The 117,934-nt window shown below is 43.4% G+C and overlaps 1 protein-coding gene across 9 annotated transcripts; it reads right to left on the bottom strand.

Annotated features, from left to right (window-relative positions):
• Nucleotides 1–24,836: 24,836 nt before the first annotated feature.
• Nucleotides 24,837–116,711, bottom strand: HEXA (hexosaminidase subunit alpha). Of its 9 annotated transcripts, XM_080669843.1 has the most exons (15): nt 116,295–116,711; nt 96,310–96,402; nt 95,355–95,420; nt 93,544–93,590; nt 92,918–93,028; nt 91,896–91,997; nt 91,278–91,410; nt 90,694–90,752; nt 90,265–90,404; nt 89,214–89,300; nt 88,890–88,962; nt 87,980–88,163; nt 87,716–87,806; nt 86,985–87,089; nt 85,114–85,358 (listed from the first exon to the last, which is right to left on the bottom strand). In XM_080669843.1, exons 1-15 carry the CDS (start codon nt 116,545–116,547, stop codon nt 85,295–85,297), a joined length of 1,608 nt encoding a protein of 535 aa, XP_080525969.1. In that variant the 5' UTR covers nt 116,548–116,711; the 3' UTR covers nt 85,114–85,294. The 9 variants fall into 9 exon arrangements, with proteins under 9 accessions (XP_080525972.1, XP_080525975.1, XP_080525969.1 ...); XM_080669847.1 differs by lacking the exon at nt 86,985–87,089; XM_080669844.1 differs by lacking the exon at nt 90,694–90,752 and having other exon boundaries at nt 90,265–90,445.
• Between the last annotated feature and the right edge of the window lie 1,223 nt (nt 116,712–117,934).

Raw genomic sequence — 117,934 nt, 5'->3', positions numbered from 1 at the left:
CTGGACTCTGGTCGGGGGCGTGCAGGAGGCAACCAATTGATACTTCTCTCTCACCCCTCCCACTCTCTCTCTAAAAAAAAAAAAAAATCAATGGAAAAATATCCTCGGGGTGAGGATTAAAAAAAAAAAAAGTACACCAAGATGTTTCTCTCTGACCTCTCTCTCTCTCTCTTAAATCAATAAACATATCCTCAGGTGAGGATTTTAAAAGTTGTAAATCAAGTTAAAATGTTTGTCTCCCATTTTTACAAATACTCATTCATAATAAAAATGAAAAAAATATATAAAGCTGTTTTTTTATATGAAAAAGTTGGCAAAATATTCGAGCTGATGGAATATTATTATTATTGCTCGTGTCTGAGTATTCTCTTGATGGGCCAGTGATGTTTGGACAGAGAAGTAATACGATATACAATTTATACATTATATACATTTATTTTAGAAAATGTTTTCATGCCTTTTTTTTTCAAGTAAAATTTCTAACCTGTGTCCACTGATTATTTTAAGAAACTTCTCAAGAGCAGCAGTAGAATTGGAATCAACAAAATATTATCACAACAAAATTCAAACTCAGAAATAAATTGTGATTTCAAAAATATATTTTTAGTGATTTCAGAAAGGAAGGGATAGGGAGAGAGAGATGAAAACATCAATGATGAATAAGAATCATTATCAGCGCCACACACCCCACACTGGGGATCAAACCTGCAACCTGGATATGTGCCCTGACCAGGAATCAACCATGACCTACTGGTTCATAGGTCAATGCTCAACCACTAACGCACACCCACTGGGCTAAATTGTGATTTTAAAAAAGTTATTTTAAACTTTTAATAAAAGTTCTTATTTAACTTTCATTGAGTTCATCATGTTTTGAAATTTCCTTTGACCTACAGATTATTTATAAATGTATTTGTAGTTTTCAAACATTTAGAGATTTTCCTGTTATCTTTCTGTTACTGATTTCCAGTTTGAGTCCATTATGGTCAGAGAACATACTCTGTATGATTTCAATTATTTTAAGTTTGTTGAGGTTTTATGACCTTCAGAATATGATCTATCTTGTTAATGTTTTGTTGTTACTTAAAAAGAATGTATATTCTATTGTTGAGAGGAGTGTTCTTACCAGTAAATGCTAATTAGATCTGTTGGTTGATGGTGTTGTTGAGGTTTATATTCTTGCTGACTTTATGTTTAGTTGTTTTGTCAACTGTTGAGGGAGGGATTTTGAAGTCTATAATTGTGAATTTATCTATTTCTCTTTTCAGTTATATTATTTTTTGCTTTATATATTTTTCAACTGTTGGTTAGTGCATACACATTTAGGATTGCTATGTCTTCTTTTATCATCTGTAATAATAAAAGCATTATATGCTAATTAGACTGGACAGCCGAACAACCTTCCGGACATAATTCCGGATGTCCTTCCGGATGAAGCTGCCCCAGTGGGGCCTGAGGCAGAGGCAGTTAGGGGCGATCAGGCAAGCAGGCAGAGGAGTTAGGAGCAATCAGGCAGGCAAGCAGAGTGGTTAGGGGTAATCAGACAGGCAGGCAGAGTGGCTAGGGGTGATCAGGCAGGCAGGCAGGTGAGTGATTAGGAGCCAGCAGTCCCAGATTGCAAGAGGGAACCCAAATTGTGAGAGGGTGCAGGCCAGGCTGAGGTACCCGCCCCCAGTGCATGAATTTCGTGCACTGGGCCTCTAGTTATACTATATCACTCTGAATTTGTGATCAATTTCTTGTTCTGAGATCTATTTTATCTAATAGCCAGTTCTGACTTCTTTTGGTTAATGTTTGCATAGTATACTTTTTCCATCCTTTTACTTCCAACCTACCTATACTGTTATATTTGAAATGCGTTTCTTTTTTTAAAAAATCTTCATTGTTCAGATTATTACAGATGTTCCTCTTTTTTCCCCGGATAGCTCCCCTCCAATGAGTTCCCACCCCACTCCAGGCCTTCCCCTTCCCCAACTGACCTCGTCCATAGGTGTAAGCTCTTTGTCCAATCTCTTGTCGCACCCCACAACCCCTTGCCCCTTAGAATTGTCAGTCTGCTCCCTTTCCATGCCCCTGATTCTATTACATTCACCAGTCTGTTCTGTTCATCAGCTGTTTTTTTTTAAAAAATATATTTTATTGATTTTTTACATAAAGGAAGGGAGAGGGATAGAGAGTTAGAAACATCGATGAGAGAGAAACATCGATCAGCTGCCTCCTCCTGGGATGTGCCTGCAACCAAAGTACATGCCCTTAACTGGAATGAAACCTGGGACTCTTCAGTCCGCAGGCCAACACTCTATTCACCAGTTAGGGCGTCATCAGGTTTTTTATTCATTTGATTTTTAGGTTCACTTGTTGCTAGATATGTATTTGTTGTCATTTTGTTGTGCATAATTTTTTACTTTACCTTTTTGTTCTTCTTTTTTTAAATAAATCTTTATTGTTCAGATTATTACAATTGTTCCTCTTCCCCCCCCATAGCTCCCCTCTGCCCAGTTCCCACCCCACCCTCTGACCTTACCCCCCCTCACTGTCCTCATCCATAGGTGTACAATTTTTGTCCAGTCTCTTCCCGCACCCCTCCACACCCCATCACCCCGAGAATTGTCAGTCCACTCCCTTTCTATGCCCCTGATTCTATTATATTCATCAGTTTATTCTGTTCATCAGATTCTTTTATTCACTTGATTCTTAGATTCACTTGTTGATAGATATGTATTTGTTGTTCATAATTTTTATCTTTACTTTTTTCTTCTTCCTCTTCTTTAAGAATACCTTTCAGCATTTCGTATAATACTGGTTTGGTGGTGATGAACTCCTTTAGCTTTTTCTTATCTGTGAAGCTCTTTATCTGCCCTTCAATTCTGAATGATAGCTTTGCTAGGTAATCTTAGTTGTAGGTTCTTGCTATTCATCACATTGAAAATTTCTTGCCACTCCCGTCTGGCCTGCATAGTTTCTGTTGAGAAATCAGCTGACAGTCATATGGGTGCTCCCTTGTAGGTAATTAACTGTTTTTCTCTTGCTGCTTTTAATATTCTCTCTTTGTCTTTTGCTCTTGGCATTTTAATTATGATGTGTCTTGGTGTGGTCCTCTTTGGATTCCTTTTGTTTGGGGTTCTGTACGCTTCCTGGACTTGTAAGTCTATTTCTTTCACCAGGTGGGGGAAGTTTTCTGTCATTATTTCTTCCAATAGGTTTTCAGTATCTTGCTCTCTCTCTTCTTCTGGCACCCCCATAATTCTGATGTTGGTACGCTTGAAGTTGTCCCAGAGTCTTCTTGCACTATCTTCAACTTTTTGGATTTTTTTTTCTTTTTGCTTTTTCGGTTGAGTGTTTTTTGCTTCTTTGTATTTCAATTCTTTGACCTGATTTTTGTGTTCCTCTAGTCTTTTGTTGGGTCTCTGTATAATATTTTTTATTTCAGTCAGTGTATGTTTAATTTCTAGTTGGTCCTTTTTCATATCTTCGAGTGTCTCATTATATTTATCGGCCTTTTCTAGGATATTCTTAAAAAGCCTTATAACCGTGGTTTTGAATTCTATATCCAGTCGTTTGTTTTCCTCCATTTCTTTTGTTTGTGATCTGTTTCTTTGACGCCGCATTTTCACTGATTCCCTGAGTTGGTAGGGTAGATTTGTGTGCTAGGTTTCCAATATGGCCCAGTGGGTCGGCCTCCCCAGTTAACCTGAGGTGGACACTCTTGGTGCACCCCTTTGTGGACTGTGTGTACAGCCTTGTTGTAATTAAGTCTTGATTGTTGTTGGTATCACTGGGAGGAATTGACCTCCAGGCCAGTTGGCTGTAAGGATCAGCTTTGTCTACGCTGGGAGAAGTTCGGTGCTGGAGACAGCCTTATAGGATTAGACTTGCCAAATTGCAATAGCCTCTGTGCTCAGCTTGGATGGGGTGGAGTCTCAGGGCGGAGCAGACAGTCTTGGCTTCCAGTCAGCCTTGCCCTTGGGCGCACGCGCGCGCCTTCAGACCTCTGCCTTCCCCGGCTCCCGAGTCTCCGCCTGAGAGTCCAGATTCCCCCCACAAGAGCGTGGGTTCCCAGGGGCTCGCCTGGAACTGGGATTCAGTGCAGTCAGAACTGGGGCTCAGTGCAGTAAGGAGCTTCTGACTCCCTTCCGCTAGGGAAAGCCTGTGGCAACCTCCGCAGCCTTTGTGCACACTGGCACGCGCGCGCCTTCAGACCTCTGCCTCCCTAGGCTCCTGAGTCTCCGCCCGAGAGTCCAGATTCCTCCCATAAGAGCGTGGGTCCCCAGGGCTCGCCTGGAACTGGGGTTCAGTGCAGTCAGAACTGGGGTTCAGTGTGGTCGGGGGCTTCCTTCCCCCTTCCGCCAGAGAAAGTCAGCCAGGCTCTCAGACGCCCTTCCTCTCTGTGCGCACAGAGACCCTTTGTGGTACCTCCAATTCTCTGTGAGCTTTTCTCTTTCCTTCTAGTTGTAGAATTTTCACTCAGCCAGCTTTCCTGTGGTTCTGGATGGTGTCCGTTCTGTCTTTTAGTTGTAGTTTTGAAATTGTTGTGCGAGGCAGCAGTTTAGGTGCTTACCTATGCCGCCATCTTGGTTTCTCTAACTGTTTTTCTCTTGCTGCTTTTAATATTCTCTGTTTGTCTTTTGCTCTTGGCATTTTAATTATAATGTGTCTTGGCGTGGTCCTCTTTGGATTCCTCTTGTTTGGGGTTCTCTGTGCTTCCTGGACGTGTAAGTCTATTTCTTTCACCAGGTGGGGGAAGTTTTCTGGCATTATCTCTTCAAATAGGTTTTCAGTATCTTGCTCTCTCTCTTCTTCTGGCACCCTCATAATTCGGATGTTGGTATGCTTGAGGTTGTCCCAGAGGCTCCTTACACTATCTTCAAGTTTTTGGATTCTTTTTTCATTTCTGGTTGGGTGTTTTTTGCTTCCTTGTATTTCAAATCTTTGACTTGATTCTTATGATCTCTAGTCTGCTGTTGGATCTCTGTATATTATTTTTTATTTCAGTCAGTGTATGCTTAATTTCTAGTTGGTCCTTTTTCATATCCTAGAGGGAGTCACTAAATTTATCAGCGGTTTCAAAAAATTCTTTTTTTTTTTTAATAAATCTTTATTCAGATTATTACAATTATTTCTCCTTTTTCCCCCAATAGCTCCCCTCCACCCATTTCCCACCCCACCTTCTGACCTTACCTCCCTCCCACTGTCCTCATCCATAGGTGTATGATTTTTGTCCAGTCTCTTCATGAACCCCCCCCCCCATACCCCTTTCCCCCTGAGAATTATCAGTCCACTCCCTTTCTATGCCCCTGATTCTATTATATTCACCAGATTATTCTGTCCCTCAGGTTTTTAATTCACTTGATTTTTAGGTTTACTTGTTGATAGATATGTATTTGTTGTTCATAATTTTTATCTTTACTTTTTTCTTCTTCCTCTTCTTTAAGAATACCTTTCAGCATTTCATATAATACTGGTTTGGTGGTGATGAACTCCTTTAGCTTTTTCTTGTCTGTGAAACTCTTTATCTGCCCTTCAATTCTGAATGATAGCTTTGCTGGGTAGAGTAATCTTGGTTGTAGGTTCTTGCTATTCATCACATTGAAAATTTCTTGCCACTCCCGTCTGGCCTGCATAGTTTCTGTTGAGAAGTCAGCTGACAGTCATATGGGTGCTCCCTTGTAGGTAATTAACTGTTTTTCTCTTGCTGCTTTTAATATTCTCTCTTTGTCTTTTGCTCTTGGCATTTTAATTATGATGTGTCTTGGTGTGATCCTCTTTGGATTCCTTTTGTTTGGGGTTCTGTGGGCTTCCTGGACTTGTAAGTCTATTTCTTTCACCAGGTGTGGGAAGTTTTCGTTCATTATTTCTTCCAATAGGTTTTCAGTATCTTGCTCTCTCTCTTCTTCTGGAACCCCCATAATTCTGATGTTGGTACGCTTGAAGTTGTCCCAGAATCTTCTTACATTATCTTCAACTTTTTGGATTTTTTTTTTTTTGCTTTTTGCTTTTTCGGTTGAGTGTTTTTTGCTTCTTTGTAATTCAATTCTTTGACTTGATTTTTGTGTTCCTCTTGTCTGTTTTTGGGTCTCTGTATAATATTTTGTATTTCAGTCAGTGTATGTTTAATTTCTAGTTGGTCCTTTTTCATATCTTCGAGTGTCTCATTATATTTATCGGCCTTTTCTAGGATATTCTTAAAAAGCCTTATAACCGTGGTTTTGAATTCTATATCCAGTCGTTTGTTTTCCTCCATTTCTTTCGTTTGTGATCTGATTCTTTGACACCGCATTTTCACTGCTTCCCTGAGTTGGTAAGGTAGATTTGTGTGCTAGGTTTCCAATATGGCCCAGTGGGTTGGCCTCCCCAGTTAACCTGAGGTGGACACTCTTGGTGCACCCCTTTGTGGACTGTGTGTACAGCCTTGTTGTAATTAAGTCTTGATTGTTGTTGGCATCACTGGGAAGAAGTGACCTCCAGGCCAGTTGGCTGTAAGGATCAGCTGTGTCTACGCTGGGAGAAGTTCGGTGCTGGAGACAGCCTTATAGGATTAGACTTGCCAAATTGCAATAGCCTCTGTGCTCAGCTTGGATGGGGTGGAGCCTCAGTCTTGGCTTCCCGTCAGCCTTGCCCTTGCGCGCACGTGCGTGCCTTCAGACCTCTGCCTTCCCAGCTCCCGAGTCTCTGCCCGAGAATCCAGACTCCCTCCACAAGAGTGTGGGTCCCAGGGGCTTGCCTGGAACTGAGGTTCACTGCAGTCAGAACTGGGGCTCAGTGCATTCAGGAGCCTCTGACTCCCTTCCACTAGGGAAAGCCTGTGGCAACCTCCGCAGCCTTTGTGCGCACTGGCGCGCGCACACTTTCAGTCTTCCACCTTCCCCGGCTCCCAGTCTCCGCCCGAGAGTCCAGACTCCCCCCACAAGAGCGTGGGTCCCCAGGGGCTCGCCCGGAACTGGGGTTCACTGCATTCAGGACTGGGGCTCAGTGCATTCAAAAGTCTCTGACTCCCTTCCACTAGGGAAAGCCTGTGGCAACCTCCGCAGCCTTTGTGCGCACTGGTACGCGTGCACTTTTAGTCCTCCATCTTCCCCGGCTCCCGAGTCTCCGCCCGAGAGTCCAGACTCCCCCTGTAAGAGAGTGGGTCCCCAGGGGCTCGCCTGGAACTGGGGTTCAGTGCAGTCAGAACTGGGGTTCAGTGCGTTCGGGGGCTTCCTTCCCCCTTCCGCCAGAGAAAGTCAGCCAGGCTCTCAGCCGCCCTTCCTCTCTGCGCACACAAAGACCCTTTGCCGTACCTCCAACTCTCTGTGAGCTTTTCTCTTTCCTTCTAGTTGTAGAATTTTCACTCAGCCAGCTTTCCTGTGGTTCTGGATGGTGTCCGTTCTGTCTTTTAGTTGTAGTTTTGAAATTGTTGTGCCAGGCAGCAATTTCGGTGTTTACCTATGCTGCCATCTTCTCAAAAAATTCTTGAAAAACCTTACAAATGTGGTTCTGAACTCTATATCCCATTGTTTGCTTTCCTCCATTTCTTTCATTTTTGACCTGTTTCTTTGTCTCTGCATTTTGGCTGCGGCCCTGAAGCAGTTACCTGAAAGAGAAGTTGGGGTGTGTGCTAGGTGTCCTATCGGGCCCAGTGGCTCAACCTTCCCAGTTACCTGAGGTGGACACACTTGGTACACCCCTTTGTGGGCTGTGTGCACAGTCTTGTTGCAGTTAAGCCTTGATTGTTGTTGGTATCACTGGGAGGAACTGACCTCAGGCCAATTGGCTGTGAAGATCAGCTGAAGATGGGAGAACTTCTGTGCTGGAGACACCCTTATGAGGCAAGACTTGCTTCAGTGGGGCTTTGGTGCTCACTGAGTCTGCCCCCTGAGTGTGTCCCTTATGGATCTGAGGAGTTGTAATCTGGATGGTCCCACTCTGACCCCTGGGTACACTGGTTCTTGGATCTCCAATGAGGTGCTAATTTAGCCTCTGCCTGATGCCAGCCAGCAGGAGCTATGGAGAGATCTGCAGATTCCTCTTCTTTGTTTGGGTTTTGGAGGTACCCAGATGAGGCCCAGCTGTGAAGCAATGCAAGCTGCTGCGGGACCTTGGGCCTTCTTTTGGATGTTCTGGGTCTCACTGACTTAGCTGCAGTTTATTAGGTAGTTTAGAATTCAAAGGACTAGGCCATTCGTATGCAAAAGCCTCTGTGCTCAGCTTGGATGGGGCGGAGTCTCAGGGTGGAGCAAACTGCAATGGTTTCATGGGGCGGGATCTCAGGGAGGAGCAAACAGCAATGGCTTCCCGTCAACCCTGCCCTAAGAAGCCCCTGGGTCTCAGTGCCCCGTGGTAATCACTGCAAGCACCTCAGAGAGAAAGCCACCCTCGAGTTTCGCCCACTGCCAGGCAGTCCAGTTTTTCCCCGTATGAGTCTGGGTCCCCAGAGTCTTGCCTGGAACTGGAGTTCAGAGCAGTCAGGAGCTTTTGTCTCCCTCCCGATTGAGAAAGCCAGCCACGTTCTCAGTTGCCAGCCCTCTCCACATGTGTGCCTCCGTACCTCTGTCTTCTGCAGTTCCTATAAGTCTCAGTGTGCTTTTCTCTTCCCTTCTAGTTGTAGAATTTCCACTCAGCCAGCCTTCCTGTGGTTCTGGATGATGTCCGTTTTGTCTTTTAGTTGTAGTTTTGAAATTGTTGTGCGAGGCAGCAGTTTAGGTGTTTACTTATGCTGCCATCTTGGTTTCTCCACCTTTTTCTTCTTCCTCTTCTTAGAGAATACCCTTCAGCATTTCATATAATACTGGTTTGGTGGTGATGAACTCTTTTAGCCTTTTCTTCTCTGTGAAGCTCTTTATTTGACCTTCAATTCTAAATGATAGCTTTGCTGGGTAAAGTAATCTTGGTTGTAGGTTCTTGCTATTCATCACTTTGTATATTTCTTGCCACTCCCTTCTGGCCTGCATAGTTTCTGTTGCAAAATCAGCTGACAGTTGTATGGGTACTTCCTTGTGGTAATTAACTGTTTTTCTCTTGCTGCTTTTAATATTCTCTCTTTGTCTTTTGCCCTTGGCATTTTAATTATGATGTGTCTTGGTGTGGTCCTCTTTGGATTCCTTTTGTTAGGGGTTCTGTGCGCTTCCTGGACTTGTAAGTCTATTTCTTTCACCAGGTAGGGGAAGTTTTCTGGCATTATTTTTCAAATAGGTTTTCTCTCTTCTTCTTCTGGTACCCCCAAAATTCAGATGTTGGTGCGCTTGAAGTTGTCCTAGAGACTCCTTACACTATCTTCATATTTTTGGATTCTTTTTCTTTTCCGGTTGGGTGTTTTTTGCTTCTTTGTATTTCAAATCTTTGACTTGTTTCTTGGGATCCTCTAGTCTGCTGTTGGATCTCTGTATATTATTCTTTATTTCAGTCAGTGTATGCTTAATTACTGATTGGTCCTTTTTCATATCCTTGAGGGTCTCACTAAATTTTTCGAGGTTTCTAGAAGATTCTTGAGTAATCTTACTACCGTGGTTTTGAACTCTATATCCAGTATTTTCCTTTCATCTATTTCTTTTATTTGTGACTTGTTTCTTTGTCTCTGCATTTTGGCAGCTTCCCTGTATTTGTTTCTATGTACTGGGTAGCTGCTAAGTCTCCTTGAGTTGATAGAGTGGCCTTGTGTGGTAGGTGTCCTATAGGGCCTAGTGCAGCCATGGGCAAACTACGGCCCGTGGGCCGGATCCGGCCCGTTTGGCTGTTCTATCCGGCCCGCGGAGCCGAAAGAGCAGAGGGTTCTCTTGCTCTCCCCTCTGCTCCTTCACCAGCAGCTGTGTTAACATGGCAATGTCGGAAACACGGCCGCAGCTCCTTCTTCTGAGTGGGCGGATTTATATCCGCCCATTCAGTAGAAGGAACAACCTCTCAATCTTCCAGAGGCTCCTCGTAATGCCCGCAGAGGCGTCCCCCGACATCACCCTGGGAATGCGTAGACACGTTATCGTCGTGATGTAGGGAGACACGCCCCTGGAGAGCACAGTATCAGAGCATTAGCTAAAAAGGAGACCAACAACACTGTTCCCACTGAAATTGATGTTTTAAAGACCAAAAACCTTTCAACCCAGTCTACATTGCCATCTACATCTACGTCCCGGGCATAATTTGGACGTTGCACTAAAGAAAATGTTTAATTTACTGTTTACACATTTTGTTCTTTTCTATTTGTTTTAGTTTTAAATTATTTTATTATATTTAATTTTAATTTGAAAGGCTTTTGTACCTTTCCTTTGTTAGGCAATTTTATTTTGCCTTTGCCATCTTCAATATAAGGTATGTTATTGTGCTATGATTCCTCCATTTTTTGAAGTTTCAAATTATAATAATTAGTGTTTACATTCTTCTTCTTAAAATGTTTGAAATGAATAAAACTATTGAAATAAATAAAAAAAAAGACCGTACCCTTTTATGTAATGATGTTTACTTTGAATTTATATTAGTTCACACAAACACTCCATCCATGCTTTTGTTCCGGCCCTCAGGTCCAGTTTAAGAACCCATTGTGGCCCTCGAGTCAAAAAGTTTGCCCACCCCTGGCCTAGTGGCTCAGCCTCCCCAATCACCTGAGGTGGACGCTCTTGATGCACCCCCTTGTGGGCTGTTTGCACAGTCTTGTTGTAGCTAAGCCTTGATTGCTGTTGGTATCACTGGGAGGAATTGACCTCCAGGCCAATTGGCTGTGATGACCATCTGTGTCTACACTGGAAGATCTGTTGCACAGGAGACATCTTTATGGGACAGAACGTGCTTCAGTGGGGCTTTGTTGTTCACTGAGTCTGCCCCTTGAGTGTGTCTCTTATGAATGTGAAGAGTTGTAATCTGGTATGGTCTCACTCTGACCCCTGGGTACACTGGCTCTTGGATCTCCAAGGAGGTGCAAAGTCAGCCACTGTCTTGGGCTGCCCAGCAGGAGCTAGAGACATCTACAGATTCCTCCTTTTTGTATGGGGTTTGGAAGTGCCCAGATGAGGCCCAGCTTTGAGGCAAGGCAGGTTGCTGCTGCCGGGCTTTGGGCCTTCTTTTGGAGGCTCTGGGGCTCTCTGACCCAGCTGCAGTTTGACAGGTTTTAGGTGGAGAAAGGACAGGCCATTCATATGCAAAAGCTGCTGTGCACAGCTTGGGTGGGATTGTAAATTGGGTGGAGGGGGGTCTCAGGGAATCTCCAGGGTGGAGCAAACAGCAATAGCTGCCAGTCAGCCCTGCACCAGGGAGGTCCCTGGGTCTCCGTGTCCTGAGCCCCTGTGCAGGAACAATGATCGCTGCAAGCACCTCTGAGAGAAAGCCGCCCTCATGTTCCTGTCCTGATGCCAGACAGTCCAGTTTCTCCCCGTATGTGTCTGGGTCCCCCAGAGTCTTGCCCAGCACTGGAGTTCAGAGCAAGCAGGAGCTTGCATCTCCCTCCTGATTAAAAGAGCGGCACATCCAGGTGCCAGCACTTTCTGTGCCTCCACACCTCTTACCAGTCTCACTGCACTTTCTTCACCTCTCTAGTGTGGAACTTCCACTCAGCCAGCTTTCCCGTGGTTCTGGGTGGTAGTTGTTCTGCCTTTTAGTTGTAATTTTGATGTGGTTGTGAGAGGCAGCAAGTATAGGTGTTTACCTATGTCACCATCTTCGAATAATTGAAATGAGTTTATTGTAGACAGTATATAATGGGTCATTTTTAAAATATGTTTTTATTGATTTTTAGAGAGTGAGGGAGGGACAGAGAGAGGCAGAAACACTGATGAGAGAGAAACATCATTGATCAGCTACTTCCTAAATGCCTCCTACTGGGGACTGAGACTGCGACCCAGGCATGTTCCCAGAAAGGAAATCAAACCAGTGACCTATTGGTTCATGGGTCAATGCTCAACCACTGAGCAACAATGGCTGGGTGATGGGTCATTAAAAAAAATCAGGGCACCAATTTTTGCCTTTTAATTATTGTATTTAGGCCATTTACATTTAATATAATTATCCACATGTTAGGGCTTAAATCTGACACTTTTTGTTTTCTTTTTCTTCCCTCTATTCATTTTTCTGTTTTATTTTTTTCTGCCTTCCTATGGGTTACTTGTTTCTTATAATCCTACTAGAGGCCCAGTGCATGAAATTTGTGCACGGGGGTGGGTGGGTGGTGGTGTCCCTCAACCTGGCCTACGCCCTTTCGCAATCCAGGACCCCTTGGGTAGGGTTCCTAGGCCTGGCTGGTGATCAGGGCCTATTGGGGCTTTCCTTCCCCTGGCTTCCTGCAGCTGGCCCTGCCGCTGCCACAGCTTGCCATCTGTGCAGTGCAGCCCCCTGACCCCCTGCCACCGGTCGCCTCCCTCTGCAGGCCTGACAGGTATAGGGTGCGATCGCTTGGCTGGACTGGGCCTCCCTCCGTGGGGCAATCGATTCCAGGACCCCCAGATCGATTGCCTCGCAGAGGGAGGCCCCACCCACCTGCTGCAGCACTGCCAGCTGGGTGGCCTGGACCTCCCTCTTTGGGGTGATAGATCGCAGAGACCCCCCATCTATCACCTCACATAGGTGGTGATTGTGGGACGAAGGCAAGGCCCCCTGACAAATTGCATCGCACCCACCTTGGCTGGCCTGGCTCTCAGTTGTTCTGCTGTTTGGTCGATTTGCATAGTATGCTTTGATTACTATAGATATAATAAAAGGCTGATATGAAAATTGTCCCTATGGGCAGGAGTTTGACTGACCAGGAGGAGTGGAAGTGCTGCTGGACCTGATGGGCCACGACGAGAGTGGGACTGCAATGAGATGGTGGAGCAGGTAAGCGGGCAGCACCAAGCCAAGGCGGGTGTAAAGGGAGGCCCCGGCCAGTAGCTGGCAGCCGCTAGGGACCCTACCCATGCACGAATTTTGTGCACTGAGGCTCTAGTAGGTACATAAAACATACATATCTTATCATAGTCTACTGGTGTTGATATTTTACCAGTTGAAGTAAAGTGTATAAAAGTTACCTAGCTTTGAAAAAAAAGATGGCGACCAGCAAGAAGGTAGGGAGGGAGAGTGTGTGAGAGAGAGAGGGAGCGATAGAAGAGTGTGTGGACATGTGTGGGTGTGTGTGTGAGTGAAATAGAGACAGTTAGATCCTGCAGGTCTTCCAAGGGGCTGCCAATCCAGGCAGTCTTAGACGGCAAAACCCTGCTGCCACCGCAAACACTCCAGGGAGGACACCAGCGGCACAGAGACCATGCCATCTTGAAGAACAAAACTGCTTGAGACTAAGGTCCTAGCCTTGCCACCACCCAGTCTGGTCTCGGAAGCAAACTGGGACCCTAAGCCACTCTGGTAGAAGACCTGCAACCACAGCTGCAGACCCAGGGACACCAGGACTCCAGGCAACCTGGCCGCAGATTTCTGTGAGTCACAAAGCCATTCCCCCTCCCTGCTGCCTCCGCGGCAGCAGCATAGGAACTACCAGACCCCGGCTGCACAATAAGGCTTTCTGCACACACACAGCAGCGGCAGCTGTACCTGACTTTGAGCCTTGGTGTTGGACACAGGAAGTTTGTTTCCCATGACCAGTCTCCATGCCCAGGCAGGGAGACTGTGCTGAATTTGAGCCTATGTGTGCATCCTTGGGGAGATTGTTTTCTGAGACCAGATCTTGTGCCCACACAGGGCAGGGAGACAGAGCTGAATTTGAGCCTGGATGTGCGAACTAGGGGAATTTGTTTCCCACAACTACGCTCCATGCCCAGGCAGGGAGGCTGTGTTGAATTTGAGCATAGGTGTGTGACCTTGGGGAGATTGTTATCTGCAACCTGATAATGCGCCCATGCAGGGAGACAGCAATGAATTTGAGCCTGGGGGTGCAAAACCAGGGAGTTTGTTTCCCACGATCAGACCCTGCACCGTAGCAGAGAGGCTGCACTGAATTTGAACCTGGATGTGTGAAATCGGGGAGTTTGTTTCCCTCGCCCTGGATCCGCGCCCAGGCAAGCTGAGCACAGAGGCTTTTGTAATTTTGCAAGTCTGGTCCTATATGGCTGTCTCCAGCACAGAAGGTCTCCCGGCATAGACACAGCTGATCCTCACAGCCAATTGGCCTGGAGGTCAAATCCTCCCAGTGATACCAAAAACAATCAAGACTTAACTACAACAAGGCTGTGCACACAGTCCACAAAGGGGTGCACCAAGAGTGTCCACCTCAGGTAACAGGGGAGGTTGAGCAACTGGGCCCTATAGGACACCTAGCACACAAAGCTACCCTACCAACTTAGGGAAGCAGCGAAAATGCAGAGACAAAGAAACAGATCATAAACGAAAGAAATGGAGGAAAGCAAACAACTGGATATAGAGTTCAAAACCACGGTTATAAGGTTTTTCAAGAATTTCCTAGAAAAGGCCGATAAATTTAGCGAGACAATTGAAGATATGAAAAAGGGCCAACTAGAAATTAAACATACACTGACTGAAATACAAAATATTATACAGAGACCTAACAGCAGACTAGAGGACCGCAAGAATCAAGTCAAAGATATGAAGTACAAAGAAGCAAAAAACACCCAACCGGAAAAGCAAAAAGCAAAAAGAATCTAAAAATTTGAAGATAGTCTAAGGAGCCTCTGGGACAACTTCAAGCACACCAACATCAGAATTATGGGGGTGCCAGAAGAAGAGAGAGAGCAAGATACTGAAAACCTATTGGAAGAAATAATGACAGAAAACTTCCCACACCTGGTGAACAAAATATACTTACAAGTCCAAGAAGTGCAGAGAACCCCAAACAAAAGGAATCCAAAGAGGACCACACCAAGACACATCATAATTAAAATGCCAAGAGCAAAAGACAGAGAGAGAATATTAAAAGCAGCAAGAGAAAAACAGTTAATTACCTACAAGGAAGCACCCATATGATTGTCAGCTGATTTCTCAACAGAAACTATGCAGGCCAGATGGGAATGGCAAGAAATATTCAAAGTGATGAATAGTAAGAACCTACAACCAAGAATAATCTACCAGCAAAGCTATCATTCAGAATTGAAGATCGAATAAAGAGCTTCACAGATAAGAAAAAGCTAAAGGAGTTCATCACCATCAAACCAGTATTATATGAAATGCTGAAAGATATTCTTTAAGAATAGGAAGAAGAAGAAAAAGGTAAAGATAAAAATTATGAACAACAAATACATATCTATTAACAAGTGAATCTAAAAATCAAGTGAATAAAAAAATCTGATGAACAGAATAAATTGGTGAATATAATAGAATCAGGGGCATAGAAAGGGAGTGGACTGACAATTCTCAGGGGGAAAGGGGTATGGGGGGTGCGGGAAGAGACTGGACAAAAATCGTACACCTATGGATAAGGACAGTGGCGGAGAGGTAAGGGCAGAGGGTGGAGTGGGAACCGGGTGGAGGGGAGCTAAGGGGGAAAAAAAGAGGAACAATTGTAATAATCTGAACAATAAAGATTTATTAAATTAAAAAATAGAACACAGGCTCAAAAAATAAAAATGGCTACTAACAAGTTCCTTTCAATAATAACTTTAAATGTAAATGAACTAAATGCTCCAATCTAAAGACATCAAGTGGGAAGGAGAAAAATGGCGGCAGAATAGACGGACGTGTCCTGAGCCTTGTCCCGGAGCAGATAGAGGGAGCAGCTGAAACGAGTGGAATCCAGCCTGAATTGGCGAAGGAGGCGCAGCTGGTGAGACAGTTTGCAGCGGGGAAGGGCAGAGATCCCCCCGATAAAGCAAAACAACCATGAAAAACACACATGGTGTCTAAATAAGACAAAGGAAAATCGTTTGGGCAAAAATAAAAAGGATCCCAAATCAATTATATAGAAAAGATTCCTTTATTAACTTTTGGTCGAGAATATGTTTGTATATTTTCAGAAAACAACTCCAAGACCATGTGGATTCCTGCAACAGAGAGGAATTGACAGGTTTGCTCCAACCAGGAAGACAAGAGGAGAAACAGTCCAGAGATGGGAGACGCTGACGACGCCTTGCCACGCTAGCAGTCAGAAGCTGTGCGATGCAGCAGGTTGCCTAGGACCAAACCAGAGAGGTCGGACCTGCATTGCCACCATGTGCCCACCATCCAGATATCATTGCTGACATGTACACATAAGGAACTGTTTGACATTGAAACGGGGACTCAGAACTGTTGGACATTGAAATTAGGACTCAAACATTTTTTGTAATTATATGTTTATTCCTAGTCTGCAGAGGCAAGATTCTTTAAAGGAAAGAAAAGGGGAAAAAATAGATACAGAAGCAAAGAAGCATTGAACAGACTGTCGGGCTACAGCGGGAAGGCAGAGGAGGTTTTTTTGGGGGGGGCTGTAAGAGATCAACTGAAGGACTTGTGCGCATGCATATAAGCATAACCAATGGATAAAAGACACTGGGGGGGCGCAGGTAAAGGCATGTACTGGGGGGAAGGGGAGGCTGGGGGGAGGTCAATGGGAAAAAAAATGAGACATATGTACTACTATTTGTAATACTTCAAACAATTAAAAAAAATTTAAAAGAAAAAAAATAAAGACATCAAGTGGCTGAATGGATAAAAAAACATGACCCATATATATGCTGTCTACAAGAGACCCACCTCAGAACAAGGGACTCATACAGACTGAAAGTGAAGGGATGGAAAAGTATCTTTCAGGCAAATGGAAATGAAAAAAAAGGTGGGGTAGCAATACTTATATCTGACAAAATAGACCTCAAAGTGAAGGCCATAAAAAGAGATAAGGAAGGGCACTTCATAATACTAAAGGGATCAATACAACAAGAGGATATAACCCTGGTAAACATATATGCACCCAATGCAGGAGCACCGAAATACATAAGAAAACTCCTGGAAGATATCAAGGGAGAGATCGACAAAAATACAATCATAGTAGGGAACTTTAATACACCACTGATATCACTTGATAAATCCTCTAGACAAAAAAATCAGCAAAGAAACAGCAATCCTAAATGACTCACTAGATCAGATGGACTTAATTGACATCTTCAGAACATTTCACCTGAAAGCTGTGGAATATACATTTTTCTCAAGTGCACAATGGACATTTTCAAAAATAGATGACATATTGGGTCACAAGCAAAGTCTCCCCAAATTCAAGAAGATTGAATTTATACCAAGCATCTTCTCAGACCATAATGGCATAATATTAGAAATAAACTACAATAAAAACAATCCAAAACACTCAAACACTTGGAAGCTGAATAGCATGCTATTAAACAGTGATTGGGTTACAAAGGTATCAAAGAAGAAATTAAAAACATCCTGGAAACTAATGACAATAAAAACACAACAATCCAAAACCTATGGGACACAATGAAAGCAGTCCTGAGAGGGAAGTTTATAGCTCTCCAGGCCTACCTCAAAAAACAAGAAAAAAATGGTAGTAAATCATCTAACTCTACAACTCAAAGAATTAGAAAGAGAGCAACAAGAAAAGCCCAGAGTGAGCAGAAGGAAGGAGATAATAAAGATTAGAGCAGAAATAAATGACAGAGGAAAAATAAAAACAATAAAAAGGATCAATGAAACCAAGAGCTGTTTCTTTGAAAGGATAAACACGATTGATGAACCTCGAGCCAGGCTAACCAAGAAGCAAGAGAGAGGACCCAAATAAACAAAATCAGAAATGAGAGAGGTGAAATAACAACAGACCCCACAGAAATACAAAGGATTGTTAAAAAATACTATGAACAACTCTATTCCAACAAACTGGACAACCTGAAGGAAATGAACATATTCCTAGAAAAATAAAAACTTCCAAAACTCAATCAGGAAGAATCAAAACATCTCAATAGGACAATAACTATGTAAGAAATTGAAGCAGTCATCAAAAAGCTTCCAGCTAACAAAGCCCAGGGCCATACGGCTTCACAGGAGAGTTATACCAAACATTCAAGGAAGAACTAAAACCTATCCTCCTCAGACTATTCCAAAAAATTCAAGAGGAAGGAACACTTCCAAGCTCATTCTATGAAGCCAGCATTACCCTAATACTAAAACCAGATAAAGACAACACAATGAAAGAGAATTACAGGCCAATATCCCTCATGAACATGGATGCCAAAATCAACAAAATTCTAGCAAATCGGATCCAGCAGTACATCAGAAAGATGATACACCATGACCAAGCAGGATTTATAGCAGGGATGCAAGTATGGTACAATATCTGCAAATCAATAAATGTGATACATCACATAAACAAATTGAAGGTGAAAATCACATAGTCATATCAATTGACACAGAAAAAGCATTTGACAAAATCCAACACCCTTTCTTGATAAAAACTCTCAGTAAGGTGGGAGTAGAAGGATCATACCTCAACATCATAAAAGCCATATATGAAAAACCCACAGCCAACATCATACTCAATGGGCAAAAACTAAAACCATTTCCCCTGAGAACAAGAACAAGACAGGAAGCCCACTCTCACCACTCCTGTTCAACATAGTACTGGAAGTACTATCCATTGCTATCAGACAAGAAAAGGAATAAAAGGCATCCAAATTGGAAAAGAAGAAGTAAAGCTGTCTTTATTCGCAGATGACATGATACTGTACATAGAAAACCTTAAAGACTCCATAAAAAATTATTAGACTTAATAAATGAATCCAGCAAGGTAGCAGGATACAAAATTAACGCCAAGAAATCTATGGCATTTCTATACACCAATAGTGAACTTACAGAAAGAGGGATTAAAAAAGCAATCCCATATACCATTGCACCAAAAAAATTAGTATACCTAGGAATAAACGTAACTAAGGAGGTAAAAGACCTATATTCAGAAAACTACAAGACACTGAAAAAAGAGATAGAGGAAGACATAAACAGATGGAAGAACATACCGTGTTCATGGATTGGTAGAATCAACATCATCAAAATGTCCATACTACTCAAAGCAATCTATTGATTCAATGCACTCCCCATTAAAATACCAATGGCATATTTCACAGACCTACAAAGAACTCTCCAAAAATTCATCTGGAATAAAAAAAAGACCCCAAATAGGTGCAGCAATCCTGAGAAAGAAGAACAAAGTAGGTGGTATCTCAATACCAGATATCAAGCTGTATTACAAAGCCACTGTTCTCAAAACAGCCTGGTACTGGCACAAGAACCGACATATAGATCAATGGAATAGAATAGAGAACCCAGAAATCGACCCAAACCACTATGCCCAACTAATATTAGACAAAGGAGGCATGAACATACAATGGAGTCAAGACAGTCTTTTCAATAAATGGTGTTGGGAAAATTGGAAAGTTACATGCAAAAAAATGAAACTAGATCACCAACCTACACCATACACAAAAATAAACTCAAAATGGATAAAGGACTTAAGCATAAGACGGGAAACCATAAAAATACTAGAGGAATCCACAGGGAGCAAAATGTCAGACATGCTCAAGCAATTTCTTCACTGATAGTGCTCCTAGGGCAATGGAAACTGAAGAGAAAATAAAAAAAAATGGGACTGCATCAAAATAAAAAGCTTTTCACAGCAAAAGAAACCATCCACAAAGCAACAAGAAATACCACTGCATGGGAGACCATATTTGCCAATGTTATCCCCGATAAGGGTTTAATCTTCAACATTTACAGGGAACTCATACAACTTAACAAAAGGAAGATAAACACTCCAATCAAAAAATGGGCAACTGCCCCGGCCCGCGGGGCAGCAACGAGGGCACGCAGGAACCACCTAAGAGAATGAAACAAACAAGGAACGCAAAGAACGGAGGCAAGACAAGGTTCCTGATCAAGCCTCGTTTTTTTATTCGAGTGTTGCGGTATATAAGCACTCAAGAGGGGAGGGGTAGGATAAGGAGTTTCCATGGGATGATTGGTTGGGGACTGGGTATCTGTCCTAGCTGATTGGTTATTCTGATGTGGGGGGTTCTTCTGGCCCTTGGGCGCGGGCTTTCTTTGTCCTTGCTCTTTGTCCTTGCTCAATCAGGAAGTAGGGCTGACCAGGAAGTAAGACCAAATTCTTCTTTTATGGCTCTGGGCATCTCCTCCCTTTCTGTTTTTAAGCGGGAGTGGGCTTTAACCGAGCGAGGGAGTAGTGACCCGGCTCCTCCCGTGGGTTTCCCAAGCCCACAGGTAACGACTGTCTCCTCTTGTCTTCATGGCTGAATTATTTCCTGCTAATTCCTCTCTGTTGCAGGAATCCACATGGTCCTGGAGGTTTTTTTTTCTGAAAATATACAAACATATTCTCGACCAAAAGTTAATAAAGGTGTCTTTTCTATAAATTTGACTTGGGATCCTTTTTATTTTTGTCCAACTAATTTTCCTTTGGCTTATTTTGACACCATGTGTGTTTTTCATGGGTGTCTTGCTGTTAGCATAACAAATGAAAATTAATTTTCAAAGTAAAAATTTTTCTAGATGTAATTTACTTACAAGGTATTTTTCCTTACATAATATTACTCCACTATCCCCCCTTTTTTTGATTTAATTATTAGGAGGCTTTTGGAAAATATATAATGCAGCCTTGATAACTTTAAATTTTAATTTTTTGCACAAAAATATGACTGCTTTAGGTTCATTGCATGTTAAGCAATTTTACCATGAAATGAACTACAAATAGAAATTTTGGTTAATACTTTAGGAACAGCCTTTTGTACAATTAGATTTTCTTGAATATTCCCTTATTTCATTTAGCCAATTTAAATTAATCTGAAAACTGGACCATTTTACTGTCAAATTTAATACTTTAACAACAATTTTAGTTAATGGAAAGGATTATATGCATCCTTGAGAAAGCCCTGAGCACTCCTGGATTTAGGCTAGATTTAGGTATAGGGCAGCTGCCATCAACCACTTCTCTGTTGCCTGGGTCTCCGTCTTAACTGGGCCAAGTCTCTTGTTTGTAACTGGGTCTCAGTCTTAGCTGGGCCAAATCTGTTTGTTGCCTGGGTCCCAATCTGAGCTGGGCATGGGAAGCACGAAGCAGCCATGGGGCAGGAGACCTCCCTCAGAAGGGGCGAGTGTTCAAGCCCCTGTAATGTTGGGGGGGTGAGGATCTGTGCCACACCTCTGTTGACCCCCAAGTTCTCTCCTGATGGCCCCCTGCGACTGTGCCTGTCTTAGGTTGCCCCTCCCTTGAGGAGTCTTACCCGTCATTGACTAACCAGCCATCCTCCGGGGCCAAGCAGGGTGATGTGAGGTTCAGTACTGTCTCCTTGGTAGCCTATGCCCCTATGGCCTCCATGCCCAGCACCTGCCTTGGGATCCTCTTGCCTACTGGCGGGGCCCTGGCATAGATCACATATCTTGGGGAACCCAGGTTTTTTCTCCAGGGAAGGCCCAGCTCACGCCATTGTGCGAGAGACAGATCTATGGTACCATCCAACATGAGGTTTCAACCTCAGAATGAACTGAAAACTCAAGCAACAGCTGTGGGCAATTGAATTGTGAGAAGAGGGTTCCTTTTGACAAAAAGGGCCAATATAGAATGCTCAAGTACCTTCCCAAGGGGCCTTTCACACAGTGGAAGGGATTAAATCCTTTTATGTCCTTTTTATATTACTGCCAATCATTCAAAGAATTAGTTTGTAAGTTTGTTTGGAACAATTGTACAACATGCTGTTATAAAGCATCGAAAATTATAATGACATTGTAGAATAATATCATGTAAGGATATTCTTTGCTTTAAGCCATGACAATTCAATTTCAAACTGGCTGTCAATTTCTTTTTGTATAGACAAGGTCTAGTTACATTTCTGCACCTCTCAAATTTCTCCTTTTTTATTAAGCTGGAATTTTATTTATTCCAAAGGAAAGGGTTGGCCTCTACGGCTTCCAAGATGGCGGCACCCGAGGGAGCAGCAAGACATGTGGCCATCATGGTGGCTGTCTCCTTTAAAAGACAGTCAAATTTATATTGCAGACAAACAAAAATCTCACTAGCTGTTTCTGGTCTTTATTAGAATTGTTTATAAAAATATTGGCTTTTCATTTAGCTGAAAACCTTGATTATAATTTAAAAAGCTAATATATTTAAGTAATAAAAGTAGGTATCTTCATTTAGAAAGCAAAGCAAATTTAGTAAATGTTTTTGTCTGATTCACAAGCAGCAAATGTTGCCCCGCCTCTTAGCTTAATTAAGAATGCAGGCAGCTATGGGCTTTTTTTCATTTTAAATTCTGCTGTTGGATTATAAGAAATATTTAGTTACTTCATTTCACCCTTCTTAGAGGACAAAACCTTCATAACATTTAAAATAAATTTATTAATTTTTATTTGATAAGGCTTTCCATGCAATTTCAAGTATATTAGATCTGTTAAATTTAAAAAGATTTCCTTTAAGAAGAGAATAAATTTCTTGTATTACTCCGGGCCCTTGGAACTTTCCAAGAATCATCTCTGTTAAAGCCTTGAAATTTTAACATGGAAAAAAAACCCATCAAATATATATATATCCATATATGATTTAAAGATTATAATACTTTTTATAATTATCTTAAGATATCAATTAGATTTTAAACTAGTTTTTGCATAGAAAAATTTGAATTAATCCTCTTTTTTAATTAGACCAATAATAAGCAACTTATTTTGAATTGCTATTAGAGAAAACACAACATTTTATTTTCTCAAAAATAAGTTCTTATACTTTAGACATTTAATTACCACAACTATATAATTTCTCCCAATTTAATTTGCACTTTGAACTTTTAAAGCTGGCAAGTCAAATATATTTAGCATTTCCTAGATTAATAACACTTTACATTTTTAAGAAAAATACAAGACATAATCAATTAATAGATTCAGTTCTGTCCTCTAGGTTTTTTATGAGGCAAATTTAAACTTTACTTTTTATTTGCCAGTAGCTCTGTAAAACCCGGTTTGGTTTATTCTAATGTAAATTACCACATTTTTCAAAGATGGTTCCTGGCAGGAAACTAGATTACCTGTCTTCTAGGGGAAGGGCGTCTACCCCTTCCTCCATTAACAAAGGGCGTAGCCAGTTACCTGGGCTACTTAGCTCTTTATAATTAATACATTATTTATCTATATTTCAACAATTTCTTTGAGATTCTAGAGTCAATTATAATTATTTTCAAGCATTCACTTTGGATAAATTCTATAACAGAGACAAATTTATTTATGTTCTCGTAGGCCTTAAAAGTTAACTTTTTTAACAAGGTTCATTAGCATTGTATTTTAGCCGATAGGGCCTGGGGCGGGGCTTTAGTTTTAGTTTTTCGTCTGTTGGGGGGTGATTTTGTTGAGGGAGGAGTATTCTGTTGGGTAGGACTTAGGGTGGAAAGCTCAGCCTCGAGGGCTTGAATTTCTTTAATAAGTTGGACATGCTCTCGTTTCTGCTGTAAAATTTCCTTTAAAGAAGAAACTTCTCGAGCAAGGGTTATTTTAGCTTGTCTGATTGGGTCAGATGGACGGGAGTTAAAATCTGGAAGAGGAGAAGGATGAACTAGGGAATTGGGATTATAGGGTGGGGGTCTATGAAGCGCCGGGGCAGTTAGGCGCCAAGGGTCATCATGATAGCGAGCCGCCTCCTCATCTAAGGTTTCTTGTTCTTCGAGGGTTAGGTGATCTGAATGATCTCTTTTAAAGGTAAGCGAGGGTAGATATTGGGGATTTTTTCTTGTGGCTTTTCTGGTTCTTTTTTAATATTTAAAGGTTTTTGGGCTTTAGGGGTCTCTGGGGGTTCTCCTGGGAGATCTATAACTACTGAAGGGCATGTTGAGGGGGGACGGGAGTTTTCCTTAAGAATCTCCTCTCCTGTTTTGATGACCTCTTTAACATCAGGGTCTTGAGAATGGATTTTTAGAATGTTATGAATTAAGTTCCAATAAGAAAAGGCAGTAACGGGAATCTTCTCAGGGCCAAAGGCCCGATAAAAATCCTGTAGGGCATCTCCTACCCGTTCCCAGCGTTTTTGATTAATAGTTCCTTCTAGGGGGAACCAAGGGCAGGTATCATGAACAAACTCAAAGAACTGCCTAAGGTCTTTTCTTTTAACCCTTATTCCTCGCACTCTGAGGGATATCTTGACACCGTCAAGGAACATTTCATGGGCACTCAAACAATTCCCCATTATTGGTCGACTGGATGGCTCTCCGAGTGACTCCTTCCCCCACGTAAGCCTCTGGGACGTATAATCCCCGTTCCAGGTCAGCCTGAATTTTCCCATCAACCCAGGGATTCAGGCGGAATTATTCTCTTTTCGACTCTACCCTTTACTCCCTTGCTTGCGTGAAACAGTCGGTAGGTATAATCCGCCTACACGGATCCACACAGACGGGAAGACCCCTTTTGCCCTTTTCAGGGAGTAGGAATTCCCTTTGTTGAGTCTGTGAGGTGAACGACCTTTTGTTCAAAGTAAGCTCAAGGTTTTAAGAGTAGATCTAATTGGAGAGAATTCGCGACAAGAAAGCCGGGCGACGATACTAATTCAAGTGAATCAGAGTTCTCACAGCCAGAGATGGGTACCTTTCATTCTTCCCCAAATCGGCAAGTGAGTGCTTATTAGTGGGCAGGAAAGAATTGACCAAGAGAGCCAATAATAGCAGTCGAGCAAAAAGGGGTGAAATGTTCTGAAATCTTGTTTGAAAAATCGTCTACCTACCTTCCTCCGATCTGTCTCACGGCGGGTGGGACCGTGGCGATCTAATGCTGAGTCTTCACTCGCGGGTCCTCGCGGCGACTCTGGGGGGTGCTGGCCAGGGCTTCTCCGGTAGATGTTCTCGTCGGGGGTCCCCAGGGTGCCCCACGTTGGGCGCCAGATGCCCCGGCCCGCGGGGCAGCAACGAGGGCACGCAGGAACCACCTAAGAGAATGAAACAAACAAGGAACGCGAAGAACGAAGGCAAGACAAGGTTCCTGATCAAGCCTCGTTTTTTTATTCGAGTGTTGCGGTATATAAGCACTCAAGAGGGGAGGAGTAGGATAAGGAGTTGCCATGGGATGATTGGTTGGGGACTGGGTATCTGTCCTAGCTGATCGGTTATTCTGATGTGGGGGGTTCTTCTGGCCCTTGGGCGTGCGGGCTTTCTTTGTCCTTGCTCTTTGTCCTTGCTCAATCAGGAAGTAGGGCTGACCAGGAAGTAAGACCAAATTCTTCTTTTATGGCTCCCGGCAGGCAACGGACCTAAATAGAAACTTTTCGAAAGAAGAGAGAAGGAAGGACAAGAGACATATGAAAACATGCTCAAAGTCACTAATTATCTGAGAGATGCAAATTAAAACGACAATGAGGTACCATCTCACACCTGTCAGAATGGCAATCATCAACAAATCAATAAATGGACAAGTGTTGCTGAGGATGCGGAAAAAAAGGAACCCCCGTGCACTGCTGGTGGGAATGCAGACTGGTGCAGCCACTGTGGAGAACAGTATGGAGTTTCCTCAAAAAAACTAAAAATGGAACTCCCATTTGACCCAGTAATCCCACTTCTAGGACTATATCCCAGGAAACTAGAAACATCAATTAGAAAGGATATATGCACCCCTATGTTCATAGCAGCACAATTTATCATAGCTATGATTTGGAAACAGCCTAAGTGCCCATCAGCTGATTAGTGGATTAAAAACAGTGGTACATCTACACAATGGCATACTATGTTGCGCTAAAAAAGAAGGAATTCCTAACATTTGCAACCACATGGATGGAACTGGAGAGCATTATGCTAAGTGAAATAAGTCAGTCAGAGGAAGATAAATATCACATGATCTCACTCATCTATGGGAAATAATGAACAAACTAAACAGATGATAAGACTGTTAAATGTCAAAGGGAAGGTAAGGGAGGGTGGGGGTAAGGGGCAGAGATCAACCAAAGGACCTGTATGCATGCATATAAGCCTAACCTGTGGACACAGACAACAGGGGGGTGAGGGCATGAGTGGGGGGCATTGGGAAGGTAATGGGAGGATGAGGACAAATATGTAATACTTTGATCAATAAAGAAATTAAAATGCAATAAGTAAATAAATAAATAAATAAATAAATAAATAAATAAATAAATAAAATTTAAAAAGAAGTAACCATCCCCAACATTTAGCTCAATAGCTGGTGGTACACAGGTTTCTCAAGTGCTGGGCAACAATTATATGAATGTTGATGCAAGCAAATATTAAGAACGCATACTGGAGAGGGAAAAAAATGACAGCGGTATAGACAGACGTGTTCCGAGCCTTGTCCCGGAGCAGAAAGAAAGAACAGCTGAGGGTGGATCCAAGCTGGAGGCATAGGTAAACACCTAAACTGCTACCTTGCACAACAATTTCAAAACTACAACTAAAAGACAAAATGTCTATCACCCAGAACCACGGGAAAGCTGGCTGAGTGGAAATTCTACAACTAGAAGGAAAGAGAAAAGAGCATTGAGATGTGCACAAGCGCTGAAAAGCTGAGGTACGGAGGCGCACATATTGGGCTGGCGGCGGGCGACTGGGAGCACTGCTTTTTTCAACCCAAAGGGAGATAAGCTCCCCATCACTCCAAACTCCAGTTTCTGGGGAGACGCGGGGGACCCAAATTCCTATGGGGAGAAGCTGTACTGTCTGCCATCGGGTCGGAAAGTGAGGGTGGCTTGCTTGCAGGGCTGCGCGCAGGAATAATTGTTTACTGCGCTGGGGTGCGGGGACGCGGTGAGAGACACAGAGCCGGCTTACTGGCAGCCATTGCTGTTTGCCACACCCTAGCCTAGTGACGCCATGAGAACCCGCCCTGCACAACCTACAAACCCACCCAAGCTCCAAGCAGCGGCTTTAGCATATGAACGGCCTGCCCTATTATAGCTTAACATAGCAAACTTGCAGCCCGGGTCAGACAGCTCCAAAACCTCCAAACACCAAGCAAAGAAGAGAAAAACTGTAGTTCTCGCTGTAGCGCCTGCTGGGTGGCCTCAGACAGTAGCTGACCTGCACCCCATTGGAGATCCAGAAGCCAGTGTACCTAGTGGGCAGTGTGAGACACCACATTTCAACTCCTCACATCCATAAGTGACACATTCAAGAGGCAGCCTCAGTGAGCACCAAAGCCCCACTGAAACAAGTCCTGCACCATAAGCGTGTCTCCAGCGTAGCAGTTCTTCCATTATAGACACAGTGGGTCCTCACAGCCAATTGGCCTGAAGGTCAATTCCTCCCAGTGTACCAACAGCAATCAAGGATTAACTACACCAACACTTTGCACTCATCCCACAAAGGGGTGTACCAAGAGTGTCCACCTCAGGTGATCAGGGTGGCTGAGCTACTGGCCCCTATAGGTCACCTACCACACAAAGCCACTCCATCAACACAGGGAAGCAGCAAAATGTGGAGACAAAGAAACATGTCACGAATGAAAGAAATGGAGGAAAGCAAACTACTGGACGACATAGAGTTCAGAACCACATTTATAAGGTTACTCAAGAATCTTCTAAAAACTGCCGAGAAACTTGATGAGACCTCCGAGGAGCTTAGTGAGACCTTCAAGGACCTTAATGAGAATGCCAAAAAAATGGAAAAGGACCAGTCAGAAATTAAGCATACACTGTCTGAAATATAGAATATAGAGAAACTCAACTGTAGATCAAAGGACCCCAATAATCAAACCAAAGATCTGAAATATGAGGAAACAAAAAACACCCAACCAGAAAAACAAAAAGAAAAAATAATCCACAAATATGAAGATAATGTAAGGAGCCTCTGGGACAACTTTAAGCCTATCAACATCCGAATATTTTGGGTGCCAGAAGAAGAGAGAGAGCAAAATATTGAAAATCTATTAGAAGAAATAATGACAGAAAACTTTCCCTACCTGTTGAAAGAAATAGACTTACAAGTCCAGGAAGCGCACAGAACCCCATACAAGAGGAATCCAAAGAGGACCACAACAAGACACATCATAATTAAAATGCCAAGGGCAAAAGACAAAGAGAGAATCTTGAAAGCAGCAAGAGAAAAAACGGTTACTTACCCACAAGGGTGTACCCATACAACTGTCAGCTGATTTCTCAACAGAAACTATGCAGGCCAGAAGGGAGTGGCAAGAAATATTCAAAGTGATGAACAGCAAGAACCTACAACCAAGATTACTCTACCCAGCAAAGCTATCATTCAGAGTTGAAGGTCAGATAAAGAGCTTCATAGACAAGAAAAAGCTAAAGAGTTCATCACCACCAAACCAGGATTACATGAAATGCTGAAGGGTATTCTTTAAGAAGAGGAAGAAGAAAGAGGTAAAGATAAAAATTATGAACAACAAAATGACATCAAATACATATCTACCAGCAAGTGAATCTAAAAATCAAGTGAATAAAAAATCTGATGAACAGAAAGGACTGGTGAATATAATAGAATCAGGGACATAGAAAGCGAGTGGACTGACAATTCTCAGGGGGAAGGGGGGTGTGAGGGGTGTGGGAAGAGATTGGACAAAAATCTTACACCTATGGATGAAGACAGTGGCGGGTGGTAAGGGCATGGGGTGGGGTGGGGTGGAGAATCAGGTGGAGGGGAGCTATGGGGGGGGGGAAAAGAGGAACACCTGTAATAATCTGAACGATAAAGATTTATTAGAAAAATAAAATAAAATAAAATAAAACATACTACAATGAAAAGAAAGTGTAACAGAAAAACACTGGGCCATTCCTAAAAATAAATAAATAAATAAATGAATAAATAAATAAATAAGTAAAAAAAAAAAAAGAACAGCTGAGGGTCGCATGAGGAGTGTTTGTTCACAAGTTAAGGGACAGCTAAACTCCAGGAGAAGGTGGGGGACTGCTAGATGGGGTTCCCCTGACCAGGCAGCCCCCACTGTGGCTGGGTCCCCTCCCAGAGCTACGGGCTCGGACGTGGAGACAGCGCCATCTTGAAAGGGAAAGTGGAGCTTATCAGAAGCCTGAAAATCCACAACTGCGGCACCCACCTAACAGCTGCGAGCTCCAGTACACCGGTCCCCAATTGGCACAAACATGCGGATTCAGAGGAGCTCTACACTCCACCACGGAAAGGTCAGATTTCGCTTGGGATAAGGTGAGGTCTCTGGTCCCGGTGGGAGAGAGGAACGCATGTTTTGCGGGAGCCAGAGGACCAGGGAAGTCTGTGCCTAGAAAAATCCGTGGCTGTTGGGGATGGCGTGATCCCTGAATGTGGAAAGGGGTCCTCAGAGCTGCTAACAGAAGGGATATCTAAAAAGCTACCCATTTTGATCTGACATGCAGGGACAGTCTAAGAATTTCAAAGGTGTGACGGCTGCTTAGACTTGTGTGCAGACCCATTGTTCGCACACTTGGGCTTTTTCCTCTTCAAATCCTTGCTTCTGATTACTAAGCCCAATACATAGGATCACCCAGTTGGGGACACCCTGGGAAATTGCAGGGGAAAGTTGTTTTTCTGGAACCTGGGGATCGGAGCAGGAAGTGACCATTGGAGAGACAGCTCTGAGGCAGCCCACTTCCACAAACCGGTATTGAGTGCCACAGGAAAAGAAGGATGTAAATACAGGCTAGAGAGGCCTAAGAGATCCGGAAGTCAATCCAGAAACACTGCCATCCAGGGGCTGAATCACAAATTGACTCTTGTGTAATCAAAAATAAAGGAATATGAGAAATTAAGACACACTGCCTGCTTAAAAATCAGGACTGGCTTACAACACTGAGGAGCAGTGGAACGCAGGGAACTACCTTACTATCCAGACTGAGAAACAGGCGTGCCAAACAGAACAATAGAGGAAGTGAATGACCTTCACTACGGCACATTTTATTTTTTATTTTTATTTTTTATTTTAATTTTTTGCATCTTTTACTCAAGAAACTAATTTTTTTTCTTTTTTCCTCACTTGATTTTACCTTTCTAATTATTACATTTTTATTTTCAATCAGTATCATTACTACTACTATTTTACCTTTTTTTAAAAATATATTTTATTGATTTTTTACAGAGAGGAAGGGAGAGGGATAGAGAGTTAGAAACATCGATGAGACAGAAACATCGATCAGCTGCCTCCTGCACACCTCCTACTGGGGATGTGCCCGCAACCAAGGTACATGCCCTTGACCAGAATCGAACCTGGGACCTTTCAGTCCACAGGCCGACGCTCTATCCACTGAGCCAAACTGGTTAGGGCTTACCCCCCTTTTTTTTAAAGTATCATTTTATTTTATCTTTATTTTACTTTGGGATTAGTGTTCTACATTCTAGTTTCATCTTTCCTTTAGCATCGTTTTACTCTATCTCAACTCTACCTTTATGCCATCACTCTCTTCCTAATCTTTCCCCTTTTGGTGTCCTGTTTATCTTACCCCTTTCCTGCATTAGATTTTTCCTATTCTTTCTGTTTACCCCCTGATAAAATTTCACCCTACTTATATATCTAATCTACAATACCCTGCTCCAAGTCCATACGCACCTCTCTCTTCGCTGTCTTAACTATCAAAAAAATTGTCTTTCTCTCTGTCCTTTTGTTGTTGTTTGCTTAAATGTTGATTATATTGATTTTTATGCTTTTTTGAGAGATAGTTTTGCTTATTCTTTTATTTGTTTGTTTTTTGTTAGCTTTGTTTTTGTTTTTTGCTTCTGTTTTGCCTTGCCTCGTTTGATATTAGTTGGTGTTGTAGTTTGTATTAATGCCCAGGAACTTGTTGCTGGCATTTGCTGGGATTAGTGGTTGTTCTATTGGAGTTTTCTCCCAATATATATAGTTTGTTCCCATTTCTCTCTTAGTCTCTTTCTTGTCTCTCTTACTTTTTTTTTCCTTTTTGCAATTTAATTTTGACACTCCTTTTTTTTTCATTTCTTTCTTTCTTTTTCCTCTTCTTTTTTCTCTCCTATCCCCTAATTTGCCTTTCTCTGGTGGTCACCCTTATTTGGGGTTATTAATATCATGAATACATTTCTGTTCAGTGCCTTGTGTGTTGTACCTGGTTGTGTTGTATTTTGTGCCTTTAAATCAACACAGGAGAGAGAGAACTACATAACCAGACATCCGGAGAAGAGAGACCACGGGGAGACAAAGAAACAGCCCTCATATGAAAGAAAAGCAGGCGTCACCAGAAAAGGAAGTAAACAAAATGGAGGCAAGCAACCTTCCAGAGAAAGAATTCAGAGAAATGGTCATAAGGTGCCTGAAAAGAATGGAAGGCAAATTCGACAATATGAGTAAGAACCAAGAGGAAATGAAGAAGAACGAAGAAGAAATGAAAAATGACATCGCTGCTATAAAGAACTCAATAGAAAGCATCAAGAGTAGACTAGAAGAAGCAGAGGACTGCATCAGTGAGCTAGAAGACAAGATAAGAAAAAATACCCAAGTAGAGCAGCTTCTAGAAAAAAAAATTAAAAAGCAGGAGGAGAGCCTAAGGGAACTTTGGAACAACACAAAACAAAACAACATCTGCATAATAGGGGTTCCAGAAGGAAAGGAAACTGAGCAAGGAATAGAAAACCTCCTTGAAGAAATAATGACAGAAAACTTCCCTGATATAGGGAAGAAAAAACCCACACAAAACCAAGAAGCTCACAGAGTCCCAAGCAAAATGAACCCCAAAAGACCGACGTCAAGGCACATTATAATTAAATTGGCAAACACCAATGACAAAATAAGAATCTTAAAAGTGGCAAGAGAGAGAAAGAAAGTTACATACAAAGGAACTCCCATCAGACTAGCAACAGATTTCTCAACAGAAACTCATCAGGGAGAAACCAAGATGGCGGCATAGGTAAGCACCTAAACTGCTGCCTCACACAACAATTTCAAAACTACAACTAAAAGACAGAACGGACATCATCCAGAACCACAGGAAGGCTGGCTGAGTGGAAATTCTACAACTAGAAGGAAAGAGGAAAGCTCACGGAGAATCAGAGGAGCGGCAAAGGAGGGCTGAGGTACAGAGAGGCACGCAGAGAGGAAGGGTGGCTGAGTGCCTGGCTGACTTTCCCTGGCGGGAGTGGGAAGGAAGCCCCCGAACGCACTGAACCCCAGTTCTGACTGCACTGAACCCCAGTTCCAGGCGAGCCCCTGGGGACCCACGCTTTTGTGGGGGGAACCTGGACTCTTGGGCGGAGACTGGGGAGCCAGGGAAGGCAGAGGTCTGAAGGCGCGCGCGTGCCAGTGCGCACAAAGGCTGCGGAGGTTGCCACAGGCTTTCCCTAGTGGAAGGGAGTCAGAAGCTCCTGACTGCACTGAACCCCAGTTCCAGGCTAGCCCCTGGGGACTCACGCTCTTGTGGGGGGAATCTGGACTCTCGGGCGGAGACTCGGGAGCCGGGGAAGGCAGAGGTCTGAAGGCGTGCGCGTGCGCCCAAGGGCAAGGCTGACTGGAAGCCAAGACTGTCTGCTCCACCCTGAGACTCCACCCCATCCAAGCTGAGCACAGAGGCTATTGCAATTTGGCAAGTCTAATCCTATAAGGCTGTCTCCAGCACCGAACTTCTCCCAGCATAGACACAGCTGATCCTTACAGCCAACTGACCTGGAGGTCAATTCCTCCCAGTGATACCAACAACAATCAAGACTTAATTACAACAAGGCTGTACACACAGTCCACAAAGGGGTGCGCCAAGAGTGTCCACCTCAGGTTAACTGGGGAGGCCGACTCACTGGGCCATATAGGAAACCTAGCACACAAATCTACCCTACCAACTCAGGGAAGCAGTGAAAACGCGGCGTCTCTCACAAACGAAAGAAATGGAGGAAAACAAATGACTGAATATAGAATTCAAAACCACGGTTATAAGGCTTTTCAAGAATATCTTAGAAAAGGCCGATAAATATAATGAGACCCTCGAAGATATGAAAAAGGACCAACTAGAAATTAAACATACACTGACTGAAATAAAAAATATTATACAGAGACCCAAAAACAGACTAGAGGAACACAAGAATCAAGTCAAAGAATTGAAATACAAAGAAGCAAAACACACTCAACCGAAAAAGCAAAAAGCAAAAAAAAATCCAAAAAGTTGAAGATAGTGTAAGAAGACTCTGGGACAACTTCAAGGGTACCAACATCAGAATTATGGGGGTGACAGAAGAAGAGAGAGAGCAAGATACTGAAAACCTATTTGAAAAAATAATAACCAAAAACTTCCTCCACCTGGTGAAAGAAATAGACTTACAAGTCCAGGAAGCACACAGAACCCCCCCAAAAAAAGAACCCAAAGAGGACCACACCAAGACACATCATAACTAAAATGCCAAGAGCAAAAGACAAAGAGAGAATATTAAAAGCAGCAAGAGAAAAACAGTTAATTACCTACAAGGGAGCACCCATACGACTGTCAGCTGATTTCTCAACAGAAACTATGCAGGCCAGACGGGAGTGGCAAGAAATGTTCAATGTGATGAATAGCAAGAACTTACAACTAAGATTACCTAGCAAAGCTATCATTCAGAATTGAAGGGCAGATAAAGAGCTTCACAGATAAGAAAAAGCTAAAGGAGTTCATCACCACCAAACCAGTATTATACGAAATGCTGAAAGGTATTCTTAAAGAAGAGGAAGAAGAAAAAAGTAAAGATAAAAATTATGAACAACAAATACATATCTGTCAACAAGTGAACCTAAAAATCAAGTGAATTAAAAACCTGAGGAACCGAATAATCTGGTGAATATAATAGAATCAGGGGCATAGAAAGGGAGTGGACTGATAATTCTCAGGGGGAAAGGAGTATGGGGGGGTTTCAGGAAGTGACTGGACAAAAATCATACACCTATGGATGAGGACAGTGGTGGGGAGGTAAGGGCAGAAGGTGAGGTGGGAACTGGGTGGAGGGGAGCTATGGGGGGAAAAAGGAGAAATAATTGTAATAATCTGAATAAAGATTTATTAAAAAAATAAAAAAATAAAAAATACTACGAACAATGCTTTTCCAATAAACTGGACAACCTGGAGGAAATGGACATATTTCTAGAAAAATATAACCTTCCAAAACTCAATCAGGAAGAATCTAAACAGCTCAATATGCCAGTAACTATGGAAGAAATTGAAGCAGTCATCAAAAAGCTTCCTGCAAACTAAAACCTGGGGCCAGATGGCTTCACAGAAGAGTTTTACCAAACATTCAAGGAAGAACTAAAACCTATCCTCCTCAGACTATTCCAAAAAATTCAAGAGGAAGCAACACTTCCAAGCTCATTCTATGAAGCCAGCATCACCCTAATACCAAAACAAGATTAAGACAACACAATGAAAGACAATTACAGGCCAATATCCCTCATGAACTTAGATGCCAACATCCTCAACAAAATTCTAGCAAATCGGATCCAGCAGTACATCAGAAAGATCAACACCATGACTAAGTAGGATTTATCCCAGGAATGCAAGCATGGCACAATATCCACAAATCAATTAACGTGATACATCACATAAACAAACTGAGAGATAAAAATCACATAGTCATATCAATTGATGCAGAAAAATCATTTGACAAAATCCAACACCCTTTCTTGATAAAAACTCTCAACAAGGTGGGAATAGAAGGATCATACCTCAACATAATAAAAGCTATATATGATAAACCCACAGCCAAAATCATACTCAATGGGCAAAAACTAACACCATTTCCCCTAAGTACAGGAACAAGACAGGGATGCCCACTCTCACCACTCCTGTTCGACATAGTACTGGAAGTATTAGCCATTGCAATTAGACAAGAAGAAGAAATAAAAGGCATCCAAATTGGAAAAGAAGTAAAGCTATCCTTATTTGCAGATGACATGATATTGTACATAAAAAACCCGAAAGACTCCATAAAAAAACAGACTTAATAAATGAATTCGGCCATGTAGCAGGATACAAAATTAACACCAAGAAATCTATGGCATTTCTATACACCAATAGTGAACTTACAGAAAGAGAGACTAAAAAAGCAATCCCATTTACCATCGCACCAAAAAATTTAAGATACTTAGGAATAAACCTAACCAAGGAGGTAAAAGACCTATACGCGGAAAACTATAGGACACTGCAAGAAGAGATAGAGGAAGACGTAAACAGATGGAAGAACATACCATGTTCATGGATTGGGAGGATCAACATCATTAAAATGTCCGTACTACCCAAAGCAATCTATAGATTCAATGCACTCCCTATCAAAATACCAATAGCATATTTCGCAGAACTAGAAAGAACTCTCCAAAAATTCATCTGGAATGAAAAAAGACCCCGAATAGCCACAGCAATCCTGAGAAAGAATAATAAAGTAGGAGGTATCTCAATACCAGATTTCAAGCTGTATTACAAAGCCACTGTTCTCAAATCTGCCTGGTACTGGCATAAGAAAAGACATATAGACCAATGGAATAGAATAGAGAATCCAAATATCGACCCAAACCACTATGCACAATTAATATTTGACAAAGGAGGCATGAACATACAATGGAATCAAGACAGTCTCTTCAATAAATGGTGTTGGGAAAATTGGACAGATAAATGCAAAAAAATGAAACTAGATCACCAACTTACACCATACACAAAAAGAAACTCAAAATGGATCAAGGACTAAACACAAGACGGGAACCCATAAAAATACTAGAGGAATCCACAGGCAGCAAAATCTCAGACATATGCCAAAAGAACTTCTTCACTGACACTGCCCCTAGGGCAATGGAAGCCAAAGAGAAAATAAACAAATGGGACTACATCAAAATAAAAAGCTTTTGCACAGCAACAGAAACCATCAACAAAACAACAAGAAACATCACTGTATGGGAGAACATATTTCCAAATGTTATCACTGATAAAGGTTTAATCTCCAACATCTACAGGCAGCTTATACAACTTAATAAAAGGAAGATAAATGATCCAATAAAAAAATGGGCAACGGATCTAAATAGAATCTTTTCGAAAGAAGACAGAAGGAAGGCAAGAGACACATGAAAACATGCTCAAAGTCACTAATTATCTGAGAGATGCAAATCAAAACGACAATGAGATACCATCTCACACCTGTCAGAATGGCTATCATCAACAAATCAAGAAACGATAAGTGTTGGCGAGGATGCGGAGAAAAAGGAACCCTCGTGCACTGCTGGTGGGAATGCAGACTGGTGCAGCCACTGTGTAGAACAGTATGGAGTTTCCTCAAAAAACTGAAAATGGAACTCCCATTTGACCCAGTAATTTCACTCCTAGGAATATATCCTAAGAAACTAGAAACACCATTCAGAAAGGATATATGCACCCCTATGTTCATAGCAGCACAATTTACAATAGCTAAGATTTGGAAACAGCCTAGGTGCCCGTCAGCAGATGACTGGATCAGAAAACTATGGTACATCTACACAATGGAATACTATGCTGCCATAAAAAGAAGGAATTCTTACCATTTGTAGCAACCTGGATGGAATTGGAGAACATTATGCTAAGTCAAAAAACCAGTGAATGAAAGAAAAATACCACATGATCTCACTCATTTGGGGATAATAAAAAACATTATAAACTGATGAACAAATAGATACAGAGGCAGTAAAGCATCGAACAGACTGTCAAATTACAGCAGGAAGGTTAGGGAGAGGTGGGGAAATAAGAGATCAACCGAAGGACTTATATGCATGCATATAAGAATAACCAACGGATGCAAAACATTGGGGGGTGGTGGTGAGGGCATGTATGGGAGTTGGGTGGGGGGGCAATGGTAAGATATGTACATATATAATACCTTAATAAGAATTTTAAAAAAAGAAAAAAAAAGAAGGCATACTGACAGTGCACCTTTTAAAATTTATCCTTAAAGAATTGACAATAGTGGAGAACAATATGGAGTTTCCTCAAAAAAACTAAAAATGGAACTCCCATTTGACCCAGTGATCCCACTTCTAGGAATGTATTCCAAGAAACTAGAAACACCAATTAGAAAGAATATATGCACCCCTATGTTCATAGCAGCACAATTTACAATAGCTAATATTTGGAAACAGCCTAAGTGCCCATCAGCTGATGAGTGGATTAAAAAACCGTGGTACATCTACACAATGGAATACTACGCTGCAGTAAAAAAAGAAGTTCTTGTCATTCGCAACAATATGGATGTAGATGGAGCGCATTATGCTAAGCGAAATAAGCCAGTCAGAGAAAGATGAATATCACATGATCTCACTCATTTACGGAATACTAGAGGCCCGGTGCATGACATTTGTGCATGGGGAAGGGGGGTTTCCCTCAGCCCAGCCTGCACCCTCTCCAATCTGGGACCCCTCAAGGGATGTCCGACTAAATGGGCAGTTGGTCATCCGTCTCATAATCCAGAACTGCTGGCTCCCAACTGCTCGCCTGCCTGCCTTCCTGATTGCCCCTAACCACTTCTACCTGCCAGCCTGATCACCCCCTAACCACTCCCCTGCCAGCCTGATTGATGCCTAACTGCTCCCCTGCCAGCCTATTTTCCCCTAACTGCCCTCCCTTGCAGGCCTGGTCACCCCTAACTGCCCTCCCCTGCAGGCCTGGTCCCCCCCAACTGCTCTCCCCTGCAGGCCTGGGTCCCCCCAACTGCCCTCCCCTGCAGGCCTGGTCCCCCCCAACTGCTCTCCCCTGCAGGCCTGGGTCCCTCCCAACTGCCTTTCCCTGCAGGCCTGATCACCCCCAACTTCCTTTCTCTGCCAGCTTGGTCACCCCTAACTGCCCTCCCCTGCAGGCCTGATTGCCCACAACTGCCCTCCCTTGCAGGCCTGGTCCCTCCCAACTGCCCTCCCTTGCTGGCCGTCTTGTGGTGGCCATCTTGTGTCCACATGGGGGTAGGATCTTTGACCACATGGGGACAGCCATCTGGCGTGTTGGAGTGATGGTCAATCTGCATATTACTCTTTTATTAGATAGGATAGAGGCCTGGTGCACGGGTGGGGCCAGCTGGTTTGCCCTGAAGGGTGTCCCGGATTAGGGTGGGGGTTCCCTTGGGGTGTGTGGCGGCCTGGGCGAGGGGCCTGTGGTGGTTTGAAGGCCGGCCACACCCCCTGGGGACCCAAGTGGAGGCCCTGGTATCTGGGGTTTATTTATCTTCTACAATTGAAACTTTGTAGCCGGGAGCAGAGCCAAGCCTTCTGCTTGCTCCATGGCGGCAGCCATTTTTTTTGGGATTTATGTATCTTTTATAATTGAAACTTTGTAGCCTTAAGTGGAGGCCTGGGCCAGCCAGGGTGTGCAGAAAGCTTGGCTTCCTCCATCGCTGCGGGCAACCCTAGCCTCCTGCTCTTTCCAGCTCCATGGCTGCCGCCATTTCTGTTTGGTTTTATGTATCTTCTATCATTGAAACTTTGTAGCCTTGAGTGGAAGCCGAGACCGGCAAGGGTAGGCAGAAAGCTTGGCTTCCTCCATCGCTGGGGAAACCCAAGCCTCCCTCCTGCTCTTTGTGGCCATAGCCATCTTGGTTGGGTTTATTTGCATATTCGCTCCTGATTGGCTGGTGGGCGTGGCTGGTGGGCGTGGCTGGTGGTGTAGCAGAGTGATGGTTAATTTGCATATTACTCTTTTATTATATAGGATAAAGAACAACATAAACTGATGAACAAAAACAGATCCAGAGACAGAGAAGCATCAATCAGACTGTCAAACCTCAGAGGGAAGGTAGGAGAGGTGGGGGTAAGGGGGAGAGATCAATCAAAGGACTTGTACGCATGCATATAAGCCTAACCAAGGAACACAGACAACAGGGGGAGTGAGGGAATGAGTGGGGGGTAGAGGGGCTATGGGGGATAAGGACACATATGTAATACCTTAATCAATAAAGAAAAAAGTATTTTTTAAAAAAGTTACCTAGCTTTAATTCCCTTAATCATTCCTCATCTATACTAATAAAAGGTTAATATGCTAATTCCGTCGTCGGCAAACTGTGGCTCGCGAGCCACATGCGGCTCTTTGGCCCCTTGAGTGTGGCTCTTCCACAAAATACCACGGCCTGAGTGAGTCTATTTTGAAGAAGTGGCATTAGAAGAAGTTTAAGTTTAAAAAATTTGGCTCTCAAAAGAAATTTCAATCGTTGTACTGTTGATATTTGGCTCTGTTGACTAATGAGTTTGCCAACCACTGTGCTAATTAGACCGGGAGACCTTCTGGGAGACCTTCTGGACATCCTTCCGGATAAAGCCATGGTGGCAGGGCTGAGGCAGAGGCAGTTACAGGCAATCAGTCCAGAAGGGGAGGGCCGTTGGGGTGATCAGGCTGGTGGGGGGTGGCAGTTGGGGGCGAGTAGGCTGGTGGGGGGGTGGCAGTTGGGGGCGAGTAGGCTGGCGGGAGGGGGCCAGTTGGGGGCGAGCAGGCTGGTGGGTGGGGGGCAGTTGGGACAAGCAGGCCGGCCGGGGGGGGGGGGGCAGTTGGGTGCGAGAAGGCCAGCCAGCACAGTGGTTAGGGGCGATCAGGCCGGCAGGCAGGTGAGCGGTTTGGAGCCTGTGTTCCCAGATTTCGAGTCGGACATCCCCCAAGGGGTCCCACATTGGAGAGGGTGCAGGCCGAGCTGAGGGAAACCCTCACTGGTGCACGAATTTTGTGCACTGGGCCACTAGTTTATAACATAATTGTCTTAAACATGTCTTCTACATACTTTGAGAACCAATTCAGACAATGTTATTCAAAAACAATTTGAAAAATTCAGAGGAGCAGTAAGCCTACAACATTTACCCATATTTTTCTTTTTTACATTGTTCTTTCCTCCTTCCAGATAGTCCAAGATTCCTTATTTGTCATTTCCTTTATATTTTAAAAAATTCCTCAGCCATTCTTTTAAGGTAGTTCTGCTGGTGACAAATTCTCTGTTTTTCTTCACCTGAAAATATCAATTTCCCCATCATTCCTGAAGGATATTTCTGCTGGATATAGCATTCTGGTCTGAAAGTTCTTTTATTTGAGCATTTAAAAAATGTTGTGCCACTTCTTCATGGCCTCCATAGTTTCTGATAAGGAATCTGTTGTCATTCTTATCATTTCCCCCTTATAGGCAAGGTGTTATTTCTTTCTTGCTGCTCTCATAATTCTATCTTTGTCTTTAGTTTTCAGAAGTTTGACTATGATGTTTCTTGATATGGATTTCTTTGGCTTTATCCTGTTTGCTTGGCTTCGTTAATTTGCAGATTTATGTCTTTTGCTAAATTTAGATAATTTTTAGCCATTTCTTCTTCAAATATTTTTCAGCCCCTTTCCTTCCCCCGTCCCCCAGGACTATGATGACAGGAGTGTTAGATCTTTTGTTATAATCCTACTAGAGGCCTAGTGCAGTGGTCGGCAAACCACTCGTGAGCCACATGCGGCTCTTTGGCCCCTTGAGTGTGGCTCTTCCACAAAATACCACAGCCTGGGCGAGTCTATTTTGAAGAAGTGTTGTTAGAAGAAGTTTAAGTTTAAAAAATTTGGCTCTCAAAAGAAATTTCAATCATACTGTTGATATTTGGCTCTGTTGACTAATGAGTTTTCCGACCACTGACCTAGTGCATGAATTCGTGCATGGGTGGGGTCCAGTCAGCCCGGCCCCAATTGGCTGATCAGGGCTGGGCCTGTTGGGAGGAGGAGACTGTGAGAGGTTGGCCAGCTGGGGAGAGGGGCCATGGGGGATTAGCCAGCAGGCCCCACCCCCAATTAGGGTGGGGGGCCAATTGGGGGCAGGGCCGGCTGTGGGGAGGAGCTGTGGGCAGTGGGCCATCTGGCCCCACCCCCAATTGGTGTGGGGGGGCGCCGATCAGGGGCAGAGCTGTCTGGGGGGAGGGGCCATGGGCTGATTGGGGTGGTGGGGGCTAATGGGGGTGGGGACAGCCATGGAAAAGGGCTGTGGGTGGTGGGCCAGCTGGCCACACACCCAAATGGGGTGGGAGGGCTGGTTGGGGGCCAGCGGCCTGGGGGAGGGGCCATGGATGGTTTGCCAGCTGGCCCTGTCCCTGATAGGGGTGGGGGGGCCAATCTGGGATGGGGCCAGGTGGGGGAAGGGCTTGCAGGAGGTTTGCTGGCCAGCCCGCCCCCTATTAGGGTGGGGGGCAATCAGGGCCAGGGCCAGGCAGGGGGACGGGCTGGGAGCTGATCGGCATGGGGCCAGCCAGGGGGAAGGGCCGTGGGGGGGTTGGATGGCTGCCTTGCCCTCGATTAGGGGTGAGGCCAGCTGGGGGAAGGGGCCATGGGAGGTTGGCTGGCTGGCCCCACCCCCTGATCAGCTGGTTCGCTGGCCGCAGTGGGGGTCATAGCAACTGGTTGTTCTGGTTGTTGTTTTTTTTAAAATAAATCTTAATTGTTCAGATTATTACAGGTGTTCCTCTCTTTTTTCCCCCATAGCTCCCCTCCACCTGATTCCCCACCCCACCCCATGCCCTTACACCCCACCACTGTTTTCATCCATAGGTGTAAGATTTTTATCCAATCTCTTCCCGCACCCCTCACACCCCCTCCCCCCTAACAATTGTCAGTCCACTCCCTTTCTATGTCCCTGATTCTATTATATTCATCAGCCCATTCTGTTCATCAGATTTTTTATTCACTTGAATTTTAGATTCACTTGTTGGTAGGTATGTATTTGTTGTCATTTTGTTGTTCATAATTTTTATCTTTACCTTTTTCTTCTTCTTCCTCTTCTTAAAGAATACCCTTCAGCATTTTATATAATCCTGGTTTGGTGTTGATGAACTCCTTTAGCTTTTTCTTGTCTGTGAAGCTCTTTATTTGACCTTCAATTCTGAATTTGCTGGGTAGAGTAATCTTGGTTGTAGGTTCTTGCTGTTCATCACTTTGAATATTCCTTGCCACTCCCTTCTGGCCTGCATAGTTTCTGTTGAGAAATCAGCTGACAGTCATATGGGTACTCCTTTGTAGGTAACTAACTGTTTTTCTCTTGCTGCTTTCAAGATTCTCTCTTTGTCTTTTGCCCATGGCATTTTAATTATGATGTGTCTTGTGGTCCTCTTTGGATTCCTTTTGTTTGGGGTTCTGTGCGCTTCCTGGATTTGTAAGTATATTTCTTTCACCAGGTAGGGAAAGTTTTCTGTCATTATTTCTTCTAATAGATTTTCAATATTTTGCTCTCTCTCTTCTTCTGGCACCCTAATAATTTGGATGTTGGTACGCTTAAAGCTGTCCCAGAGGCTCCTTACACTATCTTCATATTTTTTGATTCTTTTTTCTTTTTCTGGTTGGGTGTTTTTTGTTTCCTCATATTTCAGATCTTTGGTTTGATTCTTGGGGTCCTTTGATCTGCAGTTGAATTTCTGTATATTCTTTATTTCAGACAGTGTATGCTTAATTTCTGACTGGTCCTTTTCCATTTTTTTGGCATTCTCATCAAGGTCCTTGAAGGTCTCACTAAGCTCCTCGGAGGTCTCATCAAGTTTCTCAGTGGATTTCAGAAGATTCTTGAGTAACCTTATAAATGTGGTTCTGAACTCTATGTCGTCCAGTAGTTTGCTTTCCTCCATTTCTTTCATTTGTGACATGTTTCTTTGTCTCCGCATTTTGCTGCTTCCCTGTGATGATGGAGTAGTTTTCTGTAGTAGGTGACCAGTGGTTCAGCCTACCACCTGAGGTGGACACTCTTGGTGCACCCCTTTGTGGGCTGAGTGCAAAGTCTTGGTGTTAATAAGCCTTGATTGCTGTTGGTACACTGGGAGGAATTGACCTCCAGGCCAATTGGCTGTGAGGACCCGCTGTGTCTATAATGGAAGAACTGCTGTGCTGGAGACACGCTTATGGGGCAGGACTTGCTTCATTGAGGCTTTGGTGCTCACTGAGTCTGCCTCTTGAATGTGTTGCTTATGGATGTGAGGAGTTGAAATCTGGTGTCATCTCACACTGACCACTAGATACACTAGCTTCTGGATCTCCAATGAGGTGCAGGTCAGCTACTGTCTGAGGCCACCCAGCAGGAGCTACAGCGAGAACTACAGTTTTTCTCCTCTTTGTTTGGGGTTTGGAGGTTTTGGAGCTGTCTGACCAGAGCTGCAGTTTGATAGGTTAAGCTGCAATAGGGAAGACCATTTATATGCAAAAGCTGCTGTGTGGAGCTTTGGAGGGTTTGTAGATTGTGTGGGGTGGGGTCTCAGGGAGTCACTAGGCTAGGGCGTGGCAAACAGCCATGGCTGCCAGTCAGCCATCTCTCTTTCTCCACGTTTCCCAGTCCCCCGACCCCACGCCCCAATGCAGTAAACAATGATTGCTGCGCGCACCTCTGCAAGAAAGCCACCCTCACTTTCCGACCCGATGGCAGACAGTACAGCTTCTCCCTGTAGGAGTTTGGGTCCCCAGCATCTCCCCAGAGACTGGAGTTCAAAGTAATCGGGAGCTTGTCTCCCTTCGGGTTGAAAAAAGCAGTGCACCCAGTCGCCCACCACCAGCCTGATACGCGCGCCTCCATACCTCAGCTTTTCAGCACTTGTGCACGTCTCAATGCTCTTTTCTCTTTCCTTCTAGTTGTAGAGCTTCCACTCAGCCAGCTTTCCCGTGGTTCTGGGTGATAGACGTTTTGTCTTTTAGTTGTAGTTTTGAAATTGTTGTGCGAGGCAGCAGTTTAGGTGTTTACCTATGCCGCCATCTTGGTTCAGATCCTGTTCTGGTTGTTATGGAGTTCCAGTTGCTGGCTTTTTATATATATAGATAGGTCCCTGAGAGGTCCTGTTAAAAATATTTAAACTTATTTTTCCCCTGTTTTTAGATTGGGTAAGTTCTATTCTACAAGTTCACCAATTCTTTTCTCTGTCATCTTTGTTCTTTCTTTTTTTTTTTTTAATCAAAGATTCTTGTATTTTTATTTTTTAAAAATTTAATAAATGTTTATTGCTCAGATTATTACAATTGTTCCTCTTTTTTCCCCTATAGCTCCCCTCCACCTGGTTCTCACCCCTCCCTCTGCCCTTACCTCCCCCCCACTATCCTCATCCATATGTGTACGCTTTTTGTCCAGTCTCTTCCCACACTCCCAACACCCCTTTCCACCCAAGAATTGTCAGTCTACTCCCTTTCCATGCCCCTGATTCTATTATATTCACCAGTTTATTCTGTTCATCAGATTTTTTATTCATTTGATTTTTAGATTCACTTGTTGATAGACATGTATTTGTTGTTCATAATTTTTATCTTTACCTTTTTCTTCTTCTCCCTCTTCTTAAAGAATACCTTTCAGAATTTCATATAATACTGGTTTGGTGGTGATGAACTCCTTTAGCTTTTTCTTATCTGTGAAGCTCTTTATCTGCCCTTCAATTCTGAATGACAACTTTGCTGGGTAGAGTAATCTTGGTTGTAGGTTCTTGCTATTCATCACTTTGAATATTTCTTGCCACTCCTGTCTGGCCTGCATAGTTTCTGTTGAGAAATCAGCTGACAATTGTATGGGTGCTCCCTTGTAGGTAATTAACTTTTTCTCTTGCTGCTTTTAATATTCTCTCTTTGTGTTTTGCTCTTGGCATTTTAATTATGATGTGTCTTGGTGTGGTCCTCTTTGGGTTCCTTTTGCTTGGGGTTCTCTGTGCTCCCTGGACTTGTAAGTCTATTTATTTCAGCAGGTGGGGAAGTTTTCTGGCATTATCTCTTCCAATAGGTTTTCAGTATCTTGCTCTCTCTCTTCTTCTGGCACCCCCATAATTTGGATGTTGGTATGCTTGAGGTTGTCTCAGAGGCTCCTTACACTATCTTCAAGTTTTTGGATTCTTTTTCCTTTTCTGGCTGAGTGTTTTTTGTTTATTTGTATTTCAACTCTTTGAATTGATTCTTGCGGTCCTCTAGTCTGCTGTTAGGTCTCTGTATAATATTTTTTATTTCAGTCAGTGTATGTTTAATTTCTGTTTGGTTCTTTATCATATCCTCGATGGTCTCGCTAAATTTATCGGCCTTTTCTAGAAAATTCTTGAAAAACCTTATAACTGTGGTTTTGAACTCTATATCCAGTCCTTTGTTTTCCTCCATTTCTTTCATTTTTTATCTGTTTCTTTGTCTCCACATTTTTGCTACTTCCCTGAGTTGGTAGAGTAGCTTTGTATGGTAGGTGTCCTTTAGGGCACAGTAGCTCAGCCTCCCCAGTTACCTGAGGTGGACACTCTTGGTGCACCCCTTTGTTGACTGTGTGCTCAGCCTTGTTGTAGTTAAGTCTTAATTGTTGTTGGTATCACTGGGAGGAATTGACCTCCAGGCCAACTGGCTGTGAGGATCAGCTGTGTCTATACTGGGATAACTTCTGTGCTGGAGACACCCTTATGAGCAAGACTTGCAAAATTGCAAAAGCCTCTGTGCTCAGCTTGGATGGGGTGGAGTTTCAGGGTGGAGCAGATAGCCTTGGCTTCCCGTCAGCCCTGCCCTAATAGGCCCCTGGGTCTCAGTGTCCCTTGGTAATCGCTGCAAGCACCTCTGAGAGAAAGCTGCCCTCGAGTTTCGCCTGCTGCCAGACAGTCCATTTTCTCCTGGAATGAGTCGGGGTTCCCAGAAACTTGCCTGGATCTAGAGTTCAGTGCAGTCGTGAGCTTCAGTCTCCCTCCCGCTTTTGAAAGCCAGCCGCGCACTCAGCCTCCCATGCATTCAGCAGTCAGTCCTATCTGTGCGCACACGCCTCCGGACCTGTGCCTTTTGCAGCTCCCGAGTCTCAGTGTGCTTTCTCTTCTTCTGACAGTCCTGTTTCCCCCCAAATGAGTCTGGTTTCCCAGCATCTCGCCCGGTACTGGAGTTCAGTGCAGTCTGGAGCTTCCTTCTCCTTCCTGCTTTAGAAAGCCAGCCACGCTCTCAGTCGCCTGTGCACACAGCCACCCGTCCTCTCCGCGTGCAAGTCTCCATACCTCAGCCTTTTGCAGCTCCTCTGAGTCTCAATGTGTTTTCCTCTTTTCTTCTAGTTGTACCGTTTCCCCGAAAATAAGACAGTGTCTTATATTAATTTTTGCCCCCAAAGACACACTAGGTCTTATTTTCACGGGATGTCTTATTTTTCCATGGAGAAGAATACGGTACACATTTATTGTTAAATGAAAATAAAGGAAATTTATTACCTGTATACGGTACGGTAGTACGGTAGTTGTCAACACAAACCAGACAAACTGTGAATCCTACAGTATCAAGAATTTACTCATTTATTCAATGACGATCATGTCATCATCTTCTGGAACATCATCATAACAATCCAATTCCTGAATTTCCTGGTGAATTTCTTGTGACTCCATTTCTTTCAGAATCAGTGGACCAAATCTCTTATGTTTAGCAATAGCACTGTCTTTAAATGAGTACTTCTTGTCAAGGTAGCCTGCTCGCAGTGCATTTGCAATGCAACTGTCAGTGATTTTCTCCCAAGAATTCTTCACCCAAGTCACAACTTCTTGCAGTTTAGGTTTCACAAAGTTTCCACGCTGATTTCTCTCCATTCTATTTTCAATGTAGTCATTAATTTCCATGCGCAAATTGTCTTTGAATGGCTTGTTTATTGCAATATCAAGAATCTGGAGATAGGCCGTCATTCCTGTGGGAATCATTATCTGATCTATTTTTCTTTGGTGAAGAAATGTCTTCATGTCTTTAGCGCAGTGAGTGCTGGCTGCATCCCAGACTAGCAGACCTCTTTGGCTCCCTCGCATAACAAGCGGCAGCATTAAATCGACCCACTTCCTTATAACTGCTTGTGTGGTCCAGGCTTTTTCAGTTTCAAGAATAAAAACGCCCAAAACACGTTCAATCTTTTCCTTCTTGCCCTTAGAAATGATTAAAGGTGGGATTTTAGTGCCATCTAGACGAATTGCCAAAATACAGGAAACACGTGCACTTTCGTAAGCAGTGGAGGGAATGTACGCTAAGGAGGCACCCCGCTGTTTAATTGTTGTTTGAGATGATTGGCCCATAAACACTGCAGTTTCATCCATAGCAATCATGTTGGAAATATTGTATTTAGTGAAGTCAGCATCATCAATAAAGGACTTGAATGCAAGTGCTCGCTTAATAACTTGAGTATCTTCCAACCTAAACAATGTTGTAGATCTTCCTAAAGACAGTTCACTTCGCTGAAGGAAATTATCCAGCCAGTGTTGTGATGCTTTGAAGTCTTCGGGGGCTATGTCAAACTGTGGTGCCATTGCAAGGGCAAATTCTTGAATCTGAGCCCTATTCACAACCAAAGCCTTTGCTCTCCTGTCAACAACCCATTCACAGATCAGGTCTTCCAGCTCGGAAAATAATGGTTGCCGACCTGATCCACACTTGCGCTTTTTAGCATTTCCCTTGTCCACTTGTTCAATGAGGTTACCATACTCTGCTCGCCATTTTCGGACCAATCGGATACTCAACATCTTCTCTGAAGAAAGCAGTAAGATTTTGGCCCCAAGAGTCTTCCACGATTCCTTTCTTGTACTCCACAGAGTAGCTTTTTCTTTTTGCGCTCATTTCTAGGGGTAAAAAAAAAAGGAATTGGGATATCAAAATGGGGGGAGGGGGATCACTCAAAATGACACAGGGGGGATCAGAGGGCGGAATCAAAATGGCACAGGAGAATCAGAGGGGAGATTACCATTTTAGTAACCCCTTTTGATCCTCCTGTGTCATTTTGATTGCCCCCTCTGATCCTCCTGTGTCATTTTAAGTGATCCCCCTCCCCCCACCCCTGTGCCACTGAACACCTTCACCAGACATCCCCCCTACCCCTTTATCAGACATTTACCCCCTGGGGCCTGCCTGGGGACTGTCACTGGGCTTGCTGGGGCCTGGATCTAGGCTGGAGCAGGGTCTGCCACTGACTGAGAACCTTCAGTCATCATGAAGGCGGCCGCGAGCATCAGGTAGTGTCACCAGAGACAGACCAGCACTCACCACCTTCGCCGCGTCCCGTCCACTCTAATCCTCCTGTTCTTCTACACGCATCTGCTAAAGTCTCCTCCTCTCTCCCGCCCCGCGCTCACCACTCACTCCGACCTCCGCTCCGCCTCCGCTAAGCAGTGACGTCAGGACTCCACATAATGTCACTGGTTGCTAGACGCCAGTCGGGGCGGCCCTAGTGACCAGTTTACGGTAAATTAATTTTCATCCTGAGACAGAGCCTGGGGGCCTTATTTTCGGGGGATGCCTTATATTTCACTCTGAAGGAAACTTGTAAGTAGGTCTTATTTTCGGAGGATGTTTTATTTTCGGGGAAACACGGTAGAATTTCCACTCTGCCAGCTTTCCTGTGGTTCTGAATGGTGTCCGTTTTGTCTTTTAGTTGTAGTTTTGATATTGTTGTGCGAGGCAGCAGTTTAGATGTTTACCTATGCCGCCATCTTGGTTTCCCAATCCTGTCATCTTTGTTCTGATGTTGAGCTCATCTAGTGAGTTCTTCATTTTAGTTGTAATTTTCTAAAATTTTCATTTGGTTTTTATTTTACTTTTTGCTAAGAATTTTATTTTTTCATTAGTTTCATAATATTTGTAATTGTTTGTTGAAGCATTTTATGATGGCTTCTTTACAATCTTTCACAGTTCCAATATCAGTGTCATATCAATGTTGGTGCCTGTTATGAGAGTCTGGATATTTTATTATGAGCCTTGCATATTTAAAATTACTATTTTAGCAGGTCTCCTTTGACCCTACTCTAGTTGAGAAACACTGCCTTGTAATTGACAGGTAGGGGTTGAAATTCAGGTTTCCTACCAGGTCTCTTCCCAAACCACTCTAAATAGGAGGGAGGGGGAACTCATTACTATGGGGTGGAGGTGGAAAGCCTCATTTGACACCATTAAAGCAAGAAGGGAGAGAAGTGGCTTCTATTGGACCCACAGAAGAGGAGCTTGTTAATGCTAGGTGTGGATGAAAGTCCTATCTCCCTGTTTGATCTGCTTTGATACCATCTTGGTATTGGGGAGGAGTAATCATACCTTGTTACAGCCACAGCCTAGACTAATTAAATAGGAATTGCAGGGGTGAGATCTCAACATAAGTATGTTTTAAAGCCCCCCTGTTGATTCCATTGGGCTTAAAACATACTTATGCTTAGGTACTACCCAGCAATTTCAATAACCAAACAAGGTTAAAAACTACTGTTTTACAAGTTCCTTTAGTGAGGAGTCTGTTGGTGGTAAACTCTGCTACCATTATTTGGAAATTATTTATTTTAGCCCACTTCTTGAATGATGGTTTAGTGAATTACAGTTATTTTCTTTCAACATTTTGAAAATATTGTTTTACCATACTTTGATTTCCATCTTTAGTTGTTATGTGAAATAAATTGGTAGTCAATTTTCATTTCCCTGCAGAGAACAGGCTTTTCTCCATGGATGCTTTTAAGAACTTTTCATTTCTTTAGGTACTCTTCACTTTGAAAATGTTGTATGTAAGTGTACACTTATTTTTACTTAAATAGCTTGAAAATTTTCACTCTATTTTGTGGGAATTGATTCCAAAAACATTCCTTAATAAACACTCTACATGCTAAACTTTGTCTAAGACACAGCTTCCTAAGGAACCAAACCTGCAGTGTCTCATTTTTTCTAGTCACTCTTGAAACTGTGATTAGATGTCAGATTGTCTCACTCTGACTTCCTATCTCTTTACCTCTTTCTCAGTTTCCATCACTTTGACTTTCTTGGATACATTCTGGGTAATTTCCCAAGAACTACCACTTTAGATTAGCTCACTGATTTTTTCCTTAGCTATTTTTATTATGAATTATTATTTTACAAATTTCCTAGTACTACATTGTTTGAAAAAAATGTAATAAACTATGTTCTAGAAAAAATATAAAACTTCTATTTTAAAAAGTTTGTGAATCCTTCCTTGAAGGTGTGGTGCATTTCTTCCACACAAATATCTGGTGCCATGCAAATATCCTCATACTTACCATTGAACCAATTTTGGTAATTAATATATTCCTTAAAAAACTAATTGTATTGAAGAATTAAATGTATTTTCACACTTCTTCACCTAATATTTTTCTCAATTTTTACCTCTTCAATTGCTACAGCTATATCTTATTTTTCATTCCTAAAGTGTTTTCTTCTTTTTTTTTTCTCCATCATGTTAGACTAAAGATTGGATTTTCTAAACAGTCATCTAATTGTGGTATTAATTAACTGTGTTGCATTTTTCTGTGTCATTAATTTCTACATCCATCTTTTTTGCATCTTTTACTACTTGATGCTTGGTAGGGAGTAGTTCTCAGAAGCAACTACTCTGATTTTTCTGATACATCTGTCACTATGGTGATTTTACCTTATATACAGTGTGTGACAAAAGTAGGTTTACAGTAGTGAGTATACAAAACACAGTTTATTCTTGCATTATTACTTATTAATAATTGTATTGTTTTCTATACAAACAACTATAAAGCTATTTTTGCACCATCCTGTATTTACTCCTTAAGTTATACTAATGCTATCTCACTTATTGCAATAATGTTTTGGGGTGAGACTTCATCTATAATCCTATCCTGTTTAATTTCTGTCTTAGAAAAATTACTAATAACTTTTATCCAATTATTTTATCTACTCCAATTCCAGAATATATGTAATAACAGTTCTATAATTTGGTACAGAAGAGCAAAGCTGTGTTTAGTTTGCCAACCTGATAAAACATTCTGGGGTGTAAAGTTCTATAGATATGTATTAATTCAGTTATAATGTACACATCCTCTATATCCTACAATCTTTACATGAAGTATCATTGTAAGAGAGTTGGGTTACATTCTTCCAACAACTCTCCTAACAATTGTATGTCTTTCCATTTTGCCACGTATGCATACATATATATATATTTTTTACCAGTTTTGGTGTTACACTGTTTGAGGCTAAGTTATATTGATTTTAAGATTTATATATATTATATCTTCATTGAGAGTGTACCCTTACAACATAAAATTATCCTCACAATCAGATCTCATAATAATAATTTACATAAGCCTACCTTAGGCACTTTTACTTCTTTTTATTATATGTTATATCACTAATCCTATCTAATAAAATAGTAATATGCAAATTGACCATCACTCCAACACACAAGATGGCTGCCCCTATGTGCTCAAAGATGGCTGCCCCCATGTGGACACAAGATGGCCACCACAAGATGGCCAGCAGGGGAGGGCAGTTGGGAGGGGCCAGGCCTGCAAGGGAGGGCAGTTGGGGGCAATCAAGCCTGCAGGGGAGGGCAGTTAGGGGTGACCAGGCCAGCAGAGGAGGGAAGTTGGGGGTGTCTGGGCCTACAGGGAAGGGCAGTTGTGGGGGACCCAGGCCTGCAGGGGAGATCAGTTGGGGGGGACCAGGCCTGAAGGGGAGGGCAGTTAGGGGTGACCAGGCCTGCAGGGGAGGGCAGCTAGGGGCAAACAGGCTGGCAGGGGAGTGGTTAGGGCAGGGGTGGGCAAACTTTTTGACTCGAGGGCCACAATGGGTTCTTAAACTGGACTGGAGGGCCGGAACAAAAGCATGGATGGAGTGTTTGTGTGAACTAATATAAATTCAAAGTAAAGGAGCAGAGGGGAGAGCAAGAGAACTGGATAGAACAGCCGGATCCGGCCCGTGGGCCGTAGTTTGCCCACGGCTGGGTTAAGGGGTGATCAGGCTGGCAGGCAGAAGCAGTTAAGGACAATCAGGAAGGCAGGCAGGTGAGCAGTTGGGAGCCAGCAGTCCTGGATTGTGAGAGGGATGTCCAACTGCCAGTTTAGGCCTGATACTACTGGACCTACTGGTAGCAGGCCTAAACGAGCAACTGGATATCCCTTGAGGGGTCCCAGATTGGAGAGGGTGCAGGCTGGGCTGAGGGACACACCCCCCATGCACAAATTTCGTGCACTGGGCCTCTAGTTATTACATAAATGTCCATAGCACACATCTTCAGTAAGCAATACAAGAGTTAAATTAATAAAATTCAGAAAACTGGAACTTATTCTCCTCCAGTACAGTCTTGAATAAAAAAGGTGAGAATGGAAATTCTTGCTTTGTTAGAAATATTAGGGGAAAACATTTAGTCTTTCACCATTAAATACATCAACTATAGGTTGTGAAAATTCCTTTCTATTCCTACATTGTTGAGAGCTTTTATTATGAATGGGTTTTTATTTTCTTAAATGTTTTCTCTGTTACTATTTAGATGAAACTGTGGGTTTTGTCTTTATTAATGTCTTTATTAATATTAATTGATTTGGGATGTTCATTTTTTTACATGTAGGTGTCCAGTGTTTCAGCACCATTTGTTGAACAGAATATGTTTTCTCCATTGAATTACCTTTGCTCCTTTGTTAAAGATCAATTGTGTTAATCTATTTCTGAATTCTCTGTTTTGTTACATTGACCTATTTGTCTATTCTTTACCAAATACTAAACTTTCTTGATTAGAGTGGCTTTTTTTCCACACTTAAAAAATTTTAATGTTCATTAAAACAGAATTATTCATTAGTATAGTTTAAATTATGGAAAAAAAGTAATGGAGTTATTGAAGTCAAATATATTTATATTATATATGGCACATGTCTAGTGAGAGTTGAAGATGTATGGATTAGGAAGAATATCTAGTAATTTAAATATTTTAGAAAGTTGATCTATTTATAAAACCAAAACTTTCATTGTCTTTTTAAAATTTTTATTATAGTGGCTCTACAGCAAATCTTTAAATTAGAGATTGTCAGTCTTCTAACTTTGTTCTTCTTTCTAAATATTGTAATGGCTATTCTGGGTTTCTTGCCTTTTCATATAAACTTTAGCATCAATTTGTTCATATTCACAAAATAACTTGCTGAGATAGGTCACATGGAGAAGAACTGATAATATTGAATTTTCCTATACACAAACTTGGAATATCTATGGATTTATTTAGGTATACTTTGATTTCTTCATCAGAGTTTTGTAGTTTTCTACCTATAGATCTTATACACATTTATTATTCCTAAATATTTATTTTTTTGGTGCTAATGTAAATGGTACTCTGTTTTTTAATACCACATTCCAATTGTTCATTGTTGATATACAGGATAGCAATTGACATTTTAATATTACTCTTGTATCATGCAACCTCACAGTAATTGCTTATTAGTTTCAGAAGGTTTTTTGTTGGCTCATTGGGACTTTCTTCATATACATTCACTAGAGGCCTGGTGCAAGAAATTTGTGCGGGGGGGGGGGGGTCCCCTCAGCCCAGCCTGCACCCTCTCCAACCCAGGACCCCTCAGGGGATGTCCAACTGCTGGACATCCTGTGGGATCGGGCCTAAACTGGCAGTTGGACATCCCTCTCACAATCCGGGATCACTAGCTCCTAACTGCTCACCTGCCTGCCTGATCACCCCTAACTGACCCCCTCATGGCCTGGTCACCCACAACTGCCCCCTTGCTGGCCTAGTCACTTCCAATTGCCACCCCCCACTCCCTGCTGGCCTGGTTGCCCCTAACTCCCCCACCCACTGGCCTGGTCGCCCCTTACTGCCCCCCCCCCGCCAGTCTGCTTGCCCCAACTGCTCCCCCCCTGCCAGCCTGGTCACCCCTAACTGCCCCCCCCCCTGCCGGCCTGGTTGCCCCACGCAGCCTGCTGCTCAGTCGTTTGGTTGGCCCTCACTAACCCCCCTGCTGGCCTGGTTGCCCCACGCAGCCCTCTGTTCAGTTGTTTGGTCATCCCTCACTATCCCCCTGCCAGCCTGGTTGCCCCACACAGCCTGCTGCTCAGTCGTTTTGTTGGCCCTCACTAACCCCCCCGCCGGCCTGGTCACCCCATGCAACCTCTTTGGTCATCCGTTTGGTTGTGATAGTCGCTTAGGCTTTTATATATATATATATATATAGAGAGAGAGAGAGAGAGAAAGAGAGAGAGAGATTTCAATTGCAAATAAAGATAGTTTTATTCCTTTCTTCGCAATCTATATATCTCTTATTTCCATTTCTTGTCTTATTGCATGAGCAAGTACAATGTTGAATAGGAGTGAATAAAAGGGGAACTCCTTGCCTTGTTCTTGACCTTATGGGGGAAAGCATCTAGTTTATCACCATTATATATGATGGTAGCTGTAGGTTTTTTGTAGATGTTCATTAAGTTGAGGAAGTTTTCCTCTATTCCTAGTTTACTAAGAGTTTTTATCATGAATGGGTATTGAAATTTGACAGATGCTTTTTCTGTATCTGTAGATATGATCATATGATTTTTCCTATTTAGCATGTTAATGTAATGAATTGGTTTTCAAATATTGAACTAGCTGTGCTCCCCCATGAGAGATCCACTAGCCCCACCATCCTGATACAGGGGCTGACCACATGAACACCACTTGCCCTTACTTGGTGACTCACTGAGAACCTATCTCAGGCAACTTGTGTACCACCAGGGGCTCTTCCAGTCACCAAGCCTAACAGGCAGGCATAGGCAGGCAGAGATGGATCTCGGCAAGCCTGGGGCCTTAGGTTGACCTCCTCCGGGCTCAGTGCTGTTGGAAGATGGCCTTGGTGTCCAGCTTGGTCCTTACCCAACATACCCAGGCTCAGCAGAGGCAGCCACAAACTGAATCACTCTGTAGTTTCAAACAGGTTGCTCAGGGCAAGTCACATGTAGTGTCTGACATTGACCAAGAAGCCCCAGAAACACCACACCCAGTGGCAGGATTCAGACAACATCAGAATAGTATCCAATTAGCTTGACAAGGAGCCCATCCAAAGGGAGATTTCGGCAGGCACCAGACCCTGCTGAGGCAAATTCCACTTCATGTGGTCAGCCCCTGCACAGCAGTTTGTACACCGTGGTAGGTGCTGATCTTCACAGTCAGCCAACCTGAAGGTCGACCACACACATGAAAGAGCCAATCGCAATCAAGACTCAACTACAACAGGAAGGCTCACAAACCCACATAAGGGACATTCTTGGAGCACTCAACTCAGATGATCAGGGAGATTGTGCATCTGGGTCCCACAGAAGACCTACTACATAGGCCACCCTACCAAGATTGGGAGACATAGCAGATCTCTCTAATACACAGAAACAATCAGAGAAGCAGCCAAAATTGAGAGACAAAGAGACATTCCCCAAATGAAAGAACAGGAGAAAGCTCCAGAAAAAGAACTAAATGAAATGGAGGCAAGCAATCTACCAAATAAAGAGTTCAAAACAATGGTTATAAGGATTCTCAAGGAATTTACTGAGAACCACAACAGCATAAAAATGACATAGAAACTATTCAAGAGGAGAATAATGGCGGCGGAATAGACAGACGTGTTCCGAGCCTTGTCCCGGAGCAGAAAGAAAGAACAGCTGAGGGACGCACAAGGAGTGTTTGTTGGCTGGTTGGGAGACAGCTGAATTCCAGAAGGAGGTGGGGGACTGCTGAACGGGGTTCCCCTGACCCGGCAGCAAGAACTGCGGCTGGGTCCCCTCCCGGAGCTGCGGGCTTGGACGCAGAGTCTGCGCCATCTTGATCCGGAAAGTGGAGCTTATCTGAAGCCTGAGAATCCACAACTGCGGCACCCCAGGAACAGCTGCGAGCCCCAGAACAACGCTCCCCAACTGGCGCAAGCACACGGGTTCAGAGAAGCTCTACACTCCACCACGGAAAGGTCAGATTTCGCCTGGGATAAGGTGAGGTCTCTGGTCCCGGCGGGAGAGAGGAACGCGCGTTTTGCGGGAGCTGGAGGACCAGGGAAGTCTGTGCCTAGAAAAATCCGTGGCTGTAGGGGCTGGCGTGATCTGTGACTGTGGAAAGGGGTCCTCAGAGCTGCTAAGAGAAGGGCACTCTAAAAAGCAACCCATTTTGATCTGAAGTGCAGGGACACCCTAAGAATTTCAGGCAGTCCAGATTTACGCGCAGCCCGTGCGCTCCCTGGGTGCCTGGGCTCACTCGCAGTCCCGGAGTTCGCACACTTGGGCTTTTTCCTCTTGAAATTCTTGCTTCTGATTACTAAGCCCAATACATAGGATCACCCAGTTGGGGACACCCTGGGAGACTGCAGGGGAAGGTTGTTTTTCTGGAACCTGGGGATCGGAGCGGGGAGTGACCATCAGAGAGTCAGCTCTGAGGCAGAACACTCCCACAGGCCCGAGTGCCACAGGGAAAGAAGGCTCTAACACTCCCTAGAGAGGCCATAGATAGACCCGGAAGTCAATCCAGAAACACTGCCACCCAGGGGCTGAATCACAAATTGACTCTTGTGTAATCAAAAATAAAGGAATACGAGAAATTAAGACACACCGCCTGCTTAAAATCAGGACTGGCTTACAACACCGAAGAGCAGTGGATCGCAGGGAACTGCAATACTGTCTGGACTGAGAAACAGGCGTGCCAAACAGAAAAACAGAGGAAGTGAATGACCTTCACTACTCCACATTTTATTTTTACCTTTTATTTTTTTTATTTTTTTATTTTTTTTTAATTTTCATTTTTTGCATCTTTTAATCAAGAAACTTTTTTTTCTTTTTTCATCCCTTGATTTTGCCTTTTTAATGATTACATTTTTATTTTCAATCCGTATTATTACTACTGCTATTTTATCTTTTTTTTTTTTTTTTTTTAAAGTGTCATTTTATTTTCTCTTCATTTTATTTTGGGATTAGGGTTCTACATTCTATTTTTTATCTTTCCTTTAGCATCGTTTTACTCTATCTCAACTCTACCTTTAGGCCATCACTCTCTTCCTAACCTCCCCCTTTTCAGTGTCCTGTTTGTCTTACCCTTTTACTGCTTTAGATTTTCCCTATTCTTTCTGTTTACCCCTTGTTAAAATTTCACCCTACTTACATATCTAATCTCCAATCCCCTGCTCCAAGTCCACATACACCTCTCCCTTTGCTGTCTGAGTTATCCATAAACTTGTCCTTATCTCTGTCCTTTTGTTGTTGTTTGCTTGAATGTAGAATATATCCAATTTTTATGCTTTTTTTGTGAGATTGTTTTGCTTATTCTTCTTTTGTTCATTCTTTTGTTTGTTTTGTGCTTCAGCTTAACCTTGCCTCACTCCATATTAGTTGGTGTTGTAGTTTGTACTAATCCCCAGGCACTTGTTGCTGGCATTTGCTGGGATTAGTGATTGTTCTATTGGAGTTTTATCCCCAATATATATATAGTCTGTTCCCCTTTCTCTCTTAGTCAATTTCTTGTCTCTTACTTTTTTTTTTTCTCTTTACTTTCCCTTTTCCCAATTTCATTTTCACACTCCTTTTTTCTTTTTTTCTTTCTTTCTTTCTTTTTTCCTCTTCTTCTTTCTCTCCTATCACCTAATTTGCCTTTCTCTGGTGGTCACCTTTATTGGAGGTTATTAATATCGTGAATACATTCCTGTTCAGTGCCTTGTGAGTTGTACCTGGTAGTGCTGTATTTTGTGCCTTTAAATCAACCCAGGAGAGAGAGAACTACATAACCAGACACCCAGAGAAGAGAGACCATGGGGAGACAAAGAAGCAGCCCGCATATGAAAGAAAAGCAGGCATCACCAGAAAAGGAAGTAAACGAAATGGAGGCAAGCAACCTTCCAGAAAAAGAATTCAGAGAAATGGTCATAAGGTGGCTGAAAAGAATGGAAGACAAATTCGACAATATGAGCAAGAACCAAGAGGAAATGAAGAAGAACCAAGAAGAAATGAAAAATGACATCGCTGCTGTAAAGAACTCAATAGAAAGCATCAAGAGTAGACTAGAAGAAGCAGAGGACCGCATCAGTGAGCTAGAAGACAAGATGGAAAAAAATACCCAAGAAAAGCAACTTCTAGAAAAAAAAATTAAAAGGCAGGAGGAGAGTCTAAGGGAACTTTGGGACAACACGAAACAAAACAACATCCGCATAATAGGGGTTCCAGAAGGAAAGGAAGCTGAGCAAGGAATAGAAAACCTCTTTGAAGAAATAATGACAGAAAATTTCCCAGATATAGGGAAGAAAAAACCCACACAAATCCAAGAAGCTCACAGAGTCCCAAGCAAAATGAACCCCAAAAGACCGACGCCAAGGCACATTATAATTAAATTGGCAAACACCAACGACAAAGTAAGAATCTTAAAAGCAGCAAGAGAGAGACAGAAAGTTACATACAAAGGAACCCCCATCAGACTAGCAACTGATTTCTCAACAGAAACTCATCAGGCCAGAAGGGAATGGAATGAAATATACAAAGTCATGCAAAGGAAGGGGCTGAATCCAAGAATACTGTACCCAGCAAGGCTGTCAATCAAAATTGAAGGTGAAATCAGGAGCTTCACAGACAAAAAAGGACTAAGGGAATTTATTACCACCAAACCAGCAATGCAAGAAATGCTAAAGGGTCTACTGTAAAAAAAAAAAAAAAAAAAGAAAGAAAGAAAGAAAGAAAGAAACAGGAAGCGAAGAAGTAACACAGGGGTAAAGAATAGGAATGGCGACAAATAAGTACCTATCAATAATAACTTTAAATGTAAATGGATTAAATGCCCCAATCAAAAGACATAGGGTAACGGATTGGATAAGAAAACACGACCCATATATCTGCTGTCTACAAGAAACCCACCTCAGAAAAAAAGACGCACACAGACTGAGGGTGAAGGGATGGAAAAAGGTTTTCCAGGCAAATGGAACTGAAAAAAAAGCTGGGGTAGCAATACTTATTTCTGACAAATTAGATCTCAAACTGAAGGACATAACAAGAGATAAGGAAGGCCATTTCATAATACTAAAGGGAGCAATCCAACAAGAAGAAATAACTCTGGTAAACATATATGCACCCAATACAGGAGCACCCAAATACATAAAAAAACTCCTGGAGGATATCAAGGGAGACATTGACAGCAATACAATCATAGTAGGAGACTTTAATACCCCACTATCACCATTGGACAAATCCTCTAAAAACATCAGCAAAGAAACATCAATCCTAAATGACTCACTAGACCAGATGGAATTAATTGACATCTTCAGAACATTTCACCCCAAAGCCACAGAATATACATTCTTCTCAAGCGCACATGGGTCATTTTCAAAGATAGACCATATGTTGGGACATAGGCAAAGTCTCTTCAAATTCAAGAAGATAGAAATCATATCAAGCATCTTCTCAGACCACAGTGGCATAAAACTGGAAATCAACTACAATAAAAACAACCCAAAGAAATCAAACACATGGAGACTAAACAGCATGCTATTAAACCATGACTGGGTTACCAGAGAGATCAAAGAAGAAATAAAAAACATCATGACAACAAATGACAATGAAAACACTACAATCCAAAATCTATGGGACACAGCGAAAGCAGTCTTGAGAGGGAAGTTCATAGCTCTACAAGCCTACTGCAAAAAACAAGAAACAGGGCTAATAAATTACCTAACCCAACAACTCAAAGAGTTAGAAAAAGAGCAACAAGAAAAGCCCAGTGTAAGCAGAAGGAAGGAAATAATAAAGATCAGAGCACAGATAAACGACATAGAGACCAAAGAAACAATACAAAAGATCAACAAAACCAAGAGCTGGTTCTTTGAAAGGATAAACAAGATTGATGAACCTCTAGCCAGGCTCACCAAGAAGCAAAGGGAGAGGACCCAAATAAACAAGATCAGAAATGAAAGAGGTGAAATAACAACAGATCCCGCCGAAATACAAAGGATTGTTAAAAAATACTACGAACAACTCTATTCCAACAAACTGGACAACCTGGAGGAAATGGACATATTCCTAGAAAAATATAACCTTCCAAAACTCAATCAGGAAGAATCTAAACAGCTCAACATGCCAGTAACTATGGAAGAAATTGAAGCAGTCATCAAAGAGCTTCCGGCAAACAAAAGCCCGGGGCCAGATGGCTTCACAGGAGAGTTCTACCAAACATTCAAGGAAGAACTAAAACCTATCCTCCTCAGACTATTCCAAAAAATTCAAGAGGAAGGAACACTTCCAAGCTCCTTCTATGAAGCCAGCATCACCCTAATACCAAAACCAGATAAAGACAACACAATGAAAGAGAATTACAGGCCAATATCCCTCATGAATGTAGATGCCAAAATCCTCAACAAAATTCTAGCTAATAGGATCCAGCAGTACATCAGAAAGATCATACACCATGACCAAGTAGGGTTTATCCCAGGAATGCAAGGATGGTTCAATATCCGCAAATCAATAAATGTGATACATCACATAAACAAATTGAGAGATAAAAATCACATAATCATATCAATTGATGCAGAAAAAGCATTTGACAAAATCCAACACCCTTTCTTGATAAAAACTCTCAACAAGGTGGGAATAGAAGGATCATACCTCAACATCATAAAAGCTATATATGATAAACCCACAGCTAACATCATACTCAATGGGCAAAAACTAAAACCATTTCCCCTAAGAACAGGAACAAGACAGGGATGCCCACTCTCACCACTCCTGTTTGACATAGTACTGGAAGTATTAGCCACTGCAATTAGACAAGAAGAAGAAATAAAAGGCATCCAAATTGGAAAAGAAGAAGTAAAGCTGTCCTTATTTGCAGATGACATGATATTGTACATAAAAAACCCGAAAGACTCCATCAAAAAACTAACAGACTTAATAAATGAATTCGGCAATGTAGCAGGATACAAAATTAACACCAAGAAATCTATGGCATTTCTATACACCAACAATGAACTTACAGAAAGAGAGACTAAAAAAGCAATCCCATTTTCCATCGCACCAAAAAAATTAAGATACTTAGGAATAAACCTAACCAAGGAGGTAAAAGACCTATATGCGGAAAACTACAGGACACTGAAAAAAGAGATAGAGGAAGATGTAAACAGATGGAAGAACATACCATGTTCATGGATTGGTAGAATCAACATCATTAAAATGTCCATACTACCCAAAGCAATCTATAGATTCAATGCACTCCCCATTAAAATACCAACGGCGTATTTCACAGACCTAGAAAGAACTCTCCAAAAATTCATCTGGAATAAAAAAAGACCCCGAATAGCCACAGCAATCCTGAGAAAGAAGAATAAAGTAGGAGGGATCTCAATACCAGATTTCAAGCTGTATTACAAAGCCACTGTCATCAAAACAGCCTGGTACTGGCACAAGAACAGACATATAGATCAATGGAACAGAATAGAGAATCCAGATATCGACCCAAACCAATATGCGCACTTAATATTTGACAAAGGAGGCATGAGCATACAATGGAGTCAAGACAGTCTCTTTAATAAATGGTGTTGGGAAAATTGGACAGATACATGCAAAAAAATGAAACTAGATCACCAACTTACACCATACACAAAAATAAACTCAAAATGGGTACAGGACTTAAATATAAGACGGGAAACCATAAAAATACTAGAGGAATCCACAGGCAGCAAAATCTCAGACATTTGCCAAAAGAACTTTTTCAGTGATACTGCCCCTAGGGCAATGGAAGCCAAACAGAAAATAAACAAATGGGACTACATCAAAATAAAAAGCTTTTGCACAGCAAAAGAAACCATCAACAAAACAACAAGAAACCCCACTGTATGGGAGAACATATTTGCAAATGGTATCACTGATAAAGGTTTAATTTCCAACATCTACAGGCAGCTTATACAACTTAATAAAAGGAAGATAAATGATCCAATAAAAAAATGGGCAACGGACCTAAATAGAAGCTTTTCGAAAGAAGACAGAAGGAAGGCCAAGAGACACATGAAAACATGCTCAAAGTCACTAATTATCCGAGAGATGCAAATCAAAACAACAATGCGATACCATCTCACACCTGTCAGAATGGCTATCATCAACAAATCAACAAACGACAAGTGTTGGCGAGGATGCGGAGAAAAAGGAACCCTCGTGCACTGCTGGTGGGAATGCAGACTGGTGCAGCCACTGTGGAGAACAGTATGGAGTTTCCTCAAAAAACTGAAAATGGAACTCCCATTTGACCCAGTAATCCCACTCCTAGGAATATATCCTAAGAAACCAGAAACACCAATCAGAAAGGATATATGCACCCCTATGTTCATAGCAGCACAATTTACAATAGCTAAGATTTGGAAACAGCCTAGGTGCCCATCAGCAGATGACTGGATCAGAAAACTATGGTACATCTACACAATGGAATACTATGCTGCCGTAAAAAAGAAGGAATTACTACCATTTGTAGGCACTTGGATGGAATTAGAGAACATTATGCTAAGTGAAATAAGCCAGTCAATGAAAGAAAAATACCACATGATCCCACTCATTTGGGGATAATGAAAAACATTATAAACTGATGAACAAAAAGATAGTTACAGAGGCAGTAAAGCATCAAACAGACTGTCAAATTACAGTGGTAAGGTTAGGGAGAGGTGGGGGAAATAAGAGATCAACTGAAGGACTTATATGCATGTATATAAGAGTAACCAACGGATGCAAAACATTGGGGGGTGAGGGCATGTATGGGAGTGGGGTGGGGGTGGGGGGCAATGGTAAGATATGTACACATATAATACCTTAATAAAAATTTGAAAAAAAAAAAAAAAAAAAAAAAAAAAAAAAAAAAGAAACTATTCAAGAAAATCAGTCAGAAATGAAGAATATAATATCTAAAATGAAAAATGCATTAGATGGAATCAACAGCAGGTTAGATCAGTGGTCGGCAAACTCATTAGTCAACAGAGCCAAATATCAACACTACAACGATTGAAATTTCTTTTGAGAGCCAAAAACTGGCTTCTGCACATGGGCCATGAAGTTTCAATCGCACTGTATGTGCACGCTTGCACGTGGTATTTTGTGGAAGAGCCACACTCAAGGGGCCAAAGAGCTGCATGTGGCTCGCGAGCCACAGTTTGCTGACCGCTGGGTTAGATGAAGCAAAAAATGAATCAGTGATTTGGAAGACAAGGTACCAGAAAACAACCAATCAGAGCAGCAAAAATAAAAAATAATTTAAAAATGTGGATAGTTTAAGGGACCTCAGAGACAATATGAAGCATAAGAACATCCACATCATAGGGGAAGAAGAGAGAGGCAAGAGATTAAGAACATATTTGAAGAAATAATGACTGAAAACGTTTTTAACCTGATGAAAGAAAAAGACACACAAGTACAGGAAGTGCAGAGAGTCTCAAACAAGATAGACCCAAAGAGGCCCAGACCAAGACACATCATAATTAAAATGCAAAAGGTTGAAAGACAGAGAGAGATCTTTAAAAGCAGCAAGAGGAAGACAGATCCTTACAAGGGAGCTCCAATAAGACTGTCAGCTGATTTCTCAACAAAAACATTTCAGGCTAGAAGGATTAGTATGAAATATTCATAGGGCTAAAAAGCAAGGACCTATAACCAAGACTACTCTATACAGCAAGGCTATCATTTAAAATTGAAGGAGAAAAAAGCTAAAGGAATTCATTACCACCAAACCAGTATTATTAGAAATTTTAAAGGAACTTCTTTAAGAAAAAGAAAGAGGCTATTCCAAGATGGCTGCAGGGTAGCTGGAAGCTCTGTCTACTTGTTTCCAACACTGACCAAACTTGCAGATAAAGCACAACGCAATCAGCTTGAAAAACCAGTTGAAGTGTTGCTAATCTGAAATACTAAGCAGGGAACATGGAGGAAGAACAGGAGGAGATGAGGACAGGGTGAGCCACATTCTGCAGGTACACAAATGTGAAGTTGAGGGATATTGCAGCAGCGGATCCCTGCTCCTTGGGAGCATGGGGGTCTCAGCCCCCCACAGATAATCCCAATCCAGAGCAACAGAGAAGGGAAGGGCAGCTGGTGGGAATTCGGTCCACCTGAGAGACTCACACTGCACCATCCCAGGCAAAGAGTGATTTCTCTGGTACAACACCAGCCTGGGAAGTTCACCCCAATCTGTTTCTCTGGGAGGGGCCACACAGAAAAGCTCTGGGCTGTGGAGGTATCTGATTGGTTCACCCAGCAGTGACTCTGGGGGTCCCCTTATTCTTTGGAAGAATTTTGAGCAGAGAGCTGGACAGGGTCTGGATAGTGTGGCTTGGAAAAGAGGATTGGTCTTGCTCATCTCAAGCACATGGATGGAACTGCTAGTTCTTCCCTGACCTGCTGTGACCCAAGGCTAAGGGGAATGGTACTGGGCTGGAAATCTGTGCCCATACTGCTCATTCTGATGGGATGGAGGACTTGAACGTTTGGCTCAGTTGGAGCCAGGGTAGAGGCCTAATCAAGTGGGGGCTGGCTGCATGGAAAGATTGGAGTGCCAAGAGGGCCTATTTTTTTAATCCTCACGCAAAGAGTGAAGATCTTTTTTTCCATTGATTTTTAGAGAGAGTGGAAGGGAGGAGACAGGTGGGGAGAGAGAGACACACACACAGAGAGAGGGACAGAGAGAGAGAGAGAGAAGATAAACATCAACGTGAGAGACATACATCCTGACCAGGGATGAGGATTGAACTTGCAACCCAGATATGTGCCCTTGACCGGGAATTGAACCCACAACACTCTATTGCACAGGCTGACGCTTTAACCACTGAGCAAAATGGCCAGGGTGGAGAGGCTGGTATTTTTATTATTGTTTTTTATCCCCTCCTACTTAGTGTGGCAGTGAGAGGTGCCAGGGAACCAGGCAGAGCTGAGGCATTGCAACTATATCTCCTAGGAGGGCTTTGGACCAGGAGATAGACTAGCATGTGCTGGGCCTTTCAGCTTCATTAAGGGGAAGTAGAGATGAGCTCCCCAGTGAGTTCAGCAAGTGCAACCTTGGGAAGGAGAGGAATATCCACCCCCTTACAGGTTATAGGCACCTCCCCCAACGTGAATCTGATTAAACCAAGTCAGTCAAGCCCCAGCTATCCCCTCAGAGTGCAGTTCCATGCGGGGAGAGCAGCTCACAGCAAAAACATTCAAAATTCGAGACCCAAGGCCTCTGTGCTCCAGAGGCCCCACCTGCCAGACTATTTGGGGCTCTGCCCTGCTGAGCTTCAGTCAGGCTTCAGAAGGCCAGCCAGGGATAGTGACTGACATTGGCTTGTACCAGAGAACCTCCTGGGGACTCAGGACTGGCATACCAAGTGGCCAGATTCAAAAAACACTGGAGCAAAATCCACCAAACTCCACTAATAGCAGATGCAAAGGGTGATCAAAACAGGGAAATAAATCTGTGGAAGAGAATTCAACTTATTTTTAAAAATAATTTATATATATTTATATTTCATTAAAACTATTTTCTTCTCTTTTTTCTTTCATATCTTATGTTCTCTTTCATATTCTTTTTCTTTTAAAAAAATTCTTTATTGTTGAAAGTATTACATATGTCCCCCTTTTACACCCTTTGACCCCCTCCAGCCTACCCCAGGCCTTCACCACCCCATTGTCTGTGTCCATGGGCAATGCATATATGCATACAAGGTCCTTGGTTGATTACCTTCCACCCACCCAACCTCTCCCACCTTTCCTCTGAGATTCCACACTCTGTTCCATGCTTCCATTTCTCTAGATCCACTCTGTTCATCAGTTTCTTTTGTTACTTTGATTCTACATATGAGTGAGATCATGTGATACTTGACTTTCTCTGACTGACTTATTTCATTTAGCATGATACTCTCCAGGTCCCTCCATGCTGTCTCAAAGAGTAAGAGATTCTTCTTTTTTATTGCTGCATAGTATTCCATGGTATAAATGTACCACTGCTCTTTTATTCAGTCATCTACTGATGGGCACTTGGGCTGTTTCCAGATCTTAGCTATTGTAAATTGTGCTGCTATGAACATACATTCTTTCTGATGGGTATTTTGGGTTTCTTAGGACATACTCTTAGAAGTGGGATCACTGGGTCAAATGGCAGTTCCATATTTAATTTTTTCAGGAAATTCCATACTGTTTTCTATAATGGCTGCACCAGTCTGAATCCCACCAGCAGTGTACTAGGGTTTCCTTTTCTTCACATCCTCACTAGTACTTGTCATTTGTTGATGAGAGCCATTCTGATAGGTATGAGGTGATACCTCATTGTTGTTTTAATTTGCATCTCTCTGATGATCAGTGACTTTGAGCATTTTTTCATATATCTCTTGCCTATCTCTATGTCCACTTTGGAGAAGTGTCTATTTAGGTCCTTTGCCCATTTTTACTGATTTCAGAGAGTAAGGGAGAGGGAGAGATAGAAACATCAATGATGACAGAGAACCATCGATTGGTTGCCTCCTGCACGCCCCATTCTGGGGATAGAGCCCACAACCCAGGCATGCGCCCTTGACTGGACTTGAACCCAGGACCCTTCAGTCCGCAGGCCGACGCTCTATCCACTGAGCCAAACCAGGTAGGGCTCTTTTGCCCATTTTTAAATTGGGTTGTCTTCCTTATGTTAAGTTGTATGAGTTCCTTATATATTTTGGATATTAACCCTTTATCAGATGTATCTTTGCGAAATATGTTCTCCCACACAGTGGGCTCCCTTTTCATTTTGTTGATGGTTTCTTTTGCTGTGCAGAAGCTATTTATTTCGATGTAGTCCCATCTGTTTATTTTCTCTTTAGTTTCCTTTGCCCTAGGAGATGTATCCATAAACATATTGCTATGAGAGATGTCTGAGATTTTGCAGCCTATGGTTTCTTCTAGGATTTTTATGGTTTCACGACTTACATTTAAGTCTTTTATCCATTCTGAGTTTATTTTTGTGTATGGTGTAAGTTGGTAGTCTAGTTTCATTATTTTGCATGCATCTGTCCAATTTTCCCAACACCATTTTTTGGGGTCTTTTTTCTTTTTCTAATGCCATTTATTGAAGAGACTGTCTTGACTCCATTGTATGCTCTTGCCTCCTTTGTCAAATATTAATTGAGTTTAATGGCTGGGTTGATTTCTGGGGTCTCAGTTCTATTCTATTGATCTATATGCCTGTTCTTGTGCCAGTACTAGGCTGTTTTGATTACGGTGGCTTTGTAGTATAACTTGAAATCTGGTATTGTGATTCTTCCAACTTTGTTCTTTTTTCTCAGGATAGCTGTGGCTAATTGGGGTATTTTTTTTGTTCCTTATAAATTTTTGGAGTGTTGGTTCTAGATCTGTGAGATATGCTGTTGGCATTTTAATAGGGGTTGCATTGAATCTATAGATTGCCTTGGGTAGTATGGACACTTTAATGATGTTGATCCTACCAATCCATGGACATAGTATATTCTTCCACTTATTTTTTAAATAAATCTTTATTGTTCAGATTATTACAGTTGTTCCTCTTCCCCACCCCCCCATAGCTCACCTGCACCCAGTTCCCACCCACCCTCTGCCCTTACTCCCCCCCACCACTGTCCTCATCCATAGGTGTATGATTTTTGTCCATTCTCTTCCTGCACCCCCCCCACTCCCTTCCCCCCCGAGAATTGTCAGTCCACTCCCTTTCTATGCCCCTGATTCTATTATATTCACCAGTTTATTCTGTTCAACAGATTTTTTATTCACTTGATTTTTAGATTTACTTGTTGATAGATATGTATTTGTTGTCACTTCGTTGTTCATAATTTTTTTTAATATATTTTATTGATTTTTTACAAAGAGGAAGGGAGAGGGATAGAGAGTTAGAAACATCAATGAGAGAGAAACATTGATCAGCTGCCTCCTGCACACCTCCTACTGGGGATGTGCCCGCAACCAAGGTACATGCCCTTGACTGGAATCGAACCCGGGACCCTTCAGTCCGCAGGCCGACGCTCTATCCACTGAGCCAAACCCGTCAGGGCTGTTCATAATTTTTATCTTTGCCTTTTCTTCTTCTTCCTCTTCTTAAAGAATACCTTTCAGCATTTCATATAATACTGGTTTGGCGGTGATGAACTCCTTTAGCTTTTTCTTATCTGTGAAGCTCTTTATCTGACCTTCAATCCTAAATGATAGCTTTGCTGGGTAGAGTAATCTTGGTTGTAGGTTCTTGCTATTCATCACTGAATATTTCTTGCCACTCCCTTCTGGCCTGCATAGTTTCTGTTGAGAAATAAGCTGACATTCATATGGGTACTCCCTTGTAGGTAACTGTGTTTTCTCTTGCTGCTTTTAAGATTCTTTGTCTTTTGCCCTTGGCATTTTAATTATGTGTCTTGGTGTGGTCCTCTTTGGGTTCCTTTTGTTTGGGGTTCTCTGCGCTTCCTGGACTTGTAAGTCTATTTCTTTCACCAGGTTGAAGAAGTTTTCTGGCATTATTTCTTCAAATAGGTTTTTAATATCTTGCTCTCTCTCTTCTTCTGGCACCCCCATAATTCAGATGTTGGTGCGCTTGAAGTTGTCCCAGAGGCTCCTTACACTATCTTCATATTTTTGGATTCTTTTTTCTTTTTTTTTGCTTTTCTGGTTGAGTGTTTTTTGCTTCTTCATATTTCAAATCTTTGACTTGATTCTTGGGATCCTCTAGTCTGCTGTTGGATCTCTGTATATTATTCTTTATTTAAGTCAGTGTATGCTTAATTTCTAGTTGGTCCTTTTTCATATCTTTGAGGGTCTCACTAAATTTATTGGCCTTTTCTAGAAAATTCTTGAAAAACCTTATAACCGTGGTTTTGAACTCTATATCCAGTGATTTGTTTTCCTCCATTTCTTTCATTTGTGACCTGTTTCTTTGTCTTCGCATTTTGGCTGCTTCCCTGTGTTGATAGAGTGGCTTTGTGTGCTAGGTGTCCTATAGGGCCCAGTCGCTCAGCCTCCCTAATTACCTGAGGTGGACACTATTGGTGCACCCTTTTGTGTGCTGTGTGCACTGTCTTGTTGTAGTTAAGCCTTGATTGCTGTTGGTATCACTGTGAGGAATTGACCTCCAGGCCAACTGGCTGTGAGGATCAGTTGTGTCTACGATGGGAGAACTTCTGTGCTGTAGACACCCTTATTGGGCAAGACTTGCTTCAGTGGGGCTTTGGCGCTCACTGAGTCTGTACCCTGAGTGTGTCTCCCTTTTTTTAAAAAAGTATTTTATTGATTTCTTACAGAGAGGAAGAGAGAGGGATAGAGAGTTAGAAACATCGATGAGATGAGAGAGAAACATCGATCAGCTGCCTCCTGCACACCCCCTCCTGGGGATGTGCCACTACTAGAATTGAACCTGGGACCCTTCAGTCCACAGGCCAATGCTCTATCCACTGATCCAAACCAGTTAGGGCCTGAGTGTGTCTCTCATGGATGTGAAGAGTTGTAATCTGGATGGTCTCACTCTGACCACTGGGTACACTGGCTCTTGGATCTCCAAGGAGGTGCAAAGTCAGCCACCACCTGAGGCCACCCAGCATGAGCTACAGAGAGATCTGCAGATTCCTCCTCTTTGTTTGGGGTTTGGAGATGCCCAGATAGTCCCATCTGTGAAGCAATGCAAGCTGCTGTCTAGCTTTGGGCCTTCTTTTGGAGGCTCTGGGGCTCTCTGACCCAGCTGCAGTTTGTTTGGTTTTAGATTGCAAAAGGCCAGGCCATTCATATGCAAAAGCCTCTGCCCACAGCTTGGGTTGGGTGGTAAATTGGGTGGAGCGGGGTTTCATGGAATCACCAAGGCAGAACAAACAGCAATGGCTGACCGTCAGCCCTGCCCTGAAGAGTTCCCCAGGTCTCTGTGTCCTGCAGCACCGTGCAGGAACAATGATCACTGCAAGCACCTCTGAGAGAAATCTGCCCTTGTGTTCTGGCCCCATGTCAGACATTCCAGTTTCTCCCCATATGAGTCTGGGTCCCCAGAGTCTTGCCCAGAACTGGAGTTCAGAGCAGTCAGGAGCTTGTATCTCCCTCCTGGTTGAAAAAGACAACAGCATACTCAGTTGCCAGCCCTTTTCTGCACACCCCTCCGTACCTCCACACTTCACTTCTGCACCTCTGCACCTCCTCCCAGTCTCAGTGTGCTTTTCTCTTTCCTTCTAGTTGTATAAATTCCACTCAGCCAGCCTTCCTATGGTTCTGGATGATATCCGTTTTGTCTTTTAGTTGTAGTTTTGAAGTGGTTGTGAAAGGCAGCAAGTTCAGGTGTTTTCCTATGCCACCATCTTGGTTCCCCCTCATTCTTCCACTTATTTATATCTTCTTCTATCTCTTTTTCAATGTACTGTAGTTTTCTGAACACAGGTCTTTTACCTCCTTATTTAAGTTTATTCCTAAGTATTTTAATTTTTTATTGCAATGGTAAATAGGATTGCTTGTTTGTTTACTTTCTCTTTCTGAGAGTTCATTATTGGTGTATAAAAAAGCCACTGATTTTTGGGTGCTGATTTTGTATCCTGCTACATTGCCAAATTCATTTATTAAATCTAGTAGTTTTTTGGTGAAGTCTTTAGGGTTTCTATGCACAATATCATGTCATAATGTAATGTGAATAATGAGAGTTGTACTTCTTCCTTCCAATTTGGATGCCTTTTATTTCTTCTTGTCTGATCGCTGTGGCTAGGACTTCCAGTACTATGTTGAATAAGAGTGGTAAAAGCGGACATCCCGTCTTATTCCTGTTCTTGGAGAAAATGCTTTTAGTTTTTGCCCATTGAGTATGATGTTGGCAGTAGGTTTATCATGTTGAGATATGCTCCCTCTATTCCCACTTTGCTCAGAGTTGTTTTTTTTTGTTTTTTTTTTTAATCAATAATGGGTGTTGGCTTTTGTGGAATGCTTTTTCTGTGTTTATTGATAAGATCATTGATTTTTGTCTTTCAATTTGTTTATGTAATATTTATTGATTTGCAAATATTGTATCAGACTTGTATCCCTGGAATAAATGCCACTTGGTCATGGTTTTAATATATTGCTGTATCTGATTTGCTAATATTCTTTTGAGGATTTTAACATCTGTGTTCATCAGGGATACTGGCCTATAATTCTCTTTCTTTGTAGTGTCCTTTTTTTTTTGTCTGTGCCTCGTGCGGCACCAGGACCGGCAAGGCCACTCGTCCCCTGGGCTGCTAAGGGCTACTCTACCCCTCAGTTCTGGCCACTGGGAGCAGAGGAGCTCTGGGTGAGCAAAGCTTGAGGGGACCTCTTTGTAGTGTCTTTATGTAGTTTAGGGATTAGGATAATGGTGGCCTCATAAAAAGAGCTTAGAAGTGTTCCTCACTCTTGGATTTTTTGGAATAGTTTGAGTATAGGTGTTAGTTTGGTAAAACTCCCCTGTGAAGCTGTCTGGACCAGGGCTTTTGTTTGCTGGGAGTTATTTTATTTTATTTTTTATTACTGCTTCTATTTCATCAGTTGTTATTGGACTATTCAGGTTTTCTGATTCTTCCAGATTCAGTTTTGGGAGATTGTATTTTTTTTTTTTTTAGGAATTTGTCCATTTCATCTACATTGTCCAGCTTATTGGCATATAACTGTTCATATTATTTCCTTATAATCCTTTGTATTTCTGTGGTGTCAATGGTTACTTCTCCATCTTTGTTTCTTTTTTTTAATAAATATTTATTGTTCAGATTATTACAATTGTTCCTCTTTTTCCCCCCATAGCTCCCCTCAACCCGATTCCCACCCCACCTTCTGCCCTGACCCTCCCCCACCACTGTCCTCATCCATAGGTGTACGATTTTTGTCCAGTCTCTTCCCACACCCCCACACCCCTTCCCCCCTGAGAATTGTCAGTCCACTCCCTTTCTATGCCTCTGATTCTATTATATTCACCAGTTTATTCTGTTCATCAGATTTTTTATTCATTTGATTTTTAGATTCACTTGTTGGTAGGTATGTATTTGATGTCATTTTGTTGTTCATAACTTTTATCTTTACTTTTTCTTTCTTCTTCCTCTTCTTAAAGAATACCTTTCAGCATTTCATATAATACTGGTTTGACAGTGATGAACTCCTTTAGCTTTTTCTTATCTGTGAAGCTCATTATCTGACCTTCAAATCTGAATGATAGCTTTGCTGGGTAGAATAATCTTGGTTGTAGGTTCTTGCTATTTATCACTTTGAATACTTCTTGCCACTCCCGTCGGGTCTGCATAGTTTCTGTTGAGAAATCAGCTGACAATCATATGTGTGCTCCCTTGTAGGTAATTAACTGTTTTTCTCTTGCTGCTTTTAATATTCTCTCTTTATCTTTTGTTCTTGGCATTTTAAGTATGATGTGTCTTGGTGTGGTCCTCTTTGGGTTCCTTTTGCTTGGGGTTCTCTGCACTTCCTGGACTTGTAAGTCTATTTCTTTCACCAGGTAGGGGAAGTTTTCTGGCATTATTTCTTCAAATAGGTTTTCAGTATCTTGCTCTCTCTCTTCTTCTGGCACCCCCATAATTTGGATGTTGGTACGCTTGAAGTTGTCCCAGAAGTTCCTTACACTATCTTCATATTTTTGGATTCTTTTTTCTTTTCCAGTTGGGTGTTTTTTGCTTCTTTGTATTTCAAAACTTTGACTTGATTCTTGGGATCCTCTGGTCTGCTGTTATATCTCTGTGTAATATTTTTTATTTCAGTCAGTGTATGCTTAATTTCTAGTTGGTCCTTTTTCATATCCTCAAGGCTCTTGCTAAATTTATTGGCCTTTTCTAGAAAATTCTTGAAACACCTTATAACCGTGGTTTTGAACTCTATATCCAGTTGTTTGTTTTCCTCCATTTCTTTCATTTGTGACCTGTTTCTTTGTCTCTGCATATTGGCTGCTTCCCTGAGTTGATAGAGTGGCTTTGTGTGCTAGGTGTCCTATAGGGCCCAGTGGCTCAGCCTCCCCAGTTACCTGAGGTGGACACTCTTGGTGCACCCCTTTGTGGGCTGTGTGCACAGTCTTGTTGCAGTTAAGCCTTGATTGTTGTTGGTATCACTGGCAGAAATTGACCTCCAGGCCAATTGGTTGTGAGGATCAGCTGTGTCTACACTGGGAGAACTTCTGTGCTGGAGACACCCTTATGAGACAAGACTTGCAAAAGCCTCTTTGCTCAGCTTGGATGGGGCTGAGTCTCAGGGCAGAGCAGACAGCAATGGCTTCCTGTCAGCCCTGCCCTATGAGGCCCTGTGTCTCAGTGTCCTGCAGTAATTGCTGTAAGCACCTCAGAGAGAAAGCCGCCCTCGAGTTTCTCCTGCTGCTAGACAGTCCAGTTTCTCCCCAAATGAGTCTGGGTCCCCAGAGTCTCCCCCGGAACTGGAGTTCAGAGCAGTCAGGAGCTTTTGTCTCCATCCCAATTGAGAAAGCCAGCCGCGTACTCAGTTGCCAGCCCTCTCTGCGCATGCCTCTATACCTCTGCCTTCTCCAGCTCCTGTAAGTCTCAGTGTGCTTTTCTCTCTCCTTCTAGTTGTACAATTTCCACTCAGCCAGTCTTCCTGTGGTTCTGGATGATGTACATTTTGTCTTTTAGTTGTAGTTTTGAAATTGTTGTGCGAGGCAGCAGTTTAGGTGTTTGCCTATGCCGCCATCTTGGTTTCTCTCCATCTTTGTTTCTCATTTTATTTATTTGAGTCCTCTCTCTTTATTTCTTGATGAGTCTGGCTAATGATTCATCAATTCTATTTGTCCTTTCAAAGAACCAGCTCTTGGTTTCATTGATCTTTTTGTATTGGTTTGTTTGTTTGTTTGTTTATTTATTTATTTATTTATTTATTTATTTTTAGTCTCTATGTCATTTATTTCTGTTCTAATATTTACTATTTCCTTCCTTCTATTTAGTCTGAGCTTTCCTTTAAAAATTTTTTTTATTGATTTTACATAGAGGAAGGGTGAGGGGTAGAGAGTTAGAAACATCAATGAGAGAGAAACATCAATAAAGAAATGGACAACACACACCGATGAATATTATTCAGCAATGAAAAAGAGTAAACTCTTGACATTTGTGATAACATGCATAGACCTAGAGGGGTATTATGCTAAGTGAAATAAGTCAGAAAAAGACAAATATTTTATCATTTAACTTATGTGGGGAGTCTAAAAAATTAAACAAATTAACAAATAAACAAACCAACTCATAAATACATAAAAACTGATAGTTTCCAGAGGGTTGGATGGTAGGGGTATGGGCAAAAAGGTGAAGGGGATTAAGAAGTACACACATAACATATATTAATCACACAGATGTTAAGTACAGCATAGGGAATGCATTCAATAATATCGCAATAACTTTGTGCAGTGACAGATGGATAGTGATTTTTTTGTGATCACTTTGTAAGCTGTATAAATGTTATATACTTAAAACAGTAATATTGTCTGTCAACTCTAATTAAAATTTACATTCCAAAATAAAAATTATCTATGAGAAATAAAATTGTGGCATGGGAGTTTGCTGGATGAGTCAGTGATGTGGGCTGAGAATCACAAGAGATGTAGGAGAAAAGTCAGGGAAGAAAAATGTCACAGAAGTCCAGGAAGAAAGAATTTCAAAGTAGTGATCAAAATCTCAAAATACACGGAGGATCCAAGATGGCGGCGTAGGTAAACACCTAAACTGCTGCCTCGCACAACAATTTTAAAACTACAACTAAAAGACAAGACGTCTATCACTCAGAACCACGGGAAAGCTGGCTGAGTAGAAGTTCTACAACTAGAAGGAAAGAGAAAAGAGCATTAAGACAAGCGCTGAAAAGCTGAGGTACGGTGGCACGTGAATCGGGCTGGTGGAGGGCAACTGGGAGCGCTGCTTTTTTCAACCTGAAGGGAGAGAAGCTCCCGATTACTTTGAACTCCAGTCTCTGGGGAGACACGGGGGACCCAAACTCCTATGGGGAGAAGCTGGACTGTCTGCTGTTGGGTCGGAAAGTGAGGGTGGCTTCCTTGCAGGGCTGCACAGGAATAATTGTTTACTGTGCTGGGGCGCGGGACGTGGCGACACGGGAACACGGTTGGAGATGCATAGCCTGCTTACTGGCAGCCATCGCTGTTTGCCACACCCTAGCCTAGTGACGCCATGAGACCCCGCCCCGCACAATCTACAAACCCACCCAAGCTCCAAGCAGCGGCTTTAGCATATGAATGACCTGCCCTATTGCAGCTTAACATAGCAAACTTGCAGCCCGGGTCAGACAGCTCCAAAACCTCCAAGCCCCAAGCAAAGAGGAGAAAACTGTAGCTCTCACTGTAGCTCCTGCTGGGTGGCCTCAGACAGTAGCTGACTTGCACCCCATTGGAGATCCAGAAGCCAATGTACCTAGTGGGCAGTGTGAGACACCAGATTTCAACTCCTCACATCCGTAAGTGACACATTCAAGGGGCAGACTCAGTGAGCACCAAAGCCCCACAGACACAAGTCCTGCACCATAAGCATGTCTCTAGCGCAGCAGTTCTTCCATTATAGACACAGCGGGTCCTCACAGCCAATTGGCCTGAAGGTCAATTCCTCCCAGTGTACCAACAGCAATCAAAGTTTAACTACACCAAGACTTTGCAGTCAGCCCACAAAGGGGTGTACCAAGAGTGTCCACCTCAGGTGATTGGGGAGGCTGAGCTACTGGCCCCTATAGGTCACCTACCACACAAAGCCACTGCATCAACACAGGGAAGCAGCAAAATGCGGAGACAAAAAAACATGTCACGAAAGAAAGAAATGGGAAGAGAAACCAAGATGGCGGCATAGGTAAGTACCTAAACTGCTGCCCCGCACAACAATTTCAAAACTACAATTAAAAGACATAATGGACGCCATCCAGAACCACAGGAAGGCTGGCTGAGTGGAAATTCTACAACTAGAAGGAAAGAGGAAAGCTCACGGAAAAGGAGCGGCAAAGAGCTGAGGTACGGAGACACGCGCACGTGCAGAGAGGAAGGGCAGCCAAGCACCTGGCTGGCTTTCTCTGGCGAGAGGGGGAAGGAAGCCCCCAACTGCACTGAACCCGTTCCAACTGCACTGAACCTCAGTTCCGGGCGAAACCCTGTGGACCCAGGCTCATACAGGGGGAGTTTGGACTGTCGGGTGGAGAGAAAGGCACACGGAGACTCAGAAACTCGGAGACTCAGGGAGGCCGCGGCGGCAGGGGTCTGGAAGCACGAGTGCGCACAAGGACTGACTGGGGAGATTACCACAGGCTATCCCTGGTGGAGGGGAGTCAGAGGCTTCTGACTGCACTGAACCACAGTTCAGGGCGAGTCCCTGGGGACCCATGCTCTTACGGGAGAAATCTGGACTGTAAGGCGGAAACTCGGGAACCGCGGAAGGCAGAGGTCTGGAGACTCGCGAGCAAGGGCAGGGCTGACGGGAATCCAAGACTGTCTGCTCCGCCCTGAAACTCCGCCCCTTCCAAGCTGAGCACAGAGGCCTTTGCAATCTGGCAAGGCTAATCCTATAAGGCTGTCTCCAGCACCGAAAATCTCCCAGTGTAGACACAGCTGATCCTCACAGCCAACTGGCCTGCAGGTCAATTCCTCCCAGTGATACCAACAACAGTCAAGACTTAACTACAACAAAGCTGTACACATAGTCCACAAAGGTGTGCACCAAGAGTGTCCACCTCAGGTTAACTGGGGAGGAAGACCCACTGGGACATATAGGAAACCTAGCACACAAACCTACCCTACCAACTCAGGGAAGCAGTGAAAAATGGGGAGACGAAGAAACAGATCACAAACGAAAGAAATGGAGGAAAACAAATGACTGGATATAGAATTCAAAACCACGGTTATAAGGCTTTTCAAGAATATCCTAGAAAAGGCCGATAAATATAACGAGACCCTCGAAGATATGAAAAAGAACCAACTAGAAATTAAACATACACTGACTGAAATAAAAAATATTATACAGAGACCCAACAGCAGACTAGAGGAACGCAAGAATCAAGTCAAAGATTTGAAATACAAAGAAGCAAAAAACACTCAACCAGAAAAGCAAAAACAAAGAAAAAAGAATCCAAAAAGTTGAAGATAGTGTTAGGAGCCTCTGGGACAACTTCAAGCGTACCAACATCAGAATTATGGGGGTGCCAGAAGAAGAGAGAGAGCAAGATACTGAAAACCTATTGGAAGAAATAATGACAGAAAACTTCCCCCACCTGCTGAAATAAATAGACTTACAAGTCCAGGAAGCGCACAGAACCCCAAACAAAAGGAATCCACAGAGGACCACACCAAGACACATCATAATTAAAATGCCAAGAGCAAAAGACAAAGAGAGAATATTAAAAGCAGCAAGAGAAAAACAGTTAATTACCTACAAGGGAGCACCCATACGATTGTCAGCTGATTTCTCAACAGAAACTATGCAGGCCAGACAGGAGTGGCAAGAAATATTAAAAGTGATGAATAGCAAGAACCTACAACCAAGACTACTCTACCCAGCAAGGCTATTATTCAGAATGGAAGGTCAGATAAAGAGCTTCACAGATAAGAAAAAGCTAAAGGAGTTCATCACCACCAAACCAGTATTATATGAAATGCTGAAAGGTATTCTTTAAGAAGAGGAAGAAGAAAAAAGTAAAGATAAAAATTATGAATAACAAATACATATCTATCAACAAGTTTCACTTGTTGATAGATATGTATTGTTATTGTTCAAATATATGTATTGTTATTGTTCAAATTATTACAGGTGTTCCTCTCTTTTTCCCCCATAGCTCCCCTCCACCTGATTCCCCACCCCACCCGACCCCATGCCCTTACCCCCGCCACTGTCTTCATCCATAGGTGTAAGATTTTTGACCAAACTCTTCCCGCACCCCTCACACCCCCTTCCCCCTGAGAATTGTCAGTCCACTCCCTTTCTATGTCCCTGATTCTATTATATTCACCAGTCCATTCTGTTCTTCAGATTTTTTATTCACTTGATTTTTAGATTCACTTGTTGGTAGGTATGTATTTGATGTCATTTTGTTGTTCATAATTTTTATCTTTACCTTTTTCTTCTTCTTCCTCTTCTTAAAGAATACCCTTCAGCATTTCATGTAATCCTGGTTTGGTGGTGATGAACTCCTTTAGCTTTTTCTTGTCTATGAAGCTCTTTATCTGACCTTCAACTCTGAATGATAGCTTTGCTGGGTAGAGTAATCTTGGTTGTAGGTTCTTGCTGTTCATCACTTTGAATATTTCTTGCCACTCCCTTCTGGCCTGCATAGTTTCTGTTGAGAAATCAGCTGACAGTCGTATGGGTACTCCCTTGTAGGTAACTAACCGTTTTTCTCTTGCTGCTTTCAAGATTCTCTCTTTGTCTTTTGCCCTTGGCATTTTAATTATGATGTGTCTTGGTGTGGCCCTCTTTGGATTCCTCTTGTATTGGGTTTTGTGCGCTTCCTGAACTTGTAAGTCTATTTCTTTCACCAGGTAGGGAAAGTTTTCTGTCATTATTTCTTCTAATAGGTTTTCAATATTTTGCTCTCTCTCTTCTTCTGGCACCCCAAATATTCAGATGTTGGTACGTTTAAAGTTGTCTCAGAGGTTCCTTACACTACCTTCATATTTGTGGATTCTTTTTTCTTTTACTGGTTTAGTGTTGTTTTCTCATATTTCAGATCTTTGGTTTGATTCTTGGGGTCCTTTGATCTACAGATGAATTTCTGTATATTCTTTATTTCAGACAGTGTATGCTTAATTTCTGACTGGTCCTTTTCCATTTTTTTGGCATTCTCATTAAGGTCTTTGAAGGTCTCACTAAGCAACTCGGAGATCTCAAGTTTCCCGGCGGTTTTTAGAAGATTACTGAGTAACCTTATAAATGTGGTTCTGAACTCTATGTCGTCCATTAGTTTGCTTTCCTCCATTTCTTTCTTTCGTGACATGTTTATTTGTCTCCACATTTTGCTGCTTCCCTGTGTTGATGGAGTGGCTTTGTGTGGTAGGTGACCTATAGGGGCCAGTAGCTCAGCCTCCCCAATCATCTGAGGTAGACGCTCTTGGCACACCCCTTTGTGGGCTGAGTGCAAAGTCTTGGTATAGTTAAGCCTTGATTGCTGTTGGTACACTGGGAGGAATTGACCTTCAGGCCAATTGGCTGTGAGGACCCACTGTGTCTATAAATGGAAGAACTGCTGCGCTGGAGACACGCTTATGGTGCAGGACTTGTTTCAGTGGGGCTTTGGTGCTCACTGAGGCTGCCTCTTGAATGTGTCACTTATGGATGTGAGGAGTTGAAATGTGGTGTCTCACACTGCCCACTAGGTACACTGGCTTCTGGATCTCCAATGGGGTGCAGGTCAGCTACTGTCTGAGGCCACCCAGGAGGCGCTACAGCGAGAACTACAGTTTTTCTCCTCTTTGTTTGGGGTTTGGAGGTTTTGGAGCTATCTGACCTGGGCTGCAAGTTTGCTATGTTAAGCTGCGATAGGGCAGGCCATTCATATGCTAAAGCCGCTGCTTGGAGCTTGGGTGGGTTTGTAGGTTGTGCAGAGCGGGGTCTCATGGCGTCACTAGGCTAGGGTGTGGCAAACAGCAATGGCTGCCAGTAAGCAGGCTCTGCGTCTCCCACCGCGTCCCCGCGCCCCAGCGCAGTACACAATTATTCCTGCACAGCCCTGCAAGCAAGCCACCCTCACTTTCCGACCCGATGGCAGACAGTCCAGCTTCTCCCCATAGGAGTTTGGGTCCCCCGCATCTCCCCAGAAACTGGAGTTCGGAGTAATCGGGAGCTTGTCTCCCTTTGGGTTGAAAAAAGTAGCGCTCCCAGTCGCCCATCCCCAGCCCAGATCGCGCGCCTCCGTACCTCAGCTTTTCAGCACTTGTACACGTCTCAATGCTCTTTTCTCTTTCCTTCTAGTTGTAGAATTTCCACTCAGCCAGCTTTCCTGTGGTTCTGGGTGATAGACGTTTTGTCTTTTAGTTGTAGTTTTGAAATTGTTGTGGGAGGCAGCAGTTTAGGACTACATCAAAATAAAAAGCTCTCAAGCTTTTTATTTTGATGTAGTCCCATTTTTAAATTTTCTCTTTAGTTTCCATTGCCCTAGGAGCACTATCAGTGAAGAAATTGCTTCGGCGTATGTCTGAGATTTCTCTGCCTGTGTATTCCTCTAGTATTTTTATGGTTTCCCATCTTAAGTTTAAGTCCTTTATCCTTTTTGAGTTTATTTTTGTGTATGGTGTAATTTGGTGGTCTAGTTTCATTTTTTTTGAATGTATCTGTCCAATTTTCCCAACACCATTTATTGAAGAGACTGTCTTCACTCCATTGTATGTTCATGCCTCATTTGTCAAATATTAATTGAGCATAGTGGTTTGGGTCGATACCTGGGTTCTCTGTTCTATTCCATTGGTCTATATGTCTGTTCTTGTGCCAGTACCAGGTTGTTTTGAGAACAGTGGCTTTGTAATACAGCTTGATTTCTGGTATTGAGATCCCACCTACTTTGTTCTTCTTTCTCAGGATTGCTGTGGCTATTTGGGGTCTTTATTCATTCCAGATGAATTTTTGGAGTTCTTTCTAGATCTGTGAAATATGCCGTTGGTATTTTAATGGGGATAGTATTGAATCTATAGATTGCTTTGGGTAGTATGAACATTTTAATGATGTTGATTCTACCAATCCATGAACATGGTAGCTTCATCTGGAAGGACGTCCAGAATGACGTCTGGGAGGTCATTTGGCTGTCTGGTCATATTAGCATATTACACTTTTATTATTATAGATTACACAGATACCATTATGTCCCTTCTCATGATCAGCAGCACACCAACACAGCACAGACATGTTCCATTTCCCAACCCCTGTCTGCCTGCCAGCTGGTCTGTCTCCTCTCACAAACACAATTTTTGAGTTGATTCTAAAACATCCCTTTGTAATTTGCTATATAGTGAGTCATAAAAAATTTATTAACAATGAAGAAAAAGTACAGCTAAGTATCAAGACAGCCCGAGGAAATGAAAATTAAATTCTTATTTTGGGAAGGGACTGGGGGCATATATAATGTTTCAGCTAAATAATATCTGAAGAAACATGACTATTAAGATGTGATAAAGCTGGGTGGTGGTTATACTGTGTTCATTATTTTATTCTGTACTTTTGTTTGAAATATCTGAACTAATTAAAGATAAAAGTACTTACTGTGGTAGGGAAGACATAACATGATTGTGGTTAGAATACAATGATTGCTGTGAAAGTAGGCAAGGTTCATGGACATTTGTATTTTACTTACTTTTATTTTTTTAAGGTTTAAATTTTTTTAAATCTTTATTGTTCAGATTATTACAGATGTCCCTCTTTTTCCCCCCATAGCTCCCCTCCACCCAGTTCCCACCTCACCCCAGGCCCTCGCCACCCCATTGTCCATGTCCATAGGTACTGCATATACACATATAAGATCTTTGTCCAATCTCTTCCCACACTCCCCACACCCCCTTCCCCCGAGAATTGTGAGTCCGCTTCATTTCCATGATTCTCTTACATTCACCAGTTTATCCTGTTCATCAGATTTTTTATTCATTTGATTTTTAGATTCACTTGTTGATATGTATTTGTTGTCACCCCCATAATTCGGATGTTGGTACACCTGAAGTTGTCCCAGAGGCTCCTTACACTATCTTCATATTTTTGGATTCTTTTTCCTTTTTGCTCTTCCGGTTGAGTGTTTTTTGCTTCCTCGTATTTCAAATCTTTGACTTGATTCTTAGGATCTTCTAGTCTACTGTTGAATCTCTGTATATTCTTTATTTCAGTCAGTGTATGCTTAATTTCTGACTGGTCCTTTTCCATTTTTTTTGCCATTCTCACTAAGATCCTTGAAGGTTTTAAGTTCCTCAGAGGTTTCTAGAAGATTCTTGAATAACCTTATAACTGTGGTTTTGAACTCTATATCCAGTATTTTGCTTTCCATTTGTGACCCATTCTTTGTCTCCACATTTTGGCTGCTTCCCTGTGTCTGTTTCTATGTATTGGGTAGCTGTGAAGTCTCCTTGAGTTGATAGACTGGCCTTGTGTAGTAGGTGTCCTATAAGGCCCAGTGGATCAGCCTCCCGAGTCACCTGAATTGGACACTCTTGGTGTACCCCTTTGTGTTCACAGTCTTGTTGTAGTTGAGTCTTGATTGCTATTGGTATCACTGGGAGGAATTGACCTCCAGGCCAATTGGCTGTAAGGATCAGCTGTGTCTACAATGGAAGAGCTGCTGTGCAGGAGAAACCCTTATGGGGCAGGTCTTGCTTCAGTGGGGCTTTGGTGCTCATTGAGTCTGCCCCTTGAGTGTGTCACTTATGGATGTGAAGAGTTGTATTCTGGTATGGTCTCACACTGACCACAGGCTACATTGGCTCTTGGATCTCCAAGGAGATGCAAAGTCAGCCACTGCCTGGGGCCACCCAGCAGGAGCTACAGAGGGATCTGCAGATTCCTCCTCTTTGTATCATGTTTGAAATTATCCAGATGAGGCCCAACTGTGAAGCAAGGCAAGCTGCTGCTGGTGCCAGCCTTGGGCCTTCTTTTGATAGCTCTGAGGCTTTCTGACCCAACTGCAGCTTGTTTGACAAGTTTTAGGCTGAGAAAGGGCAGGCCATTCATATGCAAAAGCTGCTATGCACAGCTTGGGTGGGGTTGTAAATTGGGTGGGATGGGGTCTCAGTGAATCTCCAGGACGGAGCAAACAGCAATAGCTGCCAGTCAGCCCTGTACCAGGGAGGTCCCAACAGAGGAACAATGACCGTTGCGAGCACCTCTGTCTGAAAGAAAGCTGCCCCCGTGTTCCTGCCCCAATGCCCAGTCCAGTTTCTTCCTGTATGTGTCTGGGTCCCCGAGAGTCTTGCCTGGCACTGGAGTTCAGAGCAAGCGGGAGCTTGTATCTCCCTCCCGATTAAAAAAGCAGCACATCCAGGTGCCACCCTGTTTTGTGCCTCCGCACCTCCTACCAGTCTCAATGTGCTTTCTTTTTTACCTCTCTAGTTGTAGTGCTTCCATTCAACCAGCTTTCCCATGGTTCTGGATGATAGTTCTGTATTTTAGTTGTAATTTTGATGTGGTTGTGGGAGGCAGCAAGTACAGGTGTTTACCTATGCTGCCATTTTCAAGCTGAACCTTTATTAAGATTTTAAAATTGATTTTTAGAGAGGGAGAGGGAGAGAAACACTGATCAGCTGCCTCCTGCATGCCTTCTACTGGGGATACAGCCAGCAAACTGGGGGGTACTGAACCAGCAACCTTTTCGTGCAAGGGATGTTGCCCAACTGAGCCACACCAGCAGGGTGATAGTTTCATTTTAAAGGTCTCATTGAAAAATGCAGGAACATACAAACACAACACACAAGGACTGCTTTAAAAAAGGATTTTTAAAAACAACTGTCAGGACTGAAGGGTGTCCCCCCCCCCAAAAAAAATACATATATACACACTTTATGTATGTATTTTAATAAACACCACCTTTATAATTATTCAAAGTGTGTGTATACATTTTTTGGGACTATATATATCTAGAAAACATTTCACTAAAACTAGTTAATGTGGATTTATGTTGCACATATATTAAAAGGACACTAATTTTCAAACTTTCAGAGTTTATTTATTTACAAAGAAAAACATACAGAATGATTCTAATAAACAAAGCACCCGATTCCTACTTTAAAAAAAATATTTTTTTAAAATGATTTCAGAGAGGGAGAGGGAGAGACAGAGAGAAACATCAATGATGAGAATCACTGACTGAGCCCACAATCTGGGCATGTGCCCTGACCAGGAATTGAACTGTGACCTCCTGGTTCGTAAGTCAACTCTCAACCACTGAACCATACTGGCCGGGTCCAATTCCTACTTTTGTAGTGGGGAAAAAAAAGGAAAATGTATATGATACACAATTGTCATGGCCTGTATTGATTAATTTTGCAAATTAAATTGACAAAAACTATAAAAATCTAAACTTTGGAGTGCTAATGTTGTCAACAGACATGTATGTCTACATTTATATAAATTTAGTCTATAACCATATAATTTCTTTTGCACCCTTTCCTAGTACATTTGACTTTCATCACCCCCTTGCTGCCCCATCTCTAGTGTTGTGTAGCACCTGTGCCCTAGTCCTTTGCCCCCCTATACATGTGCTAATCCACTGAGATGTACCTGAAAACACCAGATTCCAAGAAGGGGTGGGTACCTGGCACATGGCCTCAACTCTACCAAGGAGAGGGGACCTGGATGTGTTCCCAGCTTCCATTCATTCCTTTACTTGTGTTCCCACTAGGTCTGTTTTGCATCCTTAGGAGATTCACAGGAAAGAGAGGGGCAGACTCTTTGTGCCACAAGATGACTGGAACCAGCAAATAAGTCTGGGCATTTCTCCATCCCTGGTGGTGCCCAGAGAACACAGGAAGGTTGGGCAGGGTGGGGCACTAAGTCCACAGCCCAGGTGGAAGGAGCTGAGGTGAGGAAGCATTGGGAGCAACTGGGTGGTTGCTGTGGTCAGCAGTTTGAGGTCTGATGATCTTGATAAATGCCCTCATGATCATTGGGCCCAACAGCACATCCCACCATTTAAGGTCTTGACCGAGCCACCCCACAGGATTCTTGGGTAATGGACATAAGGGGGCTCCTCTGGTGGGTGCACGTGGTGTTCCTCTAGGCCAGAGCCCTAGGCATGGCTACTCTGGGCTGTGCGAAAACCCCATCCCCAAGAGGGTTCTTCAGGTAAAAGGTGCCTACCGTATCCTTACAGAAACAGTACAAGAAGGCAGGGCTGGTGTACCTCCAACCAGGTCCTCAAAGAAAAATGACTGAGGGACTGAAGGATGCTGTTTAAGGACCAAATCTTACTCAGATCCCTTCTCAGTCCTGCCTTCCCCAAGCTTCTGAGTCCACCAGACTGGAAACTTTCTGAAAGAAATGCCTGGGAAACTCTCAGGACCAGGACCAGGTAAAAGAATGTCAGTAATGGTCAAAGAAATCCCTATCTAAAACTGTTGCTGTGCACTAGTGCACCTACCTCTGGGCTGCACTGTCACCTCTGATCATGAACCCCCCGGGGACAGACTGGGTCCACCATGAGCCACTTTCTCCTACAGAAAACTGGTCACTTGTTCAAAGACCCTCTTCTAGAGTAATATGCCCACCTCCTGGACCCCCGAGGCTTTCTTCTCCTGGTCTCAGCTGTACCATAAATTCTCTAAAACGATGTAACTGGGCCGAAAATGAGTGGGAGGATGGAAGTCGTTGGCTTTTGGGGGCCTCTTGGGACCAAGTCCTTCATATTCAATACCTACCACAGTGCCAAGACCATAATATGTGTTCTATAACACTTAAATAATGGTTGCATAAAATTGAAGTAACAAGAAACTCAAAGCAGAAGAAAAGCTTTAGGAGAGAGAAGTATGTGAGCATACCTGGGGCAGGGCTATTCTGTGGCCAGGTTGGGTCTAGAGCCCTCACTACTGCCAGAATTTCTTTGAACCCTTATATGTCTTTAAGTGACCTCCCCACTTGGAGGGAAGTATCTAGAGGATGGGGGTATGTATCTGGACTATGTGTGAGCATGGAGAGGCAGGATAGCACAAAGGCTATGGGTTTCATTCTCAGTCTTCAACTTACAAGATCCCTCCAGGGGCAGATACTGAGCCCAACCTGGCTAGGCCCTACTGAGCCCCACCACTCAGGAGCAGACTCCAGTCCTGGCAGCTCCCCTCCCCCAGGGCCACTCACATTTTTTTACACAGATAATCCATGTTCATGGTTGAAAAATGTCACCATCACTCTTTATTGAAAGCCAGCACAGCACCAGCCCTGTTCTCTCCAGGTAGTGGCACATGGGCAAGGGGCTCCGACCCCCGTCCAGGAAACAGTGGGAGCCTGGCCCCACCATCACTCTTCTAGGGCCAGCACTCTCCTCAGTGCCTGGGTTGCTCGCTCAGGTTTGTTCAAACTCCTGTTCACAGTAGCCTACACTGAGGGGCTGGGCCTGAACACCTCGTCTGCAAGAGGACATGTAGAAACAGGATGAGATGAGCCATTCAGAAGGGGATCAGTCTCCACAATAAAGTATTCCTTTCCCACATTTCAGTGTGTCACAAACTGTCACTGTCTACCAGTATTACTTGGATAATCTCACCTCCAGAGATTCTCACTTGGGGTGGGGCCAAGTGTTGGCAAGAATCTGCATTCTGAACAGGTGCTCCAGATGATTCTGATACAGGGACACCCAGGAACTTTGGGGAGCACCTCCATATTTCTTTTAAAATTTATTTTATTATTTTCCAAATAATTAAAGACCATTTTATTACTCTGTGAAGATTAATAGTCCTAGTCAAACATTTCATTTTCAACAATAATCCGTTCCATCTGTAGAATCTAAAATGTATACATGCTTTTGCTATAATAACGATGTGAACTAATGCGCACTCTGCTGTGGTCTATAAGATACTATTGATTTTCAAAGTGATGTGAATTAATATTAATTTGGTAGCAAAGTTTTGTTAGGTACTGAGCTTTTTTTTGTTAAAGAAGTTTAATGTTGACATAATTGCAGGTGTCCCCATTCCTCCGCCTTTGCCCACCTCCACCCACCCTTAAGTCCCCCTCCCTTGGCCTTTGGGGAATGCCTATTTCTTTTGAAATTTATTTTATTTAAAATTTTTTATTGATTGATTGATTTTAGAGAGAAAGGAAGAGAGAGAGAGAGAGAGAGAGAGAAAGAGAGAAACACTGACTTGTTGTTCTACTTATTTATGTATTCATAGGTTGATTCTTATATGTGCCCTGACCAAGGATTGAACCCACAACCTTGGCGTACCGGGATGACGCTCTAACCAACTGAGCTACCCAGCCAGGGCAGCACCTCCCTATTTCTGACCTGTCTGTCTTGGTACCCCAGTCCTTAATACTCAGTTCCTTTAGAAAAAAAGTAGATGCCTGACGGGTGTGCAGTACTCCTGGCCCACTGAGCCCCCCTTTAAGGGTTCTAAAATACTGTGAATGTGGTGGAGGTAGGAGACTGAGATGCTACCCAATCTATACAGGCATGAAAATCTGTCCTTAGTTCTCAGCCTCACCTCTAGGCATGACTCCTTCATTATCCAAATAAGCTATGTGCTTAGAGACGGTAGGGAACTAGCTCAGAGTCACCCAGTGAATTACAGACAGTTGAGATGCTTGGCTCTCAGGCTGGGGCTCTGCTCTGCACTAGGCTGTATCCCTTAGGTCCTCAACACCTAGTCAATAAATCAGTCAGGGAAATAACCATCTTATATGGTCTTATCCCCAACAGGGACAAAGGGGTCACGAGAGCCCAGTAAAGCATAGCTTAGTTTCTAAAGTTGGCCTGGTTCAAATCCTGATTCTAAGGGACTTTGGGCAAGTTCCTTAACCTTTCTGTGCCTCAGATGCCTATCTCTAAAATGAGGATAAAACTATGTCTGCTATATGGAATTGTGGTGAAGACTCAACAAAATAATGCCTGTAAAAGGTTAAGCACAGTATTTACCACCCATTAGCCTCTACCAGTATAAGTGTTAGCAATTATTGTGTTCTTTTCCTGTCAGTAAGTGGTCCCAACCCCCTGACCTGCTCTCCTCCTTGGGAAGGCCCCATAGCCTGTTTACCTCAGCAGCTCACAGCGGAAGTGTGCCAAACGTTTAAAGGCAAAGTCCGGGTCAGTCACCACCTTGTTGCTCCACAGCCTTTCAGCAACAGCCCCTGCTCTGGGCCTGGAGGAAAGGGGATATGTACCAGGTTTCCCTGGATTCCCTGCAAGGAGGTGGGACACCCACAGGCTATTGCCTCTTGTTTAGGCTCAGGGCCAAGGGATATGACCAACACCTATTCAGAGTGACAACATGGCTGAAGGGCTCCCAGGGACCTCAAGGTTCAGCTCTATCTTCATTAAATGTGATAAGTGATCCCACTCTTCTTTCCCACAGACAGGAGAACCAGAGCAAATCTTAAAGGCATCATGTTACTGACAGTAGCAGCAGTGGCAAGTGTTGTGAGAATATCAACTCCATACCCTCCCCGGCTTGGTGAGGCCGTTGAGGCAGTCTAGGAAAGTCTTGCTATAGGAATCATGGACTCCCATGCTGGATCCTGAGCAAATCATCTGTACTCACCAGGCCTCAGTATCTCTTTCTGTCCCACATACCTAACAGGTGTTAGAGAAGCATAGGTGGAAGTCAGGTGAGAGGTGGATATTACTACAAACAGAAGGATCACTGCAATGCCCCTCTCTCAGGCCTGAAAGAAGGATACTAGTCTAGGGGTGGCTAGACAGGATTGAGTCTGTACGGGAGACCCTATACCCACAATCCCAACTTCCATGTCCTCAGAAAACCCTTACCAGAGCCTGGGGACCAGGTTTGTGCTGTCCACATACTCTCCCCACATACAGGCCTCTCCACCAATCACCAGAGCCTTCTGCTCGGGACCACCTATGGGAAAACAAGCAACAACAGATAACTCTAAGGTTCCCCTTCAACCACCTTCTCCTCAGATAGGTTGTTTCATCTTCTAACCTCAAATACCCAGCCCAGACCCTTCTGCCTTCCACCCTATGCCCAAGCCCAGCCTCCTTTGGTCAGTAAGGAGAGCACCCTGCTTTCACCTTCAAATGACAGGGGATCCACCCTGTAAAAGTCCTCCCAGTCAGGGCCATAACTTATGCGGTTCAGGTACCAGGGGGCAGAAAGCAGAGCGCGGAAGCCGGCTTCGGTGATCAGTGCCAGCTCCTTCAAATAGCTTACTGGTACTTCTTCTCGCCATACCTGGATGATTGTATCTGGCCGAACCTGTCACAAAGGTCAAAGGGTGGTAATGTTATGAAGCTGAGGAGATTCCTGGGCCACATTGTTATACAGGCAACCAGGCCAAGGGGTGTATACTCCCTCTGCTTTCCAGCAGCGAAGTACTTCTCGGTGACTCTGAAGCACTGAGCTCCTAGCCCAGTGCAGAGGTCAAGGATTCCATAGGCCATAGGAGAGCTCCCTGTTGCTTCTTCCCCCTGTCTTTCTCTACACTGAGATAGTAATACTGGCTGTGAGCTAAGGGAGACAAGCAGTGAGGCCCAGCAGACTCATCGGAAGCTACCATGTCCGAGTCTCTAGATATTTCTGAGGATGGGACAAGGTTCCTGGGGAGCCCTGGCATGTGGAAGGAGGCTGGGATCTCACTGATCAACAATGAAAAAGAGGGAAACCCTGCTTTTGCAGACCTGTAAGACCTTAGTCTATGACTCAGGAAGAAAAACCCAACCCATTAAGCCAGTCTCGGGAAACCAAGTTACCTAGCAGCAGAAATAATTCTTGATCAATCTGTAGTGAAGGAAGCTAGAGAAAGGCTCCAAAACCCACACCCAGATCTCTGCAACCTTTCTAGAGGGGAAAGAAGAGATGGCTCCTAGTATTCTGAACATTAAAGCCTACTCCAAATCAGGAGGACCAGGCTATGCAGGCAAGGGCTGGGAGACCAGAGGGAGGCACTGAAGGTGGTTCATTCTCCCCCTGCCCCTGGCTCACCTTTACTTCATTATCAAACACCTCCTGCCACACCACGTAGCCCTTGCCATAGGCAGAGACGATGTCAAGCAGCCTGAAGAGTAAAGAAAGTGTCTGCTCAGCTCAGATAGGCTCTAGGCTATTGGTGCCAGTGATCTGGGGGTCGAGCCTGGCTAGGGGCCCATTCCTGATTAAACAGTGTCTTCCCCACTTTGGAAATGACCACGCTAAGACAAGAGACTCTTTTCAGGGGCTCAGAGAGTTTGTCAAGAAGGACCTGGACCTGGTATGGTCACCCATATGAAGTGACCCAAGGGACCCTGCCCGCCCTCCTTCCTTCCTCACGTCTGGATGTAGAAGGACTCCAGCTGTTTGAAATCATTACCAAAGCCTTTCTTCTTCATAAAGGCCTGGACATCTGGGTTGGACTTCCTAAATCCCAAGAGAAAATGAAGATTAATTCTTTCACCATCCTAAAAGCCTTCCAAAGCTTGGGGATTAGGCACCTGGCTTCCCACAACTTCCTTTACACCTGAAATAATAATCAACTGAGGATCTCAGAGACCCATATATGGAAGGTGTGGCTGAACAAAGCTGTATGAAAGGGGCCATTGATATAGGCTGAGAAAGTTTGAGCCTGGACCTGAACAGCTTTAAGTTCAAACTCTCTAAGAGAACACATACTGATCTCTCTGGACTGTGGCATGTAGCTCTGGGGCTCTGGCACACTGGATTCTGGCTTCCCTCTCTAACTCCCACCCTGGGCATATTTTGTTTTTCCCTTACTATTTATTCTCTATTCCAGTTGGATACAAGTGTTGCTGCCACTCCCTTGCCCCACAATGTCTGTATTTTGCTCACATTTTCTCCTGGAAACTTTTTCTCCTCTTCCATGTCTTGAAAAAACCAAACTACTTCCCCAGATCCAGCTCTAGTGCCCACTTCTCAGAGAAGCCCTTCAACCTCTTTTGAGTTAAGTAGATCTGAGGATTTGGAACTTACAACTTAACACTGTCATCTATTAGTCTCAAATTCATCTATGTCTTGCCTCTTCAACCAGACTATTTTAAGACTTCAAAGGCATAAATTATTTTTCCCTATCCTGGATTTTAACAAAACAATTCTGTGCCTAGAGCTGGTTTTCCCATAAGTATCTCAAGGATATGACAAGAGGAAGGGAGAGTTTCACATTCACAGCCTTGCCAAAACCAGGCAGGGCCCCTCTGTAGCTGGAGAGGTGAAAGGCCCAAGACCTGAGCCATCTAGATTGAGAAAGAATGCTGTCTCAGAGGTTAGTCCCTGAGCAGCACCTGAGACAGGTAGCCTGTCAGGGCCTAATCTCTATACTGAGCAAGTAATTCATCAGGCTGATAGGGGAATATCAAAGGGCTCATACCAGCAGGTGAAATCAACCTCATCTCCTCCAAGGTGAAGATAAAAATCCGGGAAGACAGAGCTGACCTCCAAGAAGAATGTGTTCATGAACTCATAGGTACTGTTGAGAATGGGATTCACTGGTCCAAAGGTACCAGAGGGCTGAGACCCAGAGTAGCAAGGAGTCAATAATCCAGAGACACCTAGGCCAGTGGAGAACCCCACACAAGTATCACAAATACATAGACCCCCATGCCCAGCCATATATATAAGGACATTAAGTCACACTAAGTATAATAAACATTATACTCACACAGGTAGAAACACTCAGGGACTCAAAAGACACTGGTAATCATTAGTGTTTAATCACAATCAAAGAAATACATTTATATCCACAATCACAGACAGACAGGGTGGCAGGTAGTCAAACTGTCAGCATACACACTCTTGCCTTGACACACTGCTTCCAGCAGGGGTCACCCGCGCTCCCAATGGCAGCTCTCAAACTGCCTTTAGGAAAAGCAGAGAGCCAATTCAGCCAAATTGGCAAAATCTTTCCTCCCACTCTAGGGCACGACAACCTACAAGGGATTCATTAAGACAAGGACACCTGAGAAGAATTGGCCCATATTTTAATAGTAAGAAGTGGTCTCCTTCGCCCAAAGTAAGTTCTGCCTATCTAATTCCCAGGTGGAAGAGGTTGACAGAAAACATTCTTCTAGGACCGTGGTCGGCAAACTGCGGCTCGCGAGCCACATGGGGCTCTTTGGCCCCTTGAGTGTGGCTCTTCCACAAAATACCACGGCCTAGGCGAGTCCATTTTGAAGAAGTGACATTAGAAGAAGTTTAAGTTTAAAAAATTTGGCTCTCCAAAGAAATTTCAATCATTGTACTGTTGATATTTGGCTCGGTTGACTAATGAGTTTGACGACCACTGTTCTAGGAGAAGGTATGGCGCGTCTAAGCGCTAATGCCCTAAAGCCCCAAGGAGGGGAGGACCAGTAGACTTCCTCCAACCCCAGACATTATTCTTACCTCGTCCCCAGGAAAGAGTGTGGCCAGGAGTGTCAAATTCTGCCAATACACGGATCCCCCGAAGCCGTGCATATTCAATCACCTCCTTCACATCCTGTGCTGTGTAGATGTGGGTGGCAGGGTTATAGGACCCCTGAAAGGCACAAGACATCCTTAAGGATCTTATTTCCTGAAGGCTTATATATTAGTGGATACTAACAATGCGCCAGGACTCCCTGGATATCAGAAAATCTACCCACAGCCCTTTGGTATCAGGGACTATCTTTATAGAACTTATTCATAACTTCCCACAAGTTATCACATATATTGTTTTATTTGTGTACCACAACACCAGTGGAGTGAACAAGGTAGGTATTATGCCCAGCTGACAAAATATAAACAAACAAATAAAAAAAAAATGAGACCAGAAGAGATTATCTCCTGAAGGTTACAGAGCAAATTAATGGCACAGCTTGGACTCGAACTCAGGTCTCCTGATTTCAAATCCAGTGCCCTTCCCATGTCATTGTGTCCCTAAAACTGGCTGGGTAGGAAGAGAGCTAGTGTCCTTGCCATCAGCTCCACAGCTAGGTTCAAACATCATCCCATAAACTTGGTCAAGGTGAAATCAAGACATACCTTTCTGGTGAGCTCTGGAAAAGCGAAGCTCTCATATGGGAAGGAAGAGTCGTCGACCAGATGCCAGTGGAACACATTGAATTTATTGTATGCCATGGCATCCTGTAAGTTAGAGCATGCACTGTGAACTCACCACAGATTTTCCAGACTCAGCCTCTAGCCTGGGAAGCTGGGCAGACTTCCAGGCTGCTCCACATACCCTCAGCCAGCCCCAGCGTCCGTCCGGTTAATGTTAATAGGATTTATCAAACCTTCCCATCAGGGAGTGCCTGACATGGAGGGAAGACCCGGCATATTTCTTCTTTCCCCAGGGCACAACCAAAGACGGCTGACAGAAACAGTGCCTCCTCTTTTTGAGATAAGTTGTAGCCACACTGAGAGGAGGGTTGTAGCTATGTGCTCCCCTGGAGTCTTCTAAAAGCTCCCAAATACCCCAAAGACTAACACTTCCTCCTGCCATTTGTTCTGGGTAATAAAAAACAAACAAGCAAGTATATAAATAAATTGCTCCCAAACTGACTAGTATTTATCCAAATTGTGCGGTCTATTGTGAATTTAGTAGCCCCACAACCCATAAATCTCAGAAGCCAAGACTGATGGATGCCTCCACTCCTATGATTCCACCAGAGGAGCAAAGGAAAAGGCAGACACCTGAGTTGGATCAGCAACTGTCAGATAAGATTGCCCATCAAACTCAAGATAGTGAGAAACGTCCCCAGGTAAGGCTTTAGAACATCTCCTTCCCACGACCTTGTCCTAACTAAACTAAAGTTAGCTCAGCTGGTCAAAGAAGCCAATCCCACAACACCTTCTGCATCCCAGAAGACAGGCTGGACACTGGTCCATAGTAGCCAGTGGGGTAAATTTAAATCACCCTTGTTATGTTTTTGAGTTTTAGAGCACAACATCCTTCACATTTTTCCTAGGAGCCCATAAAATTACTTATACTCTCTCTTGAGGAATATGGCACCTGGGCTATCCCCTGACCCATCACCCCAAAGAAGACCTTAAGGCCTGGGTACCAGTGTGTCCAGGATGCTATGCAGTGGGAGATAGTGCCGAGATGTGTCCAACAACAAGCCCCGGTGAGGGAAGCGAGGAAAGTCCTCAATCTCCGTCTTGTTGATAAAGAACTGTGTGGACCAAACAGTAAACATGTCAGGATTCAAAGGGAACTCACTATGAGGGTGGGGGTGGGGGTGGGGGATGAGGAAAAGTCTCCCAAGATCTCTGAAAAGCCACCCTGTGACCATGCTGCAGGGTAAGTGTCTCCCCAAATGTCCCACACCTCTACCCCAATGACAATAAGCAGGAACCTGCCCAGAGAGCAACTGTCCCAGGCTAGCCAAATACAGTTGTCCCACAACCTCAGCCTATAGGGTCTACATTTTCACTATTAATACGCTGTTTTCTTCAGAGCGGTGTGTAAGTCTCAAGTCATTACTAAATAATGACTCAGGGGAACTAAATTACAGTGACTCCAAACAGGCCAAATCTACCAAACCAGTTTCCACGCTGTACACTCTTGCTGAGGCCATTTCAAGCCTCCAGGACTTTGTCTTAAAGCAAAATAAGATTTCCAGGACTATGGACATTGGGAGCAAACCCAAGTTTTAAAAGGAGCCCTTTTTTGAGGGCCCACACTTACTGTGCCCTCAGGAGATCTCCAAACAAGCTGGCTAAAAGTCTCCAGACCTACAGGAAGTAGAGGCAAAATAAAGATTCCAAGAGGTGGGAAAAGATGGATCCATGTGGGAGGTGCCCCATGTGGCAGGGGATGACATCAGGGCATAAAGTTAAACTGGGTGTAATGGAGGCTTGATGATTCTCAACACTATGAAAGGGGGATATCAGGATGCCGGTATCAATTTTTACTCTATTTTATTTTGGAAGGTGGCTGAATAAGGGGTTTTAGTGCCCCTTCTAGAAACACATTAAGCCTAAAAACCTACACACCTCCTACCCATATTTCCAAAAGGTGTGAACTCACAAGAATATTAAGAAGATGTGGCCGAAACCGGTTTGGCTCAGTGGATAGGGCGTCGGCCTGCGGACTGAAGGGTCCCGGGTTCGATTCCGGTTAGGGGCATGTGCCTTGGTTGCGGGCACATCCCCAGTAGGGGGTGTGCAGGAGGCAGCTGATCGATGTTTCTCTCTCATCGACGTTTCTAACTCTCTATCCCTCTCCCTTCCTCTCTGTAAAAAAAAAAAAAAAAAAAAAAAATCAATAAAATATATTTAAAAAAAAAAAAAAAAAAAAAAAAAAGAAGATGTGTGCTTGTAAGGACAGATGCAGGGACAGTCGGCCTGCAAGAGGTTAAGGCTTTCTAAAGATAATACTCAGAAGAGCTAAGGGAGCTGAGAAAAAGATTACCCAGTTTGCTGCCCCTTCACATCTCCCAGACTGAATTGTGAAAACATGATCATAAGATTGATTTCCAAAGTATCTGGGTCCACATCTGGACCTACAAAAAATCATCCCCCTTTCCTCCTCAGGGATTGAGAAGAGACCCAGCTAAATGGGTCTGAGGTGTAGCAGGCAGCAGCCACCCCAGTCCACAGGACACAGACTCCTAGATTCTGGCTAGGCCCAAGGGCAGGCAAGTTGAGTCCAGAGCATTGTATATTCTCAACAGCTGGAGGCCCCACGAAGGAATCCCAGAGTCTCAAATTTTCAGAATGAGAGAATCCATGGTCACTCAGCACCTAATTTGAGGCAGACTACTAGGATACTGTCTGGCTTTTCTCCACTCTGACTCTGATGCCCAGCGCTCTGGAGGCACAGATTTCCCCTATCTGACCAAAGTAATCATTAGCACTTGCACAAAAGGTACAAGAGGGCAGAAAGGGAGTTGGCATGCTGTTTGTCCAAAACATAGGAGAGGGGAGAGGAGAGGCAAAGGAATAAAGACAAACCAAACCCAGGTTTGGAATTCTCTGAGAATGTCCCTCATCCTTTACTAGCAGATGTTTTAACAAAAGTAGAGGTATTTGGCTAAGTCTGTATCTAGGGACCAAATTCCTTTTCAGTAAACCAAGAGGAAGGGCTTTTTTTTTTTTTACATTTCTTTGATATAGTTTTCCTTTTTATAAAACCTGGGCAGCTGAGTATCTTTAATGAGAGCTGGACAGGCAGTGTTTGTGGCAGAGTAGCCCCTCTCCTCAGCTACCTATCCCCCACTGGCACCCTGAACAGAAGCCTGCAGGGTCTCCCATTGTTTCTCCAGAGCTGCTGCCACTCACAGGTAAAACCTGTCAACTTCCAGGGAAAGCTGTAAGAATACTCTTTTGGGAGCGGGGGCGGGGGGGGGGGGGGGGAAATATTCTACTTGCCCTCTACAAAGAAAGCTTCTTAAAATGTGAGTATGCGGGTCCCCAGTCCTATCTTCCCACCCCACCAATGCCAACTGTCCCACATCACCGCTGGTCTCTCTCCCAGCATCAGCTCCACCCTGTTACCTCGAAGAGCTCCCCAGACAGTCTCAGACAGAAGGAAACACTGCTCATTGTTTATGGTCAGGGTGTCTGGAATGACAGAAATGACCCAACGTGGTTAAAGATTTCTACTCTCAGATTACATACCACATGTTCTGTATTAAAAGACAACAGCAAGATCACTTTCTTTTTCTTTCAAAGAGGAGAGGTCCCCAGAGCAGGGCAATTGCAAGGCGGCCAGGCCTGCGGCCAGAGTGGAAGGGTGGTTACCTAGGGGCTCTGTAGGCCCTAGGATATGACACATGACGAGGGTCAGGCTATAGCAGAGTCCTCTACAAGCCACCACCTGCTTGTGGGTCAGTTTCTCCCCCAAGAAACGTGAACTCCTGCCATCCTTTAGCTAGAAGTATGAAGTCTCCTGCTGGCAAAGGAACAGTGATGCTCGGAGGGGTGAGTCCAGGTTCTGATGTTCACAAAGACTTTGTAACCACCCTCCTTTCTCCAGGCTTCAGCTACCTCATCCAAGAATGTGAGGAAGAAGCCAAGACTTGAATTTCACTTTGGAGACTGAGAAGTGCCCAAATGCTGCTGATCAGGAAAGACAGGAGGCAATTACAGGACTTGACCTCATCTCAATTCAAATGACCAAAACTCCTCCTCTTTCCTGTGTAAGATTTCTTAGACAATATCAGCAAAGTATACACACATTCCTAAAATGGCAAAAGAATTATGCTCAGTCCCAAAGGTAGGCATACTCTGGGACTCAGTGAACAGCCAGTGTGACAGTCCAGTCAGCCTGCAGACACTGGTTAGAGGGCATAGGAAAAACTCACTTTTTATGGCTCTTAGCATTTAGTGGCCCTTAGTCCCCACAGTCATGGATGGCTCCAGGCCTAGCCCCAGCAACTTAAGCCAGGCCACCCAGAACTCCAGCTCCAGACAAGTGTTTACTCTTCTAGAATGGGAACAGGGTACTTACAATTCTCCACTGACTCCAAGGAAGGAAGCTGGTCACATCCAGGAGTGACCACAAGGATAACCAGTGAATCCTTCTCCAAAGTATGCTGTTCTCCTGCAAAGACAGTGTAAACTTAATGTGCCTGACCTGCCACCTGAGGCAGCAGGCAAAACCAAACCCCAAAGGAGGGTCCCTAGCTCTAGTCCCTTCAGTTTGCCTGCCTGTGGCAAGAGGGGAGTCAGGGCAGGGCATACACCCTTGGCACATGCGCTGCCTAGTCATTTGTGCAACTTTTTCATTTTGGTTGTGCTCCCCTCTCTCCCCAGTGACCACCCCCCCGCCCCCGACCATGTATGAATGATGTGGTGTCAGCCCTTTGTAACCAGGACTGTATATTTCTGGCTTGATACAGTCCAAAAACACATTTTTAAGGCCCTAGCAACTGCTTTGAAACTAGAGGCAGCTCTAGAGCACTGCTGCTCAAAGTGTGGTCTGTGGGTTAGCTGCTGATCCGTACACTGTGTTACTGGTTGGTCACCAGACAGGAAGCTTATATGATGCCAGAATGTAAATCAATTATGTCAGAACAAACACGCTGTTAGTTCTAACATTTTTTTCACAGCAAGGTCTTGATGAAGGAAACAGTTTCACATTCTGGTATGTATGCTTCCCATCTCATTGCAGACTGGCACTTGATGTAGCACTGCTCTTGAAGGCTCCAAATGAAGACTTTCCAACCTTGTAAAATGGGAGCTAATGTGAGCAGATGAAGACATGGTGATCTCCTATGCAAAGGAGGCCTGAGATGATCCAGCTGGTGTCCTAGCAAAGGCGTATGGTCATCAGCCCATTCTGCTTCATTCCCTCCTCTTTTCTATCCAGGTTCTCTCCCATCAGTGGAAAGCCACCTAGTCTGAGCCCAACAGGCTATCGTATAGAGTCTTACAAACCCAGTATATGGTGAAAAAAAGACAAAATACCAATGCTGTCTCTTCTCACCCTCCTACTAGTTCTTCTCTGTGACCTTCAGGGTGGTTGTGATTGTACTGTCCCAAGCCTGAGCCTCAACCAGTTAACTGCCACGCGTCCAAAATGGAAACCATCCTTGCATCTACAGAGGCTTATGTCATACAAAGGGTCAATGATCTCTCTCTCTCTCTCTCCTTTCTGGAGCCACATGCGTTGGCACTGGCACCACTATATCTGTGATTCCTATGGGACTACAAAGTCAGGGACAGAATGGCCTGGCAGAAGACAGGGAGAGAGAATCCAGAACCAAGCTGGAATAGCAAATGTTATTTGTCTCTAGGCAGAAGGAACCCAAGAGCCTTGAACCATCTCAAGGAAAGCTTGCTCACCCCTCCAGAGCATGACTACCCGGCTGCATGTGAGCTCTCTGGTCTGCCAAAAAGGAACAATAAGGGGACCTTTCCAACTATCCTGAACAAAAAGATTCTTTTCCCCCCCAATGAACAGCCTGTATCCTCACTCTAATACCTACCTAAATTCTGCAGGAAAAAGGAATTTGAGGTTACTCTGGGCCAGGCCAACTCACAACTCCATTTTAAACCCTAAAAACTCAACCCCATAAACACAGAAGGACAATCAGGCTTTCAGGGCCGGGACCAATTTCAAAGGAGGACTCAACTGAGAGGTGGTGGTGAAGAAACTATAAAAGAATATCCCTCCTTAAACTATGCCTTCATCCTGTACCTCCTTGATTCCACTCGGTCACTTATCTCAGAGCCTCAATATCACTATGTGGAGAGTGCATCTGCGTATCTATCCAGGCAGCCTTCCCAAAGAGGGCAAAGTCATTAGCTTTAGTATTAATCCTCTGGATCTCACTCAAGCTATCGAACAGGAGAAATCACAAATAATCTGTATGCAACTGCCATGGTCACTGTGCCAGGGACAAGAGAGACTGTACAAACACCAAGTTTATTTGAATTATTACTTGAAGACAAGAAAACAACTAATTTTTGTTGTTGTTGCTCTATCTTATTTTTCTAAAACACATCTGCACTCTACTCTCTAAATCCATAGTCATTCAGGGAGAGGGTCACAGATTCTTTTGAAGATTTAATGAAAATTAAGGGCTCATCCCTCCACCCATGCCACTAATCTCATGGTAAAGAATCCCTGTCCTAAGTGCCCTCAGTGACTCATCTGGGTTTGGGCTGCTGCTTAAACAAGCCGAGGGGGAAAATCTGGGGGAGATGGTGGTGTGAGAGCTGCAAAACAGGAAGGACACTGGTCACTTTAAAATGAAGTAAATAGAGTATCATTGTGGTTTTCCACCTCCAACTTGCTATTCCAAGAGAAGAAAATAGGCAGGGAATAGGCTAGCCACCTCTGCACACACCCACACAGACTGCACAGAGAAGCACCCAAGTATGGGAAGCACAGGACAGGAAACAGCCAGCAGCAGCAATCTCATGGGCACATTCACAGTAAGCCCAGAGGGGACAGCAGGAAATCCTGAAGCCTCAAGTGCTCAGGAAGCAGCCTGGAAAACAGAACAAGGAGCTGGGAAATCAGGAAAGTTAGGTTCTGGTTCTGGTTCTATTGGTGCCAAGCTGAATGAATCTCAGGCTCCCATTTTCTCCCATGGAAACAATGACAGGGCGGGACCATATTATGTCTTCCAGGCCTCATTTCATGATGTTATGAAATATGGTGAGCCCCCCAACCCCCGCCCAAGTCGGGGGTCCTGGTAGAACACAAAACATACTCGGGAGCCAGGCAGCAAGGCAAACATCTTTACTTCTACATAGAAGGGTACGCACACATGGTCTGGGAGCCCACACACACCGAGCAGGTGGTCTGCTCAGGATTTATAACCCCTGACGCATATGACCTGTCTCTTGCTCTTGACTGGAGCTCAGGCGCACAGTCTTTTGCGATTGGCTAATTCAAAGGGAGGGGTTGTCCTTTGCTGTTTCAAGATGGAGGCCCCCAGGGGAGCTGCAAGCCATGCGGCCAACATAGCAGTTGCCAAGTTATGCAGTCCAAAATGGCGGCTGTCTAAACCGTTCTTTGACAGAAAAGATGACTTGTTTATTCTCACAATGACCACTGCCTCCTATCTCCACAGCTCCCTCATCTCTCTGCTTTCATGTGAACTTGCTCTTTTAGGGTTCACTGAAAAGTTCGTTGTGTTTTTTTAAATTAAAAAATTTGAGCAGTACAGAGTATTTAAAACAAACTTTTTTTGATACCCCTCCTTTGTCACTCTCTCTGAAGAGATAACCACTGTTAGTTTGCTACCCTTGCGTCCCGTTTTTAAACATAATTTTGCTTTATTCATCACAGACAGATCCATTGGACATGAAACTCTGAGCTCCTTTTATCCCCAAAGTGCCAGTGGCGAACCATCTCCAGATGCCAACACTAGGAACCTTTCATCTGCTCTCTGTTGCGATCCTCTCCCACCTTCACTTCCTTCCCTCCTGCCCTAGAAGTGGTGGGCCATCACCTCACATTCTAGCCAGTTCTCTCAACAACGTGTCTCTTTTATCTTCTGTTGCATTCAGTGGGCAAAACTCTCAACCCTAAAAATATGTATCAGCGGGATTGGGCCACTGGTAAAATCATGGTCTCTCATCTTGGCTGGGCCCTGGATGCTGCCCTGAAAATCTTCTGTCTCTGCCATTGCTATTTTTTCTATTTTCTATAACAGCTATTTCAAACATATACTGATATAGTAGGCAGTTAGACAGGCATGAGCAGAGTAGGATAGGCCAGGTACAGAGATCACCAGGGCAGAAAGCTGGTATGGACAATTGTAGGGTGGGACCTTGTCCTCAGGGTGACCTTTCCTCCTACAGCATATCTCTGGTCATTCCTCTTAAACTCCCTAACCTTTCATACCACTGGTCATGTGATTCAGACCCTCCCCTGGCATGTCACTAGTCTTGTGGCAAACTCCTTTACAGGAAGAACAAGGGGGCCAGAAAATAGCCTCATACGACTCCCATACAACTTTCTTAAGCATTAAGCCCTCAGGACAATGAGGTTCTGGCCCTCATCAAATAATCTCAGGAACAAAGCCTCTGTCTGTTGATCACAGAGACAGAGTTTTGGCCACACTAGAGATACCATCTAGTATCTAGTTTCAGCTTCAGGCCCAGAAAAGCAGCAAGGCCAACAGGGGTGCCATCACGGCTGACAGCAGGATCAGCTGTGATGACTAATGACTCCCTGTCCTGGTACTGACCAATCAGTGGAGACCATGACCCTAAAAGAACACACCTAGAAAAACTGATTAATATTCCCTTGAGATTCTCCCTTGAGACTTTGCCTACAATTCCTGCCTTTATTTTTTTTTAAAAATATATATATTTTATTGATTTTTTACAGAGAGGAAGGGAGAGGGATAGAGTTAGAGACATCGATGAGAGAGAAACATTGATCAGCTGCCTCCTGCACACCCTCTACTGGGGATGTGCCCGCAACCAAGGTACATGCCCTTGACTGGAATCGAACCTGGGACCCTTCAGTCCCCAGGCCGATGCTCTATCCACTGAGCCAAACCAGTTAGGGCCAATTCCTGTCTTTAAAACCCTTCAGATTAAGAAACCAGCATGGCCTTGGCCAGTATGGCTCAGTTGTTAGAGTGTCAGCCTGCTCATTCAAGGGTCACAGATTCAGTTCCTGGTCAATGTTTCTCTCTCTCCTCCTCCTCCCCACCACCCCCCCCCCTTTTTTTTTTTTACCTTTCTACTGTCTTTGAAAATCAATGGTGAAAAAAAATATCCTCAGATAAAAAAAAAAAAAAAGAACCCAGCATTTCTTCCTCCACCCTCTTCTTTCCCCAACATTGTGTTCCCCTCTCCCCCTCTCTCAATTCCATCTGCCTTTCCTCCCCTTTCTTCCCTCAAGGTGTATACCTTTGCTTTCTTTCTTCTAAGGTCCAAGGGCCCTTCTTTTGCCTCTGTAATTTGTTTCCTGAGCTCATGGACCTCACTTCTTCCACAGTTCACTTCTACCTCTGTGACTTTCTAAATAAACTTTTGCTTATATTTGAGTCTTGGCCTTGAATTCTTTCTTAGCCAAAACTCAAGGACTGTGGTCTAACACCTGGCGTCATTCACTATTAACAATACAACTTTCTTCAAGTCTATAGCTTAATCACCACCTCTGTTAACTCTCAGGGGACAATCAGAAGAACTCCCATCCATCCCTACCTTCCTCTCTCCTCCCTGATAAAAATATCTACAACACACACTTGGTCTTCACCTTCTCTTCCTACCCTGGTGGAAGGGATTTCCTTTCACCTGCACTCTACATTTCTTCTTAGGCTCTTCTTTTATAAATTATTTCCCTTTCCCCAAAAAATCTTCACATTATTTTTTTCCGGTGATTCTTTCCCATTAGCATTAAAATATTTGCAAGTCTCAACTGTATGTCATCTCAAACAGTCACTCTTTCACTTGCCTTTCAGTCACAAAGAAACTCTGGAGGAAATGTAGCCTGAGCAGTCAGGTGCTGACAAAGTTAGACAGATCTGGGTGGAAGTCTTGGTTTTACATTTTGTTCTAGCTGTGGGACCATGGGCAAGTAATTTTCCCTCTCTGAGCTATAGTTTCCTTGTATGTAAAATGGGGATTGTAGCAATACCTACTTTAGTGGGCTGTTGGGAAGATTAAAAGAGTGCATGTAAAGTGCTTAGCTCAGAGTCTAGTACATGATAAGTGCTCATGGAGATGGCCATCCTAAGTCTTCTTTTCGTAGCCACTTCCTGGCATCCTATCTACTCCTCAGTCTACTATAATCTGGCTTCCTTTCACCACTATTGTGAAAATGCCTTAACCAAGGTACTGTGATTCTGTGACTAAATCCATTTTTCAATTCATTCATTCATTTAACAGTTATTTATTGAGTGTATATGTGCTAGGTTGTTCTAAGTGCTGGGGATAGTGCAGTGACCAAAACAACAAAAATCCCTATTGTCATAGAACTAATATTTTAGTAACCACTCACTCCCTCTGAGATCTCATGGCAGCATCAAGCATCCCAGACCTTCTTACAACCAAACTCCCTTGGCTTAGGAAACACTGCTCTCTCTTGGTTTTCCTTCTAACTTCTTGAATATGCTTCATCATTCTTCTTTTTTTTCACCAATGTCTATGTGCTGGTGTTCCCCAAGTCACAGACTATACTCTTTTTCTCCTCACTTATGCTCTCTCTGGACAATCCCATCCACTCCCACGTAGGCTGATGACTCTTAAACCTTACTTTCTATGCCAAACCTCCTGAAGCTCTACCAGGGGTGGGCAAACTTTTTGACTCGAGGGCCACAATGGGTTCTTAAACTGGACCGGAGGGCAGGAACAAAAGCATGTATGGAGTGTGTGTGTGAACTAATATAAATTCAAAGTAAAGGAGCGGAGGGGAGAGCAAGAGAACCCTCCTCTCTTTCGGCTCCGTGGGCCGGATAGAACAGCCGAACAGGCCGGATCCGGCCCGCGGGCCGTAGTTTGCCCACGGCTGCTCTAGACTCATACACCTCTGCTCAAATGTCTCAAAATTTTGAGCAGAGGTGTATGAGTCTAGACCTCTTCATTCCTTTTCTTGGCTGATCATCTCAGTTTGATAACAGCACCATCTATTAAATCAATAGATCATAAACCCAGACCATAAACCTCTTCCTCCTCCTCCCACCTTTTTAAGTAGATCTCAAGTTAATTCACTCAATATTTACTGTCAAACACTGTGTTAAGCACTGAGATTACAACAGTGGAAAAGAAAGATCCAATTAAGTCTTATAACTACAAATCCTTATTATCACAACATCATCATCATCTTCCCACTTCCATTGGTCAATGCCTTAATTCAGCCTCTCATAAATTCTCACCTGGGTGACTATAAAAAAAATCTCCCAGGTGGTCTCTCCCGGCCTCCATATATACTCCATTTCAATCTACTATCCTTTGTGATCTTTTAATATGAAAATCAGATTATGACAATCTCTGCTCAAAGTCCTCCAATGGCTCCCATAGCGTTCAGGATAAAGTCCAGAATCCACTGGGTGATAATAAACTCTAGTCATGTCTTTCCCTGTTGTAGAAAATCTGTATAGAAACTCTCACAGTAGCACAATGAACTCTTTACAGAACCCTGAATACCCCCAATTTTCTCCATACTTTTCTTTGCACACATTGCTTCTTCCAATTGAAACAAATTTGCATTGCTTCCACATCTCACCTGATTAAGAAAGAGCGCTGGTTTTCCTTTTATAAAGCTTTGCTATTAGGCCCCCACCCTATCCTACGAGACCTTCCTATGTGATCATGAATCTTTCATGACATTTATCTTAATATACATTTATCTTAATATACTCTGTTTGTCCATTTCCTCACTGAGGCTGTGAGTTCCTCCACAGCAGGGACCAATCTCAGTGTCTTTGTATTCCCAGTACCTGACACAATAAATATTTCCTGAAAATAATGAATGATGCTAGAATTTAAAAATGCATACTTAATGTTATATATGCATAATGATTAGGCTACATGATAATCAGGTATAAATGACAACAGTTAATGTAGAGATTACTTTTATACACCCAAACCTAGTATTTTGGGGACTGGGGTGGGAGATGGTAAGAAGATATACAGGCATACAGAAATTACCTTTTTAGACACTGCTCTGAAAGGGGGTCCATAAATCTAAAGATTCATGACTTTTCACTTTTCTAGACAGGACAACTCATTGCTACATTAGAGTATCAAGAAACTCTGTCTTTACCTCAATGCACAACAGCCTCTCCCTCCACCAGCCCTTCTTCTCCCTCAATCAAAACATTTCTATCATATTAATGTGTTTAATTCACAGAATCTTAGCAGCATGGAGAAAACACATTCATTTTGGTTATAAATTGGCATTTGGTTTGGTTTCTGGAGCGGAAACTAGGAAAGTCAACCCAGCCTTTGGCACCTTCCCACTCTTTCAGGTCTACCCTGCCCTATATCTCCTTGTACTTGCCTAGGTTGGTGCCAATGTTATTGGTTCTCCACGCACACTTTGTTCCCCTCCCCCTAATCCCTTTATATACGTAACATCCAGGCTTCCTTTCTGAAAACTCAACCTAATAAAAACCCTTGAAATAATTCATTTCTCACTCATTTTTTCATTCCAACCAAAATATATTGAGCACTTACTGTGCATCAGGAACTGTGCTAGGTGCTGGGGCAGTTAAAAAGAAAAACAAGCCCTGGTCCCTGGCCTTGAGGAGCTCACAGTCTAGTGGGAGAGACAAATACAAACAATTACAAAACAGCGCGATAAGGACTACAGTAGATATCATAGCTATCTCCAAAAAGGGAAGCAGGCTTAACCTTGGAGGGAACGTCTGACCAGGAACCTTGAACCCCAAGTTGGTATTTGCCAGGCCATCAAGTGGGGATGAGGAACTCCAAAGCCTGGGAAGCAGTTAGTACAAAAGTACAATGGCGTGGTTGGGGAAAAAGGCAAGGCCATCCCTGTCAAACTTCTTATCCCAGTAAAGCAGGAGTCTGAGAAACCAGCTACCCTGAGCCCGGAGCCCCTCCATAGTGCTGCTGAATTCAGTTTGGACCATGGTGCATCCTCCCGAGTCCCAAGATTGTGCATCCTCCAGAGACGTCTAATTACTACTCAGAAGTGCAACTGGTCCAGACCACAGATGAATCCTGGATGCTCTTCCTTACGTCTTCTTTTGTTAAAGTTGTAGTTAAAAGTTTTCTTTTTCCCTCTACTTTTAAATCTTGATCTATTCTCCGCCTCTTCCCCTATGATCCCATTGAAAACATCTCCCTATAATTATACATTCCAAGAGATAACCTGGTTAACATTTTGCAGTCTTTCAATTTTTGAAAAGACATAGATTAATTTTTAAAACAAAAAGAGAGCTTAATACATATTAGTAACTTTTTTCCACTTAACAAAATGATCTGCAGATCTTTTATTATCAACATATATAAATCTACATCACTTTTAGATGCTGAACAGAATCCCATTTTTGAGATATACTTTAAAGATTTAAAGTCCTAACCCCTCTCCTCTTTGTTGACATCTGGACATACTTCTAAGTTTTTGACATAATAAAAAATATCTAGTAAATAGTTGTGTGTATCCTTTTTAAAAAGCAATGTTGTGAGAGATTTCTGTAGGAAAATTCCTAGAAGTGAAAATGTTAAGCCAAAGATATGAAATATTTTTGTTTTGATACTGCCAAATTACTCTTCCTAAATGATTGCACTGATTTACATCTGAACCAACATATGTGGTCCCATCTCTTCATATCCTTCCAAAACTAGACTGTCTCAATGCTTTTTCATTAATGCCAGCCTGATAAACATATCATTTTAAAATTTATATTTCTTTAATAATGAATAAATTTGAGCACTGCTTTGCATTTACTATCCGTATTCTTTGTACTTTTTTTGTTTTTTTTTGTTTTTTTTTTTTCATTCTTTTTTTCTTTTTTTTTTTTTTGATTTTATTTTTTAAATAAATCTTTATTCAGATTATTACAATTATTTCTCCTTTTTTCCCCCATAGTTCCCCTCCAGCCATTTCCCACCCCACCTTCTGCCCTTACCTACCCCCCACTGTCCTCATCCATAGGTGTATGATTTTTGTCCAGTCTCTTTATGAACCCCCCCATACCCCTTTCCCCCTGAGAATTATCAGTCCACTCCCTTTCTATGCCCCTGATTCTATTGTATTCACCAGATTATTCTGTTCCTCAGGTTTTTAATTCACTTGATTTTTAGGTTCACTTGTTGATAGATATGTATTTGTTGTTCATAATTTTTATCTTTCCTTTTTTCTTCTTCCTCTTCTTTAAGAATACCTTTCAGCATTTCATATAATATTGGTTTGGTGGTGATGAACTCCTTTAGCTTTTTCTTGTCTGTGAAACTCTTTATCTGCCCTTCAATTCTGAATGATAGCTTTGCTGGGTAGAGTAATCTTGGTTGTAGGTTCTTGCTATTCATCACATTGAAAATTTCTTGCCACTCCCGTCTGGCCTGCATAGTTTCCGTTGAAAAGTCAGCTGACAGTCGTATGGGTGCTCCCCTGTAGGTAACTAACTGTTTTTCTCTTGCTGCTTTTAATATTCTCTCTTTGTCTTTTGCTCTTGGCATTTTAATTATGATGTGTCTTGGTGTAGTCCTCTTTGGATTCCTTTTGTTTGGGGTTCTGTGGGCTTCCTGGACTTGTAAGTCTATTTCTTTCACCAGGTGGGGGAAGTTTTCGGTCATTATTTCTTCAAATAGGTTTTCAGTATTTTGCTCTCTCTCTTCTTCTGGCACCCCCATAATTCTGATGTTGGTACGCTTGAAGTTGTCCCAGAGTCTTCTTACATTATCTTCAACTTTTTGGATTTTTTTTTTTGCTTTTTGCTTTTTCGGTTGAGTGTTTTTTGCTTCTTTGTATTTCAATTCTTTGACTTGATTTTTGTGTTCCTCTTGTCTGTTTTTGGGTCTCTGTATAATATTTTTTATTTCAGTCAGTGTATGTTTAATTTCTAGTTGGTCCTTTTTCATCTCTTCGAGGGTCTCATTATATTTATCGGCCTTTTCTAGGATATTCTTAAAAAGCCTTATAACCGTGGTTTTGAATTCTATATCCAGTCGTTTGTTTTCTTCCATTTCTTTCGTTTGTGATCTGATTCTTAGACACCGCATTTTCACTGCTTCCCTGAGTTGGTAGATTTGTGTGCTAGGTTTCCAATTTGGCCCAGTGGGTCTGCCTCCCCAGTTAACCTGAGGTGGACACTCTTGGTGCACCCCTTTGTGGACTGTGTGTACAGCCTTGTTGTAATTAAGTCTTTATTGTTGTTGGTATCACTGGGAAGAATTGACCTCCAGGCCAGTTGGCTGTAAGGATCAGCTGTGTCTATGCTGGGAGAAGTCCGGTGCTGGAGACAGCCTTATAGGATTAGACTTGCCAAATTGCAATAGCCTCTGTGCTCAGCTTGGATGGGGTGGAGTCTCAGTCTTGGCTTCCCATCAGCCTTGCCCTTGCTAGCACGTGTGTGCCTTCAGTCCTCTGCCTTCCAGGCTCCCGATTCTCCGCCCGAGAGTCCAGACTCCCCCCACAAGAGCGTGGGTCTCCGGGGGCTCGCCTGGAACTGGGGTTCACTGCAGTCAGAACTGGGGCTCACTTCAGTCAGAACTGGTGTTCAGTGCCGTCAGGAGCCTCTGACTCCCTTCTGCTAGGGAAAGCCTGTGGCAGCCTCCGCAGCCTTTGTGCGCACTGGCGCGAGCGGACTTTCAGTCTTCCGCCTTCCCCGGCTCCCGAGTCTCCGCCCGAGAGTCCAGACTCCCCCCACAAGAGCGTGGGTCTCCAGGGGCTCGCCTGGAACTGGGGTTCACTGCAGTCAGAAATGGGGCTCACTTCAGTCAGAACTGGGGTTTTGTGCCGTCAGGAGCCTCTCACTCCCTTCCGCTAGGGAAAGCCTGTGGCAGCCTCCCGCAGCCTTTGTGCGCACTGGCGCGAGCGGACTTTCAGTCTTCCGCCTTCCCCGGCTCCCGAGTCTCCGCCCGAGAGTCCAGACTCCCCCCACAAGAGCGTGGGTCCCCGGGGGCTCGCCTGGAACTGGGGTTCACTGCAGTCAGAACTGGGGCTCACTTCAGTCAGAACTGGGGTTTTGTGCCGTCAGGAGCCTCTCACTCCCTTCCGCTAGGGAAAGCCTGTGGCAGCCTCCCGCAGCCTTTGTGCGCACTGGCGCGAGCGGACTTTCAGTCTTCCGCCTTCCCCGGCTCCCGAGTCTCCGCCTGAGAGTCCAGACTCCCCCCACAAGAGCGTGGGTCTCCAGGGGCTCGCCTGGAACTGGGGTTCACTGCAGTCAGAAATGGGGCTCACTTCAGTCAGAACTGGGGTTTTGTGCCGTCAGGAGCCTCTCACTCCCTTCCGCTAGGGAAAGCCTGTGGCAGCCTCCCGCAGCCTTTGTGCGCACTGGCGCGAGCGGACTTTCAGTCTTCCGCCTTCCCCGGCTCCCGAGTCTCCGCCCGAGAGTCCAGACTCCCCCCACAAGAGCGTGGGTCCCCGGGGGCTCGCCTGGAACTGGGGTTCACTGCAGTCAGAACTGGGGCTCACTTCAGTCAGAACTGGAGTTCAGTGCCGTCAGTAGCCTCTCACTCCCTTCCGCTAGGGAAAGCCTGTGGCAGCCTCCCGCAGCCTTTGTGCGCACTGGCGCGAGCGGACTTTCAGTCTTCCGCCTTCCCCGGCTCCCGAGTCTCCGCCCGAGAGTCCAGACTCCCCCCACAAGAGCGTGGGTCCCCAGGGGCTCGCCCGGAATAGGTGTTCAGTGCAGTCAGAACTGGGGTTCAATGCGGTCGGGGGCTCCCTTCCCCCTTCCGCCAGAGAAAGCCAGCCAGGCACTCCGCCGCCCTTCCTCTCTGCGCGCACAAAGACCCTTTGCCGTACCTCCAATTCTCTGTGAGCTTTTCTCCTTCCTTCTAGTTGTAGAATTTTCACTCAGTCAGCTTTCCTGCGGTTCTGGATGGTGTCCGTTCTGTCTTTTAGTTGTAGTTTTGAAATTGTTGTGCGAGGCAGCAGTTTAGGTGTTTACCTATGCCGCCATCTTGGTTTCTCCCTCTTTGTACTTTTTTTGGTTAATTTTCTTTTATTGATTTGTAAAGGTCTTTCTAGATTTTAAACTTGTCTTCTAAGATTACAAATATTCACTCTATTTTGACTTTTATTCTATCATTCATTCATTCATTCATTCATGTTCATTTTCACCTGAGGATATTTTTCCATTTGTTTTCAGAGAGAATGGGAAGGAGGGAGAGAGGGAAGAGGAAAGATAAGGAGAAACATCAATGTGAGAGAGACACACAGATTGGTTGCCTCCCACCTGTGCCCTAACCAGGGCCGGGGACAAACCCACAACCCAGGTAATCAAACCCGATCCTTCTGTGCACCGGCCAACACTCTATCACTGAGCCACACAGGCCAAGGCATGACTTTTATTTTTTTAATCTTATGGGTTATTTTGCTTTACTTTTATGCAGTGAAATCTGTTCATTTCTTCCTTTATGGTTTCCTTTATTTGCTGGCTTAGCAAGTCCTCCTCTACCCCTAGGAGTATATGAAGTCTCCTTTATTTCCTTCTAATATTTTTATGGCATACCTTTTATCTTTAGATCTTTAATCTACCTGGAATTTCCTTTTGTGATTGATATGAGGTAAAGATTTAATTTTTTTCCAAATGGATAATAGGCCATCCCTACCCATTTATTGACTAATCCATAGTTTCACTTTTAATTGGACATTCATCCTTTATCACATATTAAGTTCTCATGTATATATGAACTCTTACTTATTTCTGGAACTTATTTTCTTGGCAATCTTACAGGCAGGTAAGTCTACCATGTCATATTTCTATCACCTTTTGTCACTCTGCCCAATATATAATTGCCTCTGCTCATTTTTGGACCCACACTCCCATTCCTGTTTAAGTGTTTGCTTTCCTCCACAAACCACCTGTACTACATGTCACCCACTCCTCAGTCTTTCCTACTTCCTCCTTAATGGAAGTTGGCTCTCCTAGGAATGCTACCTCTCCTACAAGTCATTCTGAGGTGGCTCCTTCTCACATCCTCAGGTTGGGATCTGGGGTTGCTGTCAGGCCCTCTAGCTTCAAGTGAAAACAAAATAAAAACGCACCTGACTAGTGTGGCTCAGTAGTTGAGCATCGACCTATGAACCAGGAGGTGACAGTTCAATTCCGGGTCTGGGCATATGCCTGGGTTTTGGGTTCGATCCCCAGTAGAGGGCGTGCAGGAGGCAGCCGATCAATGATTCGCTCTCATCATTAATGTTCCTATATCTCCCTCTCCCTTCCTTTCTGAAATCAATAATATATTAAAAAAACAAAACACAAAAAAATGCTCTTCTGTGGCTCATGCCATCCAGCTGTAAAATCTTGGGGCTCTCCTTGTCACAACAGCCTGCAACTTCCTGGTTACTTCTTTATTTACCCAAGACTTTGGATCTTCCTCCCCATCCTAAAGCTTGCTATTATCCCAGATGATTTAAATACTCAAGAAGAACTAACCCACATTCTGGCTTAGCAGTTATCCAACACCTTTTTCCTCCTCACCCCCACCCCCACATGGTCACCTTTTGGAAATTCTTGTCCCCTGGAAGTGCTCCAACTCATTCTCTCAAGCTTCAGTACCATGTAGCTGTTTGCTAGAAACTAGGCACCTCACACTTAACAGGCCCAAAATCAAACTTACTTTTTATTATTCTCACCCCACTTCTAACCTCTTAATCAGTATCTGTCTCTTTTCATTCCATCCTTCCTCTCTTCCCGTCCTCTTTTGTTGTTTTCCATATCTTTGTAAATGGCAGCAGAAGACATTCAAATTGCTACATCATAAATCTGGAGTGTTTCTCAGATGATTTGGGTCTACTTCTCTAGCTTCAGAAATTGCTGGCTCACCCTGGAACTGTTTGCTTCAACCATAATGACCGCAAGTTCCTTGAATATGGCATGAAAGCTTCTTTCCTGAAGGCTTTTCCCACATGCAGTTCTTTTTATGTGGATTACTACCTCCATCTCCACCAATTCCTACTTTCAGATATCATTAGACAGCTCTTTATGGAAGCCTCTCAAAATGTACCTACAAATGCACAAACACACTTGGGTCAGGTGCTCCCAAAGCACATTATACTTCAATTATCAGCAAAAATCATACTTCTTTGTATGCCTGAATTCCCACTTCCAGAGACTGTAAGTTCTTTAAGGATGGGGGCAGTTCAATCAATATTCTTTGGACCAGAGCTACTGACAAACTATAGTTGCTTAAAATCCTACTGGTACTAAAAACTATAGTTGCTTAAAATCCTAATGGATGGAAGGAAAGAAGCCAGCCAGAAATACTCCTGGAATATTGATCATGATGGACCAGGTATCAAAATATTCATAGCCTGAGTGCTAGCGGTTAAATAATTAGATGTTAGAAGTGTGATTCAAATCTCTAATTGGTAAAATACTTGATGAAGATACTTATGAGTTGATTACCCCACGATTGCACAGTAAAAAGAGCACAATATCTGTAGACAGACAGGCCTGACTGGAATTTTTGCTCCACTACTGCCAGCTGTGTAACCCTGGACATATCATTTAGCTTCTGTGAGTCTCAGTTTTGAAGTTGGAGATAATACCAACCTCATAGAATTGTTATGAAGGGCATAATATACAGCAAGTGCCAAACATTCAATAAATGCTAGTTTCTTTCCATTTTCTACTTCCATTTTCCCCATAAGTCAGGGGCTGGGGGCCTTGTGGGATAACCATACCATTAGCAGCAACTTCCCCAAGAGTGTTTCATGAACTTCTTTCAGAAGCCTGAAGGCTCCATGGCTGTGTGATGCCACCTTGTATGACAAACAGGCTGATACTCCAACATATAAGAGGAACATAAGCTTGGAACTCTGAATCTGCCTCAAACTAGGACTGTGGCCCCAATCAAAAGATCAAAGCTACCAATGTGGGATCCCAGTACTAGTTACCATCAGAACAAAGTCAAATAGGACAGAATTTAAAAATTTTCGGTGTACCTGGTAAGCCATTTCACTTGTTCCCATTCTAAAGCTTTACAAAAGAAGGGGAGACTGCTTACTGACACCTGAGCTGGCAAATGCCCAAATTTCTACATCTGAGCACACATGTCCAAAGCAAAGAGTTCTACACTATAGCTAAACCCAAACCAACCTCAAATGTGGCCACAATGAGAGCACACCGCTACTGGCTGGAGATCAGGATTGAGTGCATGGCCAGGAAGCTTCCAGCTGTCGCCAACCAGTGGTTCGGAGACCAATGGTGATCCATGAGGTCCGAAAGGTTGGCAACTGCTGGTTAAGCAATAACTGAAGCTTAAAACAGAAGCAAAGGAAATGAAAGAGAGAAGTTCCTGACCCAATAACAGATCTTATTAGCTAGAACCAGGAATAGAGAAGAGAAGCAAATTCATTTCTCTATGACAATGAACTACAGACCATAAACCTTGAGGCAGATCACAGAAAACCATTCCACAAAAACCTATCTCACGTCTACAGACACAACCTCCTCTCTTCAGCTGACCTTGCTGTCCGTGCCCCCACAAAGTGGGAGAAAGGTCCTACTTAATCCAACTGGTTAAACCTCTTGATGGTGCACACTGACTCTACTCTTATCACTTATTTCCAGGGCCAGCAGGGGAAATTTACAAAAATGCAGAAACATAACAGTGACCTCCTTCATTTCTAAAAGAAGCATTGGTTAGGCAGTAAAACTTTCCTTTTGTATAATCAACAGGAAAAGGATTAGTTTTATGCCTTTAACAGGCTAATATATTGACAACAAGCCCCAGAAAGAGGCTGTACAGATATAAGAAAAAAAGCAAAAAAGCCTATACCTGCGATTAGAAACAAAAACAAACCAATAAAAAGAAGGTACCAACAAGCAAAACTCTACAATGCTCTGCTTCACTCATTTGGTGGAGAGGAAGTGGGGTGAAAGAAGAGCAGGAGGGACACCACTAGGACTGACTTTTTATTTTTGTTTTATTTTACAATCACTGAGTTCTTCCTTTTACTTACATGTAAAGACATTCATCACTATCTCCTTGTTATCTTCAGAAATGTTTGGAATATAAGCAGATTATTTTTTTTAATGCAGCAGTAGCTGCTTGAAAATTAGGCAGGTTGCCTGCGGGCACATCCTATATAATAAAAACCTAATATGCAAATTGACCGAACAGTGGAATGACCAGTAGCTATGAAGTGCACTGATCACCAGGGGGCAGATGCTCAACACAGGAGCTGCCTCCAGCCCACAGGCCCCAGGCCAGCCAAGGCGGGTGCCAGCAGGGGGGCGGGGGCCCAATCACCCTGCCAGTTGCCCCACAGATTGGTCCTGATCACCAGCCAGGCCTAGGGACCCTACCCGTGCACGAATTTCATACACTGGGCCTCTAGTAGTTAAATAAGCAACTAGTAAACATTCTCTGGCTGATTCCTGAATAAATCATGCTCCAGACCAAGTACGCCACTGTACAGAGTCTTCAAGCAGAAAATACAAGGCAGGGCGAGCAACAATGGCTCAAGGAAATAAGACTTAATTTTTCATTAATCAGGTCCAGACTACCACACACATCTTGATCAAGCAGAGCTCCTTGGGCTCAGTACTATCCAGGGTTATCTAAAAAGCATTACAAATTAGTAATAAAGAAAAAAACAGAGGAGAGGCTTACTGAGGCACAACAATTATTTTGCTCCTAAAAACTAGATCCTTCTGCCTATCTCCTTTCCAAATCTTATTATTTCTCCTCCTTCATGTGTCCCTCTATTCTCCTTCACAAGAAAAATAATTCTACTATAGAATTCTATGGTGTTTCTTCCTCTTTTGCTTTTAAGAGAAGAAACTTAGTGGAAATCAAGTTAATGATTATTAACTTGTCCTTGTCCTTGTTATGGGAAAGGTTAAAGTGTACACAGCTACTAGTCTAATTAGAGTGGAGAAAACAAATCAGCATTATTCTTTCTCTCCAGCCATTAAATACTATGGCTTCAATCATCTAGTTTCAGGGAAAGCAAAGGAGACAGCAGGCAAATGACATAATCAGATTTAGCCACTTAACCTGAAAAATTAGGGCTTTATCAGCTCCATTAAATCACCCAAAAAAGTATTTGGGCAACATTAGATGGGTGCCATCCCAAATGATCAGATCTTTGATTTGCAAACAGGATGTGGCTTAATAACCAAAACACAGAACTAGATATCTAGAGCCTAAAATAATTCCATTTAACAGGTTTAACAATATGTAGCACACACTCTCCAGTTGACAGAAACACCTCTCAATGACAGTTGGCAAATCCTCAACATCTCCACAGATCACTTAGAAGCTGGAGGGCTATGGCTAACCCTTGAAGGTGAATTCAGAATAGAATGGAAACTCAGTAGTAGACTTGTTTTTCAGAAAAGGGAAGTATGAATCTTACTGAATTCGAGGTTCAGATCAAAACCAGAAGTTGTGCTGCATTAAGAAAAACACTGGCCTAAAACTACAAGGAAGTTATTTGGAGGAACGGGATGAAAAGCAGTTAGCTAAGATTTAACTTGCCTATGTTGTTTCCTTTACTAAAATAAGCCCCCAAGGAGAAATATACCCTTGTTTGGGCCTTGTTGATGGTACTTTCCCCTCCATCAATTCATCTCTTCCTACTCCCTCCTCAGAAATAGGATTATAGCTCAAGTCATCTGAAAGCCTCCCCAGAAAACTGTTTCAAAGGGAAGGCTCCATGTAAAGAACAACAGAGAAAGAAGTTACTCATATGTCTTTGGTAATGTTCATCCAAACCAGTTTTTATTATCTTTCAATGGATAAGAACTCCTCAACTAGCAGAGTAAATTCATTCACAAAAAGGTAATAAAATGAAATAAACACTTTATTTAATTTCTTATCTGCCTCCAAATCTATTTCATTAGGAATTTACAGCATCCTATTGTCACATAACCGTGGTAATGGAGGTAAAGGCTTAATTTAGAAGTACAGGATTATCCTAATTTATACAATAGTAGTAAACATCCTAATTACCACATTTTGAGCATTTTATAATACATTGTGTCCTTTTGCTTCATATTTCCCCACTTGGACTGCAAAGCTTGAACCTAGGTCTTCTACTTTTCTTATAACATCCATAGTGCCCACCACTGGGATAGGCACAAAGCAATTACATGACAGATCTATGTTTTTTTGCACAAGCCAGGCCCTAACTGTTCTATATAAAACTAAACATATTTTGAGTGCCAATCCTGTGTAAGGCATTCTAATACTTGTCACAAAGGACTAAGAGAAATATGTGCTATACCACACAACAATAGCAGGCCTTTTATCCTCCCAGCCTAACGCATTTCACCTTGAGGCCAAGACTCTCTGTCATTCTCTAACTGCCATCTGTTTAATTACATGCTTTTAATTCTATATCAAATGAAAATTTTTGTGAAAGTAATTTAAGCACAGTTGAAATATCACTCAAAATGATGTTACCATGTGGCCCAACCATAAATATGGTTTCCACTCATAAACACCTACCCGTCACAACCAGAGAACTAGATTCCAGATTTTCAAAACTCTATAAATTTTACATGCATAAAATAGAATTTGATTCCTTTGTGTTGCTGACTGCACTCATTAATTTGCTTTAAAATAATAATCCTCAAACACATTTTCAGCAGTTGCCTTAAAGAAAATTGCTAACCCCTGCTAATTTAGATAAAACCAATATCCAAAGCACTCCTGACTTTTCATTTAATCCCACTTTATCTCCACCCCGGAACCCCATCCCTCACCACTCCCCAGCCCCCATCCTCATCACACATACCAGCCCAGCACTTTTGAGATCAATCATAACCCTTTGTGACTGTTCAAGCCTTGTACCCTTCCTGGAATACCCTCCTTTCAGCCCAGGCCCATTATATTCACCACCTCACTATAGGTGGTTGCTCAAAACTCATTTTCTTACGGAAGTGTTCTATGACTTCTCGCACCGTTTAAACAGTTCCTGAACATGCTATGTGTCAGACACTGTCATGTAATTTTGCGTAGATCAATACATTTCCCACGTTTTGTTATACGAATTTTGGATATCAGCTCTGGTCTCTACCCAGCTCTAGCCACAGTTTCACTAGGACCCTGTGACTCTTGAACACTTTAAGAGGGATCTCCTTAGATGTCTATTGGCACAGTATTTTCAGTAATTTGGTATCCTGATTGAACTGTAGTCCTATAGCAGGCATTTTGGGTGAAATACAGTCCGAGGGTAGGAGTTCAGTGAAGTGAATGGCATTAGTGGACTAAACCTCGGGGAGGCTGAGACAGCCGGCGGGATAGGGCAGGACAAAGTGGAGACTAGAGAGTAGGGCAAAAGCCCCACGAAGGGCGTCTCAGGAAGTCTGGGAGTTGTCCCAAGGCAGACAGGCTCAGAGCCCAGAAGCAGGCGGGGCAGGTCCGGCTCACCTGTGAGGGCAGGACGTTGCCAAGACTCGGAACCGAAGAGCAGGTCACGGTAGCGCTGGAAAGCCTCATCGAGGACGGAGCAGCCCGACTGCGCGGCCGATCTGACGTGGTACTTGAATTGGAAGCTGTGCGGGGAGATGGTGTAGTGCCAGTCGGAGGTCTGGATGTACTGGGGCCAAGGCCACAGGGCTGTGGCCGGCCCAGGGAACGCTGCCGCCAGCAGCAGCGAGAGCCAGAGCTTGGAGCCTGCCATGGCCCGCCAGTCTCCTTGGTCCCAGCGGGCCGGACCACGTGACCGCCCGGTCAGGTGAGCGGCGCCCGCGTGACAACCGGCGTGTCACGTGACCAGGTGCTCTTCACCCCCGATCCGAAACACAACCTTGCCCCTTCTCCTGGCGACTCCGGGCGTCCAGCGACTTGGGCCGCGGAGGATGATGGGCATCGGCGATGGCCTGGTTCCGCCTGCTCGAGGGCCTGGTGGCGCAGTCGCTGGTGTTTACCGCCGATGCCATGCCTGCCCTCATAGGACTGTGAGCGCCCCAGGCTGTTGAAGTGCCACGAAGGGAGCGGAAAAGGAAAGTCCTCAGACTGGGGACTTCTAGGCTGAATCATGAAGGAGAAATAAGAGTTCGCCAGGAAGCAGAAGAGAGGATTAAAACCACAGATTGTGATTCGAAATGCTGTGGGGCTGGGATTAAGTAGTAGGAATGGCCCTTCTAGAGAGAGGATCATAAGATCACAAAAATATGATCTACTTATGACTGGGGGTGGGGTGGGGGATGTGCTTTCAGAGCAAGCTTGAGGTGTTGCAATTCCTGCTTCTCGTGGCTCTTCTCTTGATGGTTGATAATCTCCAAGTAACTTCCCCTCAAACCCCTCAACCCAGCCAAAACTTCACAAACTGGGGGGTCTGTACTTACTGCAAGTAGTAAGACAATGGTTGAACTTTAGGTTCAATATGGAGAATGCCCAGAGATAAGACAGGAGCCTGTTCCTACAGGAGCTTATATAGAAGTCCAAGGCCAGGACTTTATTCTGTGTGCAATTGAAAACCACCCCCGATATCTGCATTTTAGAAATCTCATGTTCAGTAGTTGTGAAAGGGCAGAGACTCCATTTTTGTGCTAGGCCCTTCATCCTGTCCCCAGAATAACCTCCCTTCCGAGAAAAACTATAAGAAAGCAGCTAGGCCCAAATTGGGCTATACCGTAGCATGCTCCTTCACCCATCAGGTGCCAGGGCCAGCCTGACAGGTTGAACCGGGCTGAGGTAGGGAGGTGGGAATTGAGAAAAGAAAGACAAGAGAGCGGGATTGGGGGGACTGCAGATCATCGAGAGACTGCAACAAGTTTGTTAACTGCGTGGTGCCTTTTATACACAGGACACTGCATGGGAGGTCTGTCGGGAGGAGTGTGTTCTTTGTTCCTCTTAATCTCTAAGGGAGAGACAGAGCAGAAGGACAAATTCTCAGTGCAGCAAATCTCAGTAAATACCGTGTTTCCCCGAAAATAAGACATCCTCCGAAAATAAGTCCTACTTACAGGTTTCCTTCTGAGTGAAATATAAGGCATCCCCCGAAAATAAGGCCCCCAGGCTCTGTCTCAGAATGAAAATTAATTTACCGTAAACTGGTCGCAAGG

This window comes from Plecotus auritus (assembly GCF_963455305.1).
Source record: "Plecotus auritus genome assembly, chromosome: 1".
Taxonomy (NCBI): domain Eukaryota; kingdom Metazoa; phylum Chordata; class Mammalia; order Chiroptera; family Vespertilionidae; genus Plecotus; species Plecotus auritus.
Note: the sequence above shows the minus strand (reverse complement) of the source record. Positions and strands in the feature narration are given on the sequence as shown.

Excerpts from the sequence above, each read along its gene's own strand:
- HEXA (XM_080669843.1), bottom strand. The coding sequence starts at position 116,547 with ATGGCAGGCTCCAAGCTCTGGCTCTCGCTGCTGCTGGCGGCAGCGTTC. Across the intron at positions 96,403-116,294 it reads GCAACGTCCTGCCCTCACAG|GAGAACAGCATACTTTGGAG; the intron begins GTGAGCCGGACC and ends CTGTCTTTGCAG. Across the intron at positions 93,591-95,354 it reads TGTCTGGGGAGCTCTTCGAG|GTCTGGAGACTTTTAGCCAG; the intron begins GTAACAGGGTGG and ends TACTTCCTGTAG.